The sequence below is a fragment of the Sturnira hondurensis genome, unplaced genomic scaffold (assembly GCF_014824575.4).
Source record: "Sturnira hondurensis isolate 20B ecotype Veracruz unplaced genomic scaffold, ASM1482457v3 Scaffold0003693, whole genome shotgun sequence".
NCBI classification, from domain to species: domain Eukaryota; kingdom Metazoa; phylum Chordata; class Mammalia; order Chiroptera; family Phyllostomidae; genus Sturnira; species Sturnira hondurensis.
The window spans coordinates 10,889,571-11,001,738 of record NW_028076324.1 but is presented as its reverse complement, the minus strand read 5'-3'; the positions used below and the strand labels follow the sequence as shown (position 1 = coordinate 11,001,738).

Genomic DNA, 112,168 nt, shown 5'->3' with positions numbered 1-112,168 from the left:
CCTTTCCCGACTAATTTGTCATTATTTTCTGCTGCTCATTACTTACTTTAAAAGTCGACATTCGACTACCGGTACGAACGTTAGTGGGATGGGTCCGGATCGCGGGGGGAAAAAAATCAACATTGTGCTCACTATGCTCTGGCCTTTGCGACCTTCCAAGGTCGGGGCTGCCTTTTAGTTGGGGCTACCTTTTAGTTGGGGCTGCCTTTTACGGAGACCTTGGCATTCATCTATGATCAAGTGTGGGATAGAGGGAGGGAGCCAGGTGTGGGGGCCCAAGGGTGGGCTCAAGGACCGATGTACTGAGTAATCTTAGGATCATTGCTTAACCCTTCTGTTCCTGAAGTTTCTCATCTGGAAGCTGGCCATGGTCAATCTCAGAAGGAACAATGTAAGGACCTGTTATTAAAGCTGCATATTGAAGTCACCTTAGTTCAGATCTTGACTCCACTACTTACTAGTTGTTTGTCCTTGAGCTTCAGTTTAACATTTATAGAATGGGGATTATGGTAACCATGTCCTCAGAATGGGGCTGGAACACAGTTAAGTACTAAATTTGTATTAGCTATTGCCCTGGCCAGTGTAGCTTATTTGGTTGGGCATCACCCTGCAAACCAAAGGGTTCAATCCCTGAGGATTCGCGCCCCCGCCCCCGTTGGGCTGCCTGCAGGAGGCAACCACTGATGTTTCTCACATCAGTATTTTCTACTCTTCCTCCCTCCCCCCTCTCTAGAATCAATACAAAGAAAAAATTAGCTATTGATGTGATGCGTGTTAGTTATTGATATGCTGGATCAGCAACCGTAGAGGTCCAAGAAGTCCTCCCAAATGAGGGTCTGTTTGAAGTGCATTTTGACAATATGGAGGTACTTGACTCTAAACTCAGAGCTGGGTGTCCTAGGTAAGGGTAATTTTGTGTCCTCCATACCCACAGGGGATCTCAGTCTGGTGGGAAAATAAAGTAGGACACAGACACTTCCCACCCTGTGGACCAAGGGACAAGACAGTGAAGGACATGGCAGTGGAAGAGTTTGGTGGCACTTCTGGCAGAAGGCCCAGATATAGGCCTGTAGGGGGTGGGGGCGATGGAGAAAGCAGGCATTTTAACACTGGGAGTAGTGTTTCCCCAACAAGGACTGAGAACGTAGGTGGGTAGCACAGGCTGTCCTAGTTTCTGCTATGAGTCAGGTGGGTGGCCCTGCCTAGCTGGTTCCCTTAGGGCCTGAGCTCCCACCCTGCCCTAGGAAGAAAGGCCATCAGATGTCACCACCCCTGCATCCTTCCCCTCAATATTCCATCTGCCCTGTCTACCTCCCAGATACCTGCTCTATCTGTCCAAAGTTCAACTACTTTTCACCTCTTCTATCTTGTCGACACCCGCAATAATGCATTCACAGGTGTTCCAACTTCTCCCTTGTCCAGGGGCCTAGTTACTTCTTCATTCAGCAGCCTGAGTGATCCTCAGAAAAGCTAATTGAACCTTGTCCCTTCCTTGTCCAAAACCTTCCCCTTGGCTCCCATTCTGCCGTCTTCCAACCTCATCTCTTTCCACCTCCCCAGTGGTGACACTGGATATCTTTCTGTTCCTCAGACACGCCAAGCCCCATACAACCACTCAGCCTTTTCTTGGGTCCTCCTCCTGAATTTAGCTCCTGAGCCTCCACTGAAATGCCACTTCCTTAGAGAAGCCTTCCCCGATCTTCCTTGCTAGAATGTTTGCTTTGTTCAATTGGCTATCCAAAACAATCCCATTTATCCATTTGTTTTCTTCTTTATTGGCTGTAGGAAGTGAACTCCGTGAGGCCAGAGGCTCTGTGGTCTTAGTTCTGTGGTAATTGGAACACTGTTATCAAACCTGCCTGATTAGGACTCGTGAGGAGGAGTACATCTCACATAGTGTCAGGGTACACAAAAATGCAAAAGTTTTATGAAATGATATTTAGTAGTACTTTGAGCAATGTATTCTGATGCTTCTATTTCATCCTATTTCATTTATAGGAATATAAATGAAAGGTTTATATTTACATTTCTCAACCTTGGCACCAATGACATTCTGGGTTAGATAATTGCTTGTTGAGTGGGCTGAGGCTGTCCTGTGTCTCGTAGGCTGTTGAGCAACATCCCTGGCCTCCACCAACCAGATGCCAATAACATTTCTTCCCCCATCATAACAACCAAAAATGCCTCAGACTTTTCTAGGGGTCTCCCCACCCCTGGAGGGCAGAATTGCTCCAAGTTGAAAGTCACTGACTTAAAGTGGGTTGTGGCTTGAAGTGGAAATAAAGGTAACTCTTGAGCAGTGCCTGGCACACTGTAGACACTCCATAAATATGTAATGTTTATTTACTCTTCCAAACTTTGCTCAGTACATTCTCAATAGAGGAATGAATGAGGGAATGAATATCCTGGCTCTTGGCCACAGCAGCCCCTCCTACCAGTTTGAGGTCAGCACCATTGTCAGACGGAGCTCTGATACCCTTTCTGAGATGAATGTAAAACAGGCCTATTGAATGGATAGAAACTGAAAATTAAAAAAAAAAAAGAGGAAACACCAACGATTAAAGAGGCTGTGTGTAAATGGACACTCCCATCCACAGCTCAGGGCATTGCTGCACCTTCTCTGGAAACTGAGCTGACACCAAATTTCAAATTAACACAGTCCACTTCTAGTTACGCATTTTTAGGAGATTTGTCAAAGACGAGCACCAAAGTTCCGCCACAGCTGTCTATGGCAAAACGGGTGTTTATACACCTGTTTTGTCAGTTAGCTATCACCGTGTAACAAAGCACCCCTGTGCTTCAATGCTGAAAACAGCCATAGGTTATTGTTTCTCAGAATTTGGGAATCTGCCCTGGCTGGTGTAGCTCAGTGGATTGAGCGCAGGTCTGCGAACCAGAGGATCGTGGTTCGATTCCCCATCAGGGCACATGCCTGGGTTGCAGGCCAGTTCCCTGCAGGCCAGTTCCCAGCAGGGGATGCCCTAGAGGCAACCATACATTGATGTTTCTCTCCCTCTCTCCTCCCCCTCTAAAGATAAATAAAATCTTATTTAAAAAAAAGAATTTGGGAATCTGAACTGGGCTCAGTGAAGGGATCGTTCTTCATCGTGGGGTTTTCTGGGGCTGGCATTTCAACAGTGAATGTTCTTCAGTCACATGTCTACAGCCCAAACTGGGCTGCTTGGGCTTCTTCACAGTATGGTGGTTTTTACTTCTCGCACAGCATCTGGCTTCCCAGACAGAGAACGCAGAAGCTGCCTGTCTTTTTAAAAGCGTGCCCTGCAAGTCACAGGGCCAAACCCAGGTTTAAGGAGAAACAGACTCTTGGTGTGAGGAGTGGTGGGGACATATGAGATGGAAGGAGACAGCCTACCACACTCACATTAGCAAAAATTTGGAAATAAATGTCCAGTAAAAGGAGACTGATGAAATCATTTAAATTTCAAAATAAGACATTTTCAAGTATCTCTACTGTGGAATATTACTGAGTGCCTATTCTGGTCCAGGGTCTATTAGTAAGGTATGACTCTGAGAAGAGGGGAACCCTAAAGTACCAGCATCTTAGACGAGGCAGAAAAGTCTGTCTCTTCAAGGAACAGCCTGTAGGTGGGCATCGAGGGTGGGCAGAGTGGCTCTCTACCAGGAGGGCCCTGGGGACCCTCTTCCAGATCACACCTTGGCCATCCCTAAGGCAGAGCCCTGCTTGTCTTCAGGATCCTTCAAGATCCAAAATGGAGCTTCAGCTGGCACATTTCTATTCCAAACACTGGATGGAAGACGGAGGGAAGAAGAGGCAAAGGGCCCACCCACCAATCTTGAGGGAAAGCTGCTGCCCGCTCCTCTGCTCACATCCCATTGGGCAGACTTTAGTCAAGTGACCACACCTTGCTGCAAAGGAGGCTGGAAAATTTGTTCATGCAAGTGATGTTTACTGAGCAAATATAAGGCAAAACAGACAAAAATTCCTGCCCTTGCAGAGCCTTATCTTCTGTCTCCACATCTCTCTTCAAGGAAGAACTTGCCACCCAGATGAGGGAAATGTAATGAGCAGCAGCCTCCAGCTTCTGCCTTTAGGGACAGTCTCAGTTCGGAGGGCCACCTCACTCAAGGTCCCAGGCAACCCACACCCGGTGACAGAGAGGCAGAGGAATAGTGTCCAGCCCTTCTGATTTGAGGTGTGACACTCTGAGAGTATTCACTGCAGAGTCCCCCGCCAGTTGACCAGGCTTTGTCCAGCCTGAATCACGGTGCAACTTCGTAGTCCCCTTTGCTCATTTCTTCTTTCTTTGACGACTATCAGTCTGTAGTAAGCATCGTGCACCCTGAACTCCATCTTACTGTCTGCTTCTGGAGAACCCAACCTGTGACCAAAAAAAGCCGTCGTTCTTTTTTATGGCTGCATAGCACCCATTAAATACGGGACCCATAATTTACTTACCCAGTCCTTTCTTGATGGATATCTTCCTTATAATGAAAGATTTTTCCTCCTCTTATCAGAGCTTCTTTTAAAGGGATCCTTCTGCCTTGGAGAGCACTGGCTTAATCCTTGATCCTTATCCACTCGCCCTTGGTAATCTCATCTGCTCTGCTGGCTTTAAATACCTGTGTGAAGACTATACTTTCAGGGATCATTTCTATAGTGTGTTAAATGCCTGTGTGCCACATGCCTCCCAGGTTTCTCTCTTTCACACAGATAGCTCTCCAAACTGCAGACCTCCCTCCCTCACATCTCCCCTTGGATGTCTCGTTAGACACCTCAAAATGAACACGTTTGAAACAAATTACTGATCTTATCCTCACCCTGTGCAACCCTCCTTCACCCCCACTTGCTCATACTAAAAAGTGTTGAGTCATCCTTGATTTCTCTCTTTTCATAGTACCCAAAATCCTACCGGTTGGCTAATCCAGTTGGCTTAACCTCCCCAGTTTACCCAGAATCTCAGCCCTTCTCACCTGTCCATGCTGCCTCCCTGACTCAAGCCACCATCATCCTGCCTGGACAATTGCGTTCACCCCCTCCCATTTGTCCCAGGTTCCACTCCTGTCCCCCTCTTGCTCCCCTGCAAACTATTCTCCTTGCAGTGGCCAGAGCAATCCTTTTAAAACTTAACTGAGTTCACGTCATTATTTTTAGAATTCTTCTGCAGCTCCCTGCCACTCTCAAGTCAAAGCCCTAACACTAGCCTATAATTCTCTGCAACATCTAGTAATATGTCCCCTCCTGCACCGTGACAGTCTGACTTCACCCGCTCCGATTCTCCCCCTAGCTTGCTCCACTGAGGCCACACTGGCCTCCCTGCTATTCCCCTAACTCATCAGTTACACACGAGCTTCAGGGCCTTTGCACTGGCTGTTCCCTCTGCTTGGAATACTATTCCCCCAGGTATCCCTCTGGCTCCCTTCTTACCTCCATTAGGTTCATACTCTTTCTCATCTCTTGACACCCTTATTTAAAACTACAAACCCACCTTCATCTCCCAGCACTGTATCCCCTTTCCCTGCTTTATTTTTTCTTTATAAAACTTAGGAGCATCGTATACCTCCCTACTCAAAGTCTACTTTACGGGCCAGCAGCATTAACATCACCTGAGATCTTGTTAACACCGCAGACTCTTAGGTTCCACCCAGACCTGCTGAATCAGAATTTGCGTTTTCAGCCCTGGCTGGTGTGGCTCAGTGGATTGAGTGCTGGTCTGTGGCCTGAGAGCAAAAGGGCCATCGGTTTGATTCCCAGCCAGGACATATGCTTGGGTTACAGGCCATGTCCTCAGTAGGGGGTGCACGAGAGACAGCCACCCATGGATGTTTCTCTCCTTCCCTTTCTCCCTTCTTTCCCCTCTCTCTGAAAGTGAATAAAAGCTTTAAAAAAATGTTATGAATATATACATCTTTTTAAAAAGATAGCTCCTTTGCAGCAGCTATCTATTGCTATGGACCACACCATCCCATAATTTATTGGCCTAAAACAATAACATTAAACATTATCAGTAACGATAAACATGATCTCACATAGCTTCTGTGGGGTAGGAATCCAGGGGCAGCTTAGCCAGCTGCTCTGCCTTGGGGTCTTTTATAAAGTTGGAGTCAAAATGTCAGCCAAGGCTGCAGTCCTGTCTAAAGGCCTGACTGGAGATGAAGGATCCACTTCCAAGACAGCTCACTCGCGTGGCTGGCAAGTGGAAGACAAGACAAGCTGGGTGGCTTGCGATCGTCAGGAGGCTCCAGTTCTTCCCCATGTGGGCCTCTTGATGAATGGGTGTCCTCACAACACGGTGTCTGGCTTCCCCCTAGAGCAAGGAACTCAAGACAGCAAAGTGGAAGCTGTAATGTCTTACATGACCCAGCTTTGAAAGCCACACATTGCAACTTTCACAGCATTCTAGTGGCTCCACATGCAAACCATAATTCAGTGTGGGGCAGGGGACTACACAGGGGGGTGGACACCAGGGGGAGCATCATCGGAGGCCATCTTAAAAGGTGGCCACCATACCCTTCCACCCAGGGATGTCATTTGCAGCATTCCTTGCACCTAAGGAGCCACACAATACATTTTCACCAATGGGCCTAGCAAGGAAATAATGTCTGATCCTTCCAAACTAAGGAGTCGAGGAAGCAAATATGACTTCTCTGCTTTCTTTCTCCTTCCACCAGTTCTTGCAGCTGAATGCAGTGGCCTGATAAAGACAGCAGGCATCCTGGGAAGGGAGCCACCTACCAAATAGGAATAATCATTTTGGATTTTAGATGAGTGAGCAATGAACTTCAATCATGTTTGAGTGATCAGACACAATTGAAGTTTGTTCATTGTGGCACCTAGTATTATCTAATTAATTCAGGAAAGAATTGATTATGGGGAGTGAGCAAGAGGGGTTCAAAGTCTCCTGGCTGGAGCCACTGGGTACATGGAGGCTTCTTTTACTGGCACAGGGTGTAGGTTTGGGGGAAAGATGAGTTAGTTTAGGGCAAGGTTTCTCACCCATGGCACTATTAACATTTGGGATCGAATAGTCCTCTGTCGTGGGGCTGTCCTGTGCATAGTAGGATGCTGGGCAGCATTCCTGGCCTCTACCCGCTGGATACCAGTAGTGTCCCTGATTGTGTCAGCCAAGACCGTCTCTAGGTATTGCCCAGTGTCCCTAGTTGAGAACCACTGGGTTAGGACCCGGTGAGTTTCAGCAGCCTGTGAATATCCAAGCGGAGATTTTTAGGAAGCTAGTGGCTCTGTATTCTGGCTCTCAGGGAGCACGGGAGCAGGTGTGGTCTCCCCCCGCAGCCCCACTCCAGGAATGGGTTGGGGTGAAAGGAGAGGAGACTGAGAAGGACCAGTTAGAGAAGCAGAAGAGTCAGGAATGGGGGAGGGGGGCAGCCATAGGTCCAAGGAAGAGAATGGATTAAGCAGGGGCACAAGCTGTTTAAGATCAGTCATCAGTTTCAGAAGCATGAAATGCTTTAAGGAACCATTTAAGGGGGGAGGGGGAGAGGCATTTATATGGGGTTCAGCAAGAAGAATGACATTGTGCATTTTCATTGATGTAGAAGATTCCCATGGTGTAATTGAAAAAAATATTGGAGTAAGACATTAACTCAGTAAAGTGTACACATCTCAGCTGTACAGCTCAATGAATTTCTTATGTGGGTGTACACCCATGTAAACCACGACTGAGTCTAAGATCAGGAAAGTTCCTTCATGCCCCTTCTCAGTCAAGACACCCCGGACACCCTGAGATACCACCGTTTGGTTCTCTTGATATAATTTCCGGGGGAGGAACAAGCAGGTGATAAGTCAGTGCTGACACCACAATCTCATTATTGCAAATACACATGTGCGTTGGGAGTGTAACGCCTGGACACTAAGGGTCTGTGACATATGGGTGATTTTTACCGTCCTTTTGTTTTTGGTTTGTGTGTCACATAACAAGCACGTCTTGCTTCTTAAAAAATTGAAGTGAGCCCTGGCTGGTGTGGCTCAGTGGACTGAGTAACAGCCTGCGAAGCAAAGGGTTGCCGGTTCGATTCCCAGTCAGGACCCATGCCTGGGTTGTGGGCCAGGTCCCCAGTGGGGGGCATAGGAGAGGCAACCACACGTTGATGTTTCACTTCCCTTCTCTTTCTCCCTCCCGTCCCTTCTCTCTACAAATAAATAAATAAAATCTTTTTAAAAATTTGAAGTGAAATTCTCATAACAAAATTAACGATTTTGAAGTGTGCAGTTAGTTCAGTGGCATTTAGTACATTTCCAGTGTTGTTTGACCACCATCTCTATCTAGTTCCAAAACATTTTCATCTCCCCAAAAGAAAACTCTGTCTCCATTAGCCATCACGTCCCACCCCTCTCCCCAGCCCCTGGCAACCACAGATCCACTCTCTGTCTCTGTGGATTTACCTTTTCTAGACATTTCTTCAAGTGTAATCATATAATATGTGACTTCTGTGTGTGGCTTCTCTCACTGAGCATCATTCGTTCAAGGTCAGAGCCTCCGTTGGTGTCAGAGCCTCGGTCCTTTCTGTGGCTGAGTGCTGGTCCGGGCGTGGGTGAACCACGTTTGGTTTGTCCACTCGTTGGTTGATGAACGTTGAGCATATTTTGTGGTTTTCGTAGGAATAAAGGTGGTTTCAATCTTTTAAATTGAAAAGTAATACATTATTACTTAGTGATAATGAAGAATAGTTACGGGGTGGTAGAGCAGAAGAGAGAGTCCTGGGGTCAATCCCAACCCCACCTCTCGGTCCCTGGGCCGTGGGTGAGGACCCAAAACTCTCACAGCCGCAGCCCCCTCGCCGGCCAAAAGTGGAGAATCCTTTTCTGGGCAAGTGACTGGGGGCTTCATAAAAGTCTCTCTTTGTCACTCCACCCCCTATACACATATGTGTGTGCATACACACACACTCATGCACACACATGCTTGAAAAATACAGGCCATCTGGTAGACCAGACCTCTTAAAATTCAGTGTTCAGAAGTGTTAGGGAACCATGAGGTTTTCTAAACTGCAGTCATTCACGTGTGTATACTAGGTACACAATCATAAATCTTTTACTTCAAATCCCCCATTTACACATTTAAATACATTTATTTCAAAACAGAAATTTTATTTTTTTTACATTTTATTTATTTATGTATCTTTAGAGGGGAAGGAGAGAGGGAGAGAAACATCAATGTATGGTTACCTTTTGTGCATCTCCTGCTGGGAGTTGGCCTGCAGGGAACCAGCCTGCAACCCAGGCATGTGCCCTGACTGGGAATCGAACCACGATCCTCTGGTTCGCAGGCCTGTGCTCAATCCACTGAGCTACACCAGCCAGGGCCAAAACAGAAATTTTAAATGGCTGCTGTCCATGGAAAATTGGTATCATGTTAGAAATTGATGGACATTGAATAAATACAATGAAAGCAAAGCACAGTTTTAAGGGGAGAAAAGGAGCCCCACTCCTCCACACACTCCTGGTGAGGTGCCCCGGCACTCCGCCGGACTGCCTCACACTGCGGTGGCACCATCACTTGAGTCTGCTGCACCCTTAACCCATTCCTGCAAGTTTTGCAAGAGCCCAGGACTTTGCCACCAGAACCACACAGCTCTGTACACCTCTGTACTTTCCCCTTCTCCCTTCTCTGTCCAGCTCTATTGAAGTCTAACATTCAAATAACAAAATGTATCCACTTTAAGTGCACAGTTCGGTGGATTTGGACAAACCCATGGAACCACTACCCCAATCAAGATAGAGAGCATTGTCACTCCAAAAGATCAAGCTAGTCACTCCAAAAGATGTCTTGGGTCCCTTTGCAGTCAATGCCTATCCCACACTCCTCCCCAAACAACCATTCATCTGAGTTCTGTCCAGGTTTCCCTTTCCTAGAATCTTATATAAGTGGAACCGTACAGTATGCAGTTTTTGTGACTAGCTTCTCTCGTTCAGCATAATGTTTTTGAGACTCGCCGGTGTTGTGTGTATATTCTTTGATTTGTTCCCTCTTGTTGCCGACTAGTATTGCAGTATATGGATGTAGCAGGGTTTATTTGCTCACCAGTTGATGGGCACTTGGGTTGCTTCCAGTTTGGGGTTGTTGTAAATAAAGCAGCTCTGAATGTTTGTGTATAAGGGTTTGTGAGAGCGCACATTTTTGCTTCTCTTGGATAACTACCAAACGTTGACTGGCTGGATCATATGGAAGATGCCAGCAGTGTATGAGAGGGCAGCGACTTCACATTCTCAACATTGCTTTGTACGGACAGGCTGTTGTTTTCAAATCTCAGCTCTTCCAGTGGGTGTGCAGTGGTGTCTCATTGTGGTTTTAGTGTTTATTTCTCCAGTGACTAATAATTTTAAGCACCTTTCATGTGCCTTTTGGCTATCTCTATATATTCTTTTGAAGTGTCTTCTTTAAACCCTTTGCCATTTTCTTTGTCTTCTCATTATTGACTTGTACATGTTCTTTATATGTGCTGGCAATATGTCCTTCGTCAGATGTATGTATTGTGGATATCTTCTTCCCGTGAATGGTGTGCCTTTTCCTTTCTCAACGGTCCTCCACAAATCTTGAAGTGCTTCCGTTGTGCCCTCAGGAAGTCATGGTCCTTCCTGAGCAAAATTTCCTATATTCTCAGTTTCTTCTCGGAACTTTCTCTTTACCTTCTCAGCCCAACAGAGGCCTAGTTCTTGGCTGAGAACCTCAAGCTCTTACGTTGTGGCTATTTTTCCTCCTAACTCCTCATACTTTTGTGTCTCTTGGGGTGAGGCATGTGCCCTTGCTCCATCCCTGCTTCTTACTCTTCCCTCACACTCTGCAGCCTCACATCCAAGTTATTGGACAACACTCTCTGTTTCCCTCTTGGCGTCATCCATCAACCCTCAGCTCGTGCCCTATCATTCCTTCGCTGCTTTACCTCCTAGTTCATTTTTCCTTTCTTGAAAATTTCTGTGGCATAATTCTTAGTGACTTCAGTATCCACGTAAGCCAGGGTTTCCTAGTCCCGGCACTGCTGACATTTGGGGCCAGATCGCTCTTGCTCGTGGGGTCTGCCCTGAGCACTGTAGGACGTTGAGCAGCATCTCTGATCTCTACCCACTCAAAGTCAGTATCATTCCCACGCCCCAAGTCATGACACTCAAAAATGTCCCCAGACATTGCCAAGTGACCCCACAGAATTGCCCTGGGTTGAGAACCACCAAGCTTAGTCGTGTTTCCAGAAACGTGGTTCTCAGTTTCTTCAGCTCTTCTTGCCTCTGGCTCTCATGCTCTTATTTTAGATCTTGTCACTTCCAAAAATTTCATCCCTTTCCTGATTCCCAAATACCCTACTTACTGACCCACATTTCTTTTCTTTCCAGCTCATTCCATTTGGTATCCCTATTCCGACAGTTCTGACAGAACCTGTATCCCGTGGGTCCTTCCACCTCTTCCTCTGTCCCCTTACTCAGTTCAGAGCCGTGGTCTGTCGTTATAATAACTCCTTGACATATATCATTTTTTTTACTGATGAGAGAGAGACAGAGATTTGTTGTTTTGGTACAAAACTCATACTCTGATCACCTGAGGTACCTGGCCAGGGCCTTGACATACACTCTTAACTGCCCCGTCTGCCTCTTTTTTGGACCCACATTTACTTGACCCAACAGCCTAGTTGAAGCCAATCCCCCGTCTCCTCCTCATCTGCTCCTGGGCAGCCTGATACACAGCCATGTCGACTGGCTTCCCTTCAGATTCTTTACCACTGGCTACTGTCCCTCAACCCTCTACACCCTCTGGCCCCAGTCATTCATCCACTCTCATACGGTAACATCACACTTTTCCTTCTCCCCTCAAGGCTCTCCCCTTCTCCTTACTCTCAGCTCTGACCTTGCCTGCTATCCTCTGAGCTGACACAGCCATAGATGAGAATAGCCACAGCATCCCACCACATTTACCCATTTCCCTGTATCTGAGCCATCGACTTTGCCTCCCTTCTTAGCCATCTCGCTCCCAGCAGAGGCCAGCTGTCCACCTCCCTGGATTCCATTCCGCTCAAGGTCATCACTCTGTTAAGTCTCTGCTTTCTCTTACAGCATCAGATGTTTCCTCTCTTCTTGATTATTCTCATTAGCCCATAAACACAACATAATTTTTCCTATCTTAAAAATTTTCTGATTTTTTGGCTGCCATTTATGCATTTATTGGCTGACTCTTGTATGTGTTCTGACCCCAGGGATTGAACTTGCAACCTTGGTCCATCGGGATGAAGCTCTAACCAGCTGAGTTACCTGGCCAGGGCAATTTTTTTCTTCTTCTTCTTTTTAAATTAACCACGTGATCTCACACCATCTTTCAGCTATCGTCCATCTCTTTATTTTCATTTACATGAAAATCCTTTTAAGAGTTATATCTCCTTTTTCTTTCCACTCCTTCCATTTTCATTGTCTCTTCAACACACTCTAGTCAGACTTCCCCCCAAAACACCACTGAGACATCTGTCAAGGTCCTTAGTGATTTCCAGGTGGAAAACCAGTGGTCACATGAGGGAAATTAGAAAGTGCTTTGAGATGAATGAAAATGAAGACACATCAAAATGTGTGGGTCACAACTAAAGCAAAGGCTCTATTTCCAAATAAGGTTACATTCCACGGTCTTGGAAGTTAGGACTCCAACATCTTTCTTTGGGGGGACACAATTCAGTCCATACCTCATTTTGCAAGAGGGACTGAGAAGGGACAGGCAGAGTCTCCCCCTTGGGACTACCATGGTCTCAGTTGTGACACTGAAGACAAACGTTGAACTTCAGGGTTAGATTTATAAGCCTCAACCTTTTCAACTTCAGGATATGGCAGAAATCCCAGCAGACAATGTGTCTCCTAAACTGTCACCTACAGATGGATAACAGGAGGAGGGCAACCAAAGACTGACCTTAGAACACCCATTGGGAGTTCCTGGGTTTCAGAAGAGGAGGCAAAGAAAGATCCGTATTATGGAACTCTACTGGGGTTGGAATGGGGAAGGCATTCTGGTAAGGACACACTTCCAAATTAGGATTGCCAGACTGAGCAAACAAAAATACAAAATTTTCACTTGAATCTCAGATACGCAAGCAAAATATATATAGTAAGTTGATCCTGTCCAATATTTAGGACACACTTGTCCTGAAAATTATTCATTATCTTACCTGAAATTCAGGTTTAACTGGGTATCCTGCATTTTATTTGGTACTGCTTCTCCAAGTCAGTAATGGAGTTAAGTCACATTAGAAGGCAATTAAAATGAATTTTCTGAAGCTCCAAGGCCACTTGGGGCTGAAGCAGAAGCAGTTCCCACATCTCTGCGGATGGCTCCTAAGGGATTCAAAGACATCTTCCCTCTGCTCTACTGGTGTATTGGGAGGCAAACAGGAAGGAAGCACACTGACCGCAAGGAAAACCCCTGTGTGACTCGGAGCACCTCCTCTCCCCTGATCCTCCCACTGAGATGAACAGGCTTCTGGACCCACCACTTCCTTCCCTTCCCCTTCCCCTTCCTTCCCTTCCCCTTCCCTTCCCTTTCCCTTCCCCTTCCCCTGCCCCTTCCCTTCCCCTTCCCTTCCCTTCCACTTCCCCTTCCCTTCCCCTGCCCCTTCCCTTCCCCTTCCCTTCCCTTCCCCTGCCCCTTCCCTTCCCTTCCCCTTCCCTTCCTCTTCCCCTTCCCCTGCCCCTTCCCTTCCCCTTCCCTTCCCTTTCCCTTCCCCTTCCCCTGCCCCTTCCCTTCCCCTTCCCTTCCCTTCCCCTTCCCCTTCCCCTTCCCTTCCCTTCCCCTTCCCTTCCCTTCCCTTCCCCGTCCCTTCTCTTCTCTTTCTTCCCTACTTTCCCTTCCCTTCCCTCCCTTCCCCTTCCCTTCCCTTCCCCTTCCCTTCCCTTCCCTTCCCTTCCCCTTCCCCTCCCTTCCCCTTCCCTTCCCTTCCCTTCCCTTCCCCTTCCCCTTCCCTTTCCTTTTTTAAAGCACTGTTTCACATATGCATGTCTCCCTAAACCTAAAACAATATAAAAACATTTCCCAGACCTTGACCCTTTAGCTGCAGGGTCATGAAGTCGGTGGCATCACAGGGACAAGGCCAGGGTGGACAGGAGTCACACTGGAGTGTAGGAGGCTTGCAGCAGCTAGGTACCAACCAGTGTTGCCATATTTTAATGACTGATTTAATCATACAGGTGTGTGACTGCTGAGTACCAGCCCTGCCCTAAATACTATTTGTTAAATGTAGCCTGTTTTTTAAAAATCATTCTATAACCCAATGTACTGTTTTGTGACACATTGAAACTTTTTTTTTTAGTCCAGCATTAACTTGTTGAGAGTCATTTGCATTAATGCATGCCTCTGTATTCATCTATTTATATGCATTCCATTGAATGAATGCCCCGCCGTTTCTTTATCAATTCTACAAATCAGGAATATTCTAGGTAATCCCAGGGTTTTACTGTGACTAGCATAGCTGCTTTGAATAATCTTTGTGCAATAATTGTACATCAATCATGTACAATAATCTTTGTACGTGAATCCTGGGATCCACCTTCTAGGGTGGCCTGTGAATCTGGGAGGGAAGTTCCCAATATGGTCATTTGCAACTTAACTGAATGTGGAAGAGGCAACCACATCGTCACAAAAATTCTGGCTCCTTTTCTGTAGGGTACAATTGAGGAGCAGCTACTCAGCCAGAGACTACATTTCCCAGTTACCCTTGCATGTAGTCTGAATCACGTGACTCATTTTGACCGTAGAAAGTATGCCGAAGTTAGGCATGTCCTTCTGGACTGAGGTGGTTAAGGATCTGGTGTGCCATGCCTCTTCTTTCCTAGGGGGCCACTCTGAAAGTTTCATGTTGGCGGTAGAAGCCACAGTTTGTGGGTGGAAGTCACAGGTTCAGAATGGAGGCATCACAGGACGAAAGAAACCTGGACCACTAGACAGACATCCTCCCAGAGTAAATGTACACAGTCAATGGACTTGGTTTATGTGAGAAATACACTTTGAAGATGCGGAGATATGCTTTATTTTCCTATTCTAGCAATTGACCTACCCTGCCCGATAATACACTAGATAGTTCAAATTGTTTCACAAAATCCTCTCCCTTGACCATTTTCCATTTCCACCAGTCAGGGGTGAAAGTTTCCTTGCTCCTTATCCTTGTGAACACTTTTTACTAGTCAACAGTTTTTTAACTTTTTGTTTTGAAATATTTCAAGTGCAACAGAAAAATTGCAAGAAGAGTACAACGAAATTCTATGTATCTTTCACCCGAATTACCAGTCACTCCCATTTTGCTATTCTTCCTCTCCCTCCCTCCCTCCATTTTTGCAGAACTATTTCTTTTCTTTTTTAATTTATAGATTCGCAGAGGGAGAGAGAGGAAGAGGGAGAGGAAAACATCAATTTGTTGTTCTACCTATTTAAGCATTCATGCCCTGACTGGGGATTGAACCCGCAACCTTTGCACATCAGGGTGATGCTCTAACCAACTGAGCTTCCTGGCCAGGGCTGTGCGCAGAACTGTTTCAAAACGAGTTGTAGACATCAGTCCCTTCACCCTAAATATTTAAGCATGTGTCTCTTAAGAACTAGAATACTTTCTTACATAATCACTATTTATCAAATACAAAAATTATACACAGATACAACACTATATCTAATATACAGTTCATGTTCCAATTTGATCAACTGCCCAGTCATGTCCTTCATAGCCTATGAAGCCCCTTCAAAGTCCCTTCCCAAACCCCTGCCCCATCCTCACCTCATTTTTATCTGCATTCCCACAACACCCATTCCAAGTCTGTCTCCAGGCTCAACACCATCCTTATCCTCAGCCTTATCCCCAATTCCATCTTCATGTCCATCCCAACCCCAATTTATTTCATCCCCCTCCTCAGCCCCCAGCCCCAGTATCCCCAAGCCTGCCTCTTTCCCCCTGTGGTAAGGAGATTCATGGTTCCCCCCAGATGTTCATGTTCTCATTCTTGAAACTTGGGAATGTGTTTACTTTCTGTGGCAAAAGAGATTTTGCGTGTGTGATTGAATTAAGGATCCTGAGAGGAGGAGGTTATCCTGGATTGTCTGGGTGGGTCCAACATCATCACAAGGGTCTTTAGAAGAGGGTAACATCAGGGAAATGGAGGTATGATGTTGAAATCAGAAGGGACACGATGCACTTTGGAGATGGAGGGAGGAACCCCCAGCCAAAGAATGCAGGCGACCTCTACAAGCTAGAAAAGGCAAGGAATGGGTTCTCCCCTGGAACCTCCAGCAGGAACCAGTCCTGTTGACCCCTTGATTTTAGCCCCATGAAACTCATTTTGAACCCTGATGCCCATAACTGTCAGATAATGACTGTATGTTGATTTAGGCCACTGTTGCAGCCCTCACACACGCCTCTTCCCAGGCTCTGGCTCTTTGAGCCTGCTCTTTAGCTTCCTTTCTTCCCCTGGCCTCAGCACCCACACACCTACATGTCTGGCTTGTCCTATTTTCCTAGTCAGCTCTGTGCAGGGTAGTTTCTCAAACTCTCCAGGCTGGGCTGGGTGTGGGCACCTGGCACTGCCTTGCTTCCTGTGCTTAATTCTCCCCAGAGGTCCAGAAGAACCAGGTGCTGGCAGTCGTGCCCTGCCCTAGATCTGAGCAGGGAAGAACCTCAGAGACCGTCTGGTCCACCTCCTCATAGCCACTCTATGGGGAAGGCATCAGGCTGGAAGAGGCTGGGGAGAAGGTGGATGCAGGGGTGTGTGTACGCTCTCCTGGCCCTCCTACACAGGAATTGAGGGTCGGGGCTGTGGCTGGGTGGTGGGGTTGTTGTTGCTCTGGGGCAATGCAGTCAGGCCAAGCTTTGAATTCAGGTTCTGGGAACCTTCTTTCATTTCCAAACCTGACATCTTCTCATCTCTCACAGGATCTCGAAGGTGGCTCTCTGGGCACCTAGCAAAATCTGAACATGGACGCACTTGGTGCTTTGTAGCTGACAGTAACAGCAACATTAACCTCATTTCATTTAGCACCAGTTCTGGGCTGAGGCTGCAGCATTGCCAAAGCTCAATAGTTCCTACATTTTTGACATTCACAGACCGTCGTCAGGATTTTCCTGTGCGTGCCTTACTCCTGAACTCCTATGTACTGAAGATATTTTGTAAAGTAAAATTCCCTTCGAAAACCTAAACTGATTGCTTTTAAAAAATGTAAAGCATACATATTATTAAATATATCGCCTTAACAATACTTAAGTTTGCAGTTCAGTGGCGTTAAGCACATTCACGTCGTTGGGCAGCCACCCCACCTCCATCCATCCACAAAGCTTTCTCACCTTCCCAAACTGAGATCGAACACTAACCCCCCAGCTCCCGGCACCCACCTTCTACTTCCTGGCTCTATGCATCTGGTAATTCTAGGTTCCTCATATAAATGAAATCACACGGTGTTTGTCCTTCTGTGTCTGGCTTCTCTCACTGAGCATAATATTCTCAGGGTTTATCCATGTTGAGCAGGTGTCAGGATTTTTTCCTTTTGAAGGCTGAGTAATATTCCAATATGTGAATGTACCTCATTTTGGACCTATTTATCTGCCAATTAAAAGCCTAGATTAATTACTTCAGGAAAGTATTTATTTTGGAATAACTACACACTCACAAAGGTTGACAGAATTGTACAGAAAGGTCGGTGTATCCTTGACTCAGTCTTCTCAATGGCATATCTTATGTAACTATGATTTCCAAATCAGGAAATTTACAGTGATGTGATTGACAGACCTCATTCAGAATTCAATAGCTTTTACATTCATTAGTGTCTCTATGCAATCATGTATAGATTTATGTAAACACCTGCAGAATTATCAAGCTTACATCAATTTATTTTTAAAAAGAAACTTTGTATCTCTGCCATGAATGGCGAGTGAAGAGGGCCAGCCACAGACAGGCTTATTTAAAAATTAAGTACAGTGTAAACAATGTCATAACGTTCCATCTGGGTACTCTGTTACCTACCGAATGGCTTTTTTTTTTAGATTTTATTTATTTATCTTAAGAGAGGAAGGGAAGGAGAGAAGGAGGGAAACATCAATGTACCGTTGCCTCCCATGAGTCCCCCGCCGGGAACCAGCCTGCAACCCAGGCATGCGCCCCGACTGGGAATCGAACCACGATCATGTGGTTCACAGGCCTGAGGTCAATCCACTGAGCCACGCCAGCCAGGGCCCGAATGGCTTTTTATCAAACACTGGGATTAAGTGTTAAGAGGCATCAGCATGTGTTAGGCACCAACTGAGCCCCTCTCCTTGAACTATTGAGAATTGAAAAGGGAGTGGATTACTTGTCACACAGGTCAGTGACTTTGAATGCAGGTCCAAAAATTGTCTTCCTAGGGAAACACTGTATCGGCTCATTAAAGCTTCACAACAGTCCTAAGAAGGAGGTACTATGATTATTCCTATTTTGTAGGTGAGGAAAGTGAAGCTCAGAGAGGCTGAAGTGGCCTGGCCTACTCACTTGCTAACTGCATGACCCTGGCTAACTCGCTTAACTTCTCTGGGCTTCAGTTTTCTCCTAGTGACCTGGAGATAGTTGCAGTTCTTCTCTCTTAGAGTCAAATGAGAGCATTAAATGCGATAATACTGAATATTGAACACCTAGAAAAGAGCCTGGTGCTGGTAAGTCAGTAGGAGTGTGCCACTATTATTATCATTCTATAAGGTTCCCTTAATGTTTAAAGTCAGCCGCAACAAGAAAACTCATTACCATTTATTGTGGGGCCCACTTTGAGCCAGGCAGTGAGCTAAGCCCTTTACCCTTTTCAGCTCTGTGTGCCTTTGGAACAGTCGAGTATATCACCATCCTTTCCCTAATACAAATGAACAAACTGAGGCACAGAGAGGTGAATTCACTTACCCAAGGTCACGCAGCTTGGGAAGAAGAACTCAGAATTCAAACTGTTTTTTTCTGACTCTAAAACCATAGCTTTCCATAACCCTTTTAAGCCAGGACCAGGGACCTGAGACCTGGGACTCTGTAGACTCTTCCCTTCACGGGGGCTTTGAAGGTGGCCGCTGGTGGAATTTGTGGCGCTGTAGACTTATGAGGTCCTGACTGCCCGAGAAACATGGCTTAAATGCAGTTGAACCTCTGATAGCACAGACAGGAAAACAGTTTCCCTGAGGAGAAATGGCCAGGGAAGGTTACCTACCCCAAGGGGGCTGAGCTGAGCTCTGGGGGCGGGAGTGAGGGGGGTGGGGTGTGTGTAGTGGTCTGGCCCTGATGTGGGAAATGACACCACAGAGCTTTGATGGTGACAGGTAGTAAAACTTAACAGTTAACAGCCTGGGGTCTGGACTCAGTTGGCCTGTTTTCACATCTTGTCATTACTACTTGCATGACCCTGACAAGTGGCTTTGCTCTCTCTGCCTCAGTTTGCTCATCTGTACAGTGGGGATAGCAAGGGCACTTATCTGAGTGGGATGATGATGATGATGATTTGAATTACGGTTCTAACACAATCCCACTGACTCTCATTCCTAGTGGGGGAACATGGGGGCCTCCCATCCCGCGCACCCGCTCCCTGCCTGGACGATGCCAGCCCTCAGCTTATGCCCAGGGCAGCCACCACCGCATTGCTAGGCAGGCATGGTGCAATTGGAGAGCCGCTCAGCAGGTTTTTCCTCCCAGCGTGCTGTGGAGCACCAAGCTGTCTTCTCCCCGCCTCACCTGAGCCCAGCCCTATTAGGCTTGCAGGCTTCTCTCTGCCAGAGGCAGCCAGAGGGCAGCGGGCGCTGCGTCACCATGCCCAGCATCTTCGCTTACCAGAGCTCTGAGGTGGACTGGTGTGAGACCAACTTCCAGCATTCGGAGCTGGTGGCTGAGTTCTACAACACGGTGAGGGCCAGTGGTTGGGAGCATGGGGTGGGAGTGGGGTGGTGTGGTACAGTCTCACCAGACTCGGGTTCAAAGCCAAGCTCCTCCACGTCCTCACTGTGGAATCCTGTTTGAGCAGTTCGCCTCTCTGAGCCTCCGTTTGCTCGTGTGTCAGGCCAGGAGCAATGGCTTTCATTCATTAATTGTCTTTATTTGGCATCAGGCTATGTGGTAGGTTTTGGAAAGGCAGTAAGGACCAGAAAGAGTGCATTCACAACCCAAGGTGATAATTCTGTAATGGGGAACACACAACCTGTGAGGGGTGGCGTGTTGGTGGATCAGGGAGGGCTTCCTGGAGGAGGTGACTATGGCTGCTTTGTCCTCACCTATATCCCCAGCCCAGGGTGACCAACTCATTCCAGTTTGCTGGGACTGGCTTGGTTTCAGCATTGTAAGTTTCATGTCCCAGGATGCCTCTCAGTTCTGGGAATACCAGGACAGCCAGTCATCCTTCCCCTAGCCCCGCACTGGAGGGACCCCCAAATCCTGGACACCTACAAGGCAATGGCATTTCCCAAAGCCTGAAAGATATGAACAGACAAAGATATGTGTGGCCATGCTGTCCTTGTGAGGAGAGCTGGGGACACTGTGGTGAATGAGGTAGGGTGCTTGCCTTCCTGGAGCCCCTGGGATGGCCGGTGACGCAGGCCATGTGCTTCACTCTCTGCCTTTCACACAGCAGGTGACCAAAGAATGGCAGGCAATGCAGTGGCTTTTATTGAGCGCTTCCTGTGTGGCAGGCATTGCGCTCAACATTCCGCATGAAAACTCTTATTTCACCTTCACAATGACTTGGAGTTCAGCACCACGTATCCTATATTGAGTTAATCCCATTCCAGGTGAGGAAATGGGCCTCCAGGGAGGTCAAGGGCATGTCTGGATGGCCCTGGCACTTAGAGCCGCATCGGAGCCTGAGGGTCCAGGAGAGTGTTCTGGCAGGCTGGGGGGGACACTCAGTCCCAGGAGGGTCCGTCGCTCCAACTCTGTCAGCTTGGACCTCGCTGCTTCCCAGAACAAGGAGGCAGGATTTTGAGATTCAAGGGTAACCCGTGGCCCTCTCAGTTCTCGTTCCTCCTGGCTAGAGATGCTGACCCTTCCTGGCACTCAGTACCCCTACCTGAAAAATGGGAGTGGGCTGAACATGCTGGCCCCTGGAGGCACAGGCGTTCTGGGCGTTCTCGAGTCTTCCTTTCTGCGTTCCCTGGCAGTCCCTGCGGTCCGGAATGTTCTCTGTTTGGCCCACCTCACAGAAGGCACCGAGAGTGCTGGCTCGGGTCTAGCCATGGTCTCGTGTGAACTTTTCCTCATTCCATCCATCTCCAGCCAGTTGCTAAATGCAGTACTTGGAACAACCTGCAGGTACCCTCCGATGCTGCAGGTCTCAGATGCTTTCTTCTCATGACACATATGAGATTCCTACACCATCATCACCCAGTGCCTGCATTTCCAGATACTTATCAAACAAAAACAAATGTTTCACAGAGCAAATCTTACCTTTCCCTGGCAGGAACACACCTGGGTATTTTTACTTCCACCAAAAAGGCTCTGGCAAACATGTTGAGGTACAATGCATTGAGTTGTGACATAAAGGGTTCCCCCCCAAACACTTCTGAGAATCTCAAACCCATCCTCATAGCTGATAGATCCTACAGTCTGAGGCTCTGGAAACTTCTGTTGGGAAGGCAGGATAGCTGGTATTTTTGGCTTTTGGGGCCATAGAATCTCTGCAGAAATGACTCAGTTTTGTTACTGCAGCTGCGAAGCAGCTACAGGCCCAATGTCAACAAGAGAGTATGGCTGGGCACTGACGCAAGTTCATCTGTGGAGGCCGAGGTGTGAATTCCATATAACTTTCATGTGTTCTGAAACACCATTTTCTTCTTTTAATTTTTTACCTTTTAAAAATGTCAACATTATTCTTAGCTCATCGACCACACAAAACAAGACAGTGGGCTGTAATTCACCAACCTCTGATACAGTTTTATATAATTATATATAAATATATATAATTATACATACATATATATATATCTGTATATACATACAGTCACACAGAAAACAAGATTTTTTAAAAGGACTTTATTTATTTATTTGTAAAGACTTTATTTATTTGGTAAGGGAGGGAGTAAGGGGGGAGGGAGACATTGATGTGTGAGAGAAGCATCAACAGGTTGCCTCTCGCGTGCCCCCCAACCGGGACCTGGCCTACATACATCCTAGGCATGTGCCTTGCTTGGGAATCAAACCGGCGAACTTTTGGTTTGCAGGACGGCGCCCAATCCACTGAGTCACACCAGTCAGGGTGAAAACAAGATGTTTTTCTTTTTTGGCCTCTCAAAAATGAGTTTATTTCATAGTGAATGTGGGCACACTCATATTTTGCAGCTTCCTGTGGGAAACTGACGATTTGTATTGAGACACGAATTTACAAATAACCCCACCCCCTTGATGCCGAATCATACCTCTAGGAACTTTAACCAAAGAGGTAATCTCAATAGATAGATGGTGAGATTAAATACAAAGTATCTCCGAGTCACTGCAATTGCAATAAGTAAGTGGATAAATAAAAAAGAAGCCATAATATTACCTCTTTGTATAGGGCTGGATACATTCTGATGAACTATTATGTGGCTATTCATAAGAATGTTTTTGAGCTAGGTATGTAAATTAAAGACGCAATACATAGCAGACATATTTTTAGAAGATTTTATTTATTTATTTATTTGTAGAGAGAGGGGAAGGGAGAGAGAAAGAGAGGGAAACATCAATGTGTGGTTGCTTCTTGAGCGCCACCCCCCAGCTGCCAACCCCAGGAACCTGACCCAAAACCCAGGCACATGCCCTAACTCAGAATTGAACTGGCGACCTTTCAGCTTGCAGGACGATGTCCAAACCACTGAGCCCCACCAGTCAGGGTCATAGCAGAAATTTTTTCAAAAAATCGTTCATATGGACTTCATCATAATCCACTTAGGATTCACAACTCATAATTGGAAAATGCTGATCCCTAAAGAATATTTTGCTTCCATATTGCTCTGCTTGCAAGGAGCTCTGAGCCTGAGGTAGGGGAGAGCCCAGCCCCACGTGGCCAGGGCATGGAAAAGGAAGCACTAGCGCACCCAGTCCAGGTGACGGGAGGCTTCAGAGAGGAGGGCACCTAGGAGTTGGGGTTGGAAAGATGAATAGGAGCTCACCAAGTAGGGTAGGAGCCTGGAAAAAGAGAACAGAAGAGAGAAAAAGGATGGACTAGTCCTGGAAGTAGAGAGGCGCTGGCCAGTTCGGGAAAGGGAAAAGGGTGTTTCTGCGGCTGGTCTATGGGCAGAGATGAAGATGAATGCTTTGAATGCTGGGTTGCAGTGTTTGAAATCTGTTTGTATTCACTGAACAAAAGTGTTGTAGACAACCTGTGCTGGGGGATCCTGCGGTCCTAGAGAGGCTCAGCATCCCAGGATGTGGAGGGGCCTTCAGAACTAGAAATGTGTCCCCCAGCCCCATGGGCTGTGGTAAAGGGAGAAACAGGAGCCAGAATCGGGGTGGTGAGGAGCCATGGGGATAGGGTATGAGGCCTCCACTTGCCAAATGGGGAGGTAACCTCAGTGTGTAAAGGTGAGGGAAAGGGTTGGCCAGATTTCCAGGGTCAAATCAGGAAGAGTGTGTGTTCTATTGTGAGGGCACTGGGGAGTCATGGGTAGCTTTTGAGCATGGGAGAGTCAAAGATGTGGGTGTAGCAGGGACATCTGCTTGATTTCACAGACAGCCACGAGAGCCAAAAGAAGTATATCTAACAGGAACAGAGGCTAGGAGTGTGGGACGGACTGAATCAGGTGGGGCAAGAGGAAGAGTCGAGGTGTAGGCTGCTCCTGTTTGCACCTGCTTCCTTTGGCTTGGTGGCTTCCAGGTGTGGTGTCCTTCTGGGTTGCTGACATCTTAGGGGAGTTTCAAGTGGTGTGGGGAGAAGTTTCAAGGCCCCCCAGCTCCTGGAGGCAGCTGTGCGGCATTTTCCCCTGGGATCCTGTCAAAGCTTCAGAAACTCCAAACCTCATCTTCTCTACCCCTGGCCACGTGACTAAGTTGGTTGGAACATTGTCACATGCACCGAAATGTTTCAGGTTCGATTCCTGGTCAGGGCGTGTAAAGGAGGCAACCGATTGATGTTTCTCTCTCACATCAGTGTTTCTCTCTCTTTCCCTTCCCTTCTCTCTAACATCAATAAGCATATCTTTGGGTGAAGATTTAAAAAAAATCTCCTTTGCATCAAACTCCCTCTCAGATGCTTGGATATAGGACAAAGGGATGGTATGGCTGGCGTGGGAAGTACATAGGCAAAGGCAGGGAGGTGGGGGTGAGTAGAACTGTGGGGGGTGGGTAAGAGTGCAGAGGGACCAAAGAGGGAAAGTGTGTAGGAGGGTGTAGCTTACAATGCCTGCCCCTCCAACAGCCTTCCCTCCAGCTGGCCTCTGCCACATGACAATTCCAGTCCCTGTCTTCCCTGACTGCTGGGTGACTCAGGCAGGAGACCTGTCCCCTCTCTGAGCCCCTAGCTGTGACTGGCAGGTCCCCTGAGCTCTAAACCACAGCTCCCTTCTCTGCCTTTTTCCTCATCAACACTCACAGCAAAAGCAATTAATTTGGGGCACCTCCTGTCTGCCAGCCCCCACAGGAAACCAAGAGGACATGGTCTCTGCCCTCCAGGAACGCAGACATCGTTAATTGAGTAATTAATTACATACACAGAGCTGGTGATCATGCTTGTGACACATCCCAGGCCCGACTGGATTTGTCCCTCTGGACCTCCCTCCTCCTTCGGAGAAACAGGCATTTATGATCCCCGACCCTTCTGGCCTCCTGCGGGGAGGGACTCTGATTCGAGGGGACGACAGCCTCTCATTTTGCTTCTTATTCAATAAGAATTGACTGAGCTGGGCACTGTTTCAGGCTCTGGGGACACAGTGGTGATCAAAGCAGACAATAATGCCTGCCCTGGGGGACAGGTGTCCTGGAGGATGAGGGACATGGACAATCTACAGAAGTCAAGGGTACGGAAGGGTGGTTGGTATGTGCTAAGGAAGGAAATCTCATTCATTCATTTACTCAGCAAATGTTTGCTGAGCACACACTCAAAGAGGAGGCCACTGTGGGGCTGACAGCACTTAATTAGAGCCATGGAGAGGATGAAGCGGGGCCTAGACAACCTAACCATCCATCAGCTGGTGTTGGACGAGCACACGGTGGCCTGTCCCCACCACGGAGTACTACTCAGCCGTGAAAAGGAGTGAAGCTCTGACACATGATGGACCTTGAACACCTGATGCTCAGGGAGAGGAGCCAGACACAGAAGGCCACACAGCATAGGACTCCATGTATGTGACATGTCCAGAACAGGCACACCCACAGACAGAAAGGGATTCTTTTGGGGGTTGTAGAGTGTCCTGAAATTAGATAGTGATGATAGTTGAACAACCTTGTGAATAGACTAAGGTCCACTGACTTGTACACTTTGGCAGTCCATCGCCTTAACCACTCGGCCACCTCGTCCCTGACTTGTACACTTTAAAAGAGTGAATTCGACAGTGTGGGAGTTATATCTCAATTTAAACACAGATGTTGATGTTTAAAAACCTCACAGCTCTTTGCACATCCTAAGCATTAAATAAACTGAAACTATTATTATTTCAAGTAAGCATAGCACAGAGATGCAAAAGTGTCCATGTGTTAATTATACTTGATGTTAATTAATTTTATTTAATCTCCATAGCAATTCTATGAAGTAGGTACTCTTATTCTCCCGTTTTGTAGATGGCTAAATAAAGGCTCAGAGAGGTTATATTTCCGTCCCAGGGTTGCACAGCATGTACTTGCCAGGGCACAAAAGTTGCAAGTGCTGGTAGTTCCAGTGTGAAGCCCAGGCCACCTTGTCCCAGAGTCTCTCACTTCACCACTAAGTCATTAACAACTCGTGTACATCTAACTCAGGCAAGTAAGTCCCACGCAGGGAGGAATTAAGGCTGCGGCTGGTGCTATTGCTCAGCCCAGCCCCAACATCTGTGCTCACCTGTTAAGTGGATGCACAGGGAAGACCTGGACAGGTGACAGAGCCAGGCGGGAGTGTTAGGAGTTTAGGCTTTGGCAGTGGGAAGAACAAGCAAAGCGGTCTTGGCCATATTCATTGATCTGATTGATTCAACAAACTTCTTGAGTGTCTATTGGGTGCCCAGCATGATAGGTGTTGGGGATGCAACTGAAGATAGAACAGGTATTTCTTGTTCCTCATGGAAGTGGAAGTCCCAGTCTGGTGGGGAGGGCACAGACCGGAAAGTAGGGGAGAATAAATCAATGGGCTCCAGGGACACAGTGGATCTTCAGAGGAGCTGCTAGTGGGGATGGGGTGGGGCAGGGTGGTCGTGGGGGCTGCGGGCTCAGCCCAGTGGGATCGGGAATATGGGAAAGGGGATCCCCTCTGCCTCTTCCCCAGGCAGAGGCAGGGAGTCAATTCAGGTCACCCTCTCCGTCCCTCATTCTCTTCCTTCCCCTCCTCCCTTTCTCCTCTTCTTCCCTCTTTCTTACTTCTTTTCCTCCTTTTCTCCTTTCTCCCTACCTTGATCTTTCCTTCCCTTCTTCCAGCCCTAAAGTAACCAGCCACATCTATTTACCAGACCCCCTGCTGGGAACTGTTGATAAAAAAGCAAACATACTAGAATAACAGCAAAAACAGTTGTACACAGCTGTTCCAGCTCCCGTGCCAGGCACTGTGTGCACTAGTCACGGGCATCTTGGCATGCGTTATTGTTGACAAAAATTCACTGAGCATCTACTGGATGCCAGGCACTGTTCTAGACACTGAGATGTTCGCAGCAGTGAACAAGTCAGACAAACCCCCAGCCCTAGGCTGCTTTGTTCTTTAATTCTCACCATGGTGCTCAGAGGTAGAAGAGGAAATTGGGGCACAGAATGTCCTGAAACCCTGACTGGATACACATTGTGAAGGCAGGGACTTTGTTTTCAGGCCCTGCTAAGGTCCTTGAGCACACAGTAGTTACTGGGGGGATGGTTGTTGAGTGAGTGAGTGAGTGAGTGAGGCACCTGATGGGGCTTGGGCCCAGGGAGGCCAGCCCAGGTGCGTCCAGAGCTGAGGGCCGGGCTGGCTCTGGAGGAGAGTCAGGATGATGTCTTTCCTGCCTCACTGAATCTGGGTGGGGCCAATGGTTGGGAAAGCTGGGGGCCCAGCCCCAGAGGACAGGGAGGAGACCCTGGTATCTTCTCTGATGCTATCAGAGACTCTGGAGCCAGTTGTCACCCATTAGTCATAAGCTCTGCCTGGTGCTCTGCCCCCATTCCACACTCCTGGCTCAGCTCTGCTGGCATAAGACTCAGATAATAATAAGACTGTTATTATTATCTCCCCAGCAACAACAGCAGCAGCAACTCTTGCTATTCATTGAATCAGGGAAGCTCCCTCTTCATCGCTACCACCTGTCTAGTCTTCCTGTCTTCTAATGTAGGGGACAAATCAATCTCCGAGTCTAGCAGAGCTGTGCAACCTCAGAGAAGTCACTCCACCTCTCTGAGATTCAATTTTTTCATTGCCAAACAAGAACTAGGATGCTGGACTTTGGTGGGTGTGTGGGTGTGTGGGAGGATTAAAAACAATCTGAGTCCGTTTTGAGATCCAGTCAACAAGAAATATTTATTGAGTACCTACTATACTGTGGTTCCTGAGCTTACAATGGAAAATGGAGAAGACACAGCCCTTGTGCACAAAGCCAGGTTTGGTGGGAGAGCCAGGCAGTTCCAGAGCAGCTGGATGAGTGTGAGGAAATGGGGCAGCATTGGGCACAAAGGAAGGCCACCTAACCGCGCCTTGGGGGATTGGGAAATCCTTAGAGCAAAGTGAAACCCAGGTGACAGATGAAGTAGCAGTTGGCCTGGCAAGGAGGGGTGAGTGGAGAGTCAAGTGTTCCCCGGAAGCGGGAACAGCACATGCAAACCCCTGGAGGTAAGAGGTAAGAGTAGGTGTGGCTCATTTGGAGGAACTGAGCTATTCCTCCTGCCGGGATTTAAAGTTAAAGGTGGAGAGAGGCGACTGTGATGGAGGGAGTTCATACGCCAAGTTTTAAGAGCTTGGATTTTACTCATGGGAGTCACGGATGTGACTGATTTATTGGCTGACTGATTGAATTTGAATCTTGGGCTTAGACAGAGTTGTTCCCATTCACACCCAAAGTTGTCCCCTGAAAAGATTGTTCATTCAAGGGTCAGAGCTATTCTGGCTTCTGCTTTTCTTATTTCTGCATTTCCTTTGATTAGTGAGCTCCATATATTAAACGAAGGAAGGGAGGAAGGAAGGAAGGGAATACACACATACACATCACATAATGTAACGTGCACGGTGTAAGTTCACCAGAACCATTTTCTGCATTGCAGAAGCGGCACAGCTAACAGACTAGTGGTGATGGTTTGGTTGGAGTCAAGCAGTAGAAAGCTGGTTTAAGCAAAAAACAAAACCAAAGAGACAGAGGGAAAGACACAGAGAGAGAATACATCATAAAAATACTGAAATATTTTAGAAAATGGAAGGACCAGTTGCCTGGGAGGGCTGGGGCCGAGCGTGGCTCTGGAGGGTTCAGCTGAAGCGGAAGAACTGCCGTGAGTGCTGGTGTTTTGTTCTCAGCCTCATCTCTTCAGGGTGGCAAGATGGCTTCCGCATCTTAAACATCACGACTGTATTCAAAGGCCTCACCAGAGGGTTGCCAACTGTGCAACTCAATTCTGGTAACTTCCAGGTTCTGTGTCTGCTTCAAGTTTTAAATCTCCAGAAGAGAAAATCTGATTGGCCTGGCTTGGGATAGAGTTTCCTCCAGTGGGGTGGGGCCTCATGATAAAGACAGGGCAAGTGTGTGAGGGGGTGCCCCTCTGTTCTAGGGCAGCCATGTGAACCGGCGACTGTCCCAGAGATGTGTTTGACCTTGTCCATTGATATGCACATGAGAACCTGGCACAGAAAACAAGGACAGGGGTGGAACCATGGGCTGGAACCAAGGGCTGGGAAACTAGTTTGCCAAGGCTAGGTCCTCAAATTGTGACGTTTGAGCTGGTTCTACCATGGTCCAGGGAGAGTCGTGGACTTCCCCAGAATCAGGACAGGTTTCCAGGACCTAGACTCATAGATGGCCATGTTGTATCAGGTGAATGATTTCCCCACACCCACTGCTGTGCTCTGTAATCTTGAGTCAGCATCGTTGAGATCAGGGTTCTGAAAAAATGACAGAGCACCCTGGTTAACAGGGCACAATTCCTTCACTAAGATGGGACACAGACAACCCAGAAGACCTTTACAAGAGGAAGATTTTGGGGGGAGGGAAGGGTGTGATTGAGCAAGCTAGCTAGCTGACCTCAAATTGGCAGGTCATGAAGACCACAAGAATACTTGTTGCTGAGCTCATGTGTGAAACTCACTATGACTATGACCTTGACATACCTGGGGGAGACTTGGAGGACATTGAAGTTCCGTGTTAGAGTTAGGGATTTTGAGCCATTGAAATTCTGGTGCAGATGTTCTTGTGACCTTAACTGTACTCAGAGGTTAGTGAGGCGTGGGGTTTTTTGGGTCAATGGCAGGAAAACAGGTGACATTACGCATAGACATAAATAAATAATTAAATAAAATTAATTATGCATAGACAAATCTTCTATTATCAAGTTTCTTGGTTCTTTTCATTTTTCTATTCTGACATCCCTAGAGACATGGTTCTTAAAAATTTGTCCAGGGACCTCTGAGGTCCCTGAGGCCCTTTCAGAAACTTCCTGAGGTCTAAATTTTTTCATACTAGTATGAAGATACCATCTGCCTTTATTTCACTCTGATTATCTCACAAGGGTACAATGGAACCGTTCAGGGGCTGGATGACATGCGATGGCACCGTTTCTCTGATGGCCAAGGGAATGTGTACTTGCATAGTGATGTATTTTGAAATATTCTTGGATTTAATTTGTAATACACTCAATCATTTTAAAATATATTTTATTGATTATACCATTACAGTTGTTCTATTCCCCCTCTTCATTCCCCTCCACCCTGCACACCCCCTCCCCCACCATTCCCCCCTTTAGTTTATGACCACATGTCTCAAGTTCTTTAGATTCTATATTTCCCATATTATTCTTGCCCTCCTCACTGTCTATTTTCTACCCACCGTCTATGCTACTTATTTTCTGTACCTTCTCCCCCTTTCTCCTCCTCCCACTCCCCTGTTGCTAACCCTCCACATGATCTTCATTTCTATGGTTCCGCTCCTGATCTAGCTGTCCTCTTGGTTTGCTTTTGTTTTAGGTGTGGTTGTTAATAACTGTGAGTTTGCTGTCCTGTCATTGTTCAAATTTTTTATCTTCTTTTTCTTAGTAAGTCCCTTTAACATTTTATATAATAAGGGCTTGGTGATGATGAACTCCTTGAATTTGACCTTATCTGAGAAGCACTTTATCTGCCCTTCCATTCTAAATGAAAGTTTTGCTGGATAAAGCAATCTTGGCTGTAGGTCTTTGGATTTCATGACTTGGAATACTTCTTTCCAGCCCCTTCTTGCCTGTAAGGTCTCTTTTGAGAAATCAGCTGACAGTCTGATGGGCACTCCTTTGTAGGTGACTGTCCCCTTATCTCTTGCTGCTTCTAGGATTCTCTCCTTCATTTTCATCTTGGCTAATGTAATTATGATGTGCCTTGGTATGTTCTTCCTTGGGTCCAACTTCTTTGGGACTCTCTGAGCTTCCTGGATTTCCTGGAAGTCTATTTCCTTTGCCAGACTGGGAACGTTCTCCTTTATTATTTGTTCAAATAAGTTTTCCACTTGTTGCTGTTTCTTTTCCCCTTCTGGTACCCCTATAATCTGGATGTTGGAACGTTTAAAGATGTCCTGGAGGTTCCTAAGCCTCTCCTCATTTTTTTAAATTCTTGTAACTTCACTTATTTCTATTTGGTCACTTCTTCCTTCCTTCTGGACCACCCCCTTGATTTGAGTCCTAGTTTCCTTTCCATCACTATTGGTTTCCTGTGCATTTCCCTTCATTTCAATTAGTTTAGCCTTCATATGTTCCTCTAATTTGTGTAATACATTCAATCTTGATAGATACAGCTCACATAAACAAAAGGTCTTTGAGGTTCTCGATAATATTTAAGAATATAAGAATGTAAGAATATTTAAGAATATAAGAATATAAGAGGTCTTGAGACCAAGAAGTTTGAGAAACACTGTTCTCAAGTGTCTGTCTTCACTTTCAGCCTAGTTTCCTTGTGGCTGTAAAATAGCTGCCACCTCTCAAACATCACAACAATTTCCCAAGGCCTTTTCACTGGGCCTGATTTCAGTAAAGAGAACTTTCCTAGAAGTCCCTTGTCAGACCTTCCATCATGTTTCATGGCCAGAGTTAGGTCACACATTCATTCCTCACCCAGCCATTGCCAAGGGGAATGACTCATGCCCTGGGGACAAGTCCTGCTTCCCTGGAAGCCATGTCCTCCAATACCTGAGCATAATTTGGGTTTACACACTGGGTTTAAGGAAGAAAGGTGGTACACATAACTTAAGATACAGGTTCAGCTGCATTTTGGTCCACAGGAAGTGAAATGCAAGCTTTAAGCTGCTTATTAAGAACTGACCTGAAAGTATCAGACTTATATGCATTCCTACCCAATTGGCTACACCATGTCACACGGGCATGGTGTATTGAAAGGAAGGCTGGAAGATATAGCCTTTAGCTGAGTATATGTGTGGCTAGCTAACCATTGGGAAATATTACTGGTATTTTTATAAGGAAAAGGGGGCAAATGTAGGTAGAATGTTAGTAGACAGTTTTTGCCAAGCTCATTGAATGAATGAATTAATGAATGGCTGAACCCGTAGGGTAAGGGATGGAATTATGGATGACTGCAAAGATCAGCTGAAAAGACTGACAAACTCTGGGTTGATGCATTTCCTGAAAGGAGACAGGTGGCTCTATTGGCTAATGACTGAGGGTTTGGATACAAGGGCAGCCCTCCTCTGCCTCCCCTGTCTGACACCCCCTCCCCATGTCCTCCTCTTCTGCAGTTCAGCAATGTCACCTTCTTCATCTTTGGGCCTCTCATGATGTTCCTGATGCACCCCTATGCCCAGAAACGCTCCCGCTACACCTACGGCATCTGTGTGCTCTTCATGGTCATAGGTAGGTGAGGGTCTGGACAGTGGGGCACTGGGAACGGGAAGGGACAACTCCTTGACCACCTGCCTTTGTCTCTTGCTCCAGGCCTGTTCTCCATGTACTTCCACATGACGCTCAGCTTCCTGGGCCAACTGCTAGACGAGATCTCTATTCTGTGGCTGCTGGCCAGTGGCTATAGCATATGGATGCCCCGCTGCTACTTCCCCACCTTCCTAAGGGAAAGCAGGTGGGGTGGGGGCTGGCTCTCTGGTGATCCTGTTACAAGCCCCCTGGGTTCCTGGGTCCCCTCCCTGAGCCCCCTTGTGGTCCTTGAAATCCCTCCCCTGACTACACCGGACTTTCTCCTGACCCTGCCTGACTTAACTGGGATCCCAGGGCCCTCTTTTCTCAATATAGTACTTGGAACTCCTAGAATTCCTCCCCAGATAGCATGGGACCTTCTTTAGACCCTGTCTGAGCTGACCTGGGGGCCCCGGGACCTCTTGCCTATGCTTACCTGGACCCCAGGGACCTATCCCCTGAGCCTATCAACTGGGCTCCCTGAAATATTTTATATGGTCCTCCTAGGCCCCCCTTTTGAATTGCAACCCCTCTGAAATTCTTTCCTGACCTTACTTGACTCTTCTGAGCCTTCCAAGTCCCTTCAAGTGGTAGCTTCTGGGACCCCTGCATTTCCTTCCTTAATCCCAGCTGGGCTCTCCCTCAATTTCTTGCCTGACCTCACCTGGGCCCTGGCACCCTTCACTGACTCATCTGGGCCTGGGGTCCCCTGCTGAGCCCAAGTCTGGAAGCCCAAGCTTCCAAGTCTGGAAGCTTCGAGACTTTTCTCTGAGCGCATTTGGGCTCCTTGGAACTCCTTCCCTTTTCTCACCCACCTCTGCCACAAGATCTCCATGTGACCCTGCCTAACTCCCTTCCCAAGAACCCTCCCCAGCCACCCCCACAACTGAGCCTTCTGCCCCCAGGACCCAGTTTGTCTGTCTCGTCTTCATCACCACCATGGTCAGTACCTTCCTGTCCTTCCTGAGGCCTACAGTCAACGCATATGCCCTCAACAGCATCGCCGTGCACATCCTCTACATCGTGTTCCAGGAGTACAAGAAGTGGGTAGTGGCTGTAGGCTGGGTGGGGGGTGGGGGGGCTCCCATCCTCCAGGCAGGGCCGGCCTCTCACCCCCACCCCTCCTCCCCATACTCACCAGGCACAGAGTTTTTATTAACTTTGTGCTCAGCATAACCCACAAACAAGGGGCAGAGCTGAAATTTGGACCTAAGGTTGTCTGACTGCAGAGCTTGTCTTTCATTATGAAGCCCCCGACATGTTCGTGAGTAGAGAGGGTTACGCCATCAACCTGCACTTGCCCACTAACCAGCCCTGATAACCATCAACATTTTACCAGCCTGCCTTATTTATTCCCCTTCAGATTTCATATCATGGCACCCACTAACTTCTCAGGATCTCATTCTCCCAGTAAAGAATTATGATTTATTTAACCCATACTAGGTCTTAGTAGGATAGAGAGGGGACTCTTGAAAGTGGCCCTTTGGAGAGAGTTGAATCAAAGGGTCACTTACAAAGGAGAGGGCGGGGTGTAGGAAAATCACTACGGGTCATTTGAAACTCCTGTGGAAACAAGAGGGTGATTCTCTGACCCCCAGGAGACCTGGGGTGAGAGGTGAAGGGAGGGAGTGATTGCAAGGGTCTGGGAGCAGAGAGCCTGTGAGGCCTCCTCGGGAAGAGCTGTCACCTCCGGTTGCTGCCTGCGCCGACCCTGTGGACAGGGAGCTCTGAAAACAAATCTAACAGGACCCTCCCGCCTTTTGGATTCCTGTCAGGGCTCCCTGTTGGCCAAACCAACTGGAAACCCAGCGACAAGGGAGACTCTAGACTGGGTCCGCACAGCCCAGCACTGCCCGCATCCCCCAGGTCACAGGGCAGAGTGGAGAAGGGCAGGGAAGAATCCAGGGGGGCAAATGGAGGCTACGGCACACACGCTTCTATCAAAGTTAGTGACACCTCCTTAAAATTGTTTCTAACACTGAGTTCTCACTGACATCTATCTGCTCAGGTTCTCAAAGATGCCTTCTTACACCTGGTCTTATTCAAATTGGGATCCAAACCCATCCCTTGGGTCTTCATAACAGTCCCTCCCGCTCCCTTTGCTCACATCTGCTGGCAACACATTTGGTCATTTGTCCTGTAGCACGTCCCACACTCTGGATTTGACTGACTGCTTCCTATGGCATCCGTCTACGTGCTTCCTTAATTTTTTATTTCCTGCAAATTAGTAGTTCGATCCAGATTTAGGTTTAATTTTTTTTTAGGCCACGACATTTCACGTGTGGTGCTGGGTGCTTCTTGTTCCACCCCTTTAGGACCGCAGACAGAGGGGTTGTCCCACAGTGGGTGCTGTTGAGGTTGATCAGAGGGCTTGAATGATGTCACCTGTACCTTTACTAGAGAAGTTTTCCACTGACCTGTCATCTAATGACTTCAGCAGCCACCGAGGCCCCTGCCTCCATCCACGATCTCATTAGGGGCCCCGAAAAGGGGGCTGGCAGATTCTGTTATTCCCTTTGCGTGGATTAGCTGGAGTTCTCCCATCAGGGACTTTCACCTATCAACCTTGAGATAGAGTTTGAACAGTAGAGACCATTGATCCTTTCCCATCATCTATCAGGGTGACAATTTGGTGCCTTGGTTATCGCCGGTAGAGACCAATGCGGTTGGTTTTGTTTCTGAGTATTGTTATGAACTCAAGGATGTTCACATTTCCCAAGTGTTTTAACCCATTTGGGTCACTGTGCTACATTTTTAACTTTTTATTTTGGAATACTTACAGACTCATAGTGAGTTGCAGAAACAGCGCGGAGATCTCGTGCTGGTCCCCCAGCGTCCCCCAGGCACCCCGCTCCCCTCCAGCGGCAGCATCTTATGTGACCACAGTCCAGCCTCCAAAGGGGGAAGTTAACTGCTAACTAGACCACCGATTTTATTCAGATTTTACCAGTTCTTACCCATGATGCTTTCTCTGTTGTTCAAACTTTCTCATTTTAGGCCAGTGGGCAGGGCTTCTGCTTTTAACCATAAAGGGTTACTGCCTTCTGGGATCTCCAGCACGCTGTTCCCTAAGGGACTCTGGGTTAGCGCTGCCATTGGAGAAACGTAGATTAAATCTGTGATCCTGAGTTGTCTGATCATGGCTGTCAGAGAATCACCCTCCCGCACACAGACACGCACATTCTCAGAGCCACACAGACAAGGAATTTCAAGCAGTGACTCAGCTACTTACACCCACACACCCAAACACACAAACACAGAAGAGCTTATTGGTTACGAGGTCTACAATCCGACAACCCTGGTTCAAACCCCAGCTCTGCCCCTTATTAGCTGCGTAACTTGGGGGGGGGGGGCTTTGGGACATAATCTTATGGGTCTCAGGTTTCTCATTTTCAAAATGGGAATATTAACATTGTTGTGAGGACTGAGTTTCTACTTAAGGACTTGTAGACTGTACCTGCATCCTGTAAGTGCTGCACTCTACAAATGTTAGCCATAAGCGCAGGGAGGCCCCTCTCCCTGGCACCCTGGACCCTTCCCAGCAGCTCCTTGGTGGAGGAATTTCTCAGCAGCCCCTGCAAGCTCTACTCTCTGAGCCAGGCCCTCATCTCCCGTCTGCCTTTCCTAGGACCAACAATAAGGAGCTTCGACATGTCATTGAGGTCTCCGTGGTTTTGTGGGCTTTTGCATTGTCCAGCTGGATCAGTGACCGCTTCCTTTGCAGTTTTTGGCAAAAGATTAATTTCTTCTACCTGCACAGCATCTGGTAAGCACCTACTCTGTGCTCTGGGGCCCCCAAACCAGAAAATCTCAGGTATCAGAGTTTGGAGCAGCAGCCTGGGGACATAGAGGGAAGGCACAGATACTGGGTATTAAATGTTTGAGGGGCAACCAGCTGCAATCAGGAAGTCAGTTTCAGAAGGTTCCTTTGGGAGGTCAAGATTCATGAGAAGTAAGAAGAGAACTCTGGGGGGGCTAGGAACACCTAGCTGGCTGCGGAAGCATCTTGTACCCTCACTACCCTCTCCTTGTGTCCCACAGGCACGTGCTCATCAGCATCACCTTCCCTTATGGCATGGTCACCATGGCCTTGGTGGACGCCAGTTATGAGATGCCAGACCAAACTCTCAAAGTCCGCTACTGGCCTCGGGACACTTGGCCTGTGGGGTTGCCCTATATAGAAATCAGTGGTGACCGCAAGAACTGCTAAAGTCTGCTTGTTTCTCGACTCCCCAACCACCTGCCAATTCACCTGTGTGTCAAGGAGAGAGGCTTGGATCAGGAGTCCAAAAGACACAGTTCCTTCCTCCAGCTCCCCTTCCCCATCCTCCTTGTCCTGCATGGCTCCACCCCAAGGCAGGGGATGGACTCTGTGACTTCTCTGTGCAGTAGTCTGGTGACCCTGCAGAGCTGCCAGGCACAGCTCCCCTCTGTGACCTGCTCCTGTTCTCTTTCGTTTCCTCCCTGTGTTCACTGCTTCCCTGTTGTCACATAACCTGGTGGGGCTGGATCACCAGCTGCTGTGATTATGTGCCATCAACTGGGAATGACCTCACGCTGTGGCTTGGTTCGTATGCACCTGACTGATAGTGGCGGTCACTACCAGACTCTTTGGAGCTGTCTTTGGCCATGCAATATCCGTGGTACTTAGGGGCCATCCCTGAGAATGGACATGTGTTCTAGTCACTTAATTATACCCTCATGCATGCATGCAGAGACCTTGCAGGCCACATGTGGACTTCTGTGGCCATCTCATCAGCTGACAGTGGAGCGACATGGACACCTGGACGGGCAATATGGGCACTGTCGGGCACGGGAGCATCAGCATGGAGCCGGGGCAGCCAGTGGAGGGGAGGGATGGGGAGAAATGTGGGGAGGAGGGGAGGATGTTTTTCATTGTGGTTAAGAGCACAGGGTTTGGAGTCAGGAGACCTAAGTTTGAATCCTGCTCCACCACTTCCTAGTTACATAATCTTGGGGAAGTGATTTTTTTACTACCTATAAAGTTCAAACGCCTTGCCTGTAAAAGGGAAATATTCCTTCCTTTGTGGAATTTGTGTGGATAAAACAATATAATGTATGTAAAGTGCTTAGCAAGGAGTCTGGCCAACATCTGTCCACCCAGTCACCCTCTAATTTATTCATCCATCCATTGAATCATTCACTGGAACATCCATTCATCTCTCCATCTATCCATCCACCCCTCACCTATTATCCTTCCATTTATCTATTTAACTGACTGTAATTTATACCTCACCCTCCATTAATCCATTCATTTATGTTTAGCCATCAATTTTCTTCATTTACCCACCAAAATTGTTCAGTCATCCTTCCACCCATCCACTTATCCAATTATTTATCTGTTATCCATCCATCCGCACTCAGTCACCTAGTTATCTATTTATCCACCCAAACCATTCTGTCATTCTTCCGATCATCCCACCTATTCACTCATTCACTTGCTTATCTCTTCAGCAAATATATATTGTCTACTGTGTGTCTTATAGCAGCCCCTGGGAATACCAGACAACAAAGATATACAAAGCCCCTGCCCTGATGAGGAGACGCACATTAGACAAAAAGATACACCATCATGGCAACTCCAGGCACTGATGAGTCTGCCTAAAAGGTAGAGCATGGTGATGTTCTAGAGAATCATGGGTGGTGGAGCAGCCCTTTTAAATGGAAAGTGAATGGAGATTGCACTTTCCAGGTGAGACCTCAATGATGAGAGCAAACCCACCATACAAGAGCCGGGAAAGATCGTTCTGGGCAGAGGAAATGGCAGGCGTGAGACTCCTGGGATGGGAATGCACTGGAGCAACACAAAGAAAGCTGTTGTCAGAGCTTAGCCACCAAAGGAGAGCGCAGAGTAAGAGGCTCTCAACCTGAGGACCCTGGGTGTGTTTTAGTATGTGTGGCCCAATTTGGTATTCTCTGCAAAAGATGGATGTCAGGGCATACTGCCTGGGCCCCACGAGCGCCTCACTCCAAACAGAGCAGAAGCAAGTCCATCTGGCTCCTCGGAGAGACTGGGACGTTAAAGGGGAGGGGCCATGCACATTCACTGAGTGGCCGCCATGTGCTCTACGCTCATTGGATCTGATACTTCCCCTCACCGCACCCCTGCTCCTCCAGACAGAGAGGAATATTCTCATTTTATGGAGTTGGCTCAAAGAGGGCAAGCAACTTGCTGTGGGCCACACCTCCTAATACGATCCAGCAACTTCACTTCTGGGTATATACCCTAAAAGAGTTGAAAACAGCTAATCAGAAAAATACTGGTACCGACATGTTCACAGAAACCCTACTGATAAGAGCCAAAGAGCAGAACACAACATAAAGGCCCCACAACGGAAGAGCAGGTAAACCAATGCGGTGCCTCATTCCACGGAATAGTATTCTGCTGTAAGAAGGGGTGGGCCACTGACACGCACTACAGCATGAATGAGCCTTGAAAATGTGATGCTCAGTGAGAGAAGCCAGACACAAAAGGCCACCCATGGTACGATTCCATTCCTATGTCCAGAAATAGACAAATTCATGGAGATGAAAGCAGATTAGTGGTTGTCAGGGACTGAGAAGAGGGAATGGGGAGTGACTGCTAAAAGGTATAGGATTTCCTCTTGGAGTGAATATGTTCTGGAACTAGACACAGGTAGAGGCCGCAGAACAGTGTGAATGTTCTAAATGTCACTGAATTGTACACTTCGATATGGTTAATGGTTAGTTTTATTTTATGTGATTTATACCTCAACTAAGATTTAATAAATCTCCCAGAGTCACTCTCTACTAGTCTTAGGTCTTGTCTCCGCCCTCCACCCCACCTCCTTGCACAAATCCAGGTGCCAGAGGGATACAATCTTTGGATTGGCCAGACCTGGTCATGTGCTTCCTTGTGGTGGGAGATGGGGGTCAGGGGTGGGTGGTGAGGGGATGAGAGCCTCACTTTGAGGGGTAAGTGGGGGCTGAACCCATTAAGCCTTGTGCTCTGTCATAAGTTGGCATTCTCCCAGAAGGGTTGCCATTAAAAAGTTCATACAAAGGTAACTTAAAGTTGTCCTGGGAGGAGCCCCCAAATCAGAACTATTGCTGGGAAAAAGGGGGAATGATACCAAGAGAGAGAAATCGCAGTGTCCAGTGTACTACCCTTTTTGGGGGAAATACCTGTACATAGTTTGGGTTGGCTCCAAAATCCATTCACAGCTCCCCATAGCCTATGGGATAAAGGCCCAATGCTTCAGTGTGACTGTCAAGGTTTGCTCTGAGTTGAAGTTAATCTGGGATAGGTCTCCAGCTGGCCACTGGGCTCTGCTCCAGCTTGGTCATATTCAATATTGCCACAAGTGGCTGTGTGTATACATTTGTGGCTAGCATGAAACTGTGCTGAGTACATCTGTGGCTGGCAAGAATCTGGGAGGAACAGGGAATGTGCTGGCCAGAAAGAGGATTCCACAAAAATCTTCAGGACTGCCCCACCTACAGGTGAATGCAAAGTCCTCCCTGTGGGTGCTAATAAACCCGAACACTAGAGGGCGATAAAGACCTAAGGTAGTAGCAGAGCGGTCTAGATAGGAAGGTATACTCCCTGTGTTCAAAATGTTACTTTTTGGCTGTGAGACTTGGGTCCACTTATATCTCCTTCTGTGTGCCAATTTCATTATTTGTAACATTGAGATAGTATGTATCAATTGTGTATTCTGCTATATGCTCAAATTACTATTTGCTTTATGTGTTTCTTTGTTCACATTGATGTATTTAGATAGGAAACATTGTGTCACTTCAAAAAGTCGTTTGTCAGAGATCCAAAATAACCATAAAACTAGATACAGTAACAATGAAAAGTGTCATTAACTGCAGTTTAGTGATTCTTAACTCAGTCTGCATATTAGAATTTCCATCTGAAGTTCTAAAAAGTGGCTCTTTGCAACAATTGTAGTCTAAAGATTCTTCACTGCAAGCTTCCTGAAGAGATAAATTGCTCCCCTCCACACTCTTTGTCTCTAACTGGGGCAGTGGTTTTGAAAGTTGAGTAAGTCTCAGAACCAGCTATAGAATTGGTTAAACTAAACCTCTGGATGCTGCCACACACACAGAATTTCTGATTCCATAAATATAGGGAGACTAGAATTGGCATTTCTAATAAAGTTCCCAGATGATGCAGAGCCTGCTGTTTCAAGGACCACTGATCTACTCACATCCAGTTAAAGGATTTTGAAATATTAAAGTTGTATCAACACGGACATAGCTGCTTTTTTCTCAGCATGATCTCCATTCCTCCGGCCCCAGCACATCCTGCCGTAGAGTACAAAGTACCATGCTGTTATGATAGCAATCTGCTCTTCGGAGTTTTTGTCTGGTCTTACTGACGATCCGCAGTTACTGACTCCCCGGTGCTATTCTTCAGCACAAAGGACCAGCTGCACCACCTAATGAATACTTGACTGCCACTTAAATGAGAAGTGAAAGGAAAAAAACCCACACATAAAATCCAAAACAGATTTTTAATTTAAATAACTGCACAAGGCTGCCCAAATTGCAGGCAGGAGTCCTAATGTCCAAGAGACAAGGGGCTTACAAGATTTTGAAAAAGATGGAAGGATGTGCCTAAATCTGATATAAATATAGTTTGTTTTTAAATACCTTTTAAATGTATTTTTTTAAGATTCTATTTATTTATTTTTAGAAAGAGGGGAAGGGAGAGAGAAAGAGAGGGAGAGAAACACCGATCAGTTGTCTCTCACACAGCCCCAGTTGGGGCACTGGTCTGCAACCCAGGCATGTGCCCTGACTGGGAATTGAACAGGCAATCTTTTGGTTTTCAGGCCAGCACTCAATCCACTGAGCCACACCAGCCAGGGCTATTTTTAAATTTTTAATTGATTTTAGAGACAGGGGAAGGGGGAGAGAAAGAGACATCCATCAGTTGCCTCTGGTGGTGGGAATGGAACCCTCAAACCAGATATGTGCCCTCACCAGTGATGGAACCTGAAACCTTTTGGCGTACAGGACAGGGCAAAGTTCCAACCAACTGAGCCACCCCTTCAGGGCACCTTAATATAGTTTACAAGTTGCTGTGGAGTTACAGGATCATGGGTAAATTCAAAATTGTTTTTTGGAGGATTTGGCATTATAAATTTTGGGTGAAAATGAGACCCCTTCAATCATTTTAATGCAGCTCGATTTCAAATTTCCATCATCCAAATTATCATCAACCAGCATCACGCCAGACTATGATTATCCCCAGTTTACTCCTGGGCAAACTGAAACTTGGTAGGGCGGACGGGAGTGGGGAAGCCAACTGACCAGGCTTGCCGCGGTGCAGATCGAGGATAGGAAAATTAACTTGCAGTTTCACAGCTCATTCCATCACATAGCAGCGCGAGAACAGGAAATAAAGCTGTCCCTAGGGCTTGCTCCCCAGACCTGGAATCCGCTACCTCAGCTCCAGTCTGGGTAGGTTCGAGCCGGGAGGGTCCGGGGACCAGACAGCAGCCTCTGAGGGGCACAGTGCGCACGCGTAGCGCGCCCGTTCCGCCCCCGCCCCCCTCCACGTGCAGAGCACACCTCGCGCTCCTTCGTAGGGTTTGCCTCGCGCCTCCCTCCCTCCCTCCCTCCCTCCGCCCCTCCGGTCCGGGGACCCCATTGGCTAAGGACTTCGTTCCTCCGAGAGCCGCCCTGTCGGCCAGCGCCAGGCCGGAAGATCGGCCCCACGAGCGGCCTTTCGCGCTGTTGATTGGCCCAGGCTGCTGTCAGTCCGGGCTGCGGGCCTAAGTCGGCGGCGGGGGCCTGGGGTCGGTCCGCGACCCGGGCTGGCGGTGGTTTCCGGTTCCGCGGGGCTGGCGGGCGGGCGGGCGGCCGGGAACGGCGGCGGCGGCGCCTGACAGACAATGAGGGCAGCGGGGAGGAGCTGAGCGGCGGCAGCGGCGGCAGCGAGCGACGCGGGGCCCGGGGGCGGGGCTGGGCGGCAGCCATGGACAATCAGGTGAGGAGCGGCCGCGCCGCCCCAGCGCAGCCCGCGTCGTCCGCCCGGCCCCCTCCCTCCCTCCCTCCGCCCCGCCGCCCAGCCCTCCTGGGTCCCGGTCTCCCCGCCTCCGCTTGGCGCCCGCCAGTCCCGCTTTGTGCGCGCCCGCCGCTCCCCGGGCCTTTATGTGGGGCAGGGGCACCCCTCCCCCATCTGCGACCCGGCCTGGCTGGAGCGCCTGGGACCCTGCTGGGGATCCCGGGCGGGCCCAGCCCAGAGCCCCTGGGATACCCCTTGTGACCCTAGTCCGGCCAAAAATCCTCTGGGACGTTCCTCGGGAACCCGGCCCGAAGCTCCCTTTGGCGGCCCAGACCCCTTTGGGGCGCCTTTTAGGATCCTAGTCCGACCCAGAGCTCTCTGGGTCATCCCTCCGGGACCCCCACCCCAGCCCAGAGTCCTCACAGGTGCCCCTGGGGATTCCTCAGATTCACCTTGTACCCCCTTTCCCCTTTGGATCCAGGGTTGGTCTGTGTCTTCTTTCCTCTCTGGACTCTAGGCCCTGAGTTCCCAGCCTGCTGCCTCTTTTCTCTCTCTCAAACCATGGCTGGGGTTTGAGTCACTCCAGAACCTCAGGGACCTTGGTTTTCAGCTCTCCTTCCTTGAACCCTAAGCCTTCTTACCTCTCCCTTAATTTAAGCCTGAGCCCTCTCTTCCCTGTGGTCCTGCCCCTGCCTCAGCCTGAGTGTCTGTTTCCCCTCAACCCGGCCGGGTTCTGGGTCTCTTCCCACAAGGACCCAGGCCTGTGTTGAGGTTCCCCCCATTTTTGAACCCGAGGTTGCCTCCTCAGTCGCGTTTGACTTGGCCTCCTGCCTCAGCCCCCTCTGGTTTCAGGGCCTGGTCACTCTCCCAGAGACCCCAGTGCTCTTGGGGCTGTCTCTTAGTCTCAGACCCTCCTAGTCCAGGCTTAGGGGCAGTTTCTCTTCTGAACTGGAGGCCCCATGCTTTTCAGTCACCAGATGCCTCACTCCCTTCAGGTTGGGCCTTCTTTGGCTGTGGGACCCTGGTTAATGCTCCCCTCTCCCCAAATCTGATGTCTCATCAGTTTGATTCCTCCAACCTCAGCTGACCTCCTTTCACTGACTTGTAGTCTCCCCAGACCCCCAGTGCCTCTCTCCTTTCAGGATGTCGCACTTTATTCCATTGGTCCCCAGCCCTGTGCTGTGACATTCAGCCAGGACCCTCTCCTTTCAACACATCTTAGCACCTCCACCTAGAGCCTTGCTCCAAACCCCGGGCGGTTCCCTGACCCAGGGCCCCCCTCCCTTCATTCTGGAAGCAGCCCATCCTGTCAGTTCCGGTAAACTTGAGGCCTTTTTGGTCTCTGGTCCCCCCTTCACCAACTCTGCGCTTGCTTTTCTCCAGTCCCCAGTCCCCTTCCCCTCCTCAAGCCCAAGGCCACTGTGGACCCTATCATAGGATCATTTATTTCTTCATTCTCCCCTGCTGTCCCTGCCTTCTAGGGGCAGGAGGCCAGGAGAGGCGGTGTAGGGCTGTGGGGGTGGCAGCTGAAATCTCTGTGTTAGCAGGGCAGGTTGGGGCGTCCCTAGGTGCTGGCGCCGCTGAGGCGGCTCTGTCTGGTAGGGTGCTGTGTCTCTGAGGTTTCAGGGGTGTAGGGCAGGAGACCTCTCCCCTGCCCATCCTGGCTGCCTGTGGTGGCAACAGGATCATTGAGGCTTGTGTTTGTGGCTCCCTCTCACCGTGATTTCCCTTGTGGCTTTGGTGTTACTACCTTTCTCTTCAGTGGGAAGGAAGAGTTTATGGCAGTTTAATGGTGGCATTCTACAGAGTGGTGTGAATTCATTTCCCTTGAAGGAACAGAGCTTTTTGCCTCCAATTCATATTGAGTCAAAAAAACAAAACAAAATACACCTTCAGTGTCCACTTTCAATAAAGCCCACTTCTGGGAAGGGCTTGTTGGGCACCACATAAGTGTAGAATATCACTCCATCTCTCACCCCAGTTGCTGGTCCTTCCAGAAGATATCTTAGGTCCAAGTGTGTCCATTTCCCCTGGGCGGTTGTCATTTATGTAAGTAGAATGGTGAGAATAGGTGGCATTCTTGATCTGTAACAGGGTGAACTGTTGAACACACTTGAGATGCTGTAGCCACCTCAAAAAGCCAGCACCTGCCACCTTTTAAGTGTAAACAAACCAAAATGAAAAAGGCAGAGCCTCAGTCACACCAGCCACATTTGGGTCCAGTAACTACTACTGCTGACCTGTCAGCCTCCTCATTGGGCAGCGTGGAGACATGGCAGGAAGGTCCTTTGGACAGTGCTGGTCTAGATCTTTGCAGAAGTATTGGCAAGTGAAACTAGTCCCAAAGGAAAGTATGTGTCACCTCATAGACTGAGTATCCTGGCCGTGTTTTCATGCAAATTTGGGAGAGTACCTAAGTAGGCAAGTTGGTGGTCAGTGTGCTAGAATGGCTTCTGGTGACTGGCAAAAAGTCTTTGAAACCAGCAGAATCTCAGCCTTCCCTTTCTCCCCCAGAATACCCCAAACCTGTAAGTGCCTCAGTCTCATGGGGAATGACAGGACTTTCCCCTAAGAGTCTGCCAGCTTTAGGAGCCTGCTTTTCTTTACTTTCTTGTGTTCTCTAGAACTTTCAGCCCAGCTAAGAAAGACAGGTTTGCATTTTGCTGTGGGCTCCCAACCTCTTGGCATCAAAACCTTTCCCCATGGGTAGGAAAGTTTGGTTCCCTCCGTCTTGACCCTAAGTATGTACCTAACACATCCAGTGTCTGTGGGATTTGTAATTTTTTAGGGAGAAGGGAGTCGTGTACTTTTGCAGGGTGGGAGGCAGGTCTTGCTCGTTAGGCATGTGATTTATCTCCAAGGATGGTGGGGAAGGGAGGGGTATGAGTTAAAGTTAAAGTTAAAGTTAAAGGCTGAGCAGATGTTGGGAGGATGGGGAGGGGCCACCTGTCTGGGGACATGGGTTGCCCGGGGAGCTAGAAGTGTCAGTGTCGGATAGTTCTGTCCTCCAAAAGACCAGGATGTCCTCCCTTCACAGAAGCACTGGGACTGGCAGCTGGGGTGGGTGGGCAACCCATTGAATCATACAGTTGAATTGATGCTGATTCCTCAAAAGGTTCTCCTGAGTTTGAATTTGGGAACAACTTCTTGTGTCCATACTCTGTTGTTCTGGAAGGGAAGGTGTGTTTCTAACGGCGCTGGCCCATTTCATAGATGTAAAAAGGCCTAGGAAGGCCCCAAGAGGAGGCAGGTCCTGGTGGCATTCTTAGGTAGGTCTGCTCTTTCCCCGAGACCTTGTGGAGAGATGGCTTGGAATTGTTCAGAGCACTGTCGTGAGGGTGACTGGATTCTCCGCCACCCAGCTCTGAAACTATCACTTGGAAAGTCAGCATGCCAAGTGTTTGTTCTGAAGTTACAGTAGTATGTTGTAAAGTACTTGAGGGCAGGGTCCCAAGGCTTGTTGCCCTTTATGTTCATGTAACACAGTTTTGCACAAACTTTGCCAACTGTTGGTTAAATAAAAATAAGTATTTTTATACTTAAAAATAAGTATCTACCCCTTGTAACCTGGCCCACCTGGCCTGGCCACAGTTGCCTTTTTCAGGGTTGTGTGGCATGCCGTCCACACGCCTGAGGGCTTCTTGTGCATATATATATATATATAATATATATATGCACAAGAAGTGCATATATTCTGTCCCAGGCCTTCCTAGCAGCCTGGTAAGGGTCTTATCTTCCTAGGAACCTGGAAACTAAAGATTGTAGGTGTATTTGCATACCCACATGGCCTGCACTCTTATTCCTGGAGTTTCCACAGAGCATTCATTGAGCTCTCTCTCATCCCTTTGCCATTAGCCTTGTGCCCTGGGTGAAAGGGACTAGGCTGGACAGAGCCACAAGAGGGGTGCAGGTGCTGGCTGCCAGCCCCTGTGTGCCAGCAGTTAGAAGGTTAGGGCCTCATGCAGCTTGCTTCTGTCCCCACCTCTGGGCAGGCTGCCCTCCTTTTGAGAAGGTTTTCACTGAGGGACACCCTTCATTTCCTATCTTTCTCACATTGTCATTCAGTAGCCACTGTTCCTGGGAGCCCCACACTGGGTCTAGAGAGAGAAGTTCTATGAAGAATATATTTTTTTAAAGGCTTTATTTATTTATCTTTAGAGGGAAAGGGAAGGAGAGGAGGAGAGAAATATCAGTGTATGGTTGCCTCTCGTGAGTCCCCTGCTGGGAACTGGCCTGCAACCCAGGCATGTGCCCTGACTGGGAATCGAACCACGATCGTGTGGTTCGCAGGCCCGCGCTCAATCCAGTGAGCTACACCAGCCAAGGCTCTATGAAGAATATTTTATTTGTCCTGTGTTGCCATTGCTTCCTGGGACCAGTACTTTTTCCCATTTCTGTATGTATTGACCATGTTGCCATCAATCTGCTGGGTGCAGTTGGACTTGACAAAATCAGTCCTAGCTGATGAGGAAAAATGCTCTTGGGTGCTTTCACCCCTGGAGAGGGGACAGAATTGTCACATCTGAGGGAATTAGATGCAGTAGCCAAACTCCAGGCATAATTATGCCACTTGGTAAAGTGCGAATTCCCAGAGGAAAGGCCATCTGTTGCAGAGAATTCCCACCAGAATATTAGGAGAAATGTTACAGATAAACTTGTTAAAGACCTGCCTTCTGGGGCCCAGGTTGAGGGCAGGATTCATGGGGTACGGTTGGCCTGGAATAGGAGAGTGCCCAACTGAGGCCCTCTGCCCGAAGTGAACTGTTCCCAGGTGGCCCTCAGAGCCCTCGTGCTGCTCCATCCCAACTCCCAGGTCTTTGGGATGATGTCCTAGAAGTAAAATAGTTAACCCTTTTTAAGGCAGGCATGGAATATTTCCTTTTGTTGAGAGAGTGGGTGGCAAAGTGTTGCCCAGGATGTTGGGACATGGCAGTAAGCGAGGCTCGGTCCCAGGGCCACTTCCAGCCACCTACTCTGGAGGTCTCACAAAGGGCCTCTATGCAGCCGAACAGTGAGATTCTTCATTCCAAGGCAGGCTAAGTAACCAACATTTACTAACCCCTTTAGCTAGGTACCCACCCTAGAGAAAGCTGATTCGCTTCAATTCTGTGGTTCTAATGGACATGGAAGGAGTCCAGGTGGAGTAAGGAAGGAGAGGGAGTGCATGGAACTCGGAGGTGGCATTGGCTTAGCAATGCTAATAAATTATCATGACAAGTCAGAGTAGTTGGCCAGGGCTCAGCTTGCTTGCCTCCAGTTTGGTGTAGCTTGAATGTCTTACTGAATCAGTGACTTCTATTTTAGTAGCCCAGAATCTGTGTTACTCCACTCTATTTTTTTAGAAGATTCCAGCATTCAGGGGAGTGACCCTCTCCTGAGTACACCATCTGGTGCAGTCACTGGCACCTTGAACCTTGGGGGCATGGAGGCTGACTTGGCACCAGCCCCCAGGGCACAGATGCCATCCAGCAAGCTTTGGGTCTGGCCTGCCAGCTGGAAAGATTGACCCACTGCTGCTTCAGAACCTCCTGTGTGTTTACTTTGGCCTGTGGAGTGTATTTTTGGTGCTTCCATTATCTCTTCACCGATGGAACCATGGTCTCCGTTCTGTCACAGTAACTGCTTTGCTGCTCATGTGCCCTGGGTACGAACTCCACATAATCAGAAATTCTGGGAAGGCGGCTGGGTTGGTGAATAACAGAATCCGAGGAGATATCTCGTTACATGAGAGTTAACTCCGAAGAACAGAAAGTCGTTTGCCAGTATGTGTTAGTTTTCCACCTGTGAGTCTCCCAGCAATGCAGGAATTGTCTTCCGACTTTTCATTGTGAACCAGGTTGGAGAAAAAGGCGAAGTTTCTTCCCCACAGGGACGTGTTTATGGTGATTACAGCCTTTCCAGATAATGTAAATACTGCCTGGGTTTGTTTATGTTGAACGTCGTCCATATGCAGCACTCTGCAGACAGATGCTTGTGGCTGATTTGAGCTTTACATGTTTATCCAGACAGCTAGTCCTTTGTCTCTAGCTTTTGGTGGTGTATCTCCACTTGAATATCCCCAGTACCCCCTCCACCATCCCAGCAGCATCCTGACTACCTGTGTCTTAGTTATTTGAGCCCCCCACCTCCGTCATTGACGCTGAGGTCCCGAGTTCTCCCATTTCAGGTGTGAGTTAACCTCCTTTTTCAGCCACACCCTCTGCTTGCTTTCATGTGGACTTGGTTGTCCTTTTTCTGCCTTCAACCCAGAACCCTGGGCAACACAGATAACCCAAGACCTTTTACTCACATACTGTGCCTTCACGTCCATCACCTACTTATCCTTGGCGGTAATTTCTGTTGTGTTGAGTCTAAATGCTCCACCCCCATGCCCACCCCTCCCTCCAGTGGACCAGGTCCCAGCAAGTCCTTGCTTTTTTCCCAAGGAGCCCCACAGGGACTGTTCTGTGCCAGGGGAACTCCTGCCCTGTTTTTACAGGTGCTCGCTAAGTACCCAGAGCCTCTGCTAGCTCTTCCATACATACATCAGGACCATCCTGTCCCTATCACTGTCCTTATTGTCTCTTTTGGAAAGCACCACTTATAACTCACTGGTCTAGGAAGGCCTTCTAGTTTAATCCATTAAGTATAGTTGATGATTCACATACTGTGGTTCCAAGATAGAGGTCAAAAGAGTGAGAGATAGCAGTGGGCAGCCCAGGAACAAAGATGAAGTGGGCACCACCATGGAGATGCTTGTATGCTTGGAAAGGGCTTTGAGGAAAGTAGCCCTGAAGCTGTGGATTAAGGGACAGCAGAGAAATGAGTAGGGCACCTAGGCTGTGGGCTACGAGGAGCAGAGGCAGATAGGACTGGATGTTCCCTGTGTGTGTTGGGATGCTGGTGTCTGACTAAGCTAGAAAGAAGTTGGTGGGCATTTCTGTATTTCCTCAGTGCTGAGCCTCTTGGGCATACCAGAGACTTAGAAACAGTGCACACACACACACACACCTTGAATCTTGCAGTCCTTATACATGGACTGCAAGATACACTGACCTCAGAAGGGTTAAAAAGTGAAAAATAATGAGCATCTCAGATTTGAGGAGACACAGGTGGAAGATGGGCGGTGTGCTGAGGCGTTTGGACTTTCTTCTGAGGGTGTGGCGAGCTGAGGAGAGCTGTGACACAGTCAGAGATAGGATCTGTCTGCCCTGCTTTCAGTGCAATGACTGAGCAGCAAGAAGAGGAGGGTGAAGAGGGAGGGGGGATGGTGGTAGTGGGCACTGAACAGGCTGCTGAATTGCAGACAGGAGGCAGATACAGAGGGACTGTGGCCATAGGGACACACATCATCAGTGGGCTGGGTGAGAAAGAGGGTGGAAAGTGAAAAGTGGGAGATTTCTGGTCAGGACCTAGGAGGGTGATTCTGTTAAGGGAGGGCTGGGAAGCCCATCACAGGGGAGCTTTGTTTGGGGAAGTGTGGCATCCACGCCACCCGTGACTTGCTCCTGGTTATCTCAGCACTTAGGAACAAGTGTCCACTCAGCCTCTGCTTTCTTTGTATCATTCCTGCATTTGATACTTGGTGTCGAGCTGTATCTATGGGGAGGCTGGGGAGGCTCTTACTAAGGAGATAACTGTTTACAGTAGGTTCCCTGGCTGTGATTTGACTCTCCTCCCCCAGCAAGATGTTGCCAGTGCTTCGAAGTTCTGTGTATTTGTGTCCAGTAGAGTGGAACCTGCATGACCTGCCTTACGTTTCAGGGCAGAGCATCAGGCACCAGCGTATTGAAGGGAGTCTGCTACTAGGGCTGCGGCTGGCTTCAAGCTCACGTTTCCGTGCTCACCGTTCTGCTTCTAAAACTGAGCCACCATTTGTGCAGGTGACTCAGATGACTCCACTGATCTCTGTTCTCCAGGAGGCGCTCTGCTGAATGAGGGAGAATAAAAGTGCTTTAATCAAGGAGTGTGAGAGGCTTGACTAGGGAGGCAAGCTGGCAGAATGGCTACAGGAGCAGGCCCTTGGGTGATGCACACCTGGGCCATAGTGTGGGCCCCCCGATCCCTACCAGCTGGTCCCCCTCGTGTATGCTGCTTGGCAGTGCACTCTTGGAGCCTTGGTTCCTTATTTGTAGAATGAGGTAATCGCACCACTTTGGGTTGCACCATTGTGTTTTGGGAAACCTTGGTGGGGATGTCAGCTCTGGACAAGGACTCACCCTGAGGAGCTGACGTTAGAGCAGAGTGAACAAACCATTAGCAAGATGAATTTTGATAGTGAAAAATGCTGCTAAGGCATTATGTGACAAAGAGTGACAGGGGTGGTGCAGGGAGCGGTTTCATATTAGGTGGTCAGGGAAGGCTTCTGTGAGGGGCTGACAGTCCAGCCGAGACTTCAGTGACAGGAAAGAGCTTTCCATGGGAAGGCCTAGGGGCAGAACACCAGAAGCAGAGGGCCCTGAGGCAGGAATGGGGAGTAGAGGGGGTGGGTGGACGGGAGCCATGGGGCCTGGCCTGGCCTTGCTGGGGAGAGAAGACGAGTAAAGCAGGCACATCTTACCTGGTTCTCAAGGACAGTTAGCAGTCTCCTGCTCTGGGCTTTGCACTGACCCTGTACCCATTTCTTTCTCCCACCAGTGCACTGTCCAGGTCAAGTTAGAGCTGGGACACCGGGCCCAGCTGCGCAAAAAGCCCACCACGGAAGGGTTCACGCATGATTGGATGGTGTTCGTCCGTGGCCCCGAGCAATGTGAAATCCAGCACTTCGTGGAGAAGGTGGTCTTCCGGCTGCATGACAGCTTCCCCAAGCCCAAGCGTGGTGAGTGGCCCCTGTTCCTCCCTCCCTGCCCCCTCCCAGTGGACCTGTTTACACTGAGATTCTGGCTTGCAGCTCTTGGCATGCCAAGGAGAAGTTGCCCGGCCAGCACTCTGCCCTTCTTTGACCCTGTCAAGGTCCCCCTCCCTCCCTTCTGCTTCTCCTTTAGCTGTTGAGTTCATAGTGGGGAAACCCAAAGGAGTTAATGACTGTGTCTTGGGTCATTACTTAGAGTCAAGCTCTGAGAAGCCTCCAGAGAGAACATCGTCAGTGGCCAGCAGGTGGGAGAGGGCAATTTATGTCTGCTTGATAAGTAATCAGACAATTGTTTATTGGGCCTGTTTTTGACGAGATGCCACATTAAGAATTCTTGAATTGTGGAAAAAAGCATAAAAGGTGCTCATTTCACCACCTTGTTTCTTACACCTTCTTTTCCTGTGTCGCCTGTTAGACTAATACCTGATGAGCACAAGCACCTCGTTCACATTTTCCACAAAGAGTGAGCTTTCTGGGGACCTGGCAGTCTGACGGGGCAGAGAAAGGGCGTCCACCCAGTTTGTGGAGTCAGAACAGTTCCTGGGGAATTCGACGGGGAATTTGGGAACATGGTGGCTGTCTTGTGGGCTCTGTGGGGGCCGCGTCTGCCTTTCTCACCACTGAGTCCTCAGCGTGAAGCCTGATATGTCACAGAGATCCAATAAATATTTCTTGAATAGGTGTGTTGATAAAGGCACCAAGGACTTTTTTTCTAGCAAAGAGCTTCAGGGTGGGGGAGCCACTGCTGTGTTGCTGACCCCTCTGCCTGCAGTTCAGGGTTTGGGGGCCCAGGGCTGAGCTGGGAGCCAGTGTGGACAGCCTCAGGCAGAAGCAGGAGCACATCCTGGGACCCAATGGGGGCCCACGCCCAGGCCTGGGCCAGCAGGTGGCTAGTGGATGGCCTAGAGGGGAGATGACTTACGTTACAGAAGCAGAAACTTCTGGTTTGCAAGGGAAGGTAACTTGAGATTCGTAGTGGCACGGTAGCCCTTTCTTTTTCTTCAGATTTCTTCCATCAGCTTTCAGATGTTTCTTTTTCTCATTTCTCCTCTCTTGAGTCTCCTCTCCTCCTTCCTTTCTGAGCCTCTTGGAGGAGAGCAGACATGTTGCAGACAACAGTAGATGTCTCAATAATAATAATAATAATAATGATGATGATGATAGCGTACTAGTAGTAGTAGTACATGCCACTTACCAAGCACTTCCTGCAGGGTCTCAGTTTATCCCCCCGCAGCCCTATTTTGGGGTTGTGGAAGCAGGCTCAAGGGGGCCCAGCAAGCTGCCCAGGGGTCTGGTAGTACTGCCTGTTTCTTTTGGTACCCAGCCACGCCCACTCATTTGGGAGTCCTCTGTGGCTGCTGTTGCGCTCTGACAGCAGAGTAGAAGTTGGCCGCCTGTTTCTCGTGAGCTGCCCTGCCTTCCCCCCAGCAGCTTCCACTCCAGCTCTTCACCGTCTCCCTCACCTGTTCTGCACCTTTGTCTCCCAGTAGGCCCAGGATGATCATTTCCATCCATCTTTAAACTGTTTATCTCATCTTCATCCCCACAGGGTCAGTAGGCAAGCAGCCACTAGAAGTGATGTTAATAGTGGTCTGCATTTATCCAGCACTCGCTGGTCTGTGTGATGTGCACATGACAGCCCTGCAGCATGGAACGTCCCAGAATTCTTACCAAGCAGATGTGGAAACTGAGGTTCAGAGAGGCCCAGTAACCCACTTATGGTCACATGGAAATGGCCTAGTCTCTGACCTCCAATTTCCAGGAAAATAGATGATGAGTGAGGCCCACTTTTGTAAAGTGTCAGTTTATGGGCAGAGTTTGAATTAGTAGTTGAGTAGTGCTCATTGCCAAGTCTTCACAAAATGTGTGAACTGGTAAATGCCCGATTAGTTATTTGTTGTATTGAACAAAACTCAATTGGATTATACCCTTGCCAGTTGTCAGTGAAAAATGGGTCAGGCTAAAAAGAGTGAATGAGTTTCTTATAGGACTCTAGGCTCTGAAATTATTGGTCATGTACTTTAAAGTATCTTGAAAATCAAATAGATATAACAAACCCAGTAGAAATGAGCCAGGTGGGAAGTTTCTGCATTTTCTGTCATCACTGGTCACACTGCCCCACGGGCAGTCTTTCTAGTCCTTTCTCCATGTTCTTCCTGGACACTGTAAGTTAGTGGGAGTGAACTGGCTTCTTGATTTTCAAATTTTAAAAATACTCATTTTTCAGCATGAAAGGATAGACTTTATACTAAACTCCTAGCTCCTTTTACCCATCATCTGCTCTAAATGTTTTATAGTTAAGTGATTCATTTTGCAGTGATTGTCTTTGTGACTTTGAATAATGAGCAAAACCTGCTTGCTTTTCAGATCTCCCACAAACGCTCCCTGTCACCTTTTTTAGGAAGTTCTCTGGCTGCCAGGTCTAAACTACAGTTTCTTTGCTCAAAACACCTAAATAGCACATGCTTCTAGGTTTTTTTCTGTTTTATTTTTCTCTTTAGCACCATCTGAACACATTTTTATTACTTGTTCATCCGACTTGTGTCTTGCTATAGTGTGCCGCTCTCTCCTTGGTGCTGGAAGGGCACAGTGGGTGCTGTCAGCTTTTGTCACATCTTCTGACTTTCAGCATAGGAAGAGGACACTAGCACCCCCTCTTACCTTGAATGTTTCCTTGAGTACCCTCTCCTTGGTATTGTTAAAGTTGTTGAACTAAAACCAAGACTTTTGCTCCTGGATCAGAAATTGACTCAAAGTTGGAAACCAGTAAGCAGTAATGACTTCATAGACTGTTCATTGTTGTGCTGGTCAGGATGCCAGGATTTCATTCATCTTCTCTGTGAACTTTGAGCCACTCAAAGGAGGAAACTCAAAGTCATGTCAAGGTCACATGGGTTCCTTCTTTATCGTTCTTGGTTACAATTCAGCCCTGTTTACTTTGCTTCATGTTTGGGCCCTGACTTTGTGAATACCCCTTTGCTTCTTTCTTTTCTCCCATTGCATTGTCTTCATTATACCTTCACTTTTTTCCATCCTCAATCATTTCACTTAATTGATGGATTCACCCTCTCCCCCCTGGACATTTCATTTTGGTTCTGTCTTCCTTCTTCTTCTTCTTTTTAAATATTTTATTTATTTATCTTTAGAGGGGAAGGGAAGGGGAGAGGGAGAGAAATATCAATATATGGTTGCCTCTGGTGTGTCCCCTGCCGGGAACTGCCCTGCAACCCAGGCATGTGCCCTGACTGGGAATCGAACCGCGATCGTGTGGTTCGCAGGCCCGCGCTCAATCCACTGAGCTACACCAGCCAGGGCCATCTTCCTTCTTCTAACCAGGATTGGCTTCTCTCAAGGCCGTCTCTTCAGCCCCACCCCTGGGATGTTCCTTTGCTGTTCTCCTGGGGGGATTTATTTGTTACCTTATGTTTTGGTTTATTTTCTTGTTTTCCTGGAGTAATTTTTCAAGTAATGTCCCAAGAGATCAATTACTTAGGAAATTTCCAAGAAAAGTGTGTGAGAAATGACCTCTTTGACTCCTAGTATATTTGAAAGTGCCATTATTCTGTTCTCACATTAAAGTGATAGTTTGGTTGAATATACTATTCCTCTTAGAGAATTACTATCATTTAGAGTTTTGAAAGTATTTGCTTCATGGTCTTCAGAAAAGTCTGATGCATTTGGGTTGTTTTTGGTAGATGACCTGTTTTTTCTCTAGAAACATTTGAGATATTTTTTAGGATACTGTTTCTGGGGTATTTTTTTAAATTATTGATTTGAGAGCAAGGGAGAGAAAGATCGATCTGTTGTTCTGCTTATGACGCACTCATTGGTTGGTTGTTGTGTGTGCCCTGACTGGGGCTCAGACAGCGTCCTTGGTGTATCGGGACCGTGCCCTGAGCTTCCCGGCCAGGGCTTTGGGGTCTTTTGATGGTGGTGTCCTTCATTTAGTTCCAGAAGGTTTTCATCTACTTCTTTGACAGTTTCTCTCTATTTATGTATTTTATCTGTTTTCTCTTCCTAGGATGTTTGTTAGTTCACTTCTCTATGCCTAAATTTTTTATCTGTAAAATGGAAGCAGTTGTATCTGCCTCAAGGTTGTTGTAAGGATTAAATGAATTAATATGAATTGAATGCTGAAAATAGTTCCTGGCACACAGTAGTTGCTTTATAAATATTAGCTACTGTTAAAATTTTTAAAATCTGCTTAATTGTTTCTTCATGTCTCATTTTTTTTATGTCTTTTTGCTCTGCATTCTGGGAAATTTCCTTGGTTTTATTCTAGTCTCTGCACTGAATTAAAAAATTGTACTAAGAGCCCTGTCTTATTCTCTTCTTTTCTTTTTTAAAATTATCCTATTTTTATTTGGGGGCATATCTTGGACCTGAGGACAGTGACTCTAGTTTCTTTCTTATTTTTGTTTTTTTCTTTTCCCAGCTTTTCTCTTGGTCTTTAAATTATTCCTGTCTCATTGGGCTCCTGCAGGTAGGAACTCTTATTGAGCACGGTTTTGGGCAGGACGGGTTCTTCTGGCCAGCAGGCTTCTGTTTAGGGAGATGGGACTTCCAGTTTCCTAAATGAGGAGGCCTTTACTCTGGGTTCAGTTTTCACACCATAGGCTGTAGCTTCCCCCAGACCGTTTCTCTTCTCCTGAGATGTAAAATCACCTGGATGTCCTCAGAGGGAAGCTTGAAACTGCTTGAGCCTGGGGTGGCAGTGGGTGGTGGGATGAACCCCAAGACTGCTGTTCAAGTACTGCCTCTCAGTTTGGCTTTTTTAAAAATAGCTGCTTTACTAAGATAAAAGTCATGCATGATAAAATTTATCCTTTTAATGTGTACAATTCAGTGCTTTTAATGTATTCATAAAATTGTGCAACCATCATCACTCTGTCATTCCAGAACATTTTCATCACCCCACAAATAAACGAGCTTCTTGCCCACCACTAGCCGTCACCCCCCTCTTCCTCCCTTTCCCTCTTCCAGCCTCTCTCCTGTCCTTCCCGGACTCTGTAGGTGCCACACCCCTAGCATTTCGGGCTCTAGCCTGCCTGCCCTCCTACAGTGTGCCCTGGCATGTTCTGGGCTGAAGCTTCCTTTTCCTGTTTCCTTGCCCAGCATGCTCTCTTTCAGTTTTTGCCTTTCAGAAATTTCTCCACTGCTCATATCACTCCCCTCCTCTTATCACTCTCCTGGCTTTATTGTATTTTTTCCTATCGTATTTTTTTCACTTTGGTTTCCCTGGGCATCTGCTTAGTCTCTATACTCCATCTCTGAAAGGATAGGCATTTTTTAGCCTCAGAGTGCCTGTCATATGACAGGCCTTTGAAGAAGAGAGGTTGAGAAAAGCAGAGCAGGATCTCTTCCTTCAAAGGGTTTATAGTCTGGGAAGGACACGGAGATCAAGTGTGACGTGTACTCTGGGAAAGATAACTGCCCTCAGCAGAAGTGACCTGGAAGTCACATCTGACCTTGTTAGGAGATGGGCCCTGACTCGAGCCTTGATGGCAGGTGGGAGTTAGACCAGGGGTGGGTGAGAAGAACAAGATGAGGAGGGTGGAGCTGGGAGCAAATCTTCAGGCCCTTTCCTTGCCTCTGTCTTTTATGTGTCCCTCTGCTGTGGAGGTTTGTGCAGTGAAGACAGGCCACCCTTCTTGTGTGCTCCACTTCCACTTTGCTTCCTGGATTCAGATTAATTGAACAAGTATTTGGGTGCCTGCCAGGTGCCTAGCTCCGTGCTAGACTTGGGCACAGACGGCAGGCTGCAGGGTATTCACAGTTGGTGGGCTTGGGCAGAGCACTAGGCAGGCAGCTCTCATGCAGCTGGAGAGACCCCACTTGCTCCCTCAGTCTGCTCCAACAGGGTCCAGAGGCTCAGAGAGAGGCAAGCCAGGACCTGGCCTTTCAGTCCAGGTCACTTCCTGCTCCTGGTCCATCTCCTTACTTTGATGGTGAACCTGAGGGAGGCATGGCATATGGCCCTTTCAGCATATTTGACAGATTCTTATAGAATGTTTTGAAAAGGTGAGGCCCTTGTCTAGGCCCTGGAGATGTGACAGTAAGTGAGATGGAGCTGATAGAGAGATTGAGAAAGATGACCACAGTAAGCTTGGAAGTCCTGTGGTTGAGTGACACAGGGTGCTGAGGCCCGTGGGAGGGAACCATGACCTGGAAATAGGGGTTGGGACTCAGAGCTGGGGTCTTAGAGGAAGTGATTTGTGATCTGAGAGGCTCAGTGGGGCTGGATCTTAGGACCTCGGGTCAGGCTGGCAAGAGATGGAGCTGTAGGTCATAAAGCCCCTGCAGGCCGCCTGGAGGGGCTCAGAGTTAGTCTTGAGGGCTGTGGAGAGCCATCAGGGGACAGTCAGGTTGGCAGTTCAGAGTAATCGTCCTGCTGCCCATGCAGATGATGTTCAGGAGTGAGCCTGAGGCAGGATGGCTAGTGAGGCATGCGGGAGGCACAGGGTGCTGGGCAATGGGGTGCATTCCAGTACAGTTGGAAGATAGACCTGATAGTGCTTGGCAATAGGTGACCTGAGGGAGAGGGAAGAGTCTGGGAGTCCTCAGTCCTTGGCGGTATGGTAGAGAGCCTGGGTTCTGAGCTGTGGGATGCTGGGGGAGGTGCAGGTTACAAGGGGATGAGTAGATGGTTTGGGGCCCGCTGTATCTGAGGTGCCCATCCAGCGTGCACAGAGAATTTCCAAGAGGCATAACGGGACTGGCTAGAATAGAGATTCAGGGTCTAGGTCATCCAAGACAGTCCCCATCCCTGGGGCCAGCACGGATTTCCCAAGCCTGAGCCACAAGCCCCTCTTTGTTCCCTTGAGGTCTGCGGACTGGGGTCCATACAAAGCTGTCTGTCCAGCCCTGCTCTAGAGGACCACTCATGACTCAAAGCCACCCTGCCTGCCAGTTTTCTTTGGTTAAATGAGACATATGAGGTATTTGAGATACAGGATATTAGATGGGATATGTGAAAGCTGAAAAATATGTTTTTTAAAGAAAAATCTTACAGTATTTTAAATTAAAAGAGTCATGTTTTACTACATTCCATTGTTTTTCAGCAATTTCTGGCCAATTTAAGAATTATCTGACCAATATAGACATATGTACATAAAGATTTTAACAATTAGCAGAATTTTTCCTGGCTCCCAAATAGTGGTTGCCTCTGGAGACAGGGGTGGAGGACAAGGGTGATTTGATCTGCACTGTTCTGATTTTTTCTTCAAAGTGGGAAAACAATATTTTCACGTTTCTTGCATAATGACACCATGTGTGTCAAAACATTGACAGTGCATTCTGGAGGGCGAGATTGCTTGTATTTTGCTGTTCTTCTTAGTTTCAGCTGTTTTTTAAAAAAATTTCTGGGGTTAATGAGTCTGTTCATGTCACTCAGACGCTCGGGAATGCTTTTGGTAGGCGCTAAAATGGACCCAACCGCGAGTCCCAGCCGAGACCAGGCCATCTCCATCTCCTGGTGTCAGTTCCCATGCTCAAGTGGGCAGTTGAAGGAGGTAGATGCTGTACTCTGGACTGCTCTGCCTGGGAGACCAGGGAACCACTGGGTTTCGCACTTGACCCATGTCACACTCACTGCCCTCAATTGGTTGAACTTGTGCGACCTGTGGCCAGCACTGGCTGCTCTGCATTAGTTAGTTTCATGGCCTTTCCCACTCTCCCACCATTTGTGTTGGGGTCACCTTTTTCTCCTGCTCTGTTCCTTTGATTCCCTGTGACCCCTTTGGCATGGAATTGGTTATGGAGCTCAGCACTCACAGGGAGAGCTGGCTTCCTGAAAAGCCATGCTCCTGCAAGGCCAGTGAGCCCCAGAGAGGAGGCGCAGAGGGTGGAGGGCCTATTGCTGCTGATGGCTGGGCCTTTGATTGGGCAGGAAGCTGACAGATGCATTTTCCCTTTCTTTTTAGTGTGTAAGGAGCCCCCGTACAAAGTGGAAGAGTCGGGTTACGCTGGCTTCATCATGCCCATCGAGGTGTACTTCAAAAACAAGGTAGGAACCCAGAAGTGGCAACAAGAGGGATGTACAGTTTACAAAAGAGAAAGTAGAACCACTAACACATGAGTGATTGAATGCTGGATTTACTGGTAGCAGAGATGCCCATGCTAGAGCACTAGTGGGCAAAGTGTTGCATTCACATCTCCCATGGAAAATTGGGGCCAGGAAAATGGGCATACTGAAGGCAGTTGGGTGTGGCCTCTCCAGGAATCACCTGAAAGTGTGTGCAGTTCAAGTCAGCAAGGACGTGCCAGGACAGGGCGAGAATCTGTGGATGGTCCTAAAGGGTTAGTCACTGGGCTGTGACTAGTGGCGCAGATCTGGAAATTTCCTAAATGTCCAACAGTAGGCGATTGGCTAGATAAAGTTATAGTGCACCTCCTGAATAGGCTCTTTGATGGGCTGGGATGGGGGAGGGGAGTTTTTACTGCTGTTGAATGAAAAAGCAAGTTGTGTGTGTATTACTTATAGAAAAAAGAAGTTACTGTATACATTAAAACTGTTAACGGGTAATTGGTGTGGAAGGATTATAAGGTGTTTTTGTTTTATTTTCCTCCGAGTATATTCTCTGAACGTTTATAGTGAACATATGGGGTCCGGTAGAAGTAACCCCATTGAGTGTGGTTGGGAGGGCACATGGATGTTTCGCACAGGAGGGACAGCAGTTTGAACAGTTCACTTAAATGTCACGTGGTGTGCTTGAGTGTAATATTGCTTTGTTACAGAAATACATGCTTATGATTTTTGTAATAAAAGATTTGGTGTAGATTACCAGGTCATCAAAAAAGGGGTGTTATTTGTGCCAGACACTATTATTGGTAACTGTTAGTCCATTTGGGCTGCTGTAGTGAAGTACTACAGACCAGGTAGCTTATAAACAACAAATTTATTGCTCATGGTTATGGAGGCTGGAAGTTTGAGATTAGGGTATCAGCCCCTCTTTCCGGTCACAGACTTGCTGTGTCCTCACATGGAGGAAGGCTGAGAGCTCTGTACGGTCCCCTTTATAAGGGCACTAATTCCACTCGTGGGGGCTCCACCCCCAGGACATAATCAGCTCCCAGAGGCCCTACCTCCTGACACCATCTCCTTTGGGGGTCAGGATTTCAACATGTGAATTGGGGGGGACACATTCAGACCATAGTTTTGGGGTTTTTAAGCCTAATAATTAAAATTTAAGAAAAGAGCCTTCCTAGCAACCTGTTTCTGCTCCTCCCCAGAGGCACCACCAGGAGGCCATAGTGACCTTTCCCAGCTCAAAGGTGGCTTGGCCATCGCTGGGTGCTTTTCCACAAGTGTAGGTAGACTGGCTGCAGGCAGCTCTGCTGTCTTTCAGGAAGAAAAGCTCCCTGTGAGGCATGTGGATACCACCATTCCCTTAATGAGTCACTTGTTTATATCGGGCTATTCTGCAAACCTGGTATCAAGGATCTTTGGGAATGGCACTCAGGTGTGTTGCCCCACTGGGAGCGGAGGGACATTTCAGCAAATGCAGCTCAGCAGGATTCAACCCTGTGACACCCCCCCCCCCCCTGCCCCGGGGCCCAGTTCTCAGAAGCCCGGGTCACCCAAAGCTGTCATGGAATCGAGGTCTGAGAGTCCTGGTGACCGGACACCACTGAGCGCAGAGCCAGCCCGTGTGCATAGGCAAAGGCTCCTCTGTGTCTTTTCAACAGGGGGCCTGGGGGAGATGCAGAAGAGATGCTTCACCCTTTGGGGGGCAGTCCTCCAAGAACCTGACTGGGGAGGCCAGGCCAGGGATTGTGGAGGCAGGGGAACTGATGCTGGGGACTCAGTCCCAGGGCAGGTGTCACCAGCCTCTCCAGCTTCCTGTTGGGAGCCTGTCGGAAGGGATGATGAAAGGAGCCACCTGTGTGGTAAGGAGACAGTCTATTTGCAGAAAATGCCAGCACCCTGTACATTGGTACTCTGGGGGTGGGCAGTGGTGATGGAGTCCTGGAAACCAGGTAAGCTCATCTCTGGGCTTCGATTAAGTTCCTTTGAGGCTTAGAAGCAGTTTTGAGTCCCACATATCATTGAGCTTTTGTGTTCCCTGAGACCTGTCTGGTCTTTGACATGCAGACTTATCTCTCCTTCCTGGAGGCATGCCTGGGCTCTGGCAGTGTCCACTCAACTTCCTGCTGTCCCCAGAGGTCAACCAGGAGGCTCCAGCTTACCCCAGGGGTGATGGCACCATGCTGAAGCTGGATGGTACCACAGAGGTGGCCAGTGGGTCTCAGCACCCCTTCTTATGGCCCAGGGGATCCTTGCTGGTCTCCAGATTCTCCCAGGAGATTGGAGAGAGAGAGGGTGCTTGGTATTGCTGCCTCAGCTGGGACCATCCCCTGTGGTGGCTTATGCAGTCTGTGTTAGTGCCTCAGAGTTCTCATGTGGATGGTGGGGAAGCACACAAGGTACTCCCTCTAATGGTGCTCCCCTGGGCCTGCATCCAGACTTCAGTGCCATTCTTGTACCAAGTCTCCGAGGTGTTCCACCCCTATGTCTCGGTCCTGGGAGGGAACAGAGCAGGTGGCCCTCTGACCATCTGACTCCTCTGCTGTAGGTTAAGTGAATTTTTGAGGTAGCATAGGACTTGTCCCTGCTGGGTACAGCGTCCTCACATACACTTGGGGCATTGAGGGGCAGAGGGCCTTTCCAAGGGTGTCTGGATCTTTCATGTTCCTTGGGCTTGCTTACTTGGGTTGGGGAACAGTGGGGGCGAAGGTTGGAGTAGTGCGGGTGCTTGTGTGCGTCTTCTCTGTGCTCCTCTTTACTTGTCTCGTTCCTTTGTGAGGGCCTGGGGTGCTGCCCTCTACGGGGAGCACATGTGCATCTTACTACCTTCAGCGTCTAGCAGTCGTGGCAGCAGCTGATTTTGGGTTAAGGGTTTTTGTCCTGGTCTAGTTTTTTGAGGTATAACTTAATACAGCAAAATTTTCCCATTTTCGGTGTAGATTTTTCCAATTTCATCATGTATTTTCATTTGAAACCTGTTTGCAAATGGCTGGTTTTTCCAAAACAAAAAAAGTTAATGTTCCTAGGTTTATTAGTCTGATCAATTCCTGTAGAGGCGGTGTGTGGGGCTGGAGTGCCAGTGTGAGCCTGTTCTCAGAACTGCAGTGTCTTCTCTCACTCAGGGCAAGAGCTGCTCGCTGGAGTCCTCTGTTCCTGGTGGTGGTTTTGTCCTCAGAGTTGTGGGGGGCCCTACACTGAGAGCACATTGAGGTGGGGCCACGACATGAAGGGCCTGGGCTACAAGGGAAGTCACTACGTGGGTTCTTAGCTTACTGTGCTGAGTGCTTTGTCTCCAGACATGCCCCTGAGGAAGGTGATGTCCCCAGTCTACAGATCAAGGAGCTCCTGGATATTCAGTCACAGGCTGAAGGCTACACACTAAGTTGCAGAACTGGGATTTGAACCAGCAGACTATGTAGTCTTATATGCACAGTTGAGACGGGCTTGACATAGAACAACAGCCGCTCATGAATTCTGGTTTTTGCTGACATCTGGGTGACAGAGACATAATATACCATATTTTTAGGACTATAAGATGCACCGAACCATAAGATGCACCTAGGTTTTAGAGGAGGAAAATAGGAAAAAAACTTTTGAAGCAAAAAATGTGGTTAAGTATTTAGTAACCTATGACCCCGCTCCACCTCTGGTTCCCTCCCCCCCCCCCCAACACACGCACACAGCAAACCAGGTAAGCTACATTCGGACTGTGAGACACACCCCCACTTCCAAATTTGGAGGGGAAATGTGTTTTATAGTCCAAAAAATACGGTCATTTTATGTGTTGTGTTTTGCATATGTCTAAATGTGGGTCCCTGCTGTGGAGGTTTTGTAAAGATCAGAGAGCTGTGGGAAAGTGAATGGTGGTTCATTAAAAAAGCAGCTTGTATAGGTTTGGAGTAGTGTTGGGAATAAGGTTCGTCGTGAACGGATCAGTAGATTGTTTTTCTACCCTGTTGTAGTCGAGGGTTGCATTTGGTTTTCAGTCATGACTTACTCCTCTGCTGTAGGTTAAGTGAATTTTTGAGGTAGCATTGGCAGTGCACAGGTTACTTCTTCAGGCTGGGCCTCGGTCTCTCCGTGAGATGGACTTCCTAACTGTCTGCCACTCAGGGCTGTGAGGAAGATTCACAGAGATGGACAGGAAGGGCCTGGGCCTTACTGGGCCCAGTACCAGCGCTCAGTATGCATTTCGTGAGTTTGTGTGGCTATCGTTGCTGTGGAAGTGGTGCTGCCTCTTCCCAATTAATCAGGGTAAGACAGGTGAGTGCACAGAGTGGCCTTAGAGGCTTTCAGTCCAGAGGAGGTGGAGGTTCCAGAGATGGAGAAAGATGACTACAGGCTGTTTTCTCCTGTAAGTGTGAGGTGTGTTTAGCCATGCTAGATCCTCAAGGTGGCAGCAACTGTGAAGTGAAGGAATGCTGTTTTACATGGGGTTTGGCACTACAGCTTAACCGAGGACACCTTCTGTGTGACCTGTTGGCAGGATACTCCTTTATGGATAAACCACTCCCTTCCCCTATGGACAAAAATGGGGGCAGGGCGTTGTCTGATTATAAAAGCAGTATTTGTGCATTGTTGAGCTGTTTTTACTCATGCCACTTCTGAAATCAAGTAAAAGGGTTTGTTTTCCTTCTGAAACCAAATGCACCCTAACTTTCAATAGCTCTTCTCCAGTTCTCTGAATCTCCAGGCAGTGGTGGGTGGACGTCCAGTAGTTCATTCACTTTTCATACCACCTGCTTGGAGTTATTACAGACCCCATGGTAAAAGGACTCAGTCCACAGGACTCTCTCCCCTTCTGTAAACTAGGGTTCCCACAGACCCCTCCTAAGGTTCCATAATTTGCTAGAACAGCTCACAAAACTCTGATAAACATTTTACTTACCGTCACTCGTTTATTCTAGGGTATATAACTCAGGAACAGCCAGGCAGAAGAGATGCATGGGGCTTGGTGTGGGGCAGGGGTGCAGAGCTTCCGGGTACACCACCTTCCCAGCACCTGCACGTGTTCATCTCCCTGGAAGCTCTCCAAACCCCCTTGTTAGGGGTTTTTATGACGGCTTCATCACACAGACACAATTGATGACATTATTGGCCATTGGTGATTAACTTAATCCTCAGCCCTTCTCCCCTCCCTGGACGTTGAAGGTGGGGTTGAAAGTTCTGAGCTTCTACTCAAGGCTTGGTCTTTGTGGGGACCAGCCTGTCCCAGAGCTGTCTAGGGGCCCATAAAAAGTCACCTCATTCGAACAAAAGATGCTCCTGTCATCCCTATCAGTAAATTCCAAAGAGTTTAGGAGGTCTGTGGTAGGAAATGGGGACAAAGACCGGATATTTTTCTATGAGACCACAATTATTTTTAAAAAATAATTTGTGAAGGTGAAACTCATGTAACATACAATTAACCATTTTAAAGTGTACAATTCATGGGCGTTTAGTGCCTTTGCCACGTTGTGCAACCACTGCCTCTCTAGTTTCCAAATTTTCATCTCCCCATTGTCCCCACTTCTGGTGATCGCTCATCTGCTTCTGTTCTGTGGATTCACCTGTTCTGGACATTTCACATAAAGGGAATCATGCAGTATATGTTGTGTTGTGTCTGGCGACTTTCACTCAGGGTAGTGTTTTTGAGGTTCAGCCGTGCTGTAGCATGTATCAGGGCTTCATTCCTTTTTATGGCTGAATAATACTCTGTTGCACTGATACACAGTTGACTCTCATAACTCACAAGAGCCATCTTCTGTAAAGTCACCATGAATATTGAATTAGTGAAAACTGGACCATTGCTACAAGGCAGAATATAGGTTCCTGCAAGCCTCTAGTCAGTGTTTTCATCAACTAATCAATACATAGCCTGTGGGACTTCCACCAAGATGGAGGCATAGGTGGAAACACTGTGCCTTCTCCCACAGCCAAGTTTGAATACAACAAAGGTTTGGAGAACAAGGACACACCCAAAGACCAGAAAATTGAATTATACGGAAGTCCGACAACTATGAACCGTTGAACAGGGACGGTAAGAGGGGCGGAGCCAGCAGCGGAGCAGGGTTGGGCAGGACAGATCTCCCGACCTAGGCGCACAGGCAGCCTGGAACCAGTCGGGGTGTGGGGCAGACTGACCGCGGTCACACATTCGCACACAGTGAGACGGACCACGCAGGCCCCAGGGGGCGAGGGCTGACGGTGGTGGCACACTCACATGCATTGGAATGAAATGCGTGGGCCTGGTGACAGTGGCGGCTGCATCGCTGGTGGGGGCCCTAAGCGGCAGACGGCAGACGAGACACAGTTGTTCCTCTTTGACCCCCACCCCCACATACAACGTCACAACCCAGCGACTTAGTTGCCCTGCTCTAGTGAACATTTTAGGGCTCCGATCCTGCTACAGAACAGGCACGAACAGCCCCAAAGATGGCGCAAGAAGAACTCAAAGTCCCAGAGCCAATAACTCTCAGCGACCAACAGATTGCCAGCCTCTCAGAAGCACAATTCAAGACACTATTTATCAGGATGCTCACAGAACTGGTTGAATATAGTCACAAATTAGAGGAACATATGAAGGCTAAACTAATTGAAATGAAGGGAGATGTCCAGGAAACCAATAGCTATGGAAAGGAAACTGGGACTCAAATCAATGGAATGGACCAGAAGGAAGAACAAAACAGCCGACCAGAAAGGGATGAAGAAATGAGAATTCAGCCCTGGCTGGCGTAGCTCAGTGGATTGAGCGCGGGCCTGCAAACCAGACGATCGCGGTTCGATTCCCAGTCAGGGCACATGCCTGGGTTGCAAACCGGTTCCTTGCAGGCTAACTACCAACAGGGGATGCACAAAAAGGCAACCATATATTGATGTTTCTCTCCCTCTCTCCTTCCCCTCTAAAAATAAATAAATAAATAAAATCTTTAAAAAAAAAAAAGAAATGAGAATTCAAAAAAATGAAGAGAGGCTTAGGAACTTCCAGGACATCTTTAAACGTTCCAACATCCGGATTATAGGGGTACCAGAAGGGGGAAAGAAACAGCCACGAGTGGAACACTTATCTGAACAAATAATAAAGGAGAACTTCCCCAGTCTGGCAAAGGCAATAGACTTCCAGGAAATCCAGGAAGCTCAGAGAGTCCCAAAGAAGTTGGACCCAAGAAGGAACACACCAAGGCACATCATAATTACATTAGCCAAGACTAAAATGAAGGATAGAATCCTAGGAGCAGCAAGAGATAAAGGGACAGTCACCTACAAAGGAGTACCCATCAGACAGCGGATTTCTCAAAAGAGACCTTACAGGCAAGAAGGGGTGGAAAGAAGTATTCCAAGTCATGAAATCCAAAGACCTACAGCCAAGATTGCTTTATCCAGCAAAACTTTCATTTAGAATGGAAGGACAGATAAAGTGCTTCTCAGATAAGGTCAAGTTCAAGGAGTTCATCATCACCAAGCCTTTATTATATGAAATGCTAAAGGGACTTATCTAAGAAAAAGAAGATGAAAAATATTAACAGTGAAAGGACAGCAAACACACAGTTATTAACAACCACACCTAAAACAAAAGCAAACCAAGAGGACAGCTAGATCAGGAGTGGAACCATAGAAATGAAGAACACATGGAGGGTTAGAAACAAGGGGGTGGGAGGAGGAGAAGGGGGGAGAAGGCACAGAAAATAGCATAGATGGTAGGTAGAAAATAGATAGGGGGGAGGGCGAGAATAGTGGGGGACATATAGAATCTAAAGAACTTGAGACACGTGGTTATAAACTAAGTGGGGGAGAGTGGTGGGGGAGGGAGTGTGCGGGTGGAGGGGAATGAAGGGGGGTAATAGAACAACTGTAATGGTATAATCAATAAAATATATTTTAAAAAAATACATAGCCTGTGTTATATGTGTTTTTGTTTAAAGATACCTTATTTAATATACATTGTTGATTCATTAACATTGAACTCAGCCAACAGCACTGTAACTCATGCTTGAACCAAGGTTACATAAAAAATGTAATTTCTGCCGCTGCTGGTGTGTCTCAGTGGATTGAGTGCCAGCCTGTGAAGCAAATGGTCATTGGTTCAATTCCCAGTCAGGGCACATGCCTGGATTGTGGGCCAGGTTCCCAGTAGGGCAACCACATGTTGATGTTTCTCTTCCTTTTCTCCCTTTCTTCCCCTCTCTCTAAAAAATAAATAAATAAATAAAATTTAAAAATAAAATAAAATTGAAGAAAATGTAATTTCTTTGTAAGCACAGCCTTTCTGTGCTTAGGAACTGTGGACAGTACTTTAGCACTATGCTTGGGGCCATTTCACATAGCAAAATCACCAACAAAAATGCAAGGAAAAAAATACAGCACAAAATATATCAGAATACTTTTTTACAGTCTGAGAGCTGAAATTAAAAGGCAGAGTATTACCATGGTTGACATCAGCTGGGAATGAGCTTGTTGGGTGAGTCAAAGTTTTTACCACTCTGTGCATGTCTGTGAATGAGTGTGAAAACCACAAGTGCTGGCTTAGGTTATAAGTAAGTTTTATGGAATCCATAAATAATGAAGATTGACTGTACCACCTACTTGTTGCTATGAATTGTGCTGCTGGGAGCATGCCTGTGTACATACAGGTCTGAGTTTGTCTATAGTTCTTTTGGATGGTTACCTGGGAATGGAATTGCCAGGTCAGGTGGTAATTTGCATTTAACTTTTTTGTAGAATTGCTGAACTCTTTTCTGTAGCGGCTGCACCATTTTATATTCTCGTGGGCAGTATCCAGATATTCCTATTTCTCCATGCCCATCTCAGTGCTTGTAATTTTTCTGTGGGTTTTTGTTGTTGTTGTTGTTGTTTTGTTTTGTTTTGTTAGTGCCAGCCTGGTCAGTTGGTATGGAGGTTCATCTACGTTGTAGTGTGTGGGAGTGCTTCATTCCTTTTTAAGGCTGAATAATATTCCACTGTGTAGATGGACCACATTTACTTATTCATCCAGCTATCATGGGTACTTGGGTTGCTTCCACATTTTATATACTGTGAATAATGCTGCTATGATCATGGGTAAACATATTTCCTTGAGATCCTGCTTTCAGTTCTTTTGAGTACATACTGAGAAATGCAATTGTTCAGTGGTTTGGTAAGTCTATTTTTAATTTTTGAGGAACCATCACGCTACAGTGACTGTAATACTTTCCATCGTTACTAACAGCAGGCAAGGGGCCCAGTTTCTCCACATCCCAGTCAACAATTGTTTTCTCTCTTTTCTTGATAGGCTCCACAATAATGTGTGAGTGGTGTCTCATTGTGGTTTTGATTTGCATTTCTCTAGTGATTAGTGAGCATCTTTTTATGTGCTTATTGGGCACATTCTTTGGATAAATGCCTGTTCATGTTCTGTGCTTGTTTTGGGTGGTTAAATTTTAGGAGTTCCCTCTATATTCTGGATATCAACCCCTTATCAGATGTGATCTGTAAATATTTTCCCCCATTCTGCCTTTTCATTCTGTTGATCATGTCCTTTGATGCATAAAAGTTTTTAATTTTCATGAAGTTCAGTTTGCCTATTTTTCCGTTTCTTGCCTGTGCCTTGCCTGTGTCATACCCAGGAAATCACTACCAAATTCAGTGTAATGAAGCCTTTGCCCTGTGTTCTTTTATAGTTTTAGCTTTTATGTTTAGGTGTTTGGTTCATTTTAAGTTCATTTTTGGATGTGGCATTAGGTAAGGGTCGAACTTCATTCGTGTAGATGTGGATATCCAGTTATCCCAGCACCATTTATTGACACCACTGTCCTTTCTCCCTTAAAAGGTCTTGGCACCCTTATTGAAAATTATTTGACCGTGTACATAAGGATTTATTTCTGAAGGATTTATTCCTGGGCTTTCAAGTCTATTCCCTTGGTCTAGATGCCTGTCTTTATGCTAGTACCAGTGTTTTAATTACTGTAGTTTCATAATAAGTTTTGAAATCAGAAAGTGTGAGTCTTTCAACTTTCTTTTCTTCCCCAAGATTGTTGTGGGCTCTGATTGGTGTGGCTCAGTTGGTTGGACATCATCCCACAAATAGAAAGGTCACCTGTTTGATTCCCAGTCAGGGCACATGCCTGGCTTGTAGGCCAGGTCCCCTGTTGGGGCGCAGATGAGAGGCAGCTGATGGATGTTTCTCATGTTGATGTTTCTTTCCCTCTCTTTCTCCCTCCTGTTCCCTCTCTCTAAAAATAAGTGAATAAAATCTTTTTTAAAAATTGTCAAAAATTTTTTAAAAAGGGGATTGTTTTGGTTATTTGGGGTCCTTGTGATTCCATGTGAGTTTTAGGATAGATTTTTCTGTTTCTGCAGAATGTGTCATGGGGATTTTGGTAGGAAATCAGAGTGACCTATCTATTTGCTTAGTGTTGACATGTTAATAAGATGAAGTCTTTCAGTCCGTGAACATGGGATTTTTTTTCATTTATGTCTTTAATACTTTTCAGCAGTGTTTTGTAGTTTTCATTATACAAATGTTTCATCTTGTTGGTTAAGATAATTCCTAGTATTTTATTCTATTTGATGCTGGAATTATTTTAATTTTCTGTTCACATTGTTCACTGTTTATTTCTATACAGAAATGGAACTAACATGTGTGTGTTGATTTTTGTATCCTGCAGCTCAGCTGATTTGTTTACTGATTCTGACCGTTGTGTGTATACTCTGGGAGTGTTCTGCATATCAGAGTATGTCTTCTGTGAGCAGAGATATTTTTACATCTTCCTTTCCAATTTGGTGGCCTTTTTTTTTCCTTTTTCTTGCCTAGTGCACTGGCTGAGGCTGTGTTGTGGAGAAGCAGTGAGAGAGTGTGTTGTGGCTGCCATGTTCCTGACCTCAGAGAAAGAGCTTCCAGTCTCTCCTCATTGAGTGTGATGTTGGCGATGGGTTTCTCATACATAGCTGTTGTTATGTTGAAGTGTAGTGGCCTTCTATTTCTAGTTCGTTTGGTGTTTTTACCACAAAAGAGTGTTGAATTTTGTCAAATGTTTTTTCTGCATTTATTGAGATGATCATGTGATTTTTGTGTTTTATAATATTGCTATACCTCAGACCATTCAAACTTGGGGAAAAGGTATTTCAGGATAACCTAGGCCTGAGGCTGTGTTAGGCATTTTACACAGTAGCTCCCATAACCCTCACACAGCCCCACAGAGGGGTTGGTCCCACCTCACAGGTAGGAAAATGACAGATTAGAGAGATTACCCTGCCTAAGCCTCGCTTATGGCGTGGGAGAGCCCAGAGTGCCCTGCTCTGATCTGGCTGTCCAAATTGGTCTTCCCTTCTGTTTTTTCTCCTGGCATACTGTTCTTTCCTTTTTTATAGTACTTAAGTGGATATGCGTTTACTTATATAATGTTTGCTCTACCACTAGAATTTAAGCTCTTGAGAGCAGGGCCCTTTCAGTTTTGTTTTCTGTGATACTGGCTTTAGCACGGAGATGGCGCCTGATAAATAATTTGTTATTGAATGAGTGACTGAATGGATGCACCAGATTATTCTGGATGGGGTGGCTGTTGTCTGTCAGGAAATTTCAAAACACAACCAGTGTGTAAATCCACCCCTACTTTTTAAAAAGTGAAGTGAAATGCACATAACATAAAATTAACCATTTTTTAAATGATTTTATTTATTTCATTTTAGAGGGGAAGGGAGGAAGAACAAAGAGAAACATCAATATGTGGTTGCCTCTCACGCCCCACCTACTGGGGGCCTGGTCCACAACCCAGGCGTGTGCCTGGCAACCGAACCAGTGACCCCTTGTTTTGTAGGCTGGCACTCAGTCTGCTGAGCCACACCAGCCAGGGCAAATTAACCATTTTTAAGTGAACAATTCAGTGACAGTTAGTATGTTCACAGTGTTGTACAATGACTACCTCTCTCTATTTTCAAGACACTTTCTTTACCCCAAGGAAATCTTGTACCCATTAAGCAGTTATTTCTCATGTGATCTTATGTGTCTGGCTTCTTTCACTTAGTATAACTGTTCATGAGTTCATCTACATTGTAGTGTGTGTCAGCCTTCATTCCTTTTTATGGCCAAATAATATTCCACTCTATCGTTATACCACAATTTGTATATCTTTTCATCTATTGATGGACACTTGGGCCGTTTCCACCTTTTGGTTGCTGTGAATCGTGTGGTGCTATAATACAGTGTATACATGTACTTGTTTGAGTTCTAGTTTTCAGTTCCCTTGGATATATACCTAGGAGTGGAATTGCTAGGTCATATGGTAATGTTATGTCCAACATTTTGAGGGACTGCCAAACTGTTTTCCGCACTGGCTATACCATTTTACATTCCTACAAGCATTATATTAGGGTTACAATTTCTCCACATCCTCTCCAACACTTGTAATTTCCTAGTTTTACATACTAATTTTTAAAATTATAAACATCTTAGTGGATGTATGAAATGGTATCTCATTGATGTTTTTATTTGTATTTCCTAGTGATTAATGATGCTGAGCATCTTTTTATGCTTGGCATATTATGTTTTCTTTGAAGACCTGTCTGTGCAAGTCTTTTGCCCATGTTTAAATTGGGGTTTGTCTTTTTGTAGTTGAGTTGTAAAAGTTCTTCTTGTATTCTGGACAGGTGCCCATTTTTCAATGCCAGCAATAAAGCATATTGCTGGGTGGAATGAATGCATGATGTTAACTTCTCTCATTTGGGAGCTCAAGCTCAAACAAGGGGACCCAGATGGTTACCCTCTAGTCACGTCGATCCCAAAGCCTCTATGTGCTGTGGCTGAGCTGTGCCTTTGGGAACTGGGTGTTCAGTGGTTGTGGCCTGGGAGAGCATGCTGGTGCTGCCCCTGGCAAGGCAGCATGTCCAGGACAAGTAAATTGGTTCCAAGGTGTTCTAGGACTGAACAAGTGAATGGAGTTGTGCTGAAATTCTCCTTTATTATCTGCTCACTGTCCGGACTTGGTCAGAGGTGTATGAAGCCCTCCTGCTTCCAACAGTGAATTACATTTTGTACCCTGGCTGTCCACTGTAAATATACAAGCCATACTTGCAACTTAGGATTTTTTGTAGCCACATATAAAAAGGTCAAAAGAAACAGGTAGAACTAATCTTAATCTTAATAATGTTACCTGTTTAACCAAATATATCCAAAATACTATGATTTCAACGTGTATTCAGTATTTTAAATTCACCAGCTATTTTACATTCTTTTTTTTCATACTGAGTCTTTGCAATGGTATGTGTATTACACCTGCTGCATATATTTCAGTTTAGCTAATAGGCTTTATCAGAAAGTCTTTATGTATTTAGGTTCCATAAAATTCAGAGTTGAAGAAAGAAGTAGATTCATAGATCCAGGTTGTTCCAAATGTACATGAAGATCTTTTAGTAACTCAGCTGAGTATGGACTGTCTCATAGTCATGCTTTCTTTCTACCCTTGAAGTCTGAAATTATTTTAGAGACACAGGAGAGTTGCAAACATCACACAAAGTTCCCTTATATCCCCCATCCCACTTCCTTAATATATGTAAACACCTTACATGACCACAGCCCGTGATCAAAATGAAGAAATTAACACTGCTACAATACTTAGTGTGAATGGTTGTTACTGGGATTTCCCCACTTCTTATTAATGTTCATTCTGTTCTGGAACCACTTTAGGAGCATCCATTGCATTTGGTTGTGATGTCTCTTTCACCTCCTTCAGTCTGACAATTTCTCAGTCTTCCTTTTTTTTTCATGACCTTGACATTTTTGAAATGTGCTAGTTAGGCATTTTGTAGAATGCCCCCCTTCCTTGGGTTTGTCTGGTGTTTTCTCACAATTAGACTGGGCTTGTAGATTCTGGGAAGACAACTACACAGGTTAAGAACCCTCCCCAATCACATCATAGTATGGTGGGCCTGATACTAACTTGCCTTATTACTGGAGATGTTAACCTTGATCTTTGGATTAAAGTGATATCTCCCAGGTTTTTCCACTGCAAAGTTACTATCTGTTCCTTTCTACATTGATAGTTAAAAGTGAGTCATTCAAGACCAGCTCTCTCTCTTGGGCAGAAGTTAGTCCCTATATCCAGGTGGTCATAGTTAGAACCACCATACTAGCTAATATCCCTTTGCTGGGGAGATGCTTTGAGACTGTGCTTATCTCCTATTTCTTTTTCACATTTCATCCACTAGTTTAGCATCCATCAGTGTTTTCTGTGGTGATTTCTATTTCTCTCCTTCTTTCTACATTTATTAATGGGAATTTCTCTGTAAGGAAGCTTGTCCCTCCTCCCTCAGTTATTTATTCAGTCATTTATTTATATTCATTGGTGTTTGTTTCTTTTCCCTCTGGGTTATAATGCAGTCCTCTTGTTATTTATTTCATTGTTGAAATTATTCTCACTCTTGTGGGCAGGATCTTTCTCAGGTTGGTCCCTGTGCCTTTTCATCATGTTCCTGTGGGTTTGGGGGTGCTTCTCATTTTGTGGCACCACAAGGTGCTCCAGGCTCATCTTGGTTTTCCTTTGCCCCAGCCATAGAACCAGCCATTTTTTCAAAGGAGTCCTAGTCCCTTTTATTGGAGAATGGTATTTAAAAGCTCCTGAGGTATCACAGCATTTAATCACCTCATATGACAGAGCTGGGAAAGGTGTGGATATACCGACTGTCCCCCTCTATGTTTATTGCTCTGTGTGTCTGTATATAAAAATAAACATCATTTCATAGGGAGGCCTCCAGCTCCAGACCAGCAGCACTGAGTTCATTCTACCATTGCTCCGTTGCTTATTTTAAATTTTCTCTGAAGGGAGACACCTGGCTCTCATTATCCACAGTGTATTTGCTTATTTGTTTAACCCTAGTGTACCTGGAAAGCAGTTTCAGAATGGCTGTCAGGACTCCTGTGACAAGTAACTTTACCAGCTTGAGTGCATATATTGAGTCCTTGATATATGCCCAAGAGAAATGAAAACATATATCCAAACAAAAAAAACCTTGTAGCAAAATACCTAATGTGGTAACAACCCAAATGCCCTTCAACTGATGAATGAATACACAGTATGTGCTCTATAAAATACGCTTGTCCACTGAGAAGTGAAGCACTGACACAGTGGTGCTACAGTAATGTGGATGGACCTTAGAGACAGGACACTAAATAAAAGAAGCCGGTCACAAAAGGCTACATAGCATGAGATTCCATTTACATGAAATGTCCAGAAAAGACAAATCCGCAGGGACAGAAAGTGGGCTGGCGGTTGCCAGGGAAGGGACGGAGAGCACGTGGTTCTTTTTCATTTGGCCTTCCAACGCTCAACTGAAAACCTGCTTTACAAAGTTATTTGTGACACTTTTCCTCCACCTGTGTTAGTGCAGTTATGTCATACATGTGTTACATAGTTGGATTTATTAGTCATGATCTGCACCCCATCTTGGGGTCCCCTCCTCCCACCCATCTGGTTATTATTATTTTAGTTTGTGTTCAGTGAAATCAACTCTGGGTTTTCACATGCATAGAGTCATGCCTGCACCATGACAGTGCCATCTCCCTCAAACCCTCTCCTGCTGTCCCTTTGAAGTCAGCTCCTCCTACCCACCTCAGTCCCTCAAAACCACTCACTGTTTTCCATCCCTGTAGTCTTGCCTGTTCCAGAATGGCATGTAAATACACTCACACTACATACAGTCCTTTGTGTCTAGTTTCTTTCAATGAGCAGGATGCACTTAAGATGCACCCCAGGTGTTGGTGTGATCTGAAGACTTCATTCATCTTTGTTGTCTGCATGCACTGCACTTTGTCCGTTTGCTGGGGGAGGACACTGACTTTATCCGTTTGCCGGGGGAGGACATTGACTTTGTCTGTTTGCTGGGGAAGGATATCTGGGTACTATCCAGTGTTGATGGTTCTGAGTGAAAGTTGTCCTGAGCGTTTGCATACAGGTTTTTGTGTGAATGTTAAGTTTTCCGTTTACTTGGGTAAATTACCCAGGAGTGGGATTGCTGGGTCTTATGGAACAGGTATGTTTAACTTTGTAGGAACCTGCCAACAGTTTTCTGAAATGTCTCTGCCCCTTTGCAGCATCCCTAGCAGCTAATGTGGGTTCTTGTTCCGCTGCATTTTTGCCAGCACTTGGTAAGGTCGTCTGTTTTCTTTTTGCCTTCCTAATGAGTGTGTAGTGGAATCTCTTTTTAAAAAATAATAAACTTGAGATTTAACTTATATACTGTATAACTTATCCATTCAGAGTGTACATTTCATTAGGTCTTTGTATATTCAGAGTTGTACAACCATCAGCACTAGTTCTAGAACGTTTTCATCCCCCAGAAGAAGCCCTACCCACAGTGGCCGTGCTCTCCGTCCCTTCCCTGGCAACCACCAGCCCACTTTCTGTCCCTGCGGATTTGTCTTTTCTGGACATTTCATGTAAATGGAATCTCATGCTATGTAGCCTTTTGTGACAGGCTTCTTTTATTTAGTGTCCTGTCTCTAAGGTCCATCCACATTACTGTAGCACCACTGTGTCAGTGCTTCACTTCTCAGTGGACAAGCGTATTTTATAGAGCACATACTGTGTATTCATTCATCAGTTGAAGGGCATTTGGGTTGTTACCACATTAGGTATTTTGCTACAAGGTTTTTTTTGTTTGGATATATGTTTTCATTTCTCTTGGGCATATATCGAGGAGCGGAATTACTGGGTCTTTTGGTAATCCTGTGATTAACTTTCTGGGGACCCTCCATGCTGTTTTCCATAGTGGCTGCACCACTTTACATTCCCTCCAGCCGTGCATGGGGGTTCCAGTTTCCCCACAGTTTCTCACCCACACTTTCCGTCTTTCTGATTATAGCCATCTTGCTGGGCGGGAAGTGTCATTAGGTTTTGGTTTACGTTATTTCCCTGACGGCTGATGACACTGAGCATCTTTGCCTGCTTTTTCTTTTTTGAATTCATAGAGTTTCTTTGGCAAAGTGTCTTTTCAGAATTTTTCCCTTTTTAAAACACATGGGTTAGTTTTCTCATTGTTGAGTTTAGTTTTTTATATATGTACTCTGGGTACAAGTTCTTTATCTGGTACATGCAAATATTTTCTCCAAATCTGTGTCTTTTTTTATTTTCTCAACAGTATCTTTTGCTCAACAAGAGATTTGAATTTTGATAGTCCAGTTTACTATTGTTTTTTTCTTTTATGGTTTGTGCTTTTGGTGTTGTACCTAAAAAACCTTTGCCAGAGCCCAGGCCCAGGAGTTTCTTTTTGCTGCTCACTGAGAGCTGATGCCAAAACAGCTTTTGAAGAGGCAGAAGGAAATTGAGATGGGAAGATGGTTTGTAATAGGGGTGCCACTGTCTTCGGTTCTTTGCAGTTGAGGGGTTTTTTAGAAGAATTGGTTTATTTACAGTGGGGGGGTGGCTTTTCTTCTTTCTTTTGCTGCAGTGTCATCAATTGATTAATGTAGCAGATATTTACTGAGTCCGGGACACATTGGGGATGAAAGCACGCATGTCCCATGTCTCATGAGCTCCCAGACTGGCAGGGGTGAGAGGCAGTTATCAAATGATCAGGAAGGTGGCTATGGTCAGGACAAGGTATCCATCCTCTCAACCAGCAGTGTTGGTGCTGTGAGTACTGCAGGGACCCAGTTAGGAAGGGTTGGGGGGTGCTAGGCAAGGTTTCCCTTAGGGAGGGAGATTTACTCAGAGACTTGTGGGTGGGGAGGTGTTGGCCAGGCAGAGAGAACAAGGCCGACTCCTAGGTGGGAGCTGCAGAGTGTGCAGGTGGAGTCAGCGACACTGGGCTGGAGAGGGCGGCCGAGGATGGGCACGCGAGGCAGAGCCACTCATTCCCCGCAGGCTGGGGAGCCATCAGAGAGTTAAGCTGGGGGATGACATGATCACACTTGGTTTCTAATTTTTTTTTTAATCCTTACCTGAGGACACTTTTTTCTTTGCTTTTAGAGGGAAAGGAAGGGATGGAGAGAAACATGGATGCAAAAGAGACATGCCCATTAGTTGCCTCTTGGGGATGGAACCCACAGCCGTTCAGTGACAGGACGATGCCCCAACCAACTGAGCCACACCAGCCAGGACACACATGCTTTTTAGATGAGACTGGGCGCATTCAGGGTAGTATGGCCATAGACCACACTTTCTTTTTAAAAAGACTGTTCAGCCTCTGTGTGGAGAGGGGATGTGTTGCAGACCCTCAGTGAAGGTGTTGTACCTAAAAAATTTAGGTACAATTTAATTCCGCTGATCTCTCTGGACTTATCCACCTTTTTGGACATGAGATCTGGTGGCCACGACTTCAGAATTCCCAGCCAGGCACCATCTCTTGCCCGTCCCAGAATGTTTTGTGGTAGCATTATGAAGCAGACCTGGACTAGCCTTTCCAGGGAGTAATCCAGTGGCTGCCAAACAGGAAGCATTTGACTGAGTTCTGATGTCTATTAGGAAGTAGGGTTGGTGCAGCGGGGGCAGGAGAAGCTTTGAGGTGGACCTGGAGGGCTTGGTCTTGGGTGTGAGCAGGTGTGGGGCCACTGATCTAATTTTGCTTTTTGAAATTAAAGATGCTTGCCCTTGGTTCTGAGTTTCTGGCTTGTGACTGGCAACACTGAGAGGAGAAAAGAAAATCAATCATAGGGTGGAATGAGAGTTTAAGTTTAAAGAAACCTACTCTCATGGTCTCATGCCTGCTTCAGGCCAGCAGTGGCAGCCTGGGCCCTGTGAGTGTTTGCTAGGGTGGGAGTGCTGGTCTGGGCATGTTTTGGGGTTAGACCACAGCTCAGCCATAGCCTGCAGCTGGCTTTAACCCCATTTCTTCTGTGACTCCCTTTATCGTGAGATGTACCTTCAGTTTAATAACATACTTTGGGATAAGAAATAAAACATATCAAGTGTGAGCCCTGGCTGGTGTAGCTCAGTGGATTGAGCGCGGGCCTGCAAACCACATGATCATGGTTCAATTCCCAGTCAGGGCACATGCCTGGGTTGCAGGCTAGTTCCCGGTGGGGGACTCACGGGAGGCAACCGTACGTTGGTGTTTCTCTCCTTCTCTCCTTCCCTTCCCCTCTAAAGATAAATAAAATCTTTAAAAAAAACATATCAAGTGTGCACACTGACTTTCATAAACAGCCCAATTTTCAGAAAAGGTAAAATGTGAAAAAGTTGAGCTTGGTTCTTCGCTGCTTGTAGCAGACATCTTCCCTGCCCTGCACCCCGCCTCCCATGTCAAGCTGTTACTAGGCAGGGACCTCCAACCATCCCCAACTTCCCGTGGTTTTATGCAAAGCCTGCCGACTGAAGTCCCAGAAAGGACATTTTATTAGAAAGTGTGTGTGGTTTTTGTTGAAAAGGGTTTGTAAAGTAGTGCTGGTTTCCGAGCTTTGAGCCCTCACCTACAGCTTCTCAGACATACCCTGGCTGGCTTGTGCTTGGTAAGCGGGAGGAAGCTGTGAAGGCAGTGTGGCAGGCCCAGCAGCATGCTGTGGGGGTTCCAGCGTCACCAAATCCTTCGTCCCTCCCCACGCTCTAGAGCAGAAGTGGCTCTGGGCTGTAAAAACCCACTTATGTTGGGCCTGAGCAGGCTTTTCCTTCCTGCCCTCAATTTAAAATGAGACTCGGTAGATGAGACCTGGTGTTTTGGTTTTGGGGGGCTTTTTAAAGATTTTATTTGTTTATTTTTAGAGGTGAAAGGAGGGGGAGAGAGAGAGAGAATACATCAGTGTGTGGTTGCCTCTCACGTGCCCCCACTGGGAACCTGGCCCACAACCCAGGCATGTGCCCTGACGGAATCAAACTGGTGACCTTCCGGTTCTCGGGCCAGCACTCAGGCCACTGAGCTGCACCAGCCGGGGCAGAGCTGGTCTCGAGTGATTAGGCAGGAACCCAGACTGCCCTAGTTTGGCATGTGCCTCTGGAGTCACCATTTTCTCATCCCTTGGCCTTCGCCCGAGTGGGTAGGTGGAGGAGCCACCCGCCCCTCCCCGAGGAGCTGGCTGCCCTCCCTGGTGGACTCCTGAGGAGCCAGAACAGAAGGGACATTGTGCAGGGAGATCAGGGAAAGGTCAGGGGGCTGTCCAGTTAGGACAAGCCACACGAATGTGGCCAGCTGTGCGGCTTGGTTTGTCTTTCCCTAGAGAATCTTTCTGTTCCTTGGTGTGGGACTCCAAAAGCATCTCTGTTTCCTAGAGGACAGTCAGTGTCTGGAGCTACCTCGAAAAAGAAGTGCCTTAAAAGCGTGCGTGTGTGAGAGAAACAGCACAGCCTGTCCCATGCTGATCACTGTCATTCCAGGGCCCAGGAAGGCCAGTCCACTCCCTCTCCTGCCTGCTCCGTTAAGGGGGAGAAGCACTGGCCTGGAATCAACTTCCCGAGAACCTCTCTGCTGACTGATGTGATGTGTGTGTTTTCCTGTAAAGATGGGAGTTGCTGACTGAGTCATTTGCTGCCATCCCCACCCCACCAAAGTGAAGGAGGGATGCATCTGAGTAGGGGTGGGGCAGGAGTAATGTGGGTGTGCTTGGCAGAAGCTGTAAGTTCAGACAGCCTCAGCTCAGGGTTTGAGAGTGGTGGTCTCATGTTTTCTGTAACTGGCTCTTGTGTCTGCCACACTGTGGGCTGTGGGAGTGTGGTGTCTCTAAGACGGGTGGTGTGGGGAGTAAGGTTCAGGGAGAGACCTGTGGTTTTGGAGTCCCCTCGGTTTTGAACTTTCATGGTCTCATCCTGCGCATATCACTTTCTTTCCTCCCTTTTATCTGTTTTGGTCTAGGTTTTTTTGTCAAGTTGTTACTTCATTTTGTGTTTACATTGCAGGTTACTTTCTCACTCTCTAGTGTTATACTGGGGACGACAAATCATTAAGTTGGGGCTCCAGATAACAGAAGCTTATTTTCATAATAAGAGTATTTGTCTGTTTTCTTGGCACGTGGTCTTTTAAAATCTATTTATTATTATTTATTTTTTAATGATACATGTACTCCTATGTTTATTGTAGCATTGTTTTTTTTTTAATTTCACTTATTTATTTTTAGAAAGGAAGGGAGGGGGAGAGAGGGGAATATCAGTGTGTGGTTGCCTCTTGCGTGTGGGAACCTGGCCACAACCCAGGCATGTGCCCTGACCGGGAATCCAACCTGGGACCCTTCTGTTTGCAGTCTGATACTCAGTCCACTGAGCCACACCAGCCAGGGCTATTTTTTATTTTTAGAGAGAAATAAATTCTCATCAATTTGTTCTTATTTATGCGTTCTTCAGTTGATTTTTTAAAAGATTTTATTTATTTATCTTTAGAGGGAAGGGAAGGGGGGAGAGAGAGAGAGAGAGAAATATCAATGTATGGTTGTCTCTCGTGCATCCCCAGCTGGGAACTGGCCTGCAGCCCAGGCATGTGCCCTGACTGGGAATGGGACTGTGATCTTTTGGTTCGCAGGCCCACGCTCAATCCACTGAGGCACACCAGCCAAGGCCATCAGTTGATTCTTGTATGTGCCGTGACCAGAGATCAAGCCCACAGCTTTGGCGTACCAGGATGACACTAACCATCTGAACTACCTCATAGCACAGGTCTTTGGAATGTAGGGGTATGCCTTTCTGCCTTCCTGTTTTAATTCCTAATTGCTTATCAGTACATGAATATATTTAGGTTACCATGAATTCAGATAATATTGAAGTATGCAGAGTAGAAAACTGGGGTGCTTCCCTTTCTATCCTCCAATCTTTTTGGTCTCTCGAGAGGTGAATGGTTGAGTGTCTGTCACCCAGAATGGTTCCCTGTCTGGCGCTTGTGTAGAAGTTAAAGTCTTCAGTGTGAATGCAATGGGGTTCCAGTTCGACTCACGGTTGTGCCCTTGGCCATCCTCTCTCAGCAGCCTGTCTCGGAGCTCTTTTCATGTCCAAGTGTAATGACGACCAGCATTTTTGTGTGCTTGTGTACGTGTGGGTTCTGTTTTTTCCATTTCACAGGTGAGGGAGCTGAGGCCTGAACAGGTAGTGTAACAATGCTCAAGGTGACCCATTGACTGCAAGAGCCAACTTAGCTCCAGGGTCTGCCCTCTTTGTCTCTTTGCTCTGTGAGTATCAGTGTACTCAGTAGACATGCACCTTTTTGTTCAGAATTCAGATACCAAAAAAAATGTTTCACCCCTGACCTCTAGTGAAAAGCATTTCAGTGGTTTGCCTTTCGCTGGTGCCCGCAGTGATGTGACTGGTCTTACTGCACCTGGTCCTGGCCAGCCCTCAGGGTGCCCATGGCCTTAGCAGGTCAGTCTGATGTGGTGAGAGCCTGGACTGATGCTGCCTGTGTGGTCTTGCCACCTGAAGTTACAGTTGTTTCTCCTTCCTTCCCTCCTAGAACCCTGTGGTTTTGTTTTCTCCTTTCACTGAGGCTAGAGGGGTGGAGCAGCTGGTCTGGGGCCCCGGTGAGACGGAATTAGAGCTGCTTTGGCATCCAGGAGGTCTCAGATCCCAAAACCCTCAGTTTTCAGTTCACATTGCACTGTTTTTCTTATGCTTTTTGAAAGTTTTTATTCTTCTAACTACAAAAAGGATATACGAGGTCTGTCTAGAAAGTATCCGGCCATGCACTATGAAAAAGAGACATTTTATTGAAGAAGATACAAGAAACATTGTACATAGGACAACGACACCTCAATGCCCTTCAAAGTAGGCATCTTAGGACCTCACACAGTTCTCCCAGTCACCGTCGGCTGCCCCATCGTATTTTCCTGAATCTCAGCAATGTTCTGAAGTCTCTTCCCTTTCGAAGGTGATTTTAGTTTTGGGAAAAGCCAGAAGTTGAAGGGCACCAAATGAGGGCTGAGTCATCTGGGTGATTTGATGTTTCGCCATAAAACTCTGCACGAGACATGATGCATGAGCAGACTCATTATCATGATGAAGCTGCTAGTCACCAGTTGCCCGTAGCTGCAGCCTTCTGAATCATCCAAATAGATTCTGCAGAGGAAGGTTCAAAGTTAACGCAAAATTTGATGCAGATTCATTGCTCTACTCGCTCAGTCATTTTGAATATGAAGTCTACACAGTACACATGCTCATTCAACGATGTCTACCACCCTTACTGACGAGTACAGTGAAATCATCATTGTTCACACGTGTGCATTGCAGTCTACTCTCCTTGGCTGCCAGGTTACGTCAGTGTCACACAAACCATTCTTATTATATTAACAATGGTTAGATGGTTTTTCCTGACAGAGCTCATTATGTGTATCAGTTGCAAGGAATTAATTAGTCTTATTTCCAGCTTACTTCCTTGAAGTAACCACTACGAGCGTTAGTAAGTCCTTCCAGAAACGCCTTGTTTGTGAGCACACATAACTCTATCTCATTCTTTGCGTTGTGTGCGGAGTTCTTCCCTCAGCTTGAGATCAGCTGTGATTCCCCCAGCTTCCCTGTTGAGAACTTTTTCTGTTCCTTCTCTAGGCCTCTCACTGCTGCAGTGCTACCCAGTGACCCTCCTCAAACATTTGTCCCTGAGTTCATAAGGTCAGATCCTGAAAGTGGAATTTCAGCTTTGGTGGGGTTTACTTTGGGACATTTATCCCGTGTGCCTTCCATTGCTCTCTCTACCTGGCAGTGAGCAGTTCTCTCTTGCTGTTCTAGACCAGTTCAGTTTTAACCGTGTGGGTCAGGGCTGCATCCACAGGGAGACACCAGAGGCTGTGGCCTTGGCAAATGATTAAATGCCCTATATCTCAGTTTCCTCTCCTGATGGATGCTGAGAATTTGCAAGGGTGAAATAAGTGCTAGGTAGACTCTGTAGCATAGTGCCTGACCTCCAGGGAGGGCTGGCCAAGTGGCGCTGGTGGTGGGCAGGTGGGCAGCCACTTGAAGCCAAGAGTGAGGCATTAATTTGCCCGATAGCCACGGAGGACCTAGGGATGGAGGGTTCTGTTGGGCCTTGCCTGAGTCCTCTGAGCTCTGTGGTGGGGGCTTGCCCTGTCTGCACCCTCCTCCCTCTGTTCCAGGACAGAGCCAGTCACAGCAGGTTGTCTGTAGGTGCTCAGATGCAGCACTGTGAGAAAGGCTGGGAGTAGAGCTAAGCATATATTTAAATTTATTTAATGTCAGAAACTTAAAAATATGTACAGAAGTGTTCACAGCCACTGCTGCGCCATCTCTCCCTAAGGCCAGTACAGCCTCTAGCTAACAAAACTCCAGCCAAAGAGGGGTAAATGAGGTCTCAGTACCACAGCTCTTACAAAGCAGACTGCCCACAAATAGACCAGTGGTGAAGCACCAAGGAAGCATCTGACTACAAAAGTTGCTCGCAAGAGTGCTCCCTCTGCTGGAGGAGTGAAGAAACCTCATCATCACAGGCCTGGGTGTCATCAGAAGTCCTCTGAACTTCTGATTGGCAAACTTTCCTTCCAGCATCTGATGTGAGAAATTGTTCAGGACTTCAAAACAGATCTGTGCTTTCAGAGCACAGCTATTGGTGCTTTACAGGAGGTGAATGAGGTCTATCTGGTTGGCCTTTCTGAAGACACCAACCTGTGTGCTGTGCATGCCAAACATGTAATAATTATACCAAAAGAAATGCAGCTAGAACACCACATTTGTGGAGAACATGTTTAAGAATCCAGTATGATATGAAACATTTCATTCTTTAAGACATTTTTTTCTCTTCCTGTTGTTGGTAGTTCTGAACATTAGGTGTGTTTTCCCTTGGTGTCAAAAGATACCTGTGTATATGATTGCAGGTGGAAAATGGGGGACAGAAATCAGGTGTTGGCAGTTTTTCCATTTTCATTTGCTTGTGAGTTTTTTTAAAATATAAATACAGGGACATAAAGTATTAATGCAAGTCATAATGTCTCAGTGAACACATTTCAGCAGTTCGACTTTGTAATAATTATAAATAAGCCTGTTAAATTTTTCTGGATAATGTCAGCACTTGATTTTTTTAGACAAGTAAATATCTTATTGATGGCAACTAAATGGTGTTTGTAGCATTTTTTATTCTTTTTATTGAATTTATTGGGGTCATATTGGTTAACAAAATTCTATAGGTCTCAGGCACACAGTTCTATAATACATCGTCTCTATATTGCATTGGGTGGTTGTAGTGTTTTTTATCATACAGTAGATTCCATTCACGCAGTATACGTTTTCTAACTGAGTTGTTCCACATGCATGTCCCTGTTTTTAATGTTCTCTGCCTTCTGTAATATTGCTGTTCCTATAAGTGTGCTATTAAAACACATTAAAATATTTTAAAATGCCTACAGAAGTAGAGAGAATAGCAGAGCAAACCATTGGTGTGGTACCGCCACTGGCTTCAGCAGTCACTGGTACAGTGTCACTTTCTTCTTTACCCTCAGGATTATTTTGAATCAGGTCCTAGACCTCCTGTCTTTTATAATCTGTGAATATTTCCATCTGTGTCTGTAACAGATGAGTCTCTTTTTTTTAAAAAATACTTAACCACAATATCATCATATCTAAAAATTAATAAATTAATAATTTAAAAATCTTTTATTTATTTTTAGAGAGAGGAGAAGGGAAGGAGAAAGAGTGGGAGAGAAACATCAGTATGTATGGTTGCCTCTCATGTGTTCCCTACTGGGGACCTGGCCTGCAACCCAGGCATGCGCCCTGACTGGGAATCGAACCGGTGACCCTTTGCTTCACAGGCCCATGCTCAATCCACTGAGCTACACTAGCCAGGCCTAATAAATTAATAATTTTTTAATATTAATTATTCAGTGATGTTAAATTTCCCTAATTGTCATGCCGATTTGGTTTTTTTATGTTTTTTAAATAGATTGATTACTTATAGTTGTCCAATTTTCTCCCCTTTGCTCCGTCTTTAAGTCAGGGTTCAGATAAAGTCAGTGCATTGCTTTTGGTGGCTGTATCTCTCATATCTCTCATACTTTTAAAATCTTTTCTCCCTCTATTTCTCTTTCTCTTTTTTTCTTTCCCTGCAAAGCATTTTAAAAGCCAGTTTGCCCTGGCCAGTGGGGCTCAGCTGGTTGGATCATCATCCCATAACTAGATGGTTGTGGGTTTGATACCTGGTCTGGGCATGTGCAAGAGGCAACTGATCTCTCTTGCATCAGTGTTTCTCTCTCTGCCTTCCTCTCTCTAAAAACAATGAAAAAACATCCTTGGGTGAAGATAAATAATAATAATAAGTAATAAAATTCCTTTCAAAAAACCCCTGTGTCATTTGACCCTTAGGGATATTGCTGGCAGCAGCCCTGTAAACTTGCAGTTACAGCCATGATAAATTTCAAATTTGACTTTTTTTTTCTAAGTCTAACATGTATAAACCCCAGGACCTCTCACAAGGGAAAGTCAAACGGACCCCAGGTAAAAGTGTGGGCAGGGCCGAGATGGTGAGGAGACAGCCCCAGGGATCCTGAGAAGCCAAGCTTCCTCCCTGGACTGCTGATGGTCAGTTACTCTTCCATTTGTATCCAAGGGTAGAAGAGTAAACCTGGAGGTTGTCCAGGGCCAGCCCTGCTAGCTGCAGGAGAGAGCAGGGCCCTGGAGACGCCCCTGGGGAGTTGGGGGCAGGGTCTGAGGTGGTGGAGAGGGCAGCATCCCAGTGCAGTAGGCTAGCCTGTTTGCTTTGTTGTGCCCTGTGCCAGGGTCAGTGTGGCCCATTTGCTCTTGTGGCCTGGACTCCCTGTGCACTAAAGGTGGGTGTGCACGCTGTGGCTTTGGTGACTGGCACCAGTTTAGCCAGTTCCGCCACATCTTAGTTTGCTGAGGTCAGAGGGAGATGCTGGCCACAGGCCAGTGGCCAGATGGCTCCCACAGCCTGGTCTGAGAATATTCGAGGCAGGCTTCAGTTGCTTTTGCCGAGAGTGGGGCACGTGTAGGGATCTGGCTGGACTAAAGATGTTACTCTTTGGGAGTGCTGGCCCAGTGGCCTTGAACGTGGCCACACACCTAGTATGCTGCTGGCTCTCCAGGTGCTTTGGTATCTTGGGTTTCTCTGGAGGTTGGTTTCCCAGGGGCTGGCCACCCTCCCGGGAGTTCCCGAGCTTCACAGGCTTGTCGAGAGGGAACTCTGGTCAGCATTTTTCAGTGTGCTTTGAGGCACACACCAGCTCAGGGTACATGCTGGTCCTTCCGGGAGGCCTCTGCCTGGCTCTGATGCTTCTCCTGGCTTTTCCCTACACTACCCATGTCCGGGGAATTATCCAGAACTCTTCCTTGTCTCCCATTTTGGGCCATTGCCTTGACCTTTACTTGACCATGACCTGTTTGGTTTATGTAGGCATGAAATTCTCCCTAGGGCAGGGGTGTCAAAATCATTTTCACCAGGAGCCACATCAGGCTCAAGGCTGCCTTCAAAGGGCCAAATGTAATTTTAGGATTGTTGTATAAATGTAACTACTCCTTAACTAGGCGCAAGGAGCTTGGCACTGCCGCTGGGTAGAAACAAGGTGCCGGGCTGGATAAAACTCGGGCCTTGTGTTTGCCACCTGTGCCCTAGGGGTTCCAGAGAATACTGCCTGCCCATAGTGAACCTTGCTTGGCTCCCCACTGACCAGCCACGTGGCACCAGGCAGGTGACTGCCTCTGTTTCAGTTTCTTTGTTTGTGAAATGGGGACAGTAAGAGTGTCTGTGTTTGGGGCTGTGAAGCATTCACACATATTAAGTGCTGGGAAAACTGCCTGGCCGGTAGTATACAGTCAGCGGCATGTCAATATCGCTGCTGTGGTGACTCTCCATCTACAGATCCTGAGTGTCCATAAGGTCTGAGATCCTTCCTTGGTCTTGGTCATTGCTGTGAACACATGGCGGGCACCCATTACGTTTTCGTAGGGTAAGCAAGTATGTGGACACATTGAACAGACATAAGTGCTTGGTCAGTTTCAGGCCCATCAGAAACAAAAAGGGTCCCTTTGTCCGTAATGCTCACAGTCCACAGGGGTAGATGGACAAAAACCAGACATCCATCCTGTAGACCTTGATTAGTCCTACTCGTGAGAGCAAACCACGTGCTGTGGTTGGGACAGTGATACAGGAAGCCTGCAGAAGGATGAGTGCCAGCCCAAGGGAGAGCTGGATGGCGGCAGTAGGAGACAGCAGCATGGCCTGAGATGGCCAGATTGCACTGGCTGTGGTGACGGTTTGGCCTTTTCTCAAGGCTCAGAGGGAGGTCATTGGCAGGTTTTGAAGAAGTGGGTTGGGCGTGAGCCAAGAGCTGGTTTAAACTTTGTGGATTAAAAGGGGGCTGTGGTGGAAGCAGCTGGGTGGTTAGGAGGTGATGAATGGGCCAGGGAGAGAAGGCCGGACCTGCCACGAAGCCAGAAGGTAAAGCTGTGGCTGAGCATGGGGTCAGCCAGAGAGGGCAACGAGGAGAGAGGAAAGGTCTGCTTCTGAGCCTTGGGGTGCCCCTGTGTTTGGTAGAGCTGTGTGGTACCCTTTCAATGCCCCTCTATTTCTCCCCTGGGGAATCATGTGGCTTCAGGTACCATCTGTCTGTTGTGTCTCCCAAGTGTCCTTCTGTAGCCCAGATCTCTTTCTGGTAGAAAGAGTAGCTCCCATTTATCAGTGGCACTGAGCTGAGTGCCTTGGCTGCATTACCTTATCAAATCTTCCCCATGTTACAGGCTAAGAAACCAAGGCTCAGGATGGCAGGTCTGTGATCAAGGCAAGGCAGCCAGTGAGGGCAAGCCCCAGCCTCTTAACCGCTTCCAGCTGCCTGCCAACCACTTGCTGGCGTCCCTGAGGACCCAAGGCACCCTCCCCTCCCTGAGGGGTTCCATGAGTTGAGCTTCTCCTCTGATTGTGTAGCTTCCCTGCCGTGTATCCACTCGAAAAGTTACCTGGGGCAGTTTGAAAAACCTACAGAAGTAGATGGAGTGAAGCCCTCTTGTAATCATCGCCTGGCTCCAGTGTGTCACAGGGCTATGTTTGGTCCAGCCCTGGCCTACCACTCCCAGACACCTGCATTTTGTGTGTCAGTATTCCAGAATGTTCTCTGAAATATAAGGACTGTTGTTTTTTTAAATAATAATAATAATACCAGTGTCACACCTACAGATTCATAATTCCTCAGTGCTTAAAGATTTTTTTGTTGTTGTTTGAATCAGGATTTAGGTAAGATCCACACATTGTGATTCATGAGTTTTTTTCTTTAAACCCATAGATTCTCCCTCTTTCATTTTTTTCTTTGCAGTTTGTTGAAGAAACTAGGTCTTTTGCCCTGTAGAGTTTGGTGCTGTCAGGCTTTTTTCTGCTTTCATCTTCATAGTGTTTATGTGGCACTGTCCTACTTTGCTCATTCCCTGTCATTTTGAACGTGAGTGTGGAGGTGAGATCTGCCTGGGAAGATGGCATCAGTCTTGTCTGGTGGTCTGTGTGTGTGATGTATGTGGGCAGCAGCTGATGGGCAGCGCCTGAATTACAGAACCCTGATGGGGTCATTCCTTCTCTAAGCAGGACCTGGGACACGTTTGTGCAGCTCACCTCTCATCTTCTGTGTGGTTACACTGTAGAAAGGCAGGACAGACGCTTGAGTTTGCCTTCCCTTGGCTTGCCCGTTTCCATCTGCTCCCAGTCCCGATGTCCTGCAGGCCGGGGGGTGTTCGTTTCCTGGGTCATGGGTCTTGGTTTGTTCTTCCTGAGCCTAAGTGTCGATAGGCCCCTTTGCCCCAGGATACAGCAGCTGCCCAGTGGCAGCCAAGGCCCTTCTTTCTGGATGACCTGCTGCCACCGCTCTCCATCCTTCCTTTCTGACTGTTGCCATGGGGACTCTCGGGACTCCCAGACAGGATGCTGGGAGTGCATCCTGTAGTGCTTCTCCCACCCTCTTGGCCCTTCTTGACTTCAACTCATAGCCATTCTCCAAGCTCATCACAGTGTCCAGGGGGCATTCCTGACTTCTTCATCATCCCCACTGTTGGGTCAGGCCCTTTTTTTGTCCATCCTCTCATTTCATTCTTTTGGCAAATACGGACCACCTCCTCTGGGCCTGCATCTGGGGCAGGGGTGAGACAGGAGTCCCCAGAGCCCCTGCCTCCAAGAACTTCCCAGTTTGGTGAGGAGACATGCCCTTTGTGACAGGTGCCTTTATAAGGGTGGACATGAGACAGTGCTGGCACAGAGGGACACCTGCTTGACAGGGCGTCAGCAGGCTGCTGATGGCCTTGGGCAGCGGCTCCATGATGTTAGGCTGCCTATTTGAGACTCGCCTGCTTCTGTGGTCCTCCTGTGGCTGGCATTGCACCACACAGGTTGGCAGGAAGGGGAGAGGTGCTGAGATTTTTCTCCCTGCACCTTTATTTTTGATTTGAGAAGGAAAGCCTTCCCTAGGCTGATGCCCCTCCCCCTAATATTTCATTTCCCACCTTGGACAAGAGGAACACTTCCAAGCCTGGGTTAGATGGGCTGAGGTAGAAGCCCATGTGTCCCGAGACCAGGGCTGTAGGAAGGGGCAAGGTCAGCGTCGCCTCATTGACTGGCAGTGGCTGGAGAGCACCTGTTTACTAGTCTCCTCACAAGACTTGTGGCTCCTGGAAGGCAGGGTCTGTGGCTCCTTCAAGTGGCAGGTGTGCCTTCTGCCTTTGCGGGCTGAATGGGGGAACAAAGTCATCTGGGTAGACTGAAGGACCCCCATTCCTGTTCCCTTTATTTAGAAGTGGACGCACGGCCTGGTTCCCACTTTCAGGTGTCACCCATTCACCAGATTTCGAAAAGCCTGGCGTTGCTCATGTGAACCACCCAGGTCTTTCCGGGGAGGCTGAGGAGGTGTGGCCAGACTGCCGAGCCTGTCTCTGCTCCCCCTCTTCCCCAGGGTTGGGGGGAATAAAAGGTGTGGAAATGCCTACGTGAGGGGCTTAGCCACCTCACTCCCCCTCCCCTCCTCAGCTGACCTGTCTCAAGTCTCCTTTGAGTTGCTGAGGAGGCTCCCATATTCCTGGTTTCTCTCCCAAAGGAGAGCATTTATGTCCTTCTGACCAGCCCTTGGCACCCACAAATCCACTTCCTGTCTCTGTGGATTTACCTGTCCTGGACATGTCACATACATGGAACCACACACTGTGTGGCCTTTTGTGTCTCCCTTTGTTCACTGAGCATTGTGTTTTCAAGGTTCATCCACAATGTAGTGAGAGTCAGTGCTTCACTCCTTTTCATGGCTGAGTAGTATTCCTCTGGGTGGATCATGCTGTGTTCGTCCATTTATCTGTCAGTGGACACTGAGTTGTTTTCGGTTGGAGATATTGTGAATCCTGCTGCTATGGACATGGACATACAAGGTTTTGTGTAGTATATGTTCTCATTTCTCTTGGGTGTGTGTCTAGGAGAGAGATATGGGTCATAAAGGGAGATATTCTATTTTAACAATTTGAGGATTTCCCAGACTTTTCCAAAGCGATGGCACCAGTTTTCCCTCTCACTGCCAATGCACGGGGATGCAGTTTCTCCATGTCCTCATCAACACTTGTTTTTTGTTTTTGTTTTTTTAAATACTCATCATCCTAATGAATGTGAGGTAGTATCTCCTGGTTCTGATTTGCATTTTCCTAATGATTTGTGATGTTGAACATTTTTGTGTGTGCTTATTGGTGATTCGTATATCATTGGAGAAATTTTCCTTCTGGGAAGGGGATTGGTCAAGGCTCCAGGATAATGGGCCTCGGAGCCTGCAGTCAGGTCCCAGCACTGGCACTTAGCAGCTGTGTGTCTACCCTTGGTTTCTCCGTTTTGTTGGTGGGTACCAAGAGGGCTTTAAGGGGGAGTATGTGCTTGGGGGCTATACAAATAGCAAGAATATTTCCATTAATGATCTGAGAACATCATTCTTACTCATTTTGCTGCTGTCATGGAGCCTGCTTTGCTGGGTGCTCTGTGAAGAGTAAGCTAATTCATTTGGATAACTGCATGGACGAGAAGTAGGCACACAGAGAGAAATGGAAGCCAAGCAACAGAGAAAGAAGGGTAGGGGCTTGCGGGGGGCGGAGGCATGCATCTGCCTCTGTCTCGTGTCTGTCCCTGTAGTCTCCTGTCTACCCTCTGAAACAAACTTCCTTCTTTTCATTAAAGGAGGAGCCAAGGAAGGTTTGCTTCACCTATGACCTGTTCCTGAACCTGGAGGGCAACCCGCCTGTGAACCACCTGCGCTGTGAGAAGCTCACTTTCAACAACCCCACCATTGAGTTCCGGTACAAGCTCCTGATGGCTGGCGGGGTGAGTGTGCTGGAGCGGGTGGGCCCTGCCCCTGCTTGAATGGATGCAGTTTCTCTGTTGTCAATTCATCTTTGCTCCCTGTGGTGGCAGCTTTGGTGCTGGGAGTGCCTTGGGATTTCCTGGACACATCTCTCCAGCCTGTGGTTGAGTACCTGCCTGGTATCCAGGAGGGCAGGTTGTACAGGTAGCACTTGGCAGCGCGGGATAGGACCCAGGTCTCCCGAGTCTGTGCTGGGGCGTTGCCAGCTGGGAATGACCAGTCGCTACTTATCCCCATAGCTTCTTGGTTGGCTGTGATTAATTAACATTTTCTCCCGTAAGGGGTGGGGGGAAGAATGGGTGTGAGGCCATCCTGTCAGCATGGTAAGACAATGGGCCAGCTTTTTACTGGATTGGCAAGGCTGTGCTGGAGCCTCGTCACCTAGGGAAACAGCAGCAGCTCTCACCAGGGTCCCCAGTGATGCACTCTGCCTAGCAGTTCTGTCCTTGTGAGGCTAGATGAAGGTGTCAGCTCTCAACTCCTAGGTCTCTGTAGTGAGTCGTGTGGCCAGCAGTCCTGGTGTGGTGGCAGAGTGCCAGGAGCATGTGTCACCTCTTGGAGAATGTGGGCGGGGTGGTTGGTGCTTATGGTTGGGTGGTTGTGGGAGAGGCAGGGCATTTAGCTGCAGTCTGGATTGTGTGTGCCAAGGGAGGCGCAGGCTGAGGACACAGGACGTGCCAAAGCCACCTGTTAGTGACCCAAAGTCACTGAACATTTGCATCCCTCCCAGCAGTACCTGTAGTGGAGGGTTCAGGTTCAGTTTGTGAGTGAGTGTGTGTGTTGGTGGGGTGGGCAGGCCCACCTCCCCAGTGAGTCCAAGGAGTTTGGACTGAGTGTCTTTGGCCCAAGGAGTGGGCCTTTCCTCTTCATTTAATTTAGTAAGCAGTTACTTATTTACTGCAGGAAGTCGGAGTGATTCCTCCCATGTCCCTAATAAAAGATTAGCCTGGGATTTAGACCTAGCATGTGATTATTGGTGGAGTTCGGTACCAGAATGGGAAGGTGTTGGAATCAGTTGCCATAGTAGACATTTGTCCTGAAGTTTGCCTGGGAGTTCTGGAAGAACCAAGGAGAAGTGGGGAGGAGTTTCCAGGTTCAGGAAGTCCTCCTCACTTCTGTCTCCACCTTGTTTTCCCCAGTATTTCCCTAAGGTGTTACCCAAAGGTTCCATAATCACATCTCAGAGAGATAGACAGTCATCATTCCATGCGCCTCTTAGAGCTCTGGGACCAAGGGACTGTCCCCCTCTGTTTCTTGCATCAGGAGGTTTTCTTTGCTATGAAGAGATGAAGGCTCAGTATGCATCATCTAACCCTATAAAACTGGAGGGGTGGGGGAGGAGGCGGTGGCATGAGAAGTTGGGGGAAAGAGGTTGGGATGGCAGGCCCACCTTGCAGTTTGGGATGGGCCAGCTGAGGCGAAAGGAAGGGAGAGTGCGGCCCTCGGGTGCTGATGTGGTGGTCTCTTCCTGGCACTTTTCACCCTTGTTGAGGGCTGCTCGGAGGTCTGGTCAGGAACTCTCACCTTTTGGGGCTGCAAGAGTTTGGGGCTTGCCTTGGGCTGATGGCAAGAACAGTGGTCTCTGGTCTTAGGAGCAGCCTGGGACCTTTATGGAACAGCTGTTCCGAGACTTGAGTTGTGGCCCTTATGGTAGCCAGTCTGGAGCTCTGAGTGTTCCCGTGGGGCTGGCACTTGCCATATGGGGGCACGTGACCACAGACCTGCCTGTGCTGATGCTTGTCCTAGAAGATCGGAGGACCGTGAGATCTGTAAGTCGATGAGAACTGCTTTCTCTGCTGCTCCTCACGGAGGGGGCACGTGAGTTTTGTAATTCCTCACACGAGGTTCAGAAACTTCCTGAGCAATGACCAGAGTGGCTTGGTCACTTTCTGGACAGAGGCCAGCCCTGCCTGTTTCCTCAGCATTGTGTCTCGTCCTGTGCCTCATTGGTGACAAGGGTCTGTGTTTCCATTACGTGAGATACATTCTTGTGAGGCTCTGTGCTGGAGGTGGAAGCGGATTCTTTTATTCGCTTTACCTGTTTTCCAAAAGGCTGTTAGAAAGGAGAGAAAGATGCAAGGCCTTCACTGTATGATCCTGACTGGCATAGCGTCAGTCTAGGACATTTCTCTGAAGGAGAGAGAAGAGAAGTGAAAACAAAGGGATAAGGCATGGTCCTCGAGGGAACGGACCCATGCCTCTGAGAGGGCTCTTCTGTTCTCCTGGGTTGGGATGTCAGTCACCTCTCTGACCTTGTGCGTGTCCTTGCTGGCCTTAGAGTGTGGTGACGTCCTGAGACCTGGAGGTCCTCAGTCATGCTGCCAGGGTCATCGGGGTTCAGGGTACGTGGTTAAGGATGTTGTGGTGAGGTAGGCTCAGATGAGCAACTCGGCCTCGGGCCTCACTGCCTCAAAGTCGGGGGTGGGGGCCGGAGTGGCACAAAGGGCTCCACTGCCCTCCTTTCGACCTGGTGTTCCCGTGACCGTGACCAGGCCTTACATCAGCCTCCTCACATGAAAGGTTGGGCTCGTCAAGGATCTAGGTGTTCAAGGTTATTAAAGCTAAATGCTTTTTTTTCCCCTTTTTTTATTCTTTTGTTCTGTCTTATTGCCATCTAGAAAGCTCACTCTGAGTGGCTGGCCACTAATAATGTGAACTTCCAGTGTCAAAACTTTGAGAACTTGTCCTTAGGTCTTCTCTCCCGTCAGCAAGTGCTATGGGAGTCTCACTGGACCTGGGCAGGTGTTTCTGGGAGCACCTCCTGGCAGGAGCCCAGGCCCTTCCTCCTCCTAGTAGTTAACAAAGGGCAGAGCTCATGTCCCTCTCCTGCAGGCTCCAGCGAGGTGACTTTTGCAGAGAACTGGGCCTGCCCCCGTGCAGTTTCCTCCTGCCTCGGCCTTGCTGCTTGCTCCGTTTCAGTCAACTTTACTTACCAGAGAGTGGAGGAGTGAGGCTCCTGCAGGGAACTGGGACCTGGCGAAGTCACCGCACGCATGTCCAGCAGAAGTTGCTTTCTCCTCTGCACGCCTTCCCGGAGTGGGTGTCTGCCTGGCTTCTCGCCTTCATGCTTCTGATCTTTCTTAACTGCAGCACGCAGGCCAGCTTTGGCCACAGCTGCCTCCTTGTGCTTCTGAAACACACCGCCAGTCTTCTTGGCCCAGGGCCCGCCACTCTGGACTACACCCGGGCCCAGCCATCCTGGGACCCTGCTTCTCTTTGCTCTCCACCATGAGCCTGCTTCACTCTGAGCACTCAGCACCCAGACCTTCATGGAGGAAATGCCTTTGACTCTTGGGAAAGTGACACCCAGGCTCTCCTTGGCCCCCTCCCCTAGGAGAAAGCTTGAACACCTCTAGCCACACTCCTGCAAGCCAGCTTCCTCTTACCCATTGGATATCCAGCCTGCCTCCTTGCTCATTGATAACATCTGTCTCTTCTTTATCACTAGGTGATGGTAATGCCCGAAGGAGCAGAAACGGTGTCCAGGCCCAGTCCTGACTACCCCATGTTACCCACAATTCCACTCTCTGCCTTCTCTGACCCCAAGAAGACCAAACCATCCCACGGCTCCAAGGTTAGTGAGGTGGAAGGCCCAGTCACATGGGAGCACTGGGGCCCAGCAGAGGGTCCTGGGCTCAGGGAACTCCCTCCGCAGAGCTGGACCCTCCATCCCCGGACTCTTTCCCTTGGCATCTTCCTCTTGGAGCCCCCTGTGCTCCCTGTAGCTGCTCTCTGCCACTTAGTCAGAATGGTCAGCCCCTCCCAGAGTGCGTCAAACAGCCTAGTAATCACAGGCGCTTCACCCTCTTCTTGAGGCCAGAGAGCCTTCCCTGTCCTCCCTCCTCCTGCCGAGTCAGTGGGCTTAGGACCATTCAGACAGGACCCAAGATAGTCTCTCATAGTTGGGAGCCTGGACAGAGTGTGTCACCTGCAGCCACCACTGCCTACCTTCTCAGGCCTTTTGAGTGCAGCCAGGATGCTCTGTCCGCCAGGGCTGGGTGCTTCCTCCCTGGGCTATTCCAGGTTTGGCTTCTTTCTTTGGCAGTAGATCCTGGCAGAGAAAGTTAATTGGGGGAGGGGCATGTAGAACCATATGGGTAAGTGAGCTGATTTTCCCCAAGAAGAAATGTTTTATCATCTTCCCTCAGCCCCGTCAGCCTTCCTGAGACCACCCTCTGAATCATCCCACAGTAGCTATCAGAGACCTTCTGATGGTGTCACGCTGTACACACAATCTCCTGAGTGTTCGTCTTGTTCCCTTGCAGCCACCTACACAGCTTTGTGTCCCAGAGGCCAGGTTCCATCTGGCTCTCAGGGCAGTTTGTCTTTGCATCACCTACCCCACAAGTTGATCCACTTCTCATCTTTGCATTTTTCTTGCTTCACTTACCTGTTGGGTGTTATGGGCTTGGAGCGCCCCAGATGGGACAGGTTGAACTCTCAGGCCAAATTACAGCCTACTCAGCAGCACTGGAGGAGACCCACATCACCCAGGCAGGGTGTTTCGGGCACTCTTCACCAGGCCAGTCCGTCTCTGACATCCTCACTTTTGTCTGACTTAGCCCTTGAGATGTATAAGGCCAGAGTCTTACATACGGGGTGTAGCTCTGAGGGTCTTCCCCATGCCAGCCTCCCATCCCATCCTTCCTGAGTCTCATGGAGGTCTAATGGAAGAGAAATTCTTGCTAGAGATTTGGCACTTTCTCTCTCAGCCACTCACAGTTGTCTGGAAATCCATGCAAAATAGAAAGGGTAGGACTTGTCATTTCTTCTCTGCGTGTCACTTGTGAATCACCCAAAACCCTGTGAAGAGACGCCCTGCAGGTGGCAAGGACGCTCCTGTGGCCAGTGGAGCTGCATCTGTGGGGGTTGCTTCGTGGCTTCTCTCACTGGAGTATCTTTACAACCCCCAGGAGTTCCCAGGCCGGATGGGTGTATGTGCTGGGCTCAGAAGCCTGTCAGCAGGGTTGTTGGTCTCCATCCAAACTTGTCCCAGAATCTTCATCCAGCCACCTAGGTGGCATGGCTTAGGAGGCTCCTTTCTGTGTTGGTTTCTCAGGCAGCACAAGGTAGGTTCTTCTCTGCTGGAAGCTGCTTCTGCCTATTATCCAGTCCTGGCTTCTGAGTTGACAGCCTCACTCTGCTCTTCTAGGAGGGTAAGGCCTGTGTGCCAGCCTCTTCCTTCAGACATGCACCTTCCTTTGGGTACCGGCTGTACTCCCCAGGTTAGTTCTCTGCTGCCTGGACCCAAAGAGTCTGATCACCAGGTCACATGATCCGGGCAGAAGGGGCTGGGTAGTGGGGGGAAAGGGTTGGTCATGCAGGGCCTTGCTTGCCAGGGTCCTCACCCTGGGGGTAGCTGGAGAGTATGGCTTTTGTAGCCCTAGGCAGATTGGTTACTAGTGGTCTGTCCCCACATCATGTCTCCTTGGTGGGTGGCATGGAAGACAGAAGTTGGAGCCTCCTAGGTGAGGAGTGAGACCCCTGAGGGCTCATACTTCATAGCGTTCCCTTTGGTCCCCGCCCCAGAGTACCCCTGGACTTTTGTACCTGAAGCTTCTGCTGTGTGATGCCAGCCGCTTGGCCTGGGTGATCTCCACAACTTTGTTCTTAGCCACGTTCAAACCATTGACAGCTTTGAGGACGTGACTGTGAGGGGTCCTCGCCCCTGGGAACATCCACATTACTCTCAGAAGTTAGAGTGTGATTTCAGCCCAGTCTCAAGCGCCTATGCAGGCCCCCAGGTGAAGAGCTGCTGCTCGGAAGGCCCCTGCTTGCTGGACAGGCCCAGGGTGGCAGCGGAGGCTCAGCTGACCCCAGGTCTGGGGGAAACTATGGGAACCGTGCTGAGGCCTTTGGCAGTCATGCCCATTGGGTGTGTTCTTGCCCTGCCTTTTGGGGCTGTGGCCAGCTCTTACGGCCTGGGGCGGTACGTGGATCCTTCGAGAAGAGGCTAGAATTGCGGGGAGGGGGCTTCTTTTTGCCTCCCTCCTCAGGGGAGCCAGTTGCTGGAGAATGGAGCCCTCAGAGACTGGCCCCATTCCACACACCAGCCCCAATGGCAACACCTCTTTAGATGGTCAGCTGGGAGCTTGGAGTGTGAGTACCCCTCCCCACTGCCCTGGAGACAGAAGGGCCATGGCCGGGGCACAGGGCTGGTGTTTCTCCAGAGGTGGCAGGAGCCCATGGCCACACCAGGCTGTCTCTGGACATTTGGCATTGATGTGGGTTGTGCATTTGTCAGAAGATGGTGATCAAGTAGATCCAGGGTGGTCGAGGCTGTGCCATCTGCTCTGTAGCTGTTTACTGTGGGTTGGGAGAGCAGGAAGCAGAGGCCTCGCTGCTGGGCATTTAGCTGGCTCGCCCATCTCCTCGGCACTTGGGTAAGCAGGTAAAGTGTGGCACCTCAGGTGGTGCATACCACCCCCAGGGTCTGGCCGATGTTGGTTTCCTGGTGAGCTTTGATCTGGAGAGCCTCTGAGCCCAGCCGTGCACCTAGCTGACAGAATGGGGGGCAGAGCCCTTGGCAGCTGACAGCAGCAGGCACCTGTCCAGCAACCTTGGACATGCAGGGTGATAAAAGGATGTTGCCAGGGAGAAGGCAAACAAGGTGTCGAACCGGGCTTCTACCCAAAGGGCGTGCTCTGTGAAGGGTGGCTGTAGCCTCCATGATTGAGTGTGCTCTGTCATCGCTGGTGAGGTAGGTGGTCTTGCCCTTGTTCAGAGGAAGTGCTGGTGTACAAGGTTGGAATCATCTGGCCCAGCTTCCTGGCAGCCTGGAGCAGGGCTGCTCTCTGCCTCTATCCCTGGCTAGCCCTCCATGACCTGGCTGGTCCACCCCAAACCCTCTGAATTTCCCAGGAGCCATTCACATCATAGAGAAGCTGCCCAGGCAGCTTTGGTTCCAAAAAGTCAGGAGCTGTTGGTTCCATACATCAACTGGGAACCCAGCAGGCAGTCAGGGTGCTGACTGTGGGCTTGAAAGAACTATTATGCCTGGCTGGACAGGCTGAGTCAGGATGACCAGGCAGGAGATGCACAGGTTCTATGGTGGGGACAGAAGAGGGGGTACCACCTGCCAGCACCCCCAGTGGGGAGCTGTGAGGTGTCGGAGTGGGAGGGGTCTGTGTGGCCGCCATTGTCTGACTCACATATGCTCTTCTTGAATCCCTCAGGGAATGTCAGTTCAATTCAGAGGGGAGTCTTAGCCTGCAGTCGCCTGGGACCTGCTGACACTTCCTAGTAGTTTAAAGGGACAGCTCCATTTAAAACTCTCACCTGCTGCCTTACTTTTTCGCTTTTTGGAAGATTTTCTCTAGCTGAGTCTGAATCAGGTGGATTATACTTTGTAGGGGTCGGGGGAGGTGGAGCAGGGTGACCTGAGATGCCACTTGACTGTGTCTCTCCCTTCCCACCCAACATTTCAGGATGCCAGTAGGGAGAGCGGCAAGGCCTGCAAGACCCACAAGACGGCCAAGGAGCACCGGGAGCGGCCACGCAAAGACTCAGAGAGCAAGGGCCCCTCCAAGGAGCCAGAGCGTGAGCAGGCTCGGAGTGCAAAGGACACAGGACGGAAGCTAGTCGAGGGCCGGCCCCCTAAAGAGGAGAAGGCCCCGCCACCCAAGGCTGCATTTAAGGAGCCCAAGATGGCCCTAAAGGAGACCAAACTGGAGAGCCTGTCCCCCAAAGGCGGCCCCCCGCCACCACCCCAATCCAAGTCTTCCAGTAAGCGGCCAGCCGCTGCCGACTCACCCAAGCCCAGTGCCAAAAAACAGAAGAAGAGCAGCTCCAAGGGGTCTAGGAGCACCCCTGGCACTTCGCCCCGTACCTCGTCTTCCTCCTTCTCAGACAAAAAGTCGGTCAAGGACAAGGCCACTGTCAAAGTGGAGAAGATCAAGGCTGAGAGTGAGCCCCGGGAGATCAAAAAACCCCTGGAGGTGGAGGAGTCCAACTCGGAGGATGAAGCCTCCTTCAAGACAGAGGTGAGGTGCTTCTTTTCCCCATCAGTCCTGTCACCCCTGTCCTCATCCTTTTTCCTGGCTCTGAACCATCGAGGCCTTGTCGGCCCAAAGGTTAGGTGAGGAGTCGGCAATCCCAGGCACAGGGCTCCCACTTGCTCCTTGTAGCTTTGGGCACACCTGAACACCTCACTCAGCCTCAGTTCTCCTTTTGTCCAGGGTGATAAAACCTGCCTGTGAGAACTCTGTGGAAATAGTGCTTAGGGAAGGGTGGTTCTGGTAAAGTGTGATAGTCTGATACTTGGGTTCCAGGTTCTTTCCTTTGGGAGCCCCTTGCATGGCCCAGGGTCTTGATGGCTGCTTTGGGGTCAGGGTGAGCGATTGTGTCTCACTGTCATCCCTTCCCCAGCCACCACGTGGTTGGTCTGTTCGCTTGCTTTGCCATCAGGGTAGGCCTGTGTCTCCATCCTCCTCTCCGCAGTCTGGAAGTTTAACGCTGGCCAGTGAGCCTCACCCGGCTGCCTTCCCAGATGGCCGGTGGGGTCTGAGGGCTCACAACTCCTACCCACTGTCCACTCCTGATCATACAGCCCAGACACAGGGATCTTGACCAGGCAAGGCTTGTTTTTAAGTGTCGGCCAGAGCCCCTCGGGCGGGAGCAGCATCCTGTCACTATGAGAGGCTCTGGGCTCCTTCTGCAGCAGTATTTCCAGGTAGCTCTCTGAAGGTTGCTGTGAGAGACCCCTGGAACCACAAGGGAGCCCACAGCCAGGTTGCCCACTGGGTGGCCAGACCTCACTGGGGCCTCAGGCGATGATGTTCTCTGAGTGCTGTGATTGTCATCTCGTTGTCGGAGAACAGGTGCCTGGGTGGATGGGTGGGTGGGTGAATGAGTGATCCCTTTATTGTAGCACTGCGTCAGCGCTCAGTGGCATATTTCCAAATGTTCATTCACTCTCAAAGGCTGAAGCTTTGCCTCTAGTTCTGCTGCTCAGGGCTCCACTGGGACTTTGAAAGTGACTCCCAGAAATGAAACTGGAGCCATTTTGTATCAGCAACACCAATGCCTTCCAAGGGGGTCCCCCATTGGAGGCAACAGCGCTGGGGGTGACAATTCAGTCCATGGGTAACAGTGCGCCACTGGCATAGGGGACGCACATGGGGCCAGTGATGCGATGTGCCTGGCACTTCTCACAGCCAGGAGTCACTGTCTGCCAGTGAGCCTAAGGTAGCAGGACCTTGGAATATCTCTTATTTGGAGGCCTCCTGGTCATCCAGGGCCGTCTCAATATCCCGTTTAGCTGTTGCAGGTTCTTTGGGTGCTAAACAGCACCCCGGTCTATCACGTGTCATCTGCTCAGCATCTGGAGCTCTGGGCTCTTTCCCTCCCTTCCATCCTAGATGCTTCCAGGCGAGGCCCTTCTGCACCCAAGGCTGGTGTTCCTGCACTGGGCAAGAAATGGAGGCCTCGCCTGATGCCCCAGGTGTCCACACTGGTGTCCAGCTATGATCACTGTGAGACTTGGGGTGCTGTGTTGGATGCCTTCTGCTCCCAGCGCTGCTGCTCGATGGGCTGGATGTCTGGTGTCTACAGCCTTGGGTACCTTTGACCTGAGGCTGGAGGTTTTTGGAAGCCGGAGGGGCTTCTCCTGGGTGAAGTGCATCTCAGCCTTGAGAGACTTGTGAATGACAAGCTTTAGCTACTCAAGGTTCGTGCAGGTGTGGAACCTGGGCCACCAACCAGGTGCCTGGGGGACTCTAGGCCTGCAGGACTGTGACTCTATGACATTTCCCAATCCTAGGACCTTAGCAAGGCACAGACATCTGTAGTGGAGAAGGCAAGACAGCCTTTCATATCTGGACCATCTAGCCTTCCTTGACTGTCTCAGGCCATATCACCCTGGAGGCTGCACGGGGTGTCACCGCTGGAAAGCTCTGGCTGTGGCATGAAACTTGAGTTGCCTTCTCCCACTTGGCCAAGAGGGGGTCAGGGGGCTCCTTGTCTGAGTCCCCGGGCCGAGCCCCCAGCTCCTCCAGCTGCTTCTCTGTGGCTTCCTTGGCCTACAGGGTTCTCTGTTCAGTCATGGAAAGGAGTGCTTAGAGCACAAAGGCCCCTGTCCTCCTGCTGGACACTGCATGTGGCCGAGCACTGGCACTCATCAGTAGCACTCACAGTGACCCCTCATGGGCTTTTGGACCCACACCTCTAGGCTCTTTGGGTGGAAACCATTTCCACCCCTTGGATTTGTGTGGAAGGAAAGGGGACAAATGCATCTGAGCTCATCTGACTTGCTGGCCTCCCCTCCTGCTTCCCCACCATGCTGCCCTGAGCTCCTGGCCTGGCCCTGTTGTTCTCTGTCAGTCTCATGGAACCTTCTGCTCATGCCCTTGGCTCCAGGTTCTCTGCCCCAGACAGCAGAGGCATGGTGGGCATTGGCCTCCACTTGCTGGCACACACACTTAGAGAGGCCACAAGGCAGCTTTTACAGATGAGGGGTACTGAGTCTCAAAGCCAAGGATGGCCTTGACCAGTTGGTGACAAAGCCAGGGTCAGAACCAAGATCCCTGAACCGGAATTAGAACTTAAATCTGCATGCTAGAGGGCCCATCAGACTCCAGGCCCGTTGTTGGGGGTTTGGTGGATGTGCTGGTCTGTGTGGCACCCCCACGGTGGACAGTAGTTGATGGTAATCTGGGCTGGGTTTCTCCTGGAGAATTCTCCAGCTTGGAGGCATGTGAGTTGGGGGCATCAGCAGGGACCTGGTGGGAGGGCCTGGAGCTGGTGGTGTAGGCCAGGTAAACTCCAGAAAAGAGGTCCCTTAACTCTTCGAGTGACAAGTGTTCTGTCCCCAGGTGGCCCAATCACTCTCTGGATCTACTGGGTGAGCAGAGACTTGAGACTTTCTGGGTCTCCTCTGCGGGCTGGGAGCTGCCCTGGGCCCAAAGACCATCAGGAGGGACTTTGCTAAGCCCCTGTTTTCCTAGGGTCTCCTCTCACATGACCCATGCCTGGACTGAACAGACACTGTAGGATGCCTCTCCTGTCTCCTAGTCCCCTCTTTTCTTGACAAGGGGAGGTGCTCAGGGTGTTCCATTTCTTCAGATAATCCCACCCAGAGGACAGGCTTGCTGGGGGTGAAGCAGCCTCCCAGGTGTCTGGGGAACTCTGGTCCAGGGCAGACTTGCGGAGCAGAGGCTGTCCTTCTGCCCTTCAGAGCCTGTGCCACAGACCTGTGGCCTGCTCTGCCGTATGCACCTTCTGAACTGCTAGTTGGCTGGAACAAGGCCCCTGTTCTAGCTTGGTGCTCTATGTGGGAGGCCAGAGGCTCCTTTCCTGAATAGGGGTCTACAGTGAGCAGTTCCTTTTCACCCAGTGAGGTGCAACCCTCCTCATCTTACCCCTGTGTATCCTAGATTTAGCTTTTACTGCCCCCTGGTGGCTGAGTCGGGATGGATGGCTACAGGAGGAAGAGGGAGATGTGACCGGACTGGGTACAGTGGGGCCAGGCTCAAGTTCAACTGCCTGTCACATACACACACTGATCATCATCTCAAGGCACCTTGGGGGTTGATGGCAGCACGTAGCAGGGACATAGCTTTTTGTCATTACTCAGCCTCAGGATTGGCTGTGGGGAGACAAGGGGCAGAATGAGAAGCTAGGTCTCTACCTACCTTTCCTCTGTTCCCCACAGTACCACAGCCCCCATCTCCAGCTCTTGCCCTCACCAGGAGGAAGGCAGGGCCCACAGACCTTTCCCTTTCCCCCTACCTTTCATGGGGAGCCTAGTTCCCCGCCCTCCTGCCTAGGCACATGCGAAAAACAGCTACGTGATGTGAACTTCTCCTGGAATCAGTAGGAATTTGAAGTTCCTCGGTGGGAAAAGGAAGGCCATTGGATGTGTAATGCAAAGTGGTGGTGCCCTGTGGCCAGGGGCTGCGTGCCCAGGGGTCTGGGAAGCCCATTCTCAGGAGTGTGTGTGCAGGGCCCTCCTGTGTGCCTTGAGCCTGTTGCCTTTGTCACCTTCTGAGTGATCTGGGGGAAGACTGTGTCTGGTGTTGCCACTACCAGAGCGCATTTCTTGTCCATTCCTTTTTCTTGGACTGAAAGATTATTCCTGTCTTTTCTCCCCGCTGCCCCACTCCACCCCTGTTGTCGGGTGAAGTCCGCCCAGTCGAGCCCGTCCAACTCCAGCTCCAGCTCCGACTCCAGTTCGGATTCTGATTTTGAGCCGTCTCAGAACCACAGTCAAGGTGAGTAATGGTGAAGGGAAGAGATGGGAAGTTTCCTGTGGCTCGCTGCTGTGGGAGCAGCCGTCGCCGCCTGGAGGCTGGTGGAGTTCTGGGTTTGGTTTCCAGTCAGAGAGGTTTTCTGGTGATTTCTGGGGACTCCATGCCTGAGCTTCACAGGGTCCGACAGCTGCTGCCCCTGCCAGAAAAATGCATTGACACCTTGCCCCAGGGCTGGGGGTGATAGGGAGGGCCTAGAATGAGGGCTGGTAAGGGAGGGCCTGGAGTGATGGGAGGGTAGGAGCCTCATGCCTGAGCTGAACTTACCCTGGGCATTTTTTCAGTATACTACTGCTCACCTAGACTGGGTCCCCAGAGAGCCACATTCATAGGTTGTAGAGGTTTGGGAGGGTGTATTGAAAAGAAAAGCAAAAACTGTGTGAAGTGCTACTCCTTCTAGTGTCTATCCCCTGGGCCCTCAGGATGCCCTGTCCGTATGGCGAGGGCTTCGAGCTGTGCTGATGAGGAGCTGGTGCTTGCAGGCTGGTGGAGGTGGGCCCTGTTCTGGTGTGTGTGTGTGTGTATGTGTGTGTGAGAGAGAAAGAGAGAGAGAGTCCAAAATATGTAACGTTTCACTTTTTCTGAGTGTATAAATGGCTTTTTCTATAGTTCAGTCTCCTTAAGAGTCTTTAAATCTTGCTTTAGTCCATTCTTTTTAAGTTCAGGTGTATTTTATTGATTATGCTATTATAGTTGTCCCATTCTTTTTTCCCTGCCCTTTTATCCCCCTCTGCTTGGTACCCGCATTCCCTCCAGAATCCCCCCACTTAGTTCATGTATGGGTCGTACATGGTTTCTCCATTTCCTGTACTATTCCTAATCTCCCCCGTCTGTTCTGTTCCTTGATTTGTGTTCTATCCATAGCCAGACACCCTCCTTGCTAACTCCTCCCAGACAGAGGCGGCATTAGCTCCTTTGCCAGCCCTGCCCACCCTGTCCCATCATAGAATAGCTTCCTGGATCAGGGCAGGAATGCTCTGCTTTTGAAAGTCAGTCTGGCTAGCGCTCAGTAGTCTACATTTTTGCCTTTTCCCTGTCGGACCTCAGGAGTGGGGGGGGGGGGCTGCTAGGGGGAAAGGGTATAAGGCCCACTTGGCTGCCCCAGATCAGGGAGGGCTTTCCTTAGGTGCAGGGTGGGCCTGGCCACTCCCGTGCTGCAGGACCCAGGTGCAAAAGGGTGGCATGGGGCCCACTAGCCCTGTTGACCCTGCCACTCACCCTCAAAGCGGAAGCATTTCTTCCGGTAGATTGGACCCACAGTCTCCTCCCAGAATCCTCTTTTAAGGGTTGTGGAAAACTGGAGGAAGAGAGCATAAAGGGCAGTGGGGGGCGGGGGTCCATTTGACCTGGAATTCAGATGTGCAGTTGCTGGGGGGCCTGGGGGGAATGAGTGCTGGAAGCCCAGTCTCAGAGGGCTCTTATGTGTGAGGAAGGGAGGAGAGACCTGCTGAAATGGGATCATGTGACCAAGGTAATTGAGGGCTTTGTGTCCCTTTGTTGCCTCGGTAACAGGAATATAAACCAAAGATGCCTCTGTAGGGGATGGAACTGGGTCTCTCTAGAGAAAGGGGAGGATGGTGGGCTGGGAGCAGTGGAGGGGGCTGCTGAGGCACTGGGCAGGCTTGAGTAGGGGCACAGGCTGGTGGGGGAGCCTTGGGCCCTAGGCTCTAGCCATATTGTCCTCCCCAGGGCTGGCTGGTCCTGGCTCTGGGCAGAGGCTCTGATCGCAGAGCTAGGAGCAGAGGATGGCTGCTCCTTTGGCTTTGGCAATGGAAGGGCCCTATGGTCCTGCCTCAGACCAGGGGCCAGAGGCCTGTGAGCAGGGCCAGGAAGGTAGGGGGTATGGGGGCTAGAGGGTCCCTTAGGCAGAGGGTGGCCTTGGAGGCAGCCCTTGAAGATGGGTGACAGCCCTTGAAGATCTTGGCCTCTGACCATGTGGTCAGAGGGACTTTATGGGAGGATTTGCGTGGGTACATTTTGGAGGTTGTGACATCAAGGAGCCCATGTGGCCCTGGAGGTGGAGGGGACCCTACAGGGCCCAAGTAGAGCCCTGACCTCCTTCCTTTTTCTCCTCTTCCTCGCCACCCTCCCCAGGACCCCTGCGCTCCATGGTGGAGGACCTGCAGTCTGAGGAGTCCGACGAGGATGATTCTTCATCGGGCGAGGAGGCTGCCGGCAAGACAAATGCAGGGAGGGATTCCAGGTGCCTGGGCTGGTGGGGGATGAGCTGGGTAGGGGTGGGGGACGCTGGCAGCTCTGCTAAGATTGTGCGACCTCAAGGAGGAGAGGCTAGGACAGGAGTGTCCCTGGGGTGGGGCAAAGGAAGCATCTGGGCCTGGCCAGTGCCCTGCCTGGGGGCTGGACAGTCTCTCCTATTAACTGAAGTGCAGGGGCCTTGGGTGGCATCCTTTCTCCTGTCGTTGATGGTGTGGGCTGCATGGTGGGAAGGGGTGAGATGTTAAGGGAAAGAAGTCTAGTCGCCATCTGAGAAATGGGGAGAGGCGTTACCCAGCAGCCCTGGGGCCAGCGCTGATCTGAGGCAGGAGTTGGGGTGAGGGTGGATGGAGGTGGGCTGGTTTGGGACCTTGGGACTATTCCCCTTCCCCCATGTATGTATCATGGGGGCAAGCCCAGTCAGCCCAGCTCAGTGGCTTGGTCAGCCCAGATTCGGCCCCAGTTCAGCCCCAATTCGGCCCCTCCTCCCTGGGAGGCCAAGGCCTCCTAGCCTCAGCAGTCATTTAAGCCTGGTCATGCACCCAGTCTACATCCACTGGGCACAGGGAGGAATGGCTGGTGGTGCTCATAGGCAGTCTGTTCATGTAGCTGGTGAGACCCACCATCCAGATTGTGTGGCTGTGGAGAGTTCTTGAGTGGCCGTTTAGTTGCAGACAGGTGGAAGGAGGCTGCCTGTCTCCCAGGACAGGGTCCGGGACAGGGCCCAGGACAGGGCCTGGGAGACAGGGTTAATGGCAATGACCCCACCTGTTTGGTGCTGTCAACATTCAGCTTTGACTCCTGCTGGATGCTAGGTGGAGGGAGCTGAAGGTGCTGTTCTGGAGGGTCTCTCACAGCAGTTCAGGGACCAAATGTGCAGCTACTCGAACGCCCTTTTGCAGGGGCAGACATGGAAGGCCCGGGTAGGGCTTCCCTGGGCACCAAGGGGCATGGCATCCGTTGTCAGGAAGGCGCCGCGCAGACCTTGCATTGGTGCTGCAGCTGAGTTGGCCAAGCCCCATCTCATCCCTGTCTGCTCCCTGGGGAGGCCTGTAGTCTGCCATGTCCTCCAGTTGCTGCCTGGTGGACCCTGGGAGACCCTGGGAAGAGGGGGACTTGAGTGGTCTGCAGGGTAATGGGGCTGATCCTGGGTTGGCTGATGGGGTAGTGGCACCTGGGCAGTGAGGAACCATGGCCTGCCTTTCCCACTTAAGTGATCTGCAGCTGGAAAGTCAGGGAGAGCGAGCTCTGGGCCTCAGGAGGGCAGGGGGCCCCAGGGCCTGGTGCATACTGTGGAAGTTTACCTGAGGAAATGGACAGCCTTGACCTTGGAGGGAAGTAAGATAGGAGCCCCCGAGGCCCAGGTTTTGCACAGCATTTCTGGCACTTCCTAGCACTGCTTTCATAGTGAGGCATTTTAGGCAGAGGGAGAAGGTGGCAAGCGGAGTTCACTGTGTTACAGATGTGTGAGGGGGGAACAGTAGTCAGGCTCCCCCTGCTGGATTAGCCCCAAATGCACGTGACAGCCCGGGCATCCCAGAGAGAGCCCCTCCCAAGGGAGGCCCCCAGGGGAGTAGGCCATTGTGGGGGGCGGGGGTGGGAGGCAGTGAAGAAGAATTTGCTTCCTCTACATCCTCCCGCTGTGCTGTGAGAAACTTTGGAAAAAGTCCCAAGGACTGGACCACCCTGTGTTATCCAGACTGAGATCCTGAGAGAGAATCGTGACTCCAAAGAGGGGCTTCCCAGTTCTGGCTAGTCTGGGATTCTGAACTGTGATAGTCACGCCCTCGCCTCCCGAGACAGTAGTGACCATGGTTGCCGTGGCCCGCCCTCCCCTGTGCACTACTCCCAGGGCCTCACTTGATGGGTGAGAACATGGAGGCAGAGGTTGAAGACCCACGCAGGGCTGCCCCCTGTAGGTTTGAGGTTGAGCCCCCACCCGACACACTGTGTTCAGGGCCCCTCCCAGACTGAGGAGGCCTGCTGACCAAAGTGCTCGGGCTTAGGCGGATACTGCAGTTCCCCTCAGGGAACTCGGCAGGCTGCCCCCGCCCTCCCGCTGCAGGAGTAGCAGCAGGACCACATGAAAGCAGCAGAGCCCCGGACACCCCTATCCTTCCAGCTTGCAGGGTGTCCCACCTGGCTGCTGGCCCCAGGAGAACCGCATCATGGGGGTGTGCCTCTTAGAACCCACGCCTGCGGCTCTGGGTTCTTTGCCCTTTGAAGGCGGCACCGGGACATTTTTTGTTGTTTTACATCAGCAGTGGCGGCCCAGAGCTAAGTGACCTTGGTCTCTGAGGTCTAGGTGGGGCGTGCTGGTCCCATAGGGAGGGGTCTTCCATTGTCAGGCACAGGCCCAGCAGCAGCAGGGTGGCAGGAGGCCTGACAGAGCATCGTGTCCCCTTTCAGGTTGAGCTTCAGTGACAGTGACAGTGACAACAGTGCTGACTCCTGCCTGCCCAGCCGAGACCCCCCTCCTCCCAAGAAGCCACCACCACCCAACAGCAAGGTGAGCTCAGGGGGCACTCCCAGGGACTCCTGCCCAGAGGGGGAAGTCATGCTGGTGGGCAGGTCTCAGCCACATCCTGGAGGCAGGGCTGAGGGCTGGGCCTTCATTGGTCTTAGGCCTGGGGTTGTCCGATGGTCCCAGGCTTTGGGTGGTGAGTGTAGAGAGAGGCTTGGTTCACCCGCAGGCCCCAGAGGTGTGTCTGCTTTCCTTCGAGTAGGAGGCCAGAGAAAGGAGGATGAGCAGCCCTGGAGGTCTGGGCTGCCCCTGAACAGTCAGTGATGGCCCTGGGAGGGTTGGGGAACCCGTGGGGTGTTGGGAGGGGTGCAGATGAGAGTTGAGAGCAGATCTGGGTTTGTCCTGCAGGCATCAGGCCGGAGAAGCCCCGAGTCGTGCAGCAAGTCTGAGAAGATCCTCAAGAGGGGTACCTATGACAAGGTGGGGGGCTCGGGCAGGGTGGGGGGAACCCTGGGGCTCCAGAACTGGACAGGCTAGCCCAGATGTGCTGAGGTGCTATCCCCGGCAGCACCAGGCCAGCTTCTCTCCTGGGTGCCCCGCTGAGATGGGCAGGACCGTGGGCGGGTTCCCTCAGGGCTGGCGGTGGGAAGGACTGAGGCTACCTGCTGAGTGTCTGTCTACACCCTCCAGGCCTACACAGATGAACTGGTGGAGCTGCACCGGAGGCTGATGGCCCTCCGGGAGCGCAACGTGCTGCAGCAGGTACTAGGACAGAGCCCACCCTTACCCTTGGTTCTGCTGAGAACACAGGTTATCACACAGGAGTTCCTGGGGTGGGGGGTGCCTGCCAGGTGGGCAGGCTGCTGGAACCCCATGCTGTAGCCCCAAGGATCTTCCTCCTCTTCTTGGAGGTCTGCTGGGGGGTGTGGGACACACCAGTCCAACTTCCTATCCTCTGAAGCCACCCTGCCACTGCCTTCCAGATAGTGAACCTGATTGAGGAGACTGGACACTTCAATGTCACCAACACCACCTTCGACTTTGACCTCTTCTCCTTGGATGAGACCACCGTGCGTAAGCTGCAGAGCTACCTGGAGGCTGTGGCCACATGACCCTGGGCCGGGTGCCCGGCCCCTGTCATCGGGGTCCCGGGAAGCCACATCCGGGCCCCGCCTGCCTTCCTTTCTCTCAACTCACCCGCCCGCAGCACTGCCTTAGTGACCGCCCTGTCCTCGGCCCACAAGGCCAGCTGCACTTTCCTTGTTGGCTCCCGGCCTGCCCTCCCCACCAGCTCACCGGGAGCCCTGGGGCCAAGGGGGGCCGGGCCAGCACTGCTGCTGCTGCTCCCTATTGCTCAGGGGCCGTCACCTGGGTACCCCTTGGAAAGTGGCTTGTGTTGGAGGCAGCACTTGGCCTCATTCCTGTAGGGGAAGAAATGTGTCTGGTGGTAGGAGCCTCACTCCATGGTGGGGCATGTGGCACGGTGTCACTGCCCAGGCGTCTCTGAGCAGCTGGGGCGTTGCCTCCAGCCTCCCCAAAAGGTTCGGACACACCAAACCCCAGGACCTCAGAGGGTCCAGCTGCTCCAGGCCAGGCCTTGGCTCGTCCTCTGTGTGAGCCGCATGCAGCCCCTCTGTCGGCTCTCACTGTGCTGGGACTCCGTGCTGTATAGTTCTCTCCCTGTTATATATGTATGTATGCACTGTAGGTACCAGAGCGGTTTCTGGGTGTGCATTTCTGTGGCAGCAGTGCACGTGGGGGGTGGGGGGTGAGTAAGGTGGGGCTTTTAGGTTAAGATGTCTCCACTGGTCTTGTCGTTGGGCTAGAGGCCAAGCTGGAGTGCCCGCTGTCTCTGGAGGATTCCTCCCTCAGTGGTGCAAGGATGCCTCGTCCTCCTTCCGGGACTCAGGAGGCACAGCCTGGGGCCCGTGAACACTACGATGGGGCAGTAGGTCCTCAGGCACCCCGTCAGCCTGGCAGCCATCTCCAGGGGCAGACGCCCCGGGCTCCAGCCAGCTGCAGGTCCCAACTTGTAACTGTGCCCCAGGCCTCAGCCTCTCCTTCCTTCCATAGGATCCTCTTTCTCCTTTCTGTTGATTGAGTCTTCAAACTTTGAAAAAAATGAGCTTTTGCCAAATAAGATGTGATAGTTTGTGGAGTTTTTCCAGGAGCATCAGGACTCAGAGCCAGCTCCTCAAGCCCGGGCTCTGCCAGTGGCAGGCCCCCCTGGCACACCTGTCTCTCTCTGGTTTGAGCTTGGCTCTCCCACACTGGCCATTCACACTTGTCCAGAGCCCTGAGACTTAGTTCCTCAAACACCCAAGATTCTCCAAGGGCCAGGCTGGTTTCTCCTCCCTTGGCCCACCTTCCAGTGTCAGGATGCTCTCATGGAGTCAGCCCACCTTGGGTGGGGCTCCCGAGATCCTATTTGCTCAGCCTCTGTTCCCCAAGACCTTGAATTCCTCCCATTCCCCTCCCCCCAACTTTTGCCATGAACAAGATGTGGGTGGGAGAAGGACTGGGGGCCCAGAAGTGGGCTCACCTTTTCTCCAACGCACTGTCAGGCAGACCCTGAGTACTCCCTGGCGGACCCCACCTCCAAGGCTTCCCTGAGCTCCGGCCTTCCTGGTGAGATTCCCAGAACTCTCGGGGAAGGCCCAGGAGCTTTCAGAAGAAACCATCGTGACTCCTCGCTGTTCACTTGTATTCTCTCCTGACCCTGCTGCCTTGAGTTAGTAAGAAGAGGTCAGGCCTGTGTGGCAGGCCCTGTGCTGTCACCCCCCTCTTCTCCAGGCAGGCCAGCAATACTCCAGAGCGGGCACTGTTCTTCTCCGGAAACTTTTCAATATGTTGGATGGAAGGGACTGGCCTGACGGGCTGCTCAGAGGGCGGTAGCTGCCTGGCCCTCTGTGCACAGAGGCTGCCAGTGGTCGCAGGCTGGAGCCTCAGCTCAAGGGCACTAGTCTTTCTCCTTCACAAGGACCTCCCGAAAGGGACTGCGGGCTCCATGTGGCAACATAGGCAGCCCTCTCCTTTGGAGCGGGGCTCTCACCAGAGGCCACTGGAGAAAGGCTCTGGCTCACCCTCAGTGTCAGCGGCATCTGGCGCTTCCTGCTGTTTCCAGGGCCTTCGGAAGCACCGACCCATTTCTCAGTTACCTCCTCTGGCCAGAAGGCCTCTAGTGCTGTTCTCTGGAGCTGCTCTGGGCCTGTGCTGGCCCGTGACCACCTGATGGACATGCCAGCCAGCCCGGGCCCCAACCACAGCATTCCTGGCTGCTCCTCTACCCCACCCCCACCCCCCAGCTGCCTGGCAGCTGGGCCCACGAGGGCTCTGGGGACGCTTCCATAGGAAGGGGCAGGCACTTCGTGATTGCCACATGTCTAGTGTTAAGCCCTCTGCCCCCAGTGAGAATCCCTGTGTTTCGCTATCTCCTGAACAAAATGTAAACCAACACCTGGAAGCAAAAGGTATCGAATACCTTTTTACCCACAAGGGTTTTTACGAAGATTGTGTCTTGCTAGGAACTAGGACACTTACCAGCCTGAGACCAACTCCTGGATAAAAGGAATAAGGAGAATTGTGTTTGTAATAAGTTACAGGATTGTTTCTGTCCTGGATTTTAAACTTTTTGTTAAATTGTGAAATTATGGAGGAATTTTATAGAAAAAAAGTGAAATAAAGTCAGATGGGAAAGCAAACCTGTGTGTAGACCTCTGCGTCTGTTTGGTTCTTCCTGTCTTGGAGCTGGTGTGTGGGACCACAAAATCCCTTGGGGCTACTTGTCCCCTCTCCGTGTCTCAGTGCCTCCAGATCAACAACCAGGAAGAGGTGACAGGGTTGGGACCAAGCCTGGGGTTCAGCAGGAGAGAAGACAAAGTATGAGTGGAGTTGGCATCCTGGAGTAACAGATGGTACCACCAGAACTCTGTGAGGGACAAGACAGTGGAGAACTGGTCTCAGGTCTTGCTTTTCATACGTTCTTTCTTTGGATCCTGACAACAAGGTTTGGGATGAAAAGCAAACCTGACTTAAGGAGATGGATGGATGGGTATGTTGATGATAGAGAGCTAGACAGAAAGGAAAAT

General features: G+C 49.0%; 2 protein-coding genes across 4 annotated transcripts; both read left to right on the top strand.

The window, feature by feature from the left end:
* The first annotated feature begins 19,737 nt into the window (after positions 1 to 19,737).
* ACER1 (alkaline ceramidase 1) lies at positions 19,738 to 36,946 on the top strand. The gene is made up of 6 exons (XM_037042742.1): positions 19,738 to 19,837; positions 31,957 to 32,071; positions 32,153 to 32,294; positions 33,034 to 33,171; positions 35,757 to 35,894; positions 36,170 to 36,946. The coding sequence occupies exons 1-6, from the start codon at positions 19,745 to 19,747 to the stop codon at positions 36,336 to 36,338; spliced, it is 795 nt and encodes a 264-aa protein (XP_036898637.1). The 5' UTR covers positions 19,738 to 19,744; the 3' UTR covers positions 36,339 to 36,946.
* Positions 36,947 to 41,901: 4,955 nt separating this feature from the next.
* On the top strand, positions 41,902 to 111,781 carry MLLT1 (MLLT1 super elongation complex subunit). Of its 3 annotated transcripts, XM_037042686.1 has the most exons (12): positions 41,902 to 42,113; positions 50,748 to 50,928; positions 58,884 to 58,966; positions 90,974 to 91,117; positions 94,606 to 94,731; positions 98,585 to 99,139; positions 103,279 to 103,366; positions 105,497 to 105,605; positions 108,026 to 108,125; positions 108,489 to 108,560; positions 108,771 to 108,842; positions 109,064 to 111,781. In XM_037042686.1, exons 1-12 carry the CDS (start codon positions 42,102 to 42,104, stop codon positions 109,190 to 109,192), a joined length of 1,671 nt encoding a protein of 556 aa, XP_036898581.1. In that variant the 5' UTR covers positions 41,902 to 42,101; the 3' UTR covers positions 109,193 to 111,781. The 3 variants fall into 3 exon arrangements, with proteins under 3 accessions (XP_036898581.1, XP_036898582.1, XP_036898583.1); XM_037042687.1 differs by lacking the exon at positions 94,606 to 94,731; XM_037042688.1 differs by lacking the exons at positions 41,902 to 42,113; positions 58,884 to 58,966 and having other exon boundaries at positions 50,854 to 50,928.
* The last annotated feature ends 387 nt before the right edge of the window (positions 111,782 to 112,168 follow it).

Excerpts from the sequence above, each read along its gene's own strand:
- MLLT1 (XM_037042686.1), top strand. Across the intron at positions 50,929-58,883 it reads CTTCCCCAAGCCCAAGCGTG|TGTGTAAGGAGCCCCCGTAC; the intron begins GTGAGTGGCCCC and ends CTTTCTTTTTAG. Across the intron at positions 108,561-108,770 it reads AGAGGGGTACCTATGACAAG|GCCTACACAGATGAACTGGT; the intron begins GTGGGGGGCTCG and ends TACACCCTCCAG.
- ACER1 (XM_037042742.1), top strand. The coding sequence starts at position 19,745 with ATGCCCAGCATCTTCGCTTACCAGAGCTCTGAGGTGGACTGGTGTGAG. Across the intron at positions 32,072-32,152 it reads TGTGCTCTTCATGGTCATAG|GCCTGTTCTCCATGTACTTC; the intron begins GTAGGTGAGGGT and ends CTCTTGCTCCAG. Across the intron at positions 33,172-35,756 it reads GTGTTCCAGGAGTACAAGAA|GACCAACAATAAGGAGCTTC; the intron begins GTGGGTAGTGGC and ends TGCCTTTCCTAG.